Source organism: Pinus tabuliformis, chromosome 4_2 (genome assembly GCF_031772625.1).
Source record: "Pinus tabuliformis cultivar Carrire ecotype Pingquan chromosome 4_2, CPIR1, whole genome shotgun sequence".
NCBI classification, from domain to species: domain Eukaryota; kingdom Viridiplantae; phylum Streptophyta; class Pinopsida; order Pinales; family Pinaceae; genus Pinus; species Pinus tabuliformis.
In genome coordinates, this window is record NC_142304.1 from 303,612,749 (window position 1) to 303,756,927 (window position 144,179).

The 144,179-nt window shown below is 39.1% G+C and overlaps 1 protein-coding gene across 1 annotated transcript; it reads left to right on the forward strand.

Annotated features, from left to right (window-relative positions):
* Positions 1-29,144: 29,144 nt before the first annotated feature.
* LOC149169190 (uncharacterized) lies at positions 29,145-29,654 on the forward strand. The gene has a single exon (XM_089425107.1). It carries the CDS (start codon positions 29,145-29,147, stop codon positions 29,652-29,654), a length of 510 nt encoding a protein of 169 aa, XP_089281233.1.
* The last annotated feature ends 114,525 nt before the right edge of the window (positions 29,655-144,179 follow it).

Below are 144,179 nucleotides of genomic sequence, written 5' to 3' on the forward strand. Positions count from 1 at the left end.
GGCAACCTGTGTGCATTCCCACATCCCACCCATGGGTCCATTACAATACGAACTGCGTTACCTTCCTGTATTCTCCAGGTAATTCCTTGTCGTAACAGGGGGAGCGCATTCATCATTGCCTTCCATATGTTGGAGATATAAGGTCCCTTATTATAACTAACTTACTTTTAATTTATAATTAGTTTGTTTGACCTTGGTCCCTAAGTCAAATTTAGTCGTTGTCCTAGTTAGCCGTTGGAGGCTCTGCTCAAACTATTTAACAGGCAAAGATGGATCTGATTTTTCAACTTGTCTTGACGATGAACCACACTGGTTGGTTCGAAATGCATCGACAAATGATATATCTTGTGATTTAAGTTGAAAAATTTCTCTTAAACTTGATGTTTTTATTTTTTATTTTTTATTTTTTTAACTTTTTTTTTCTTCTTCTTATATATATATTATCTTTTTTATTTTATTTTATTTTATTTTATTTTTTATTTAAAGTTTTCATTTTTACAAGTTAATTCTGGTTTTTTTTATTTTTTTATTTTATTTTTTAATGAAATTTAATTTATTTTTTGTTATGAATCATCCCCTTGCCACCCCTATCCAGTTGGGCCTTGGGTGGCTAGGGAAATTTTTTTATTAATTTTTTTTTAATGTTGTATTTTATTTTTGTAATTTTTTTTATTTTTTTATTTTTGTTTTTTATTTTTTATTTTTTTATTTGGTTTTTATTTTCTTATTTCTTTTTTTCTTTTTTTTATTTTTCCTTTTTAAATTTTACATGGTATGGTTTATGTTTTTTACATTTTACAGTTTTTTTATGTCATTACTATATATTTTTTATATTTGATTTTTTTGTCATGTCTTTTTTATGTTTTATTTTTTCCCCTAGGAAAAAATCGTAATTTTATTCATGTTGATAAAATTACATTTTGTAGATGCTTAATAGCATATGCAAATGGCTGAACCTATAATTTCAGGCAGCGGAAAAAAAATAAAAGCTCAAAATGGCAAAAATTAGTTCCTGAGATGACAGGAAGACAAAACAAGTAGTAAATGTTAGCAGGCCTATTTCCTGCCTTTTTTCTTTTCTACTCTACGCCAGACTCCAGTGCTGATAGTAGGATCAAAAACAGCAAGTTGGTTTTCTTCTGAGTGCGCTGGTTGATCTTTATCTGAGTCTGATCCTTCTGGGCTATGGGCTCTTTTGATTCCGCTTATTTCCAGTTGTAAATTTTGCTGTTGTGCCGCGCTGTGTGTCTCCAGATTGGGTTTCTTTGTGTCCTCATTAGACTCTTCCCCCTGCATCATTTGTGCATCTGTTGGTTCTGTGTTCAGTGCTTCCTCCTCCACAGGTTCCGTATGCTGCCAACCTTTTGGTTTTTTCTGTTGTTTCTTGTTCCCTTTTGTCTCCCTACTAGTCAATGGACATGCGTATTGCAGGTGCCCTGTCTGCAGACATCTTCGGCATCTGAATGCCGTGTTCTCATAGTCAAGATTTTGCGTCCACGCTGAATTATTGAAATTCAGTGTGATGTGGTCTGGCAATCCTTGACTTAGGTCCACCTCTACACATATTCTAGCATATGTGAATAATCCCCGCATAGCTCTGTCTTCATCTGTTTTAAGATGTTTTCCTAAAGAGTTCCCAATGGCTGTTAATGCTTTGCGGTGCCAAAAATGCAGTGGGAGGTTATGCAGCCTTACCCAAACTGGTGTTGTCGAAACAATCATGTTGTTGGCATCAAAGTCCGGGAACCAGGGGGTGATGAAGAGGCCAGCACTTCCCCAAAACCAAGGCCCCTGGTTAATGATGTTGTCTCGTTCAAGTTCTGTGTTAAATCTGACTATGAAGAAACCCTTAGGGCATAGGTATATTTCACATTTGGTTGACCATGATGTAAATACCCACTGATGCAGTGCATCAGCTTTGGGCCAGTAACCATTGAATCTGCATATAACGGCATTTTGCATTAAATCTGAGTATAGATCTGATACCTCCGGCAGTGTTACAGTAAGTGAAGGTGATTCTTGCTTCTGTTCCACGATGTAGGGACCTGGTAGCTCGGGGGTGGGTGCTGTTCTGTGATTCAGTGGTTCCTTTCCTTTGACTGCGTCGCGGAAGGTTCCTGTGGTTTTAGAGCTGGTTCCCTTACAGCCTCCTCGTAGCCTCAGGTTGAGTATGATGGTTGAATCATTTGCAATTCCATAGTGCTGGAGTGATTGATGATCCTGCATGCAGAGTCCGGAGTATATGAGATTTTGGACTGTGACTGGAATTCCCATTTTGATCTGGATCTCCTTTTTTAACCCTAAGACATTCATCCCTTCCCTGATCTGTATACAGTGATGTCTGCCTTCCACAGATCTGATAAATATTTGAGTCAGAACTGACAGATCGGCCATGTTCGTGCCCCGATCTATATGACTAAGCTTCAGATCTGGCGGATCTATAGTGATTCGGGAGTTTTCATGCCTTTCCATTGAATAAGAGGGTTTGATGCCTCCTATCTGCGTTGTTCTGGCTATCTCTGCCCTTGCTTCTCCACTTCCGCCATCAATATCCGTCAAGGACTTATGTTTATGGAGACCTTGAAATCTGTCTAAAAAAACCCTCATCATAATGCGTACCTTGCGGATCGCGTCGGGCTCAATAAATTCATTGAAGACGGGATGTGTGATAGCATGAACCCGGATCTCTGCGTCTTTGGTCCTCGTGTAGGCCACGCCGCCGTCCAATATACTATGTCTCTGCCACAGCAATGTATTTCCCCCATCGATCTGCAACCAGCTCTTCAGATCTATCAATATCTGCCTGAGATCTTTGATCGGCCGTGCGAGTACAGGCTTCAGGCATCCTTCGGGATCTGCTGCGGCTCGGTCCAGGTCCCTCTTGCCCCGGACACGGAGGTTTCTGGTTAAGCCTGAGGCTGCCATTCGATACCCTAGCTTCGCGTATTGTTTCAGAGAGATCGCCGGGCGCAGAGCCAAAGAATCACCATTTTTTTTTTTTATGTTTTATTACTTCTTATTATTTTTTATTTTTATTTTTTTCAATATTTGATTTTTTGTTTTTTTGTTGGATTTTGTTTTTTGTCGTATTTTTGTTTTTTTTTTTCGAATTTTTGCATTTCTATATATTTTTTATATTTGATTTTGTTTTTCATGTTTTTTATGTTTTATTGTAGAGTTTGTGTCGATGCTTGTCTAGCAACCTGATCCCATTATGTGCAATTTGATAGTTGATTTTAAATTTTTCGTTATAATGAATTGAGTTTGCCCACAATGTGTTAATTTCATGGTTGGTCTTTAAGTTTTCATTACAATGGGTTGAGCTCACTTACACTGCGTGTCAATTTGATAGTTGGTTTTTAAAAAAATTTGCAATGTATCAAGTTGTCTTAGGCTAAGATTTCAAAATCTCTATACATTTAGCATTAAAAAAAAAATTACCCTTGGTATAATAACTCTTTCATTCAGATGTTCATTTTTAAAGCTTTTTTAGTCATAAAATTTTTCCATAATGTCATGTTTGAAATATTTTGAAAATTTAAGATTGTTTTGTAGTCATAATCTTTGGTTTTAATTCCATGGTTGAAAAATTGTCAAGATTTTAATGTTTTTCTAAGTCATTATATTTTATCTTTAATTTTAAGGTTGAAAAAAGTTATAAATATTTTTTTTTAGCACCATGCTTGAAAATTGTTGGAATTTTAAGTTTTTCAAAGAAGTGATATTTTAAATTTACTATCATGCTTAAAAATCGTTGGAATTTTAAGGCTTTTCAAAGACGTGATATTTTATCACTAATGTCATGCTTGAAAATCATTGGAATTTAAAGCTTTTCAAAGTCACGATATTTTATTTTTAACATCATTATTAAAAAATAATTGAAAATGTACCTTGAAAAAAAGACGTTATTCTAGCATCAACACTTTTTTATTTCATGACGTTTTTTGCACCAAACAAAATGGATTTTGTTGTTTTTTACTGTTATTTTTAAAAAATATTGAAAATTTACTCTGAAAAAAATGGTGATGTAGAATCAACACCTTTTATGTTTTGGCTGTTTTTAAATGTTTTTTTGGGATTTTTGGGCTCGAGTACCTGTTTTGAGGTAATAGTTCCGTTTGATTGGTAACTATGTTACTAGTGTAGCTCCTTCTAGCCTCAGTGAAGCCAACTGGATCTTTATGTCATCTTCTTGAAGGTTCTGAATTCTGTAGTATACCTCCAACTATCGAATCCAATTGTCCAACTTTTTTGTATTCACCTCTCGATTGTACATGGGAAATTCGAAGTTTATGACGATTTTAGTAATGGAGTTTTTCATTTTGGGGTTTTGGAATGAGTATGAGAAGTGGTGGTAGTGGAAGATGATGTTGTGTGAGATGGTGAAGATGATGAGGATGGTGGAGATGGAGGTGGCTTTCCACCATTCCCTTTGGAATCCTTCTTCTCATCATTTTTGTCCTCTGAGCTTCCTTCTCCATGTGGAGGTTTAGAACTCTCTCCAACCATTCTAGTGTTCCTCTCTTCATAGAGGACTTTAACCATCTCAGTCAAAGTATAGAAAGATTTCTTGAATTCTTCCTCTTCTAAAGATGGACCTCCAGGCTCTCTTTATCCAGACATAATGGTTATGGATTCAGGCTCAGAAATTTGTATTGATTGTACCTCTTAAATTTCAATTGAAGACAAAACTTGAGGAGCTTCAAGTGCAGCTGGAATTGCAACTTTGGGTGTAGGAGATTGTGGCCTTGTGGCTCTCCTCCTTCTGGGCATTACCTTAGGAGTTGCAACCAATAGCTTCCCTTCTCCTCTCTGCAACTTTAACCTTGTAAGCATCACAATTTTGCAACCATTAAAACCCTAATTGCACAAACTCAAGCAAGAAAGCAATTCAACCTTGTGCTTTGATACCAAATTGATCTGTATTTGTATGATTAGTTTTGTTGTGCTAATAAAAATTACAGATTAATAAACATGTGCTTTCTTCTTTCTTTTGGTATTGAGGTTTCCTTAGTTGTTGGTGCTTACAAACAGGTAAATTTCCTTAAGTTAAACAAGACATTCATTAGAAAAATAGCTTCAAAAATTAATATGAACAAAAAACATGTATAATGCATCAAACCATCAAAGAGACACATTAAAACAGTGTTTTGATGAAGGAGATCATCCCTCCTGGACTACATCTCCTTGGTCTAGCTTCCATGGCTTGGGCCTCCATATTAAATCAAAGTGGATTCAAAAATGTTATTTACAAATCTTTATGGCTCTTGATACCTACACCAATGTGTTCAGAAGGTCCAAATTATCTAAGAACATTTCTTTCTGATCTCAATTTGGTCGAAAATTGAGTAAGTTATGCCTCTTTCAATTTTTCCTAGAAAACCTCCACTAAATCTAGAGACTCCGGTTAAGTCCACCAAAACTGGTAGTTTTCGCCTAATTTGGCGCTCCCTCCAAAATCTCTACCAACTTAATATGTCATTAACGGAGAGTTAATTAGTAGTTAATCATAATTATGGGCGCTAAACACACTTAGCATTGACGCTGGCCCTTGGTCATGTGTTTGAAGGTCACATGTGGTGGGGGCTGGCTTGCAGGGCTGACTCCCACCACCTCGCCATCGGTCATAACTGCGGTAATAAATATATGTGCGTGGATACATATTTTAAATGTGTGCCCTTTGGTGCATTGGCAAGGTTTTTCAAGTGGGGCGGGGGAGGTTGTAGGTTCCATTCCCCCTCCCTTCGCTCCCATATAATTTTGCCATATTAAATATTACATGCACCTTGTATTTAATTCAACATAGTTCGGACTTTGTTTAAAATGCATGTGTATTTAAATTCGGACTTTGGTTTCATATTTAATATTTAAATTAATATATAATATATAATATATATATATATATTATTATATTATAATACATAATTTTAAAAATCATATAATATAACATAATAATTATATATATATAATATAAATAAAAATCAAATTCCACCTTAAAGGCCAATTAGGCAATCTCACCTTCCCTGAGACAAACTGGCAAATCCGAAGGTGACACTTGTCACAGCCCCATTGGGCAAAAACTGAAAAAGATTCCCCTTGCTAACTAGACTGCCATGTCATCATTCTGTCCCATTCTGCAATTTTTTTTAGTTGTTTAGGAAAACGAACAGCAAGCCTTTTCTCCTTCATCCAGACTTCATTTTCGACGAAATGAATTGTGTTACGATCGTCTTGACGAGACGAATGCAAACATATAGTTTTCAATCCAATCTAAGAGCTTTGATTTTTGAGCTAAATACTGAACACCTGATCACCCAACCCGGACAAAAAAATGACGGAGTGTCATGTTCAAGAGTGACATACTACCTTTGTAATATAAAAACAAGCGTTCCTTCCAAATTTTCCCCAACCATTACTGGAAAGTACCTCTTTATTTTTGGAAAGCTTGAGGAGGATAACATATGCTTGTCCTGTAAGCTCATCCTTCGAATGAGTGCTTCAGAGTATTTTTAAAGAGCCTTAGGAAGGAGTGGTTCGGTATCATCATGATTGACGAGTCTTGCACTATTTAAGTTTTACGAGTCCAGTGAAGGGGTAACTCAATGTCGATTTCATGTTTAAAGAGTTTGAAAAGACACAAAAAGAAAACTCATTCAATTCTTTCTATGTAAAATTTTTACGAGCCCGAAGAAAGTAAAGCTCGGTGTTTTTCATTTTTAGGAGTCAGGACAAAAACATAAGTAAACTCCACAGTATCCTTTTTCATAAATTTAGTCCCTCAAGCCCGAAAAAGGGTAAAATACTGCAAGAAATAACTCTATTAACCATGATTAGTCAACGTATACCTTTTTCATAAATAGTCTAGTTCAGTCCGTAAAAGGGGTAAACTTATACTGAATAGACGACTGTTCATTTACTTTTGCGATATCGAACAGTCAAGTACTTGGTGATCTTTGCATGTTTAGGGAGTCAGAAAGCGGCGTAAAGAGAACTCCTGTTTTTGCTTTTTCATAATTCTTTAACGAGTTCAAAAAGTGATAAAAATATACTCATCACCAAAATGATTCATTTTCGTAAATAACCTATGTTCTGCACATTTAAACTCAAAAAATATCGTCACCGCTCAATAATATAGTAAAAACATTAAAATTTTGGATTTCATAGGCCAATAGGCAAAAAAAATTATTTAATGGACCTAAAAAACTCATAAAGATACAAAAAAGTAAAAAAAAATTACCATTTGTGTTTTTTACTATTTGTTGGCTTAGTGGTTCCTGACCTAGGTTCAGAGTTAGTTGCACCAAACAAAACCCTACACTACTGGCCCTTTCGGCATCAATTCACTTAGCGCAGACTGAAGTCTCACCTGAAGTAATATGGGGGATATTGGAACCAAGTTTCCGCATCCAGAGATCAGTGTGATGTCTTTTTATGCCCTAGATATGTCTCCGCGCAGATCTATAAGCCCTTAGGGCTTGGGACTATAACTTCCTTCGAACGCTCCCTAGACCTCCGCGAAGGTCTACGATCAGATTTTGCGAACCCTAAATAGATGAATTATCTACTTATGTGCACCATAAGTTATCTTCATATCAGGATCTAGTCAGATTTACTTAAGTGCTTGATAAATGTAGCAGAAGGTATTATGATCTTTGTGTAATTACTTAATTGTGTTCAATTAATAACACTTATCCAGTAGATCCGTGCATCAATACATCATTATTTCATAAATACATTATTTCATCACAGCATATATCGCAAACATAAACAACATAGGTAAATAGTTAACACACATGAATTTCTTGAATAGTCTTCTTTATTGATCTCCAATATTAGGTTACAAACTCAAAACTTCCCCGTGCACTCAGCTGCAGGGGTCCACACACTCAGCTATGGACACTACTCTAGGCCTCTGCACACTCGGCTGCAGAGCCTTTCCCCCTCTAAGACTTACTTCTATGTGATATCTCTCTAAGACTCCATCTATTCATACCCATAGACATAGACATAGATTTGCCTTAGATTCTCTAAGACACGCCTATTTATAGCCTTTTACATACAATGCCATGGTCCACGGACCATGGATGGATCTCAAAACCGACTCAAAATTTATATAAAACAAGGGGCTAAACCCCTTTGACTCCTAATTACCTACACGCTCCGCATCCATAATTCGCTGAGACTTTACATCTTTTCATCAAAATTTACAACAAAAATTGGGTTTTTAACCCCAAAACCGACCTAGGGGACCCCATCCCAACAGGCCCCCAACACAAAGGTCGTGACTCACCCTCGAGTCACTTGGCTGGCGTGGTGATCTTGCTGCGAAGATCCCCCAGCTCTACCTACACAACTATGACCTCAGCAGCACTTTGTGTAGATGCCTGCTTGACTTTCTTGACTAGTTTCTCCGTGGCTGGTCCTTCCATGGCCAGCTTCATCGTTTGCTGAGTCGTCTGCAATCTCGTCAGCTTCTCCTAAATGTAGATGGTAACCTAGTAAGCCTCATCTAATTAAGGTCCCAACATTTCCTTCATCACGGTCTCCTTCCTCTGAGTTGCTTCAACCTGCATGCAGAGCTATTGCCCCTCCTGCAGCTTGGCGAGGAGATGCACTGGAGAAATTGAGTGCGTCGTCGCCCTGACCTCTTCATACTATCGTTGGAGCTCGCGAACCTATGTATTGAGAATCTGTAGGTTTGGGTCTTCCTGCAGAGTCATGAGCAATTCCATTTCCTGCTCTAATAAGGCCGAGCAGTCAGTGACTGCAGCATCCAACGTGGTCATTCCTTCTGCGATGACGGCTTCGCGTTGTTCCCTAACTTCGGGTGGAGTCGAAGGTTGTGATTTGAGTTGCAGCTCCATGATCTTCATGTTGAGCTTAAATTTAACTCTCACAACTTTAGCCTCTACCTCCCGGATGCCTGCAGCTAATTTTCGGATCATGGCCTCTGGTTTTGCGTCCTCGGGTATGTGAAACTTTGGCACTGTTCTACATGCCTCGGCAACTGCAACCACCAGCTTGGAGCTATGTGCCTAGATAGTATCTCTTTCCTTCAGGGTCTGTGTCTTTTTGGCGAACATTTGTTCATTGTTCACCTGGTACTCATTGATTAAACTGAGAGCGTGCTGCTCCCGTGCTCTCAATTTCGTTGTCACTCCTATCTACATTGCATGAAGGAATTCATTGGGGAGCGTTCCAATATTTAGGTCGATGTTCTTAAGGGTACTTATGATGATCTTGTTATCGGCCAATTCTACGCTCAGGGACCCCTCTAGTAAAGCAATGTTTCAAAGGTTCACTGTCCTTACCAGTTATGTAGCCTGACTTGTCCCTAGTTCCAAGCTCGTTTGTGCGGCACTCGTTTGACCTATGCCCACCTGTACCCTGCTAGTTTGGATCTGTAGTTTGCATAGATCCTTCTGGACATTCCCTAGCAACTACATGTATTGTTGCTCAAATTTCTACAACAATTTGGATGTAGCATCCTGCACTATATCATCGATCTCGTCAAGATCGCCCTCTATCAGGGTGATGGGATCTACCTGCATTTCAGTTGATTTTTTCTTTTTACGGGAACCCTCTTGCTGCTGCTCTCTGCCCTTCCTTAGTTAGAATGGCATGCTTTGCCTCTCATCTCCACCTCCACCTCCACCTTGTTCAGATTTCTCTTCCTCCTCAGTTTCTGGTGACAGAGATTTGTCGCTCTACTCAGAATCATGTTGTTCTTGTTCAACTTGTTCCTTTGCAATGAACTCTTTTCCCATTCGAGCTTTCTCTTCAGCTTCCTTCTTCCACTGCGTGGCCAAATTTTGTGCCGCCTATTTTTCTGCATCCTTCCATTTCTTCTCAGCTAAACTCCCCATGCCTTTGTTGGTACTTGCGTCTAAGTCAGATGGGGTGTGCCAATCTGCCAACCAATGCTTGATCACTCCCTGTGTGGCATCATCGGTGACCAAATACGGAAAATTGAACCACTTCTGTTGTGGGTCCTTCCGCACCTGAATATAGATGCGGTGGAAATCTACCTTAAACATAGCATACGCGGACACCTGCTCATACAAGGTTGGGGACAACCTTGGGTGCTGTTTGATGGCCATGCAAAAGCTCACTTCCATAAACACCCAAAAAATCTTTGTTTCTTTGACCCGTGCGGGGTCCTTTGTGGCCCAGAGGGAGGCGAATTACGCGGCCTCCAGCAATCCTTTCTTCAATGAAGGAAACTGACTATCCTCCGATAGGTCCCAGGAGACCAACATGATGGACAGCAGCAACCATGAGTAGTGGAAGGGCTTACTCTCATCCTGGACCTCACGACAATTCATAAGGAATTCACTGCATAAGTACTGCGACCAGTTAAACTACACACCCTCCGCGCATTGTGCAGCTAACGATATCACAGTCACCAAAACCTCATTTGTGCGGCACTTCCTCATAACCTTTCTGGCCATTATTTGGGTGGCAACCTTCACCGAGGGATCGTTGATGGACTTGGTGGAATAGCCACCCAGTTTTTTGACAAGCTCAAATTTCTTTTTCATCTCCTTGACCAAGTCTCTTTCGCTTGCCTTTCAGCTAAACTCCTTGGCTAGATTCAAACCCTCATGTGGCAGGTGCATGATCCTATGGATGAGCATATCCATGATGGGTATAGGTGCACCAAGCCATAAGCACCCATCGTGCACTGGAGTAAGTATTTGTCGCACACATGTGGTGTTAATATTAGTGCGATGGTAGGGGGGCACCCACAACAGGTTCAACAACCCAAAGTTCTCCACTTCACGGATCCATTCAACTGTCTCCAACTAAGTGACACCTAAGTCTAGGTAAAGCACGCGCCTCATATAATTTTTTTTCATGAGGTGAGCGAATCGCTCATGGTCAGCCAGGTCCCAATTCTCAATTTTTAATAGGGGAACCCACGCAAGGTGCGGACCTTCAAAAGTTATCTGCTCCGAAAATAGGGGTGTATGAATAAGGAACTTATCTGAGTCAGGCTCCTTGGGGACCTTCGCCTTCCCTTTTCGTGGAGGGATATACTCAGGAAACTTGGTGTGGGGCTCTACTCCCTTAGCATCTATATCCTCAGTGACATGTTTAGCTTCCAAATCCACCACCTTCTTGGGTTGCTTTTCCTTCTTCTGCGTCTGAGTGCCAACATGTTTCCTAGGCGACTTGTGTAGTGGCACCAGCCTCTTCTACTTGTGTTTCTTCATCTTCTGGGTTTCTCGCATAGGTGTATGCTTCGGCCTAGGTGACCTCGGTGATGTAGGAACAGGAGCTGGAGCTTTGATGCTCACCACCTATGGAGCAGCTCCTTCGGATGCAATATCTCCCCCAGTGCTCACACTCTCAGCAGGGCTCGGACCCAACATCATTTCCAGGATCAATTTCTGATTTAACTCAGGCAAATTGGCAAATGTAGGGCTCACGACCAAATCCTCAAAGAATGAGTGGCTCATAAGCAACAGACAACTCGGCTCAAAAAGTCTAAGTGTGCAAAGTGTTCTATGTTGGACCGACACGCGTAATTTATAGGGGTTTTTGAATTCAAATCCAATCGTTCCCCCCAAAATTCGATCATTAATGCTGGTTTGGCAGCAGATCTTCAAATATTTTAGCCTTAAATGCTGCCCGCCCGCTCCTCTTAACCATCTCCTGGCCGTCAAATCATGAACAATGACTCTAACGGCCACTTTCTGGCTGTGTTGCATGGTATCTTCTTACATAGCATAGCTCCCTTTGCACAGCTTTTGATACTGTAACGTCATCCTTTTGCACATAGTCTTCTTACTGTGTAGTCTTTCAATCCAGGTAATGTAGTTTATAGTCTCGCGCTCCCTTGCAGCTTCCTAGAACGTTAAGACTTTCCTGCCATCATATAGTCATTGAGCTGAATCTCTTGTATATGGCTTCAATCGGCTTCCATTTACCCTTCCCAGAAAAGGTTCTCCATTCAGCTTTGCGAGTTGAATCGTGCCTCCATCTGTGATCTCTTTGATGACATATGGCCCAAGCCAGTGCATCTGAAACTTTCCTATAAACTTAGCAAACTTACTATCATATAATAAAACCAAATCATTTACCTTGAACGTGTGCAGCTTGATGTGTCGATCGTGCCATGCTTTTTCACGCTCCTTCTACACTTACTGATGGAATCCAGCTAAGAATCTATCTTCTTCGAGCTCCATCAGCTGCACGAGCCGCTCTTCCAAGGCTCTACGGTCTACCATTCCTGTGAAAGCTGCTATGCATAGACTATGCATGATATATTCCATCGGCATCACAACGTCTACGCCATGGACCAATCTAAAAGGTTTCTGACATGTTAGCTTTTTGCAAGTAGTCCTGTATGTCCATAACACTGCAGGTATGCACACGTCCCAGTCATTTCATTGCACATTGGAAATCTTTGTCAGTGTGTTCTCCAAGATTTTATTGAAGGCCTCAACTATTCCACTAGCATAAGGATGATATGGTGTGCTCTTTTTATGATAAACCTAGAATTTCTCAGTCGGTGCGCTGATCATTTCATTGAGGAAGTGTGTACCCCAATCACTCATCAACACTTTTGGGCATCCAAACTTGGTTAACACATACTCAAACAAGAATTTAGCTATTGTGGCTCATGTACAATCCTTCACAGGCTGTGCCTCCACCCATCTGGTCAGATACTCCATCACGGTGATGATATAGCATGCACCTGTCTTCTTTCCTAGAGGCTGGATTGGCCCCACAAAGTCAATTGCCCATTTTTCAAATGGCTGCAATGATACCTGAGGATTTAGGGGCAACTCATCCCTCCGTGATGGTCTGCCCGTTCTCTAACATGCATCACATGCTTTACAATACGCTTTGGTATCCTTATGCAACGTAGGCCACCACAACCCTGCGCGCAATATATTTTGCGTCATTTCCTTTCCTGCATAATGTCCCCCTGCAGCCCCGCCATGAGCTTCAGCTAGGATGTTACTTCATTCAAAATCAGGCACATATCTTCACAATATCTCATTAGCACCCATCTTATACAAAGGGTCGGTGGTCCCCAAAAAATCGTCTGCGCACACCACTACTTCCATCCTTTGTTGATCGGTATATCCTTCTGGAGCCACTCGTGTAGTGAAGAAGTGGATAATATCCGCAAAATGATTATCCGCTACGCGCACTGTGAAGAGTTGCACGTTGGGCAATCCATCCTCCAAATTAGTAGGCTCCTACATTCAAGCTTTCTGGCTTCACAATTACTTCAAAGTCATATTCTTGAAATAGCAACAACCATCGGTAGATCTTCCCCCCCAACATAGGCTTATTGACCAGGTATTTCAAGGTGGAATGGTCAGTGTACATTTTTAAATGTCTGCCCAATAGATAATGCCTGAACTTTTGAAGTGTGTACACCATAGCCAATCCCTCACACTTTGTTGTTAAGAAATTCTTCTCGGTCTTGGATAATTTCCTGCTTGCAAATGTTATAGGGTGGTCCATCTCTCCTTCATCAGCTTGTGTTAGCACTGCTCCCAATGCAATACATGAGGCATCAATGTGCACGTGGAATTCCTTCTTCCAATCTAGGAAGACTAAAATTGGCGCGGTAACCATATTTTCTTTCAATACATCCAGACTGCACTGACATTCTTCATCCCAACAGAATGTAGCATCCTTCTTCAATAGCTTCTCCATAAGCACAGTAATCTAAGCATAAGCCTTGATGAACTTTTGATAATATCCAGTATGGCCCAGTGTTGTGCACAACTGTTTGACACTCCTCGGGGCCTCCAAATTTACTATCATCGTGATCTTGGCAAGGTCCACCATTAACCCTTGCTTGCATACCACATGGCCTAGTAAAATTCTGAAAGGGACACAAACAAACACTTCTTCAGGTTCAACACGATTTGGTATCTTCGGCACGTATCCAACATTAAGCATAGACTAGCTACATGGCACTTTACTAACCCAAACACTATCTAGTCGTCAAAATACACCTCCAAGAACTTGTGAATAAATTCCTTGAATGTCGTGATGACTACACGAGAGAATATTGCCAGTGCATTCTTGAGTCCAAATGGCATCACCGTATACTGGAAACAACCCCATTCTGTCGCGAAGGTTGTTTTTCTCCTGTCTTCTGGCGCGATCTTAATCTAATGGTACCCAGAGAATCCATCAGTGAATGGGTAGGCGCTCTACCCTCCAACATTGTCCAACACCTGATCTGTAAGTCGGAAAAGTACCATGGACGCAGGCATCATTAAGCTTTCTTAGATATACGGAAATCCTTATTTCTCCCTTCTGTTTCTTTTCCTAAACCACCATCAGGCTTACCCAATCAGACTCTTCAACTGGTTCGATGATGCCTGCTTCTAGCATCTTATCCAGCTCTAAACGAACCTTTTCCTTGTATTTTGGATTAAGGTGATACGATCTCTGCTTGATAGGCTTCGCGTCTGGCTTCAAAGTAATTTTCATCACCCCCAGGTCGCCTATGATGCCTTTTAGGTCTGAAAATTTCATAGGAAAAAGATCCCAGTACTCATGGAGTAACTTAGGAACTTTTTCCACTATGGCATCCTCCCAATAATCTTCGATATTTTCAAATTTTGTCTCTGCTTTAGTACCAATGTTCACTTGCTTGGTTTTCAATGGCACAATGATGTCTGGATTTTCTATCTGCAGACCCTTGACCTCGTGGTGGCCTTCGGCCTCTAGGATATTAATATTTTTTGGATCTTCATCCTCCTCCTTAAAAGTCACATTATAGAATTCTGGTGCATGGCACAGATGGGTTCTCCAATCTGGTTGAACCAACTCCAAAGGATCCTGCGGAATTCTGAAGATTGTCGCCTTAACCTCCTGCAGAGCTTCATCAATGCTTTTGAACCCATCTTCAAAATTGAAGGTCATTAAGAAACCTTCCCTTAATATATCCCATTCCAAGGTGCCATGGCGAAGTTCAGTTTCCAGGTACCAATTCTTCGGGATTATATCCAAAGTATGGCAGAATAAGTGCACTTACTCTGGCTGCGGCTCTGTTCTGTAGACTTTAGTCCATTTCGCAAAATGATCACGTAGATCATTTCTCCCATCATATTTTTTAGTTAGTCACACTTTATGACGACCAAATCACAACCTCATCATTCTCCTGTAATCACGCCATTCATCAAAGTTGTCCTTGTGTGTACCCCACCACCATGCGAGCATAGCGCGCAGTGCCAAATCTAGCGCTTGGAAGCGATGATCCTTAGGGAGTTCTCTTTCAAAGGCATCCAAAAATTTATCTACATCACTTAAATCATCATAATAGGGTAAATTTCTTACCTCCGACAACACACAGTGCAGCAATTTAGTCATCATGTTGTGGCACAGTGTAGATACTTCATGCAGCCTATTTTGCCAGTGCTCCAACTCCTCATTTGAATCCGAGGTACAGGAGCTTTCGCGGTCCCATGCAATCTATCCATCAGATGTTGGATTAATCCAGCCTTGGTCTTGCACTGTTATTTTGTAAATCTAATCCAAGTCATCAACACTTTCTTCATAGTCACAGACCGGTTCAGTATAGCACGACCCTTCTACAGGGTCCAATGGCACTACAATGCGGAGCGACTTTCTTTCAAACAACATTGTTCGCTTCTTCAAGTTGATGACTCCATTCATATCAATGGCCCAAACAATTCTCAGGATCATGGGATATGGATTACTATCATCAACGATCTCTATTACTTCAAAATTAGCCAGCGTGCTCGCACCTTCTATATTTATAGTGACTCCATGTAGTCGTCTCATAGGGATAATCTTTTGTTGGTTCACCATTTTCAGTTGAATCGGAGACCACTGCAATGCAGGTCTCCCCATTCTCTCCCATGTCTGTTTAGGCAAAATGTTTACGTCAAATCCTAGATCCAAAATAACCTGGTCCATCTCATAATCTCCTATCTGCGCAGTGAGCCTCATTTCGCGCCCATTTCTTGCCTTATGTTTTCCAATCTTTTTTACTACGCGGTGTCCACCAAGAGTATTTTCCTTACCAGCACACTTTTTTATCAACTCCAATAGCCCCTTCATAGCCTTACTATCGTGCAAGAGTTTCATGCAGGTTTCCAGGAACGTAGTGAGTACAGAGGGATCAATCTCTATGAGCGCGTTGGTTTCTGGTAGTTTGTCGTGACTTCCTGAGGTAGATGCTTCAGCAAAGCTTTTCTTCTCTTTCATAAATGTCTCCTTCACGCATTCTAGACCGAAGCCAACCTCCTTTTCTGGGGCCTTGTAGACCCAGCAACAGAACCATTTGTTGGCTTAGTGGGTCCTGAACCAGGTTCAGAGTTACTTGCGCCAAACAAAACCCTACACTACAGGTCCTTTCTACATCAATCCACTTAACGCGGACTAAAGTCTCACCTGAAGCAGTATGGGGGGATGTTGGAACCAAGTTTCTACACCCAGAGATCACTGTGATGTCTTTTTATTCCCTAGATCTACCTCCGCACAGATCTATAAGCCCTTAGGGCTTAGGACTATAACTTCCTTCGAACGCTCCCTAGACCTCCGCGAAGGTCTACGATCGGCTTTTGTGGACCCTGAACAGATGAACTATCTAATTATGTACACCATAAGTTATCTTCAGATCGGGATCTACTCAGATCTACTTAAGTGCTTGATAAATGTAGCAGAAGGTATTATGATCTTTGCGTAAATAGTTAACATGTATTGCATTCAATTAATAAGACTTATCCAATAGATTCGCACATCAATACATCATTATTTCATAAATACATTATTTCATCACAGCATATATCGCAAACATAAACAATAGAGGTAAACGGATAAAACACATGAATTTCTTGAACAGTCTTCTTTATTCATCTCCAGTATCAGGTTACATACTCAAAACTTCCCTGCGCACTCAGTTGTAGGGGTACACGCACTCAGTTGTAGACACTACTCTAGGCCTCTGCACACTCAGCTACAGAGCATTTTCCCCCTCTAAGACTTATTTATTTGTGTTATATCTCTAAGACTCCATCCGTTCGTATCCATAGACATAGATCTGCCTTAGATTCTCTAAGACACACCTATTGATAGCCTTTTACATACAATGCCATGGTCTGCAGACCATGAGTGGATCTCAAAACTGACTCAAACTTTACATAAAACAAGGGACTAAACCCCTTTGACACCTAATTACCTAAGTGCTCTGCATCCACAATTCATGGATACTTTACATCTTTTCATCAAAATTTACAACAAAACTTGGGTTTTTAACCCCAAAACAGACCCAAGGGACCCCATCCCAACACTATTTGAGAGTGATAGAGTGCATTTTTCACCAAGAACTTCAAAGAAATATTATGGGAAAACTGTAGAACCTAATCACGAGTCATCTTTTCCAAGTAAATGATCTCTCCAATATCTTCATTTTAAATTCTTTTATTTTGTATTTGAATTTGTATTTTAGTTTTTTGGGGGGGTTTATCAAATCAAAAATCACCCTCAGTGTGTGTAGTTCATCTTCATCGAGCCTGTGCACACCAAATTATTTACCAACAGAGAAAAACATGATTTGCATGGTTTCTAAGGCTAGAACTACACAAATCCACACTAGTTTCCAAAAGGGGTCGCGTGCAACGCCGAGGGTTTGGAAAAATTAATGAAAAATGCCCAATTTTTTGGCAAAACGTTAGTACAATGTATTCTAATGATCCTCCATGTTTATTTTCAGGGTTTTGAGCTACAAAATAAGAGTGGAGAGAGCATGAACATGAAGAACAAGATATAGCTGCTTTGAACCACCTAGAGACATTACAGGCTCTAAGAAATTGTGGCCTGTATAATTTTTTTACAATTCCGGGAATGAATGCCCAGTTAGATTGAATGGAATGGATGGTGAGAAAGTGGAATGTAAATGAAGAGTGCTTCGTGATAGGGGACCATAGACTCACTATTGATTCTGATGACATTTATTTCTTGTCTGGGCTCCCACATTGTGGAGTGGACATTTCTCTATATGGACATAGATGAGGTAGTGAAACAACTGCCACCTATCTAGTGCAACATTGATTTCAAGGAGTCGCTCTCAAAGACGGGAGAATTAATATCAAAACCATTGAGAGGATTCCTTTGAGAGCTATCAGTTTTACTGTTGCACGATTATACGAGAGTGCAACTCTTCACTTTCTTACCAAGGCTCAGATGCATATCTCTGTAGAGTGCATGCAACCTACAATATTCAACTGGGGTGAAGGGGTAATTACCAACTTGAAAGGGCAAAAAACTAGAGTGAAAATCGGTAAACTCAAGAATTTTGGGTATGGTGCCTTTTTTATCTCGTTCGCTCTAAAGAGGATCCCCCTTCTTGCCCCAAAAGTAGCCATAGATGGAGGAGGACCACGAGATCCTCACATGCTGAAGTGGGTCACATTGATGCCACGCCACAGAGGTGGTGAAGGCCCAACTGTGTGATATACTCCTGATTTATTTGGATGGTTGGAACGTCATATCATTATGCAAAGACTTTCTATATTCAGGCAGGGATTACACAAGTGATCCAAATATTCCAATACTAGCCAGAATGCAGTGGAACGATCTAGGTAAAAACTTCACATTTTGGTTGTTTTTGAATTTTTTATTTTTATTTTTTTGGCATCCAAAACTAATTGTCTAAAATGATCATGCAGATGTGGGCCCAGTGAGACCAGTAGGACTACGTAGATTTGACAGGCATGGAGAGTAGCCAGTAGCTCCCACAGTAAAGAACCCTGACGTAGTAGAGGCATTGACTAAGCTGGAACACAACCTAGGGAGGTTGGCCCTAGCGATCCCATATGTTGGGATTGATGATCTGCCTCTCCACTATTAGAGGCATACCGTGGGGGTTCCTAGACCAATTAGTCACTTGCTACAACGAGTAGCTTGCACTATTGTCTGCTACCATGATCATCAAGCACAGTTGCAAGTCTTAGGGATAGATTTTGTTTTTTGATGATGTATCGTCATGTTTGGATAATAAAGGCCACAGTGCCTCATGTATTTGGATGACATTTTTGTAAAAAACAAACTTTTTACAGACATTTTAACTAATGAAAACTACTACTTCTATCTCAGTCTATCTTGTACAATATATGGATGAATATTGCTTTTGCTTTCTTACAGATGCTTTACAAATGCAAATTTAACACATAATTAGTTAACACATTAGTTAATTTGTTTAAAAGTCTTTGAATGTATTGATATTCGATGTAATATAACTCTCTCTCCAAGAGATGAACCCGCAAAAACATTCTTAACAGTGTAGCACTTCTTACTGAATAGACATTGTTTAAATGTAATAAAATGAGTTGATAATCTAACCTAACGATCAATTAATGAATACCAAATGAAATGGCGTCAGATAATAACTCAATCATTGCGCTATACTCTGCGATGTTTTTCGTTGTTCGACCAAGGCATATCCCATGAATAGAAACTAACTCATCGGTGGGTACATAAATGATACAAACTGCGAAAGACAAATTCTGAGTACTACGAGTAGCGTCAATAGCAAAGCCAATGTAAGTTTGAGGTAGAGTCGACATCTGCAAATCAAGTGTAACACAAGATAAGCAGGAGAAGTAGAAAAAAAAATTGTAGAAAATTGCTAAAAAATTGCCACATAAAATATGATACAACAATATACAAATTCTTCATTTGAGTGATCTAAGCATAATATTTCTTCAGTTACAGACCATTCCTGGTCTTTCCTAAATAAAAGTTGTCATAGTCAACTAGCTCATAGGCCCCTTTTCCCAGTACACATTTTACAATATAAGGACCATGCCACATGGGTTCGAATTTACCAGCAACTAAATTATTGTGCTCTTGATCAAAGACCAAGACTAGATCACCTTTTGAATATGAGCGAGGTTTTACATTTTGATCAAACTATGCCTTAACTCATTTCTTATGAGTCTCACTAGCAACATCACGACGAGTCTCATCTAGTCGTGCTAAGTACAGAAAATGTTCCTCCTCTGCAAAAGTGGTTGGTAATAATTTAATTTCCAGTTTCAAAGACGGTATTTCACATTCAATAGGTAAAACTGCTTCCAGACCATAAACCAACTGGAAGGGAGTAAAACCAGTCGAAGTTTTTGTTGAGGTACGATATGCCCACAAGGCTAGAAAAAGCATTAGATGCCAATTTTGTTTATGAATTCTGATAATCTGTTTAATCATGGTGGTCAAAACCTTGTTAACGAATTCTACTTGGCCATTTTCCTGCGAGTAATATGGAGTAGAACTGTCATGACGCAAGCCTAGCTTCGCAGTAAGTTTGGTCATCATAAAGTTTCGAAAATGGCTACCATGGTCCATGATGATGGCTTGTGGAACCCTGAACCTAGCAATCACATGATTGAATATGAAAATAGTTGTTGTTTCACCATCATCCCTATATGTAGGCATCGCCTTAACCCATTTCATGAAATAATACACTGCTATGATAATGTACCCATGCCCCCCGACTGAGTGAGGGTTACATGTAAGGAACTCAATGCCCCATTTGGTGAAAGGACCTATAAAAATGATTGGGTGAAGAGGAGCTAGAGGTGCACACATTTTGCGATCATAGATCTCACAATTGTGGCATTTCTTGACCGCAGTTATGCAATCTTTGAACATCGAAGGCCATAAATACCCAACGCACAAGATATTTTGAGTTGTGGAAAACCATGACATATGACCGCCAAAAGCTATAGAATGGAAATTATTCAATTCCTTTTCATCTTCCTCATGATTCAAACATCATCTCGAAATGGAATCGGCACCACGACGATAAAGTGTATCGCCAATAATAGTGTATTTTTTTGATTGGTACCGAATACGATGGCGATAGGTTTGAATCAATTATGACCGAAAATTTTGGTTTTGAATATACACGATGATATTTCCATACTAGGGATTTAAATTACTCATAAAAAACATGGATCGTCTAGAAGAGAATCCTCTACCACGGTTTTTGTCTCAGTATAGGGAAATTCACATAACAATTTGGCAAACACCAATGATTTCTTAGACTTATATTTTATGGATTCTAAATCAAATTCTTGCAGTATAACTATCCATTTAGAATATTTTCGCCCTAGAAAATGTCTCGTAAGAATGTAAACCATAGGGTTACAATCGGAAATCGCTGTTGTTTTGTGTAAAATAATGTAGTGACGAAATTTTTGGACAACTTGAACGGTTGCCAAGGCCAATTTCTGCACATGTGTATATTTTACTTCAATTTTGGTAATATTCTGCTCAAATAATATATCACATGTTCATCATTCAACTCTTCTTCCTGAACTAAGACCATGCCTATGGTGACATCAAATGTAGCTAAATACAAAAAGTAGTCTCAATGATAATCAGGAGGATGCAACAGTGGTGTATGGGTCAACATGTGTTTGATTGCATCAAAAGCTTGTTGATAAAAATCATCCCATCTAAATGAGATGCCCTTTTCCAATAGTCGAGTAACACCTTTAGATAGCTCAGCATAGTTCTGGATGAATCGATGTAGGAAATTTTCTTTCCCTTGCAAACTTTGGAGTTGGCAAAGGTTGGAAGGAGGCAAATTCATAATAGTCTTTACCTTGAGCAAATTGACATGAATGCCTTACTTAAATACAACAAAGCCCATTAATCGATTGGATTGGACAAAATAAGCACATTTTTGAGGGTACAAGTGTATATTGTAGTTTCGGCATCTGATAAAGATAACTCTCAAATGTGTTGGATGATCTCCCCATTTCAATGAATGAGTCGATAAATCATCCAAATAGGCTTGTACAATATGCTTGATATCGTGAAATGCATTAAGGCATAGCCCGTTGGAAATTCGCACCAACATTCTTTAATCTGAATGGGATTTTTCGATAAGAAAAAGTCCCCCATGGACAGATGAACATGGTTTTATGCTGATCAGCTAAGAGTATGTTAATTTGGTTGTACCCGGAAAATCCATCCATGAATGAAAATATTTTTGTTCCTGGAACAATCGGCAATGGTTTGATCAATATAGGGAGTAGGATAATTGTTCTTAGGATAAGACTTATTAATATCCTTATAATTTGCACATATTATGATGGTTCCCTGCTTTTTGTTCACAGGAACAATATTTGGAAACCCAATCAATCAAGGGAACTGGGTAGATAAAAATTGCTTTGACCAATTTTTCAACCTCATCTTTAATAGTAGCATCCTTTCATGGATGCACTGGATGTAATCCTTGTCTAACAATTTTAGCATCCAAGTAAGTCTTAATCTCATGAACAACAATACTCGGGTCAATTCCTATAATTTCCTCATAGGACTAGGAAAAAATGTCACAGAATTCTTGAAATAGGGCTTTGTACGTTTGAATTTCTTCAAGTGAGAACGAAGCACCTATGTGAATGTTCTCAATAATCCTTATTTTTACTGGGATATCAATCACAATCGTTGTAGATATGTTTCCCAAATTGTTTTCATATTCAATTTGAAGAACTAACATGGACAATTCTAGACTATCTACAATCTCAGTCAAAAACATAGTTGAAAAATCATTCTTGATTTTATCAAGGTTTGGGAGAAAATATGAATGATGACAATAATCGTCCCATGAAATTTCATCCAAAGTCATGATCTCCATGATAATTTCATCATTTGGAAACATATTTTCAAAAGTATCATGAAGTGAAATTGGTTCTAACCAAGGTAAAGGAGAATAATTGTCATTGATCACATTCACTCGATCAATCTCAGAAGATGGTGGATCAGAAAACAATTGAACTGCCTCGTAAGCCAATTCAAGTGGACTTAAAGGCATATCATTTCATAGGAGGTCAATTCAGATTCTAAACACACTATCCATGAATCAGATGATTCCATAGTGCTTGATGTGATCATGTTAACATCGGAAACATTAGAAGGAAAATTTGGTCGAGGAAGTGAAAAATTTCCCACCAATGACGAATATTTGAGAAACCAACACCAATATCCTCATAAGGAGTAATCATTTTTCTGATGAAAGGTACATTACCTATAGATTTAGGGTCAGAAGTGTAGTAGGACAATTATTATACTTTGACTATTTTCCCTCGATGAGGAAATGGTATCATATGAAAAAGTGATGAGACCACTGCTGACATAGCATAGGTCTAACTTCGACTAAGTAAAAGGTTATAATCGAATTGAACGTCAAAAAATCAACTTCGATCGCAGTCGTCTTACCCTCTAAATCTATTGGTAAATAATTTAGGATTCCATAAGGATGAAAACCTCTTCCATCAAAGGCTTTCAGAGTGGTAGTTGATTGATTGATAGTTGGAGAACCTAAATCTTTCCAACAATAAATAGGCATGATACACATACAAGCTCCTTCGTTAATAATTGTTCCAAACACTCGTATGGTTTTGAAAAAAAATGGTATCTGGAATGTCAATTGATGTGGGAATCTAGGTATATGACTTTCAAGATCAAAGATAATAAGATTAGAATCTTGAAGATCAATCGCTCTAATAGTTAACAATAGTAACTTTCTTTGTGTTGAACATGTTTGTAGCACTTCAAGTGCTGACATTGTTATAGGAGACATAGCCAGGTCTTCAACAATGCTATAGTTATGAGTAGCTCTAGTATGTGGGTTGAAAGCTGATTTTTGAAGAACATCTTTGGGAGGCGATTGAATCATAATGTCAGGGTTAAGTTTCTAAATCTGTAATGGTTAAGAAGGAGGAGGAGGAATTGAAATGGAAGGTTGTCTAGATGAACAGCATCATTTCCATTTACTATTGGACCCTTAGATTCATAATCTTTTGATCTTGTTTCTACCATAACTTTCTTCAAATAAATCATCATGGTATCTCAGGTTATGGAAGAAGAATATGGGTTATGTGAAATCATTTTGTTGTCTTGAGAAGGAAAAGGATCCTTCAAAACAGCAGGAGTTGGAGAACCTTTTATGAATTTGGTAACCTCTACCCGATGTGGGCATTCCTTCATATAATTATCTTCATTACATATTAGGAAAGGATAACAAGGTTTCCTTTTCTCGTCAGTAGGTTCATTTTTAGCAGATTTCTCTTTCTAAGAAGCATTTTGTTTTTCTTTACCTTTCCCCTTCTTTTTACCCTTGGGTGATTGATTCTTGCCAATAGATGACTCTAGAACATTAATTTCATAAGTATTTTTGAGCAAAAGGCTTTCAGTGGGTAAATCTTGTATAGTCAAAGTCTGAGTGCTTTTAGAATTTTTCTTTTTACCCATTGACTATTGGCTAACATAACCAATCACACGATCAATGGTGTTAGATCATGTAGAAGGATAATCTGATTGATCATTTAGAATTGTTGGGCGAGGTAAATTTGGGATTTTCTTATACAAGGTGATAGATTGGGTATAGACTAAGTCTAAATATTGGGCATGAGCAATAAAAACTTTGAGTAATCGACATCTACATCTCCATTCATGTATATGATCTGAAATATAAGTATATTTCAATTTTTTTAAGGAATTCAACAGTTTGGTACCAGTGTCGTATCGAATCGGTAGTTGAAAATATGTCAAAAACATTGTTGCTAGAGAGTTGAAATTATGGAAAGAAGCGCGAGGTAAATCAATTTACCATTTAGTTGTCGAACTAGTTAAAGTTTGTTGGAAAAGGAGAGTCTGATAGAATTATCGATAAGTGAATTCGATTCACACCAAACATGATATTTCATAACATGGTTTTATGGGACCTCTCCTGATTTGCCTTCAAACTTTGGTATATCACTTGGTAACTTGGTGGTAATTGCTGGCCAAAAAGGATAATAATAAATAGGATCATTCATTAGCTAGGATAAATCTAGTAAATCTAGGGTTTTGATAAACAGTAATTGTTGGTTAAGGCCTTATTGTAGAGTTTGATAACCTTGTGGGTTAATTCCAACCCCTGGAGTAGTATACCCAAGATATCCTGGAATAGCCTATGCGTTTGGAATTCTCATTCCTCTAGGGTAACCAGGGTGAATCATACCAGGTTGCGGTTAAAAATGAACTTGATAAGTATGGTCAGGGTATGGTTTATTATGGAAAGATGGATTTTGACTGATTTGACCCGAGTAATATTTCCCCTATACAAGTTGAGCTTGCAAAGGTTGACCTTGAACAAATTGACTTTGAACAAGTTGACTCTGAAAAATTGACCTTAAAAAGGTTGGCTTTGGAAAGCTTGACCTTGGAAAGGTGGACTTTGAAAAGTTTGACCATGAAAAGGTGGAACCTAAAAAGATTGACCTTGAAAAGGTGTTTGCATTGTCCCTATACCAGGTTGTCTGATAGGAATCTGTGTTGTAGACTGGATAGTAGGACCAATTTGATGAGCAGATGCTTGAGGGATAGCCTGTGTAGGTTGTGAAAAAGGTATTTGAGGGGTAACTTGGATAGTCGTTTGTGATACTCCTGGGATAGGTGTCTGAGGTGAACTTGGAACCAGTCGTTGAACAAGTGTTTGAGGGCCACTATGAACGGGTTGTTGGACCAGTTTCTGAACAGGTGTTTGCGGAATTCCTTAGACAAACTGTTGGACAAGTGTTTACGAAATTCGCTGGATAGATTATTGGACAAGTACTGTAATACTTGACATAGGTATTTGAGGAATAGATTGTCCAGTGGGATGAACAGGTTGATAAACTGGCACTTGTGAAGAAATTGGAACAAACTGTTGAGAAAAAGTAGGGTTCCAAATAGTATTCATCTCACGGTAAGGAGTACTAATAAATGGTTGAGCCACAATAGGTTCACCCAGACCTGGCTGAGGTATTTGACCGTAAGTTCTAGTAAAAGGTTGTCCTCCAGGTGTAGTATATGATCCGACAATAGGTTATACTCCAGGTGGAGGATAAAGGGGTTGCCCCCCAAGAAGGTAATAAACACCATATGGGGTTACTTGAGGATTACCTAAGTCACTGGATATCATGTGAACATGTTGATCCAACACCAAATGTGCTTCAAGCATGGATTTCATGCTCTGAACAGTAGATGTAGATAGACCAGATGACTAAGTAGAAACTTGGGGGGAAGGAGTAGCTCCTGAAAAAGTTCCTATATGTGTCTGGTACCTAGGAGGAACTGAAGGACCACCATACAATAATGACTTTGGAGAGCTGGTAAACATAGAATTATTAGTAGGTTGACTCCCAAGAGGAATTTCTGACATGGTTTGTTTCGGTGAATAAAAAGGAATGTGGTGAGGTGGAAAACTTGGACCTAAAACTTTCAAAGGGGTAGAATAGCAGAGAACAAGTCGAAAAGGGTCAAAAGGAACTCTTGGAAAACTCTTGGTTCACCAATGGTAACTAGAGTACGAGGTGATTCTTCCTCCTCATTCCCAGTAATATCTTCAATACTAATTAAACTAGGAGGTAATCCAGTTGTAATTATAAGTTTCCTTCGAGGTGAAGGTTGAGAAAGAGCAAGAGCTATAACAGTTGAAGGTGATTCAAAGGTTCCAGATCCTATTGATTTTGACCTTTCTGTTTTAATATTTTCCAATTGACTACGTGTAAATTCAGGGGATAAAACCTACATTCTAAGTGAATTCCTTGGTGAATCAACCACGATGAAATTTTATCAAAAAACTGAATAATATTCACAATCCAAACCTAAGGTCTTTAAAAAGTAAAAGCAAACAATTAACATGCGCTAGTAAATCTAAGGAATCAAACCATGCAAACAAGTTTTTCACAGTGAAATCACTAGTTGGTGATGAAACCCAACGTCGCAGAGATCAATGTGAAAAGTGGCTAAATATCGATTGGGTGGAACCAGTTACGCTGAAAACCTACTTAATGTACATGATTTAGTGCAATTAAACTTCATTTATGCCATATCGAATGAAGAATATCCTCCAAAAAGGTCCAAGTGAATCTAGCCAACGGTTGTTCCAAGTATAGCAAATACTTCCCCTTCATCGTCACCTCGGGTAATATCCCTAAAATTATGGTCTTTAAGGTTACCATTGTTATGGAGTGTATAACATACCTTGTGTGCAGGGTATGCATTAGTCATTGGATGGATGTCTGGCTAGGTAAACAAACCTTGAGATTACCTAGAAAAAGGAAAATAAGTTGGTATATGTAACTATGGTTAATCACAACTAGCTATGATTTTACTTCCTCTGAAGAGCGACGACAGGATTGAAACCCTGCAGAACCCTGAGCTCGGCTCGGCAAGCTAGCCTGCAACACCAACCATTACAAGACAGATCTGCAACGACGCTCTCACCTGATTCGCTCCATGCACAACTCCGGGGGGGGTTCGACCCCCCCTTCTTTTACACCTTTCATTTTCGGCAGCATCCCTATGGAAACCCCCAACTTCCCTACCAGCTCCAGATCTGAGGGAATCAGCCACGAATCGGAGCCAAAAGGAACTACATCAGCGGGGCACAATCCCAATCGACACAACGAGCAAGAATCATCCCCATGCAAGCCCATCTCGAGGGAAATACCAAGACTAATCATTGAAGATCCATGGATAGACGAATATAGAGACCACATGAGCAAACACGCCCTGATCTGCAAATTCATGGGGGTTCGACTGAACGAAAAGGCTCTATGCTGGTGGATAAACCAGAAATGGAAACCCAAAGGGGATTTCGAGCTTCAGCTGGGATCGAGGAGCTTTTTCACCATCATCTTCGCCCACAGGGATGACCGAGATCGTATCTTCGAAGGAGGACCATATTTCTACAACTCTGTCGGACTATACATCACGTACTGGAGGCCAAACTTCGCTCCAGAACAGGAGGATTTCAAAAAAGTTCCAGTATGGATTCGCCTTCACTCTCTGCCTATGGATTACTGGAACAAGCGAATCTTGGAGGCCATAGGAAACCAGCTGGGAGTCTTCATCAAAGCCTCAGATCTAACATCACAAGGTAAGTACACTGCTTATGCTAGAATCTGTGTTTACCTGGATATTTCAGGACCCCTCCCAGGCCATATGGAGCTGATCCACAGAGGAGTGCACTGGAAGCAAACCATTGATTATGAAAATATCCCATTCAGATGCCGAACCTGCCGCCAGCATGGACATCTCAGCCACGGATGCCCTGTCAATCAACCACAGCCCAAAGCACAACAGGAACAAGTGGATACTCCAGCACCTGGCTTCACCCCCGCTTCAAGAAAGAATAAAGGGAAGAGAAGCAAAAAGGCTCCAAAACAACCCACCAACACTACCCCCACTAATAAGACCTCCACCCAGCAAAATAGCTTTGAAATTCTGGGCAATCTTGACTCATCGGAGCACCCATCAGCTCCTCAGGCCCCCACTAATCATGATCTAACAGATTCAAGCCAACCCACGCCTACCACCAAAGCCCTAAGCTCAACCTCTGACCCAACCCATGCCCAGGCACCGCAACACCAACAGGACTCCTCTTCCCTCTAGAATATCACCAGCCAAACCTCAATGCAAACCCAGCAACGCATAGAAATGCAATTAGATCAGCCCTCCACAACCCCCTCAAACAATCCTCTAGAGGAGATTCTTGGTGATCTAGATCTTCAAAAGGTCAACGAGCAATGGTCCAAATTAGGAGTCGATGCCATTCCTCAAGACCATTTGGAGAAGATAGAAATGGCCTACTTGTAGCTGGAATACATCAACCAGAATGCAGCCAAAAAGCAATGGGGAAATAGCATCCAAACAGGTATACAAGCCAACATGGATCTGGATCAATATAAACCACAGGGACCAGGCATAAAAAGAGGGCGCAAATCCACAAGACAGCAGATACAAGAGCTGGGCAGACACCTAATCAATGAGGGGAAAATCAGGGCATTGGTCCTTTCTGCTCCAAAGACTGCTCAATGAAAATCACAACCTGGAACATCAGGGGGCTCAATGGTACCTCCAAAAGAAGGATCTTGAAAAACCGCCTATTCTCGCAGCACCCAGACATCGTCCTACTGCAAGAATCCAAATGCTCTTCCAAGAGCACGGAAACTCTCAAAAAACTTGTTTCCAACAGTCATCAATGCATCAGCATAGATGCAATCGGGCAAGCAGGAGGGTTGATCACATTCTGGAACAAAAGCAAATTCACAGTACAAAATGCTCTGTCCACCAAGCACTCTCTATCGATGATTTTTAACATGCCAGATTCAGGGCAATCGATCTGCGTTACCAATGAATATAGACCCCAACGACTTCAGGAAAAGCTGGAGATGTTGCTAGACCTGGATGAAGTCAGACAACACCATGGGGCAGATCACTGGATTTTAGGAGGAGACTATAATATGATTACCAATCTAGCAGAGAAAAAGGGAGGCCTACGAAGACTGGATAAGGACTCGGAAGCATTCAACACTTTTATTGCTGCTTCCAAACTCATTGACATCCCCACCGTCAATGGTCTACATACCTGGAACAATAAGCAAGGAGGAAACCGACAGATAGCTTCAAGGCTTGACAGATTCCTCATGTCGGAATCCATTCTGTTGCAAAACATAGACATGGAGGCCAGCATTCTGCCCATAGGAGGATCGGATCACTGGCCAGTGCAGATCCACTTCACCAATTTGGATAAACCCCAAAACAGACCTTTCAGATTTGAGGCCTTTTGGACAGAGCACCCATCATTCATGCAGAATATACAAAACTAGTGGACTCAAGCCACCATAAGGAGCGACAACATCATGTACATAATCCAGCAGAAGCTCAAAACCATAAAGACCAACCTCAAACAATGGAACAAAGATACCTTTGGCGACATAATTCAAGCCAAAAGAGAACTTGAGGTAAAAATGGCGAACCTCCAGCAAACTTTGATCACAGAAGGGCCCAATGAGGAGCGAAACACTCAAGAATCGATTATGCAAAGGCAATGGGAAGAAAGACTAAAACAGGAAGAGCTACTATGGAGACAGAAATCGAGAGTGCAATGGTTAAAACAGGGTGAGCGCAACACCAGCTTCTTTCACAAGTCTACCATCCAGAATAGAGCTTTTAATCACATCCTATCCCTCAAGACTGCAGATGGCGATCAAGTATTCTCAAGGGATCACATCGGATCTGAGCTCAACTCCTATTTCACCTCTCTTCTCAGCGAACCCCTTCAAGATCGATCCCAAGCCATAAAGGAAATTTTGGGGGCCATACCCAGCTTAGTTACAGAGGATCAAAACGCCCTACTTCTAAGAGAGTTTACTGAGCAGGAGATTGAAGAAACCGTCTTCTCCATAGCCACGAAAAATGCCCCTGGACCTGACGGATTTACAATTGAATTCTTCAAGGTGTGCTGGCCCATTATTAAAGTTGACCTTCTTATTCTTGTAAGAAACTTTCACAGAACCAAGAAAGTCCTACCTGCCATCAATGCCACTTTCCTTACCTTAATTCCCAAATCGAACCAGGCTGACTCCCCTGACAAGTTCCACCCCATAGCCCTTTGCAATGTCCTCTATAAAATCCTTTCCAAATTGATGGCTGACAGACTTAAATCCATCCTCCCCTCAATCATTTCTCAAGAGAAAACTGGCTACGTCGAAGGAAGACAGATCACTGACAGCATAATCCTCACCCAGGAAGTATTGCACTCTCTCAAAACAAACAGATCTCCAGGCATGTTAATCCAGCTTGATTTGTCCAAAGCCTTTGATAGAATCAGCTGGCAATACATGAAAGCAATCCTCCAAGCTTTTGGATTCAGTCAGCTATGGACAAACTGGATAATGGAACTGGTTTCAGGTGCCTTCTTCTCTATTCTACTCAATGGAGGACCCATACAACCCTTTAGTCCATCCAGAGGTATAAGACAAGGAGACCCCCTGTCTCCTTTTCTCTTCATCATAATGGCAGAAGGGCTAGGAAGATCCTTAACCAAGGCAAAGCAACCGAACCAACTCAAAGGCATCAAACCGGTACACCAAGGACCCACTATAACACATCAGCAATTCGTTGACGATACCATGCTCATGGGCGCCCCCACAGTACAGGAAGCTCGCACCATCAGCAAGGTGTTAAAAACCTTCTCGGAAGCCTCAGGTATGGAAATCAATCTAACCAAATCCAAACTTTTTTTCTTCAACACATCCATTCCTGTGCAGAGAAATCTTAGCAGAATTCTGAATATTCTAAAGAACTCCCTTCCAACCAAATACCTTGGTATACCGCTCTCAGATCATGCCTACAGATCAAGCAACTGGGAATCCCTTCTCAACAAAATGAGAGCTAGGCTAAGCAGCTAGACCCACCGGGCACTAAACATGGCCAGCAGACTGATATTGATAAAGTCCATCCTTCAAACCATGCCAGCATACATGTTCTCAGCACTTGCAGCCCCTAAGGTGGCTTACAAAACCATCCGAAACATTCAGCACTCCTTTCTCTGGAATGGACCCTCTAAGAAATCCAAATGGGCCCTCCTCAAATGGATAGACATCTGCAAACCAAAAATGGAGGGAGGTTTGGGCCTCCGAGACTCTAAGATATTAAGCAAGGCCGTAGTAGCAAAGATATGGTGGATATGGGTTGAAAATCTTGACTCCCTCTAGGGCGCCCTGTGGAAAGTGAAGTATACAACCCAAATCAGGCACAAAGACCTCATCCGGCTTACAGGCACCACTCAAGGATCCCTAATCTTGAACGAAGCCTGGGAAAATAGACATATTGTTCAGCAGCATAGCTTCTGGGAAGTACACCAAGGCAACACAGCCCTATTCTGGGAAGATGCCTGGCAGCAGCTTCCAACCTTGGAACACCCAGACTGGAACACTCTTAAAAGAGCCATGCAGGAGGAAGGCAAGATTATGGTAGCAGACTACTAGCAACCGGCAAGCGAAGCAACCATATGGCAGAACTGGATTTCCAGAGAACAATGGCATACCCCAGCAGGCCCAAGGAATGTAGACCTTTTTCTACAAGACTTGGACAAAAGAAGAATCCTCAGATCCAACAAAGAGGACATCCTAAGATGGGGAAGTAACCCCAAAGGCACGTTCAATCTCAAAGAAGCTTATAAGCTCTTGGCGGCCTCCCCGGATCAGCAATCAAACCACAAATGGCAAACCCTGTGGAGCAGAGAAACTTGGCCAAAAATCACACTTTTCTCTTGGCTAGTCCTGCATAACAGGCTCTCACATGGGACAGCCTTCAGAAACGAGGTTTTGTAGGCCCTTCTCGCTATATGCTCTGCGAGAATGGTTCGGAAATGCTCAATCACCTGCTCAATACATGTCCCATGGCTTGCTCTCTGTGGGATGACATGGCCATGGTCTTCAGACAATCAGATAGAGACAGAAACTCCATCCAAATTTCACTAAGCCAGTGGAGATCTTCCATATCCTCCAATCCCCTGGTCAACAGTGCCTGGAATCTAGTTCTGGGCGCATTAGTTTGGATCCTATGGAAAGAGCGAGATGCAAGAATATTCAAAAACATAGCCACAGGAGTACACATGCTGATAAGGAAAGTTCAACTGCTCATCACAGAAACAGTCAACACCATGGGCATACAGAAGATAGAGGGCAACGCTTCTCCAAACGAGGCAAGAATAATACAGATCCTGCATCTTCAAACAAGGACCAACTCTGCTGGAAGGAACCAGACCTCAACAGGAACGACACAGGACAAATGGACCCTGCCCCCCTTTAACACATTCAAACTCAATTTCGACGGGGCTTCAAGACAAAACCCGGGCATGGCAGGCTATGGGGGAGCAGTACAGGATCACACAGGAGCAATTCACCTCATCTATCACGGCAATCTCGGAGTGAACACCAATAACGCTGCAGAACTAATCGCTCTCCTCCAAGGCCTCACTCTGGTTGGTTGATACAAACTCCTACCTCTGATAGTGGAGGGCGATTCAGAGATAATAATAAGGCTGATCAGGAAACTCCAGATGGGCGCACAGGTGCACAAAGTAACCCCAAGCTGGAGGCTGTCAGCAATACTAAAAGATCTCCAAGGCCAACTCTGCAACATGAAAGGGATCACCTTCCAAGCCGTTCGAAGGAAAGCAAACAAGCTAGCTGATGCATTGGCAAATGAAGGGATCGACTCCAATCTGGCAGAGTACCACAGCCTTTGGCAGGATCAGGAGGTGGGAGAACTCAAAGCCAACTGCCACAATATCCAACAATCGGATCTGCAAGCACAAGCCTAGGCCACAAGGGATCCTCGTTACAGGAAACCATGGCAAACTCAATCAATGCCCAATCGATTATGAGCAAGTCACGCCCAAGGGAGAACACAGCCAACAGGATCGGGAAAAATCAAGCAGCATCCCGTCACACCGGTCTCTGGAAACGAAAATCCGCTTTGCAGAATGCTCGATCACAATCTTCAGACAGCGCAGCTCTGTGCTGACCGGACTTTCTGGGCGCGCCAGAGCGTATTGAGCTACAAGGACAGTTCTACTGGCCAAGCGACCTCAATCTTCAGCGAATATATCCATTGGAAGCAATATCTCCGGGAGGTCACATTGACTCCCAGGAATCTATGTATTTTTATACAACAAAACTAATATAATCTGCTTAAATTTACAAACAAAAAAAAAAGTTACCATTGTTATGTGGAATTTTGCATCTACAAATAAACACAATTTGCCTAGATGGATAGCTACATCTAGAACAATAGATTTAAAGTGCTTAACCTTTTTCTATAGAAGATAAATAAGACAAGGGACCTATTTGTTATCTTTTTCTTTCCCTTTGTCTCCTTTGTATGGTTCCTGATGCTCCTTCTCGAACTTAATCCGCTCGACAAGTACCTACAATCATGAACAGAAGATAAAAACCAATCAAAGCAAGAGATCTATCTACTATAAGCAAATGGAATCGAAAGGATTTACACATATAATCATTATACATGAAGACAAGAATATGGGAAAAGGTGTAAACAGCTTTATTAAGTAGAAGGAAGAATTACAACCATGAAGTCCAATCCATTGTCACTCTTCCAACTTGGGTTCCAACCAGCATCACATTAATAGCACAACACTCCGGCAACATAACAATACTTTCTCTCAATCCTCACACCAACATTATCTCCTTACAAATTCTCAAAGTCCAGCCCCTAATCACTTAGATGAGTGTTCAATTTATAGGAAAATGGAGGAGGTTTGGTCATAAATGAGGGTATTAAATGGCCTTCCAAACTTAAAGTTAGTTTCCATGGAGGAAGGGATGAGAGGATAGGAGGTTACTTAGCTCATTCCCTGTCCAATTTTGAGCTCATAAGAGATGATAAGTGTGGGAATCTTCTAGATGGCTCCAGAAGATAAGAATATTCCCAGAACCCTATGATGATTTCACTCAATCTCGCCCAGCACAGGTTAAAGTGGGCCTAAGTGCTCTGGAAAGAACCCTGACATGGGCCTACCTGCACTAAAGCGCACTTAGCCCTAACCAAGGCTGCGCTGGTCCCTGAAGGAGACATTTCTAGAGGGCTTCAGGCCAAGAAACTCTCAGGAAAGGAGGCATTCAAAGTGATGACTTGTCTAGGGCATGTAGCAACTGAATTAGGGTTTCATGAGCCCTAATGGTACTGATCTGAATGATGGGAGTGATGTGCCCAAATGGATCTATAACATCTGCCCCCTAAAGCATGAAGTCAGAAATAATAATGTCGAGTGATATGCTTTACAATGTGATGAGGAGGTTCCGAAGTGGATGGTGACCTGCATTGATTACAATACATGATATTTTGATTTTTTCTCATGAATCGCTGAGGGAAGGCATACCCATGCTCAACATATAAACTTTCATTACAAGTACATAGACAGTTGTCTACAGATATAGACCCATGATCGGATTACCATCAATGTAAAGCCATTGTAGGGATGATTTGGTACTTTCCTGAAATCACAGCCCGGATGGATGAAACTAGATCCAGCGTCTTCTATCTCATTCAATCATTCGCTCAAGTACGAGTCTAACCATGTGAATATGTGATCTGAAGTCGAACATGGGAAGACACCGTCTGATTACCAACCAATGATGTAAGTCGTTAATAAACGCGAGAGAAATCACCAATAATGATAATGATACTCAAGGAATTGCAGTACATTCTGCATGGTGTGAATGGATGTTTTGATGTCGAACACCATACAAGGTCTTTTGGTCGAAGGTTGGTGATGTCAACCTATCGCCGGAAGCGATAAACCTACCATTTGATGTATGCAAGCCTCAAGGTACTGGAAGAGTGTTTCTAAGTCAACTTCTTGGATAATGTGTTGATGTCAACAAGAAGCGACTCGTCGCAGGAGTCCCTTGATGTATCCCACATCAATGACACGAAACGAGTGTAATGATTTTGGAGACGGAATTTGACTGATGACACAAGGTTCAGGAATGGCGGTCATGAAAATGAAGGTTTATGAGTATTGAAAAGGATGAATTTTAACTGAGTGACTTCCCTTGAACATGTCTGCGACACTAAATGAATTGGCAACATTGACCCAAAACCAAAGTAATGGATGGTATGATATACCAAGGTATGATGAAGATCAAGCAGATAACCCAACCCATGTAGTCACAATGATGAGTTGAAAGTGTCATGTTCAGAGCGACCTGTTGCCATAAAGTGGTTTACCCCTTTTCCCATTTTCCCCAGCCATTGCTTACCAGTACCTCTTTATTTTTATCAAGCTTGAGGGGGATAACATATGCTTGTTGTATAATTCCACCCTTCGGCTGAATCCATTGCTATGTGATGTATTAACAAGTCTAGCGAAGGTGAACCTCGGTCTTGTCATGATGGACAGGTTTGTCACTATTTGATGTTTTAACGAGTTTAACAACAATTATAACTCAGTCCTTTTCATGTTTAGAGAGTTTGAAAAGGGAAAAAAAGAAAACTCCATAAGTTCTTTTTCGTAGACTTGTCTCTCAAGTCTAAAAAAACGTAAAACAATACGAGAGAGAACCTATTGACCATGTTCGGTCAACATATTCCTTTTTCGTAAATAATCTATCTCAATCTGGAAAAGGGTTAAACTTATACTAAGTAGATGTCTTTTCCAATCCGTTAACAAGCTGAAAAGGACAAGAACTTGGCAATCTTTTCATATTTCGAGAGTCTGAAAAGAGCTTAAAGAGGACTCTAGGGGTGTTTCTTTCTCGATGTTTAACAGATCTCGAAAAAGCGATAAAAGTATGCTTTGTGGTCAAAGTACAATTCACGATCCTGCACATTGAATTCTGTAAGTCAGTTGTAAATATGTTCAAAGCAACACCAAATGGATTAAACATACCTGTTTCTTGGTAAAAATAGGTAAACGCTAAAGTTTACTCATTTAATGATTATGAAATAAACATAAAAACAAGAATTTACCATGTTATTTTCACCATTTGATATTTACCATTCAGTTTGTGCTCTAACCCTGTTTTTTACCTCAACCTTTAGCAGGTAATTGCGAGAGATTCTATGGATCATTTCTCGTGTTGTCTAGACCAGGTAGCAGATCTACCCCTCCTCTTTCTTTTCATGTCATTCTTTTATTGTTTCATGCAAGATTTTAGGGTTTTTAGGGCCCCTGTGTTTGAATTTTTTTCCCTGGGATCAGCGCAGGCTTCCATGTCGAAAACTACATTGTGGAGCACCCAGACAGAAGGCACTGTCTCCTTGCCTGAGCTGCGCTAGGCGAATTTCACAAACTTGTTTCACCAATTTGGCCCAAAATTTCTCCAATTTTTTTGCATGAAAGGGATCCTAACTAAGCTTATGGTTTGATTTCAGGCTTTCATCAGACCAGAATGTCTATTACTTGGTGAGAAAGAGAAAATTAAGAACAATACATGGTTTCCCTAAATGATCCGAGTACAGTTGAGGCCCTCAAAAATTGTGGGTTGCTCAAATACTTCTGGTTGTCCGGAATGAGGCAACAATTAGAACTATTGTAGTTCCTAATTCATGCATGGGATCCAATGGATCAGGATTTTCACATAAGGGACAAAGTGGTCCCTATTGTGATCGACGATGTTTACTTTCTTACAGGTTTGTCGAGACGTGGTGCCCCCATATCTCTTTCAGGTTCTTCCCATGGAGGGGAGTCAGTGAGGGACTATGTTCGACAATTCTATCGTCCAGGTACACAACCTAGCAAGGATGGAAATATAATCAACAAAGATATTTGTGAATTTTCCTTGAGAACAATCCTTTTCACCATCAAGTTGGCAGGCAGTGTGACACTTCATCTGGTGAACAGATCATACATGCAGTATGCACTTGAGTGTCTTGAGCCAACTTTATCCAACTGGTGTGAGGCAGTACTTTCTTCACTGAAAGAGCAGTTGACAAAGGTAAAGAGCGTTAAGACAAAGAACTTTAGCTATGGATCACTCGTAATTGCTTTTACCTTAGAAATAATTCCATTGATGCAACCCCAACATGTAACACTAAGTGTAGCTGGTCCTAGAGAACCACGGATGCAGAGGTGGGTCGAATTGATGGCTAGACATGCTGGTCAATCATCGATTACATTTTCCACTGCATTCTTTAGTTGGCTCGATCGACAACACATTGTCATTAAGGAGCATCCATATGCAGGGATGGATTTTCTTGGAGATCCAGAGTTGAGTTTACTAGTGGGCGCTCAATGGGTGCTATAGGTAAACTGTTTTTGACCAAAATGTTTTTTTTTTTTTTTAAGTTTCTACATGTTTTTGTGTTTTGATGTTCCAAGACTAAACTAAAATCTTTCTCATGCATGCAGATGTTGGTACTATTCGACCTATGAGACACCAACAGGAAGCAGGTGGGCCAGCAGTTCTCCAGGATTTGGATTTGGTTGAGACACTGACAGAGTTGCAGGATTATGTAGAGGGACTAACCCTCGGTATTCCAGATGTCCAGATTGAGGAGTTACCTATGAGGCTGCAGCGCCATACTATTGGTGTTCCAGGCCATTGGATGCGGTTCTTGCGCATGATAGCTCAGGCCGTGACTTGTTATCATGAGCATCACTAGGTCTACTTAGGATGTTTTTGCATGCATTTTGAGTTTTTAGGTCAGATGACCAAACATGCCTTGGACACAAATTTTGTAAAAACTTTTTAAAAAATATATCTATTTTTACTTTCAGAGTTCTTTTTTATATATATGGTTATGTGCAATCCTATTCAACTAATTATGTGAATTGAAAATTTACTATTACATGTGTCGCAAATGTATGTTTAACACATAGTTTTCTAATGAATTGGTTAATACGTTAAATTTTCTGGAAATATGTTGATATTGAATGTACTCAAAATGCCTTTCCAAAAGACGAACTCTAAGGAACATACAAAGAATCGTTGAGTTTCGGATGGTATAAATGTTTGTTAGTTGTAGTACAACGAGTTGTGAGTCCAGCCTAATGATGATTCGGTGGATGCCAAGTGAAATGGCATCAGAGAGAAGTTTGATCAACGCGCTATACTTAGTGATATTGTTCGTCAATCAACCGATACAAATCCCTTTAAAACTCACTAACTCGCCACTTGGAGTGAAAATGGCCCATGCTGCAGAAGATAGGTTATGCTTACTACGACTAGCACCATTGGCATAACCAACAAATGGTTCCAAAGGTTCCGAAATCTGCAACAAATGCAAATCGGATTACTTAACCACATAAAAAACTCTAAAAGATACACTGAGACACACACATGCAATTAAAGCATATATACAGTGATTTTTACTACACTCAATTAAGCATAGTAACATTTGAGATACAACCCGTTTCAGGGCTGTGACAATGGAATTCCATCATAATCCACCAACTCGTAGGCACCTTTTTCAAAAACATGCTTGACAATATAAGGACCCATCCATAGTGATTCAAATTTTCCTGCTCCTAGTTTATCAACTTCCTGTAGGTTTTAACCCTGTACAGAAATCACCTGCATACGAATTCTAAAACACATAAAATAAACAATGCGAGATCATAACACATAAAACACATATACACAGATATTTTCCTCTGGATCCCAAAACCATGACTACCAGCTTGATTTTTCATTATGTTCCTTTCAATGTTATAATTCATATTTATACATGCCGAAGCATCCAATACCATGGACCGAAAACCATCGCGTCCAAAAACATGTGTGAAAATCATGCACAAAACCATAGGTGGGTCTGCCCATCCTAACATAGGGTCCAAAACCAAAATTTTCCGGGGCGCTGACCCAGACCCCATAAAGTGGGGTTACGGGTACGCCTCAAACCCCCTATGACCGCCCCTGCTACACAATCGACGCAATGAAGGGGGGCTCCACCCCCCTGGTTAACTACGTGGGCTAGTCGTGGAAAGAACATAACATAACCCAACATTGTCCCACTTGTTGTTTTCTTTCCACAGGGGGGCACAAGAGTGCTTAGTCATTTTTCCAGCCCTAAAACGCCCATTGTCTCTCTACACCAAGAGAACTTCTCAGAGCTCAGAGATTTTGTCAATGCATCTGCAGTATTCTTCAAAGTGTCCACCTTTACCATCAACACCTTTTTGTCTTCTATCATATCCCTCACAAAGTGATACTGAACATCAATGTGCTTTGTATTTGAATGATATGCGAGGTTCTTTGCCAAGAAAATTGCACTTTGGCTATCATGGTCTATCCTTATAGCTCCCTGTACTAACCCCATACTTGAACACAATCTTTGCAACCAAACTGCTTCCTTGCTTGCATGAGTGGCTGCCATGTATTCTGCCTCTGTAATTGATAGTGCCACTATAGATGGTTTCTTACTCAACCAACTGACTGCACCTCCAAATAGGTTAAACACATACCCACTTGTAGATCTTCTCTGATCCACATCTCCAGCCCAGTCTACATCAACAAAGCCACGAATATCAACCATTCTGTCTAATCCTGATTTTCCTTGGTAGCACAAACCATAATCACTAGTGCCATGCAAATACCTGAAAACCTGCTTCACTGTTGTCCAGTTCTCCTTCCCTGGTTTTGACATAAACCTGCTCAATACTCCCACTGCATGTGCAATGTCTAGTCTAATACAAACCATTGCATACCTCAGGCTACCAACTGCACTTGCATATGGAACACGGGACATGTCCTCTTCCTCTTCTTGTGTCTTGGGACACTGTTCAGCAGATAACCTCACACCTACAGGAATAGGAACCTTCACCGGTTTACTATCTTGCATATTAAACCTCTGCAGTATTGTCTCGACATACTTCCTCTGGTTTAACTAGAGCTTCCTCTTTGCCCGATCTCTTTTAATTTCCATGCCCAAAATATAGTTTGCAGCACCGATATCTTTCATGTCGAATTTGGAGGATAATTGGGTCTTCAAATCCTAGATAATTTCTTTGTCATTTCCAACCAGCAACATATCATCCACATACAAGACCAGATAAATAACACAGTCACCAATAAATTTAAAATACACACATTGATCTGCTTTGCTTTTGGTGAAGCCAAGTCCCCGTATAAATGTATCAAATTTCTAATACCACATCCTTGGTGACTATTTTAACCCATACAGAGACTTCTTTAACTTGCATACCAGTTCTTTCTTACCCTTCACCACAAAGCCTTCAGGTTGCTTCATATATATTTCCTCTTCCAGATCCCCGTGAAGAAATGTTGTCTTCACATCCATCTGTTCTACCTCAAAATCAAAAGGAGCGGAAATAGATAAAATTAATCTAATAGAAGTTACCTTGGCAACAGGAGAAAAAATATCACCAAAATCAATTCCCCACACCTGGGAATAACCTTTTGCTACCAACCAAGCTTTGTATTTCTCCACCTTTCCTTCTGCATTTGTCTTCTTCTTGAACACCCATTTGTTGCCAATGGGTTTCCTTCCAGCTAGCAACTCCACGAGATCCCAAGCCTCATTTTTGTGCAAATATGCCATTTCATCAACCATGGCCTCTTTCCAGAGTTTTCCATCTCTAAATCTACTGCTTCCTTCACAGTTTTGGGATCATCATCAGTAATAGATAAAGCAAAATTTGAACAGAAAGAAGATGGACTATACCTTTCTGGCTGCCTTATTTCTCGAACTGATCTTCTCACAGCCAGAGTTTGTGGCTCTTCATCTTCTGATTCCTCCTCTGTTGTGGAGTCTGATTCTTCCTCCTTTAGCTCAAACTCTATCTTCTCAGGTTCCTTTGGTTGGACTTCATGTTTAATAACATCTTTCACCTCTCTGAACACCACATCTCGGCTGTACACAACTTTCCTTGTTACTAGGTTCCAAAGCTTATAACCCTTTAAACCATCCTTGTACCCAATAAAGATGCACTTTTCAGATTTACTATCCAACTTGGTTCATTTCTCCTTTGGAACATGTACATATGCATCACATCCAAATACCCTCAAATGTGAAAGAGAGGGTTTCTTACCAGTCCATACCTCTTGTGAAATCTTATCCTCCAACGCTGATGAAGGTGATCTGTTGACCAGGTAACATGTTGTCTCCACCACCTCTGTCTAGAATTCTTGTCCTAACCCGACACCACTGAGCATGCTTCTTTCCCTTTCCATCAATGTCTTGTTCATTCTTTCTGCAACTCCATTTTGCTGAGGTGTATATGGAGTAGTCTTCTACCGTGCTATACCACACTTCTTACAGAATTCTTCACATTCCTTACTGCAAAAATCTCCACCGTTATCTGTCCTCAACACCTTTATCTTCTTCTCTGTCTGGTTTTCCACCAGAGGCTTAAATTCTTTAAACCTATCAAAGACTTCATATTTCTTCTTAAGGAAATATATCCATGTATTCCTTGAGAAGTCATCTATAAATGATACATAGTACACAGACTTACCCAGTGATGGAACCTTTACAGGTCCAAACACATCACTGTGCACAAGCTCTAATATATGTTTCGCCCTCTTACTACTAGAGGGGAAACTCACCCGATTCTGCTTCCCATATACACAATTTTCACATAAATCAAAATCCAGAGAGCTATTACTCATACCTTCTACCATACCTTTACCATGAAGTATTTGAAGGCCCTTCTCTCCAATATGTCTAATGAGCCCCAGAAATGGGTAATTATATGGGCTCATTCAACCTCGTAATTCGAATTAATCCACCATTCTCATTAGTTTATTGCATGTTTTTTATTATATTTATGCTAATAGAGTGTATTGGGTTAGTCATTATGCCAACAAGTCTAATGTGTGCTTTATGCAGTCTTTTTGGTCAATTTGGAGACAAAATCAAAGGTTTAAATGAGCACTTGGCAGCCAAATTCATGGAGAGGATTTGTAGGAAGGTGTCCCCTTCATTTATGAGCCCTTACCTCGAATTCTCCACCAGCAGCTCAGAGTTCAAGGGCCACCACATCGATTATCACAAGGGCAGCCGAGCAAGGGCTAGTAAAGTTGTTGTTAACTGCAAGTTTTGGCAGCTGAGTCCCTAAAGTTTAGGAGGACTATTGGGGTCCTCAATTTGTATAAATAAGAGGGCTTAGGGCCTCATTTGGGTTGGTCAGAAGTTAGCCAGTTTTTAGTTCGATTTTAGGAGGAGTTAGTCAGATGTTAGTTAGATTTTAGTCAGTAGGTTAGCTCTGCATTTCAGCACATTTTCAAGCTTTTTCTTGTGGACAGTTTTTGGGATGTAACTATTCTTTTGATCAATAAAGATGAATCCAGCTTTGCACCAGCTCTAATCTTCCTTAGGAGGCTGTAGCTCTTGGGGTTGGGCCCAACCCAAGTGCCCAGTACCTCCTTTGTGTACTTTTATGTGTCTTTGCTACATTCTTAGAATAAAATCTGTTATTTAGAATAAGATCTTGCTTTGTTACTTAGGTTGTTTTTGATGATTAAAATAGATTTTCATGCTTCAGGTTGATTTGACAGTTTGGTAAAGGAAAATATCTTCAAAAAAGGCCATCAAGCAACCCTTGATCTCACCTCTCCCTCCTTGGGACCATGAGCTGAGACCAAGGTGCCCTTGCTGCCATAAAAACATTGTTCTTGCTTCTTCATGCAATTTCCATTGTTAGATTCTTAGTTGCAAAGTTAGTACCAGTTGTGATTACATTCTTAGATCCATTCTTGCTTGGTTTCCATAGTTTTTTTACATGATTTGCTGCCAATAAACTTATGTTCATCATGCTTATGGTTTCTAGGTCAAATTAGGTCAAAATAGCTAGATCTTTGGTTTTTTTAGTCTTTGTTGATTAGTTTTGGAAAATAACGTGTAGAACACCTGTGATGCCTTCCTGCCTACCTTCCCCCCATTAGACAACCTGCTCCAACCCCCTAACTCAGATTCCTCCCTTTCATTTGCCACCCCTTTTCCAATTTGACCTAATTCCCATATCTTTGTGCAACCTTGCTCCCTCCATCCTTGAACCAAATCCGATCGCCTTAACCACTCCTCATCCTCATTCACCAAGTCCTAGACCTCCTCACACCCTTATCTCACCTCCATACCCACTTCTTCACCTTTTTTCCACCATCAACCCTTCAAAATTCCCTTTCGGAACATCCTGTAGAAACATCCTGTAGAAGCTACAGTACATCCTATAGAACCCCTGCAGACTTCCTGTAGAAGCTCACGAAAGCGGTTTCTTGAGATCCGATCACTATGAAACTCTCTGGAAGGGTGCTAGGGACCCCTTAGGCCCTCTTCTCACCTTCCCAACCTCCTGCAAGAATTTCCTTTCGCCAATCAACCTCTGCAGCGAAAAAAAAAAAAAAAAAGTCAAAGCACATGCATAATAACTCTGCGAAATTACTCAAAAATGAAAAAAGATGTTTTCTTCATATTTCTCTTCATAAGTAGCTTAGTAACATGCATTTTACCTTTCTAGAAGTCAATGGCATCCATTTCTGTAGCTTTCATCCTTTTACTTGCACCAGTAGGGTTAGTCGGTAAAACTAGGGTTTGCTAGGGTTTTCATTTCCTTTCATCTTTCCAATTCTTTTTACAAGTAGATTAGCCTCCTTTGAGTTAGATTTCATCCATCATATTTAAAAGCTTCTTCTAAGAGCTCATAGAAGTTGGCTTAAGCTCCTAGCGGACTTGTGCCACCTGATCCAGTGACAGCCTACGGCAAGAGCTAGTACTTGTGCATATAGCACCGTCGCTTCCAAGTTTGTTACGAACAACCGGGTTGATAAAAGTAAAGGGAGCCCCAGGAGTTGCAGCATTATTGCTACAATACTGGAGCCCACCAATGTCCAAGCCTTTGATGCCACAGCATGGTCTTTTCTCCAGAGACCACTAGATTTTCTGCTCCACTTTCAAGAACCACAGAACTGTTGCACCCATCAATAACAGTGCTACCTTACAGCTTGTACAGAGTTCTAATCCGAACTCCCCGCATCAATACCAGTGCTCCCCGAACCATTTTGCAGGTATCCTTCTCGAACACTATTTTTACACTTGCATCATCCAGCTTGCTTACAGAAATCAAATTTCTGGCCAATGCAGGAATATGTAGAACACCTGGAAGTGTTCTAACCCTTCCACCTTGCAACTTCAACTTTACTTTTCCATGACCAATGATTCTATCCTTCCTGTCATCCCCCAAGAATACATCACCACCATCATATTTCTCATACTCGCAGAACCACTCTCTGTGGGGAGTGAAGTGAAAGGATGCACCTGAGTGAATCAACCATGCCTCATGATCTACATGTGTACTTGAAGAATCCAAGTACACATCCCCACCTTTATCTGAGGTGGTTTTCGCCTCTGTAGAAGGAGCACCATCAAATCCCTTTCCTTTATCAGGAGCTTTAAATTTACAGTCCCTTTTGTAGTGCCCTTCCTTTCCACATTTCCAGCACACCACCTTTACAAGTTTTCCTGGAGATTTAGATCTCCCTCTAGATTTAGATCTCCCACTCGATGACTTAGTTTTGTTTCTGTTCTGGGACCGTCCTCGTACAGACAAGGCATCACCATTATGGCTCTCCATATTTTTCCATCTCATCTCCTCGGACAGCAATGATGAGACTATTTCATCAAACTGAAAGGCAGTTGCATTACTACCTATTGCAATAACCAGACTATCCCATGAATCTGGTAGAGAACACAACAAACTGATGCACTTATCTTCATCTAAAATTTTAATATCAACAGATGCTAACTGACTTACCACAGTATTAAATGCGTTCAGATGCTCTGTCACCGAGTCTCCATCTTTCATCCTCAAGTTATACAGCTTTTTCTACAGGAACAATTTATTCACCAAAGACTTAGATTGGTACAAAGTCCCTAACTTGTCCCACAAAGCCTTTGCCGTAGCTTTCCCTGATACATTCAGCAATATTGAATCTGAGACACACAATCGTATTATGCTCTTTTCCTTTCAATCCAACTTCTTCAATTCTTCATCAGAATCTCCCATTGGTTTAGTACCCAGATCTACCGCAATCCACTGATCTTTATCCACCAACAGATCCTCCATCTTGAGTTTCCACAACTCAAAAATCTGACCATTAAATTTCTCGATCTCTATCTTTCCACTGCTCGCCATCTGCTTTCACCACCAGAATCGATCTCACAGATCTCCCACTGAACAAGGTCTACCACAAGCCCGAACGAAACCCCTCAGCGACAAAGGCATCCCCTTGAAGCCAAAATAGATCTGATACCAAATGTAGGTTTTAACCCCGTACAGAAATTACCTGCATACGAATTCTAAAACACATAAAATAAACAATGCGAGAGCATAACACATAAAACACTATACACAGAGATTTTCCCCTGGATCCCAAAACCGGGACTACCAGCTTGATTTTTCATTATGTTCCTTTCAATTTTATAGTACATATTTATACATGCCGAAGCATCCAATACCATGGACCGAAAACCATCGCGTCCAAAAACATGTGCGAAAATCATGCACAAAACCATAGGTGGGTCCGCCCATCCTAACATAGGGTCCAAAATCAAAAAAAATTGAGGCGCTGCTCCAAACCCCATAAAATGGGATTATGGGTATGCCTCAAACCCCCTGTGACCCCCCCCCACCCTGCTACACAATCGGCGCAACGAAGGGGGGCTCCGCCCCCCCTCTAACCCCCCAGTTAACTACGTGGGCTAGTCGTGGAAAGAATATAACACAACCCAACACTTCCTAATCATAAAGCAAGACCAGGTCTCCTTCTGAGAAAATGTGAGGCTTGACATTTCTGTAATATTGTGCCTTGATTCGTTTCTTATGTGATTCATTAGCCAATGCGGCTTCACGACAGGTTTCATCCAGATGGATAAGTTCTAAGAAATGCGATTCTTCTTCAAAAGTGTCAAGTAACAGGTCAATCACGAGTTTGAGAGATGAAATTTCACATTGTATCAGAAAGATTGCCTCCAAACCATACACCAATTAAAAGGGTGTGAATCCAGTTACATTTCTCACCGAGGTTCGATATGCTCACAAGGCAGAGTACAAGATTAAATGTTAGTTTCGTTTATGAACCCTATTCATTCTTTGAAGTATTCACTTCAGGACCTTGTTGATGGCCTCAACTTGTCCATTAGCTTGTGGATAATAAGGAATAGAACTATCATGTGAAAGTCCTAACTTGGTAATTAACTCAGCCATCATGTGATTGTGAAAATGCAACCCATGATCTGTAACTATAGCCTGTGGTACACCAAACCAGGCAACCACGTGGTTGAAAAAGAAAAGTGCAACCATCTCACCATTGTTGTTTAATGTTGGCATTGTCTCGGCCCATTTTGTAAAATAGTCAACAATGACTATAATATACCCATGCCCGCTGGCCGAGGTGGGGTTACATGTCATGAAGTCAATGCCCCATTTAGCGAATGGTCCAACAACGACGACAAGATGCAATGGTGCAGGTGGTAATCTAGCTTTACGGTCATAAATCTGGCATGTGTGATAGCTTTTGACGTCAATAATACAATCTTTGAATATGGTAGGCCAGAAGTAACCAGCACGGAGAATTCTCTTCGCAGTAACATAACTAGATAAGTGTCCACCACGAGCACCTGAATGGCATTCATTCAAAACTTTCTCGGATTCCTCATAAGTGAGGCACCTTCATAAAATCGTATCAATACCATGACGGTAAAGAGTGTCGCCAACAATAAGATAATCTTTGCCTTGGTATCGGATACGCCACTGTTGCGAGAAAGAGGTATCAAGATGGAAAGTTTAGGTCTGGAGATAAATCAATATATCTCCATACCACGCATCGGATGACGAAATCAAGAACAGAGACTCATCCAGAATAAATGGTTCTAATGTTGAATCAATGGTATTCGAGGGAAGGTCGCAAAGAAGCTTAGCGTAAAATAGAGATTTCTTTGATTTTGATTTGATTAATTCCAAATCAAATTCCTGCAAAGTGACAATCCATTTTGAGTATTTGCCCCCCAGCAACTGACGTGACAAAATATATGTCATAGGGTTGCAATCTGAAATGACAGTGGTCTTTCGAAGCAGGATGTAGTGGCGAAATCTCTGTACAACTTGAACAACAGCCAAAGCTAACTTTTTGACATAAGAGTACTTAACTTCTGTATCATTGAGATTGTGGCTCAAATAATATATCGAATGTTCAATCCCATCTTCTTCTTGGACTAAAACCATTCCAATGGTTGTATCTGTAGCGGCGAGATACAGGAAGTAGTCGTTTTGATCATTCGGGGAATACATTAATGAATCTCTAATCAAGGTATCTTTAAGAGCATCAAAGGAAGCTTGCGTGATCTGATCCCAATGGAAGGGTATCCCCTTTTCAAAAGATGAGTAAATACTTTAGCCATTTCAGCATAATTGGGAATAAACCTCCTCAAAAAATTAGCCTTCCCTTGGAGTCTCTGTAACTATAGTAGATTGGAAGGTGGAGGCAAGTCAAGAATTTCCTGAACCTTAAGTGGATCGAGTCGAATTCCCTCCTTAGACACTACGAATCCAAGCAAACAACTGGAACCAACACAAAACACACATTTGTGTGGATTGAGTCGTATTTTGTAGTGTCGGCACCGTAAAAATATAGCTCTCAAATGCTGCGGATGATCAGACCGCTTTCGTGAATGAGTAGGTAAATCATCAAGGTATGGTTGAACAATATGTTTGATGTCATGGAAGGCATATTTCATTGCCCTCTCAAAAGTTGTCCCTACATTCTTTAAACCAAAAGGGAGTTTCCTATAAGTGAATGTGCCGCATGGACAAATAAAAGCAGTTTTAGATTGGTATTTTGGGCAGACATTGATCTAATTATAGCCGGAAAATCCATCCATAAATGAGAATATTTCACATCTAGCACATTCATCAATAATCTGGTCGATAAAGGGAGTGGGATAACTGTCTTTTGGACAAGCCTGATTAACATCCCTATAATCGACGCACACTCGTATTGTCCTTTGTTTCTTCATTATACGAACAATATTGGAAACCCAATCAGTAAGAGGAACAAGGTAAATGAAACCAGCATGCAAAAGTTTTTCAACTTCTATTTTAATAGCAGTATCCTTCTTCGGATGAACAGGACGGAGGTGTTGTCGCACTGGTTTGACATCGAGATACATTTTGATTTCATGTTCAACTACACTAGAGTCAATTCATAGCATCTCCTCATATGACCATGCAAATATTTCTCGAAATTCAGGAAAGATAGCATGGTAAATATCAAGTTCTAATGGAGAACAAGATTTGTCAACATGAATTTTTTCTACAATGTTAGGTTTGGTCAAAATATTGATAGAAATAGTTTCTTCGATATTTGACAGATTTCGCTCGGAATCTACTGTGTCTATGAAAAAAGAATTTGAAAGGAAATTAACAATCAAAGGGTGATTAAGTTTGTTTGAATAATATTCTATGTAATCTGGAAGATGGGAATGATGATGATAATCTTCCCATGGTTCTCCTTCCGTCATCACTGATTGGATGATTCCTTCATCAGTAGAAAATATACGTGAAAAAGGATCGGAGTAAGTACCATATTCTAATGAACTATCTACCCATACAATTGACAAATATGAATTTGGGTTCATCGTGCAAGCCAAAAAGATTGATTGCTATGCAAGCTCAATAGGGCTTAGCGGCATGATTTCATTACTATTATCAACTTCAAAGCTATTGGTAATCTTCCTTAAGTCAGATGAAGTGGAAGATATCATGTTGCAAGTCTCAACTTTTGCCACTTCTACCAAATTTGATGGTGGTGGTAATGAAAAAGTACCCATTAGGGAAGAATCCTTAAAGATACATACACTAATGTTTTGAAGAGATAGCGGGGGTTCGTGTACCAATGAAATGCTTCCAGTAGCCTGTGAACTAGAGGCGAAGAAGGCAAGTTGGTCGATAACTGTGATTCCACCCTTATGAGGGAATTAAATCATACGAAAGTATGTTGAAACCACAACAACCATAGCATAAACCCATGGTCTTCCTAGCAAAATGTTGTAGTCAAGGGGTCTGTCAACAACCTCAACTTCAATAGTTACTATTTTGCCTCCTAGTTCGATTTGCAGATTACTCAATATTCCACAAGGCATATATGTGTGACCGTCAAAATATTTTAATGTTGTTGGTGAATGTGACAAAGGCGGTGAGCCAAGTGTTTTCCAGCAATTCATAGACATAATACAAGTAGATTCCCCCTCGTCAATAATGGTTCGATGAACAAGTTTATTCAAGGCATTTACTTGAATGAGGAATGCTAATTGTGCTGGTAACTGTGGCGTATAACCCACATGGTTGAAAACCACAAGATTGGAATCAATTGGATCAATTCCACCAATTGTTGACAACAAAGCCTGCTTTTGGGAGGGATGGTTCTGAAGCACCTCAAGCGTTGACATAGCACAAGGTGACTGAGCCAAATCTTCTACTATGTTATAGTTCTATGCAGCTCAAGCTCGAGGGTTAAATGTTGATTTATGTATAACTCCCTTATGCGATTTTATTGTTAACTCTGGTGCAATAGGTGGTGGAATAGGATCAGACGAAGTCGAATTCGAAGGGTTGGGTTGATCAGCTTAGCTATTCGACGACGATAGTTTATTTCCAAAATCTTTACTTTGTGTTAACACCAAAATATAATTTTTCGACTTAGAGGCGGATAACATAAGCACTTGGGAAGTGGAAGCATGGTCTGTAGCAACCATATGTGTCTCTGGGTTTGGAAAAGGATTAGTCAATACCGTGGATGTATTAGAAGTCTTTAGAAGTTTTGAGACTTCGGAGCAGTGAGGACAACCTCGTGTAAAATGCTCATCATTACAGATCAAACATGGGTAACAAGGTTTTCTAGCCGAAGGAGAGGAATCTGATGATTTCTCTTGAGGGGAGTTATTTTGTTTCTTCTTGTTTTTCCCCTTCTTCTTGCTTCCTAGTTGCTTTTCATTATTGCCTTTGTCAGATGACACAGCATTGATTTCGGAAGAAAGAATGTTATCAAATGCATTTGAAGTTTGACTGGAAATGGCAAGTGTTTGACCAGATGGTCTACCTACCGTTTGTGTGCTCAAAGAACCAATCACACCATCACCGGCATGAGAGTCCTTACTCAATGGTGGAGGAGGAATAGTGAAAGTTGGTCAGGGTGCATTTGAGATATTGCCATAGAGCATGCCAGACTATGTATAAATCAAGTCCAAATATTGGGCACAAGCAATTACTTGCTCTTCAGTGACAACTCCACCTTTTGCCACATCCTTAGTGATAGATGGTAGCAAGGATTTTATACACCACTCAGCCAGGAGCTGATCAGGAACATAAGTTTTAACCATTCGATGACAACGACGCCACTCATGAATATGATTAGAGATATGACTAGCAGTAGTCTGTTTAAATTTGGTTAATAGTTCTGTTCTAGTTTCATATCGTATGGGTAACTAGAAGTGGGTTAGAAACGTGGTAGCTAAGGTAGTGAAGTTATTAATAGAAGCTCTTGGTAACTCAATGTACCACTTCGCAGCTGGAGTAGTAAGCGTTCTCTGGAAAAGACGAAGTCTAACAGAATCATCATTCAAGGAGTTTGATGAACACCATAAATGAAAAGTCATGACATGGTTGGACGGGTCTTCTCCAGGGTCTCCATTGAATTTCAGAATATCAGAAGGTAACTTATGAGCAATCACTGGCCACCAAGGTGCATAAAGAATTGGGTCATTGGTGAGCCGATTTAGATTTGGTAACTCAAGTGTCGCAACGAAAGGTAATTGTCTATTGAGGTTAGGTTTAGCATATCCAAGGTAAGATGGGATTCCCTGGGCAATAGGCCTTTGCATACCAACGTAAGGCATCTAATACTGGTAACCTTGATATGGGTAAGTGTGTTGAGAAAATCAGGTGTAAGGTTGTTGTTGAGCACCAAAATACATTTGATGTTGTCCAAACCCAGCATAGGCTTGTTTACCAGGCCCTGGATAAACTTGTTGTTGACCAAATCTAGTAAAGGCTTGCTGACCAAGTCTAGGATGAGGTTGGTATTACTAGAATTGTTGATGTTGATATTGGGGATGCCAAGGTTGTTGAAGCAACTGTTGTTGTTGTTGATATAACGGTTGTTTCCCACCAATGTAAGCTTGACCAGGTTGTGAATGCACTAAACTAGTGTAAGTCTGAGTCATTCCTGTAAAAGGTAAACTAGCCTAAAATTGTTGGACTCCCAACACAAGTGGTTGTTGTAAAACTGCCTGAGAAGGTTGGATCTGTATACCTAAAATTTGGGGGTCTGAGGTGGAAGGATCAGCTTGCATAGGTTAAGATACAACAGCCTGAGCTTGTGCCTGCGGTAAAGTTGTAACAACAGGTATTGTAGGTATGGATGAGACAGATTTCATAGGTTGTGATGGATACACAAGCCTAGGAGGCTAGGTTGAACGGGAATTGTTGGCTGCCACTAACAGACAATCGTTCCAGGCTGACCTAAAGACGATGGCATACCGACATATGGTTGCCCCAAGAAAATGGAGGATAAGGAGAATGTGCATATTGTTCTTCATATGGGGGTAGTCCAGTGTAAAGCGGATACATAGGATGGTAACCAGATGAACCAACTTGATATGAACTTGATGGGTCCAGCTGTTCGGTATCCATTAATGAGGAACCAGATAAAATTCTTGTAGAGGACATTAGTGAAGACCAACGGCTAGAAGCAACACCTAAGTGGGATCCAGATAAATATTGGTAACCCGATGGGACAGATGGAACACCATACAAGTGTGACTCAGGTGTCGTAGTAAACATCGAAGAGGTTGCGATAGAGGATTCTGTCGTAGTTGTAACAGATGGTACAGTCTGGGATGTTGACTCTGCCATAGTCAAATGTCCAAATAAGTTTCCTTACGAATCAAAGGGTGTCTAAAGGTAATCAAGATCAAAAGGAGAAGTAAAATGAAGAGTATGAGGATACAGATAAAGTCTAGTTCCAAAATGGAATGGAGTTCTGGGTGATTCTACCTCAGGTTCCTCTTCTATCGAAATCAAACCAGGTGGAAGAATTTCACCGTCAGGTGCAATATATGGTTTGTTCCTAAAGATAAATTGTGCACAACGATAAATATTTAGAAAAAATAAAAACAAGTCAAATAAATCATAAAATCCATATTTTCAATATTTCCAAACGCTCATAGAGGGATATGACTAAAGGATCAAAGGTAAAAAAAATAGAATGATGGAGAGTGAGACAATCCCCAATGGAGTCGCCAATTTGTTAAGTGAACTAATCCCTCTTGTGGACAAGACGGATCTCCCAATACCTCAAAGAAATCTAGTAACAAACAAGAAAAGAATTTGTACCTTTCCTTAGCTTACGATTGATCGAAACAAAAAATATGAGAGAGATCACTTATCGTTTAATCTTTAAAAATTCATGTTGAAGTCTCTTTCAGTGCCTTCAAAAGTTAGCTTCCCCTTGATGCTTTAGAGACCGTTCCAACACTTTCCACAGCTTCTCCATGATGTTTGGAATGGTATCTGCATAGACAGAAACACACAAAGGATCAAAGCATCTAGTGTATAGAATGAAAGATAAATTAACTACTCAACTCAGAATATATCATAAATTGAATCAATAACCAATCATAACCTATGTGATTGATCAAGGAATCCCACAAATGATATCAGAAAAGACATAATGAGGAAAGAACAATTTCTTTTTATTAAATAAAAGGGAGAACAAACTTACAACCTCAAAGCCTTGATGTTACAAGCCTCTTCTCACAATCTTCAACCCTCTCCTTGGATGAACCCATCAAGTTCATATCAAGCTGGTTCATCTGGTTACCATCCTATGTATCTGCTTTACACTGGACTACCCCCATACGAAGAACATTATGTACATTCTCCTTATCCTCCATTTTCTGGGGCCAACCATATGTGATGAGCACCAGTATTGCAACAAGAATTCTGCAACTTCTGGGGCTACCAACTTTACTTCATCAACCTGGGGTTCGTGTTGGGAAGGGGTCCCCTAGGGTCAATTTTGGGGCAAAAGCCCAAGTTTTGTTGTATAAAGATGTAAAGTCTCCCCAAGTTGGGGTCATGGAGCGCATAGATAATTAAAGAGTCATAAAGGGAGTTACCCTTCTTTTATGTACATTGAGTTGGCTTGTGAAGATCTACCCATGGTCTGCGTACCATGGGATTGTATAAATAGGTGTTTCTTAGGATGTCTAAGGCAAGTAATGAATAAGTCTATGGGAGAAGTCTAAGATTTAGCGAGAAGAGTAGGAAGAAAGGCTCTGCATGTTATGAAACCAGCTCAAGAAAAGATAGAAAAGGTAGATCAACGCCTTAGAATTCAGCCTCTTCGAGGGGGCAACCTCCTTTACATTACATAAATGAACAAATCTTGGATGATACAAATGAAAAGACCTCCTTTCTATATATAGGAGTCTAAGGGGTCATAACATAATCAGAGCCGACATAACAATAATAATTTAAGGGCACATTAATAACAATAGTGGGCTTCTATGGGGCACAATAGTAACAATATGGGCACTACATGGGTACATCAATATAATAAGTGGGTTGTACTAATAACAATAAAGGGTTACACTAGTAGTATAGGGGCCTAACATGCCCCTCTCCTTCAAAAAGTGTTGTCCAACGCATGAGTACTTCTTGAAGCTTTTGTATAAAATTCTTGTCCTCCCATGTGGAATCTTCAGCGGGTAAGTTCTTCCACTTGATGAGATACTATGAAATTGATCGATTTTGTAGATGTCGAGTTCATGTTTCTGTGACTGCTCCAGGTTCCAATATGATTTTTCCTTCCTCTTCAATTTTTGGAAATATTGTTTGGATTGGGATCTTTTGCAACTTTTGAATAAGTGGCCATACTTCTTCGTCCTTCTTCCATTCATCCCTTGCTTCGTTTATCCAATCTGGTTGGATAATAGAAATAGCACAAAACAATGCTTCCACATCCTCATCCTTGAAGAATCTTCCCATTCGGTAAGGTCGCCATTTTTTAAGTGCATGTAGTATTTCCAACATTTCCTTCTCATAAATAGCTTGCTTTAGATGTAGCAGTAAAAATACCCAATCACCTACATCAAAACATTTTTCACTACGATGTTGATCTACCTGTTGTTTCGTTTGATTTTGCACCGAAGTGGCATTAGCCTTTAAAAGTTGGAGAACTTGTTGTTGATGCTCGATGTGATCTTTCACTGCTTGAACCTTTTTCTTCTTGATATGTCCTTATATCTCTAGAGTTTGAGGAGTGGTAATTTCTTCCAATCCTTTACAAGATATGGTCAGATTCATTTCTTGATGCTCGATGTGATCTTTCACTTCTTGAACATTTTTCTTCTTTATATGTCCTTCTATCTTGATAGTTTGAGGAGTGGTAATTTCGAACAATGAATTACAAGATATGGTTGGATTCATTTCTTCTTTCTCGATGTGATCTTTCACTTCTTGCACATTTTTCTTCTTGATATGTCCTTCTATCTTGAGAGTTTGAGGAGTGGTAATTCTTGCCAATGATTTACAAGATATGGTCTAATTCATTTCTTCTTTCTCTGGGGTGGGGTCCTGGCATATATCTTCTTCTTTTGATGTTTCTTGATCCTTTTCTTCCTCCTCTTCATATTCTATGTAAAATAATTTCTTCTCAACACACTTATGACCTTTAGTGCTTTTGCTATCACAATTGTAACAAAGCCCTTTTTGTCTTTTTTCTTCCAATTGTTGTGGTGTAACCCTTGTAGGTTGTGGAAGGTTAGGAGAAACAACACTTCCATATTTATAGTTGTGAGGGGTATGCTTCGTGGTTTCCATAATTTTGCTTTCCACTATGTCACAAAGCCCTTTTACTCTTTCCAAATGTTGTGGTGTTGCTCTAAAGAAGATGTTGCTCTTTGTATCCTCATAATGTGCTATCATTTCCTCCGTGAAAATTGACCACGTAACAGGTTGTTTACGAGAACAAAGCCCTTCATACCATAAAAATTGATCCGGTTCTAAACATGAAGAGGCAATACATACCTTTTGTAAAAATGGTACACCATGTAGATCAAAATATTGCTCCATCTGAAGTATCCAATTTACCAGATCCTTGCCATCAAACTTCCTCATCTTGCTTTTTCTTTATTTTAGGAGCTCAATCTTGAAACGACTGTAACTCTGTACTTTTTGATCTTTAAGTTCTGAAATTGTGAGCTGTAGTAGCCTTCTATGTCCTCTTTCCAATGCTGCCAGTCTTATCCAAATTGGATTCTCCAAGAAATAGTTATGCACAATCTCCCAAGATGACTTGATTATAGACATTTCCAGAAGAGCGAACTTGTATGAAGTGCCACGTGTCACTGTTTCAACCTTTGGCTCTGAAAAATATCTACAAGAAACTTCAGTCTGTCCTCTTTCTGTACCTTCTTACGAAATTTCAATCCGATGCTCAGAGAGAAAGTTATGATGATTTTCCCCAGGTCACCTGTTTGGAATGTAATTCAGGAGTCTGCAAAAAGGCCAACTTCCTCCGATCATATCTCCACAAATATAGCGTGAAAAGCTCTGAAATTCAGACCCGAGGTTCAGCGTGATTTCTTCTCAAATGGTTTTTTGCAACTTCTGAAACGTCGAAGAAACAAAAGTTATAGCGAAAATTCCACGATGACCTGTTTGGAGCAGCGAAACCCTAGAATCCAAAGCTCTGATACCAAATGTTATGAAACCAGCTCAAGAAAAGATAGAAAAGATAGATCAACGCCTTAGAATTCAGCCTCTTCGAGGGGGCAACCTCCTTTACATTACATAAATGAACAATTCTTGGATGATACAAATGAAAAGACCTCCTTTCTATATATAGGAGTCTAAGGGGTCATAACATAATCAGAGCCGACATAACAATAATAATGTAAGGGCACAATAATAACAATAGTGGGCTTCTATGGGGCACAATAGTAACAATATGGGCACTACATGGGTACATCAATATAATAAGTGGGTTATACTAATAACAATAAAGGGTTACACTAGTAGTATAGGGGCCTAACGGGGCCTAACACTGCAGCTGTGTGCGTAAAGGCCTAGAGTAGAGTCCGCAGCTGAGTGCGTGAGCCCCTGCAGCTGAGTGCGTAGGGAAGTCTTGAGCCTATAAACAGAACTGAGTATTAATAAAGAATATTGTTTCAGAAATACTTGTGTTTATCTCTTTACTTCCTTTTATGTGAATGTGATTTATGTTATAATGGATTTATGAAATAATGATGTATTGATGCGCGAATTTACACGATTTATACTGTTATATGAACACAATTACTGTTAACTATTTATGCGAAGATTATCTTGTTGTATGTTGAAGGCATCGAACGCTTAACCTAATAAGAGTAATTACTGGGTTATGCGTAATCTTTGATGTGCGTAAATAGTGGATTCACCTATTCAGGGTCCGCGAAAGACAGTCGTAAACCTTCGTGAAGGTATAGAAGCTGATTAAGTAAATTTATATCTATAAGACCTAAAGGCTTATCGATCTGCGTGAAGGCAGATTTAGGGCATAAATCAACATCACACTCATCTCTGGGTGCGGAAACTTGGTTCCAACATCCCCCCATACTACTTCGAGTGAGAGTTCAGTCCACACTCGGCGGATTGATGTCGAAAGGGCCAGTAGTGTAGGGATTTTTTTGGCGAAACTAGCTCTGAACCTAGGTCAGGACCCACTAAGCCAACAAATGGTTTAGTTGCCATGACCGGGATCTACATAAGAGATGTGCAATGTCGCATCACTGGAATCTGATCAAGAAAGTAATTGAGTAGTGTTTGGATAGAAAGATCCACAAATTCGCAGCGCAAGAAAACATAAATCCGCATATGATGAAAGAACAGTGGTTAGACAGATATCTGTACACATAAATACACAAGATCTTCTTATGCACCTTCCCGATCGAACTATATCATTGGATCACTAAATTAGCAGACGGCCAAGGAAGGTGGAGGCTTGACGGTGCAATAGTGTGGACCCCGGAGCTAGTGCAGATATTGGAAGCTTCTGAAGATAAGATCGCACGCGTTGTCAATCACTGGCTTGATCAAGCAATAGGAGGAGTTGTGTCAGAATTCGTGGTTGATACCTTATTAGCTACAACGAAGCAAAGTGATGCTTCTTTAGGGGACCGTGAGGTAAGTATTTGAGATCTTTGAATACTTGGATTAAGATGCTCTTGTGTGAAAAGCAGGTTATGCCATTACCTTGATGTTTGGAGCTATGCAAAGTGGAAAGTTCTTCAGGGATAGAGGGAGAATAGGCCCTGAATATAGCCCATTGATCGAGCCTCCTATGAGTGACGAAAAGGGAGCAACACAGGCTTCACCACAGAGCGTTGTCCAGTTAATAAGGCAAGGGTTTCCACGAATACCTCATCTGCCCATGCCACCTCCACCTTCACCTCCACAACGTACACCTTGGCCCACACCACCACCACCTCCGCCATCGTTCAATATGTCGAATAAGATGAAGTTGCCCGCTTTCAAGGGCTTGGGAGATGAGGACTCACACCAATTTTAGTTCGTTGCGAAGGCCGTGTGGATAACACAGAATATTACAGATGATCATATGAAGAAAGCGCAATTGATTACTGCTCTACAAGATTGTGCGTTGACATGGTACATTAAGTACTACACTGATAATCCGTTGGCATCATTAGTGGACACTTAGACTACTTTGAATAAGGAATTCGGTAGGCCTAAGTCCGAAATGCAATCAGTTATGGGATTTAAGGAAATCACAATGAGAATCGGTGAAACACCCTGGGAGCTAGATCAGAGACAGAAGTGCGGAATCCACGAAGCCAGTATGAATCTCGTAGACAGTCAACACCATGACTGGTTCGTAGTCGCACTCCTGCCTCAGTTAAGGATTTCTCTTTCACAACAAAAGATAGGAACACAGGTGGAAGTGTTGGAGATCACAATGAGACTACATGAGACACCTATCTAGGATGTGATGTTGGGAGTTCAACAAATTCATGTGGAGTTGCAGAACCTCTGCTTGGAGTTTCAAAGCTCGAAGAAGGAAAAAGTGGCTCAGCCGAAAGTGCGTGAAGAAGTTTGGTGCATGTTACAGATCCATTTGGGCACATCAAATCCCAACATCCAAATCAGTGTTTTAGGGCTCATTAAACCGTAACTTCAGAAGCTTCATGCCCTAAACAATTCACCCCTTTGAATGCCTCCTTCCCAGATAGTTTCATGACTTGAAGACATCTAGAAATAGCCTCTAGAGGGACCAGCACAGGTGAGCCCTTGTAAAGGTGTATGCAGAGCAGTTGAGTCCATTGCCAGGGTGCTCTGTAGAGCACTTAGGCTTCCTTTCACCTGCGCTAGGTGAGAATGAGCAAAATTCACATAGGGTTTGGGGAATATTCTTATCTTTTGGAGTCATCTAGAAGGTTCCCTCACTTATCAACTCCTATGAGCTCAAAATGGATGAGGAATGAGTTAAGGTGCATCCTATCCTCTCATCCCTTCCTCCAAGGAACTAATTCTAAGTATGGAAGGCCATTCAATGCCACCATTTATGACAAAACCTCCTTCATCTTCCTATAAATTGACCACTCATATAACTGATCAGGGGCTGGATTATGTTGAATTGTAAGGAGATAATGCCGCTATGAGATTTGGATTTGAAGCAAGTATTGTAATGCTACAAGTTTTTCATGCTTTTGATGTGATGTGGATGGGATCCAAGCTGGAGAAATGGCTTTGAATCTAGCACCAATGGTTGTAATTCCTTCTTTTATCTAGTAAATGTTTGAACCTTTTTTCCCATATGTTTGTATTGTTTCATAATGCTTATATGTGTGAATTGTATCTGATTCCTTTCACTTATATTGAATAGATCATGTGCTTTGATCAGTTCTTTGTTTTTTGTTGTGTTTACAGGGTACTTCTCAAGTGTATTAAGTACAGGAAGGAGCGACAGGATCAATACAAGGGAGACGAGAGGAAAGCGGAACTCCAAGTAGGTCTTCTTATCTTCTCATCTTATCTATTGCTTATAGGAAAATTCTAAAACACTTTAAATTGTTGTTCAATATACAGCTACTTATCTAGGGAATTAGTATTTATCCATAGATACCAAATTCTCCAAAACAAAGGGTATGAGGATAGTTCCTTGTCTTGTGTCAAGCTCGTTAAAAAATGAAACAAGGAATATGAGGATAGTTCCTTGTCTTGTGTCAACCTCGTTAAAAAATGAAACCAAGGATATGAGGATAGTTCTTTTACTATGTCAACCTCATTAAAAATGAAATAGCTCCCATGAGGATAGTTCCTTGTCTTGTGTCAACCTCATTAAAAAATGAAACAAGGAGTATAAGCATAGTTCCTTGTCTTGTGTCAAACTTGTAAAAAAATGAAACAAGGAATTTGAGCATAGTTTCTTGTCTTGTGTGAACCTCGTTAAAAAATGAAACCAAGGATATGAGGATAGTTCCTGGTCTTGTGTTAACCTCGTTAAAAAATGAAACAAGAAGTATGAGCATAGTTCCTTGTCTTGTGTCAAGCTCGTTAAAAAATGAAACAAGGAATTTGAGCATAGTTCCTTGTCTTGTGTCAAGCTCGTTGAAAAATGAAACTAAGGTTATGAGCATAGTTCCTTGTCTTGTGTCAAGCTCGTTAAAAAATGAAACAAGGAATCTTAGCAGAGTTCCTTGTAATGTTTCAAGCTCATTAAAAAATGAAGCAAGGTCCCCTGGAGAAAAGTTCCAAGTCAAGTCTTTGAGTATATCTCGTAAAATCCTAGTCGAGTCTTTCACTTGATCTCGTAGAAGAACCTTTATTCCGTCCACCTGATAGCCATGAGTAGTCTACTTAGGTGAATGTAATGAAGCTTGGGGGGCATGCACCTAGTGGTAAAGTTAAGTTTCCCTATAGGTTATGTGAAGGGAATCACCCCATTCACCTTTGTCCCTATCTGGATGAAGCCAAAAAGGTGTTGGATAATTGTCCTTCTTCACCATAGCGACTTCCATCTGGTTACAATAGACTCTCCCTTTCATCATGCTGGGGGCATGTAAACCAATCTCAAGCATAGTTCTTCATTTCAAGCTTGTGTAAAAATGAAACTAAATTTTAAGCATAGTTTTTCGTTTCAAGCTTGTGCAAAAATGAAACTAAATCCAAGCCTAGTTTTTCGTTTCAAGCTTGTGTAAACATGAAACTGAACCCAAGCATAGTTCCCTATGGTTCAATCTTGTCCAAAAATGAACCCATTTCCATTTTAACCCTCATGATTTCCATTCTATCAGCCTCTTCCGCCAGATGAGCCTTGATTTTTCTCCTTCCATCGTCACTATCTGCTTGGCCGATCATATGCTTTCACTTGGTTGTTTTACCCTTTTTTGAGGAACAGTTACAATGAGTGGTCTTATTAGCCAACCTATTCACATAAATAAACATGTTTTGAGAAGTTCCAACATCACCGGAACCAATTTCTATCCTAGACACCACTCGTTCCTCAAAGTGGAGTCCTCTTTAAGCTCTTTTCAGACTATCTAAACATGAAAAGATTGTCGAGCGCTTGTCCTTTCCATCTTGTTAATGGATTGGAAACGATATCTCTCTTGTATTAGTTTACACTTTTTCGGGCTTGAGAGATTAATTTACGAAAAAGAACTTGTGGAGTTTTCTTTTTGTACCTTTTCAAACTCTCTAAACATGAAAAGGACCAAGTTATCTTTGTCGTTAAACTCGTTAAAACATCAAATAGCGACAAACTTGTTGATCATGACAAGACCGAGTTTCACCTTCGCTAGACTCGGGTGGAATTATACAACAAGCATATGTTATCGTCCTCAAGCTTGATAAAAAATAAAGAGGTATTGGTTAGCAATGATTGGGGAAAAAGGGGAAAACCACTTTATGGTAGCAGGTCGCTCTTGAACATGACACTTTCACTTCATCTCTATGACTATTTGGGTTGGGTTATTTGCTTGACAGTTATCATACCTATGGTCTATAACACCATCCATCACTTTTGGTTTTGGGTCAATGCTGCCAATTTATTCATACTATTTGGGTTGGGTTATCTGCTTGATGGTTATCATACATATGGTCTATCACACCATCCATTACTTTGGTTTTGGGTCAATGCTGCTAATTCATTCATTGTCGCCGATATGTTCAAGAGAAGTCAATCAGTAAAATTCATCCTTTGCAATATCGTAAACCTTCATTTTCATGACCGCCATTCTTGAACCTTGTGTCATCAGTCAAATTCCATCTCTAAAATCACAACATTCATTTCGTGTCGTTGATGTGGGATACATCAAGGCCCTCATGTGAGTCGCTTCTTGTCGACATCAGCACATTATCCAAGAAGTTGACTTAGAAACACCCTTCCAGTACCTTGAGGCTTGCATGCATCAATGGCAGGTTTCTCGCTTCGGGCGATAAGTTACATCATTATCATTATCATTATCAGTGATTTCTCTCGCATATGTTAACAGCTTACATCATTGGCTGGTAATCAAATGGTGTCTTCCCATGTTCGACTTGAAATCACATATTAACATGGTTAGACTCGTACTTGAGCAAACGATTGAATGATATAGAAGACCCCGGATCTAGTTTCATCCATCCGGGCTACGATTTCAGGAGTACTAAATCATATGTACAATGGCTTTACATTGATGGTCATTCTGATCATGGGTCTATATCTGTAGACGACTGTTTATGTACATGTAATGAAATTTTATGAGTTGAGCATGGGAATGCCTTCCCTCAACAATTCATGTAAAATCAAATATCATGATATATGTATTGTAATTGATGCAGGTCACCTTCCACTTTGATACCTCCTCATCACATCGTAAATCATTTCATTTGACATTGGCATTTTTCCGACTTCATGCTTTAGGGGGAAGTTGTTACACATCCATTTGGGCACATCAAATCCCAACATCTAGATCAATGTTTTAAGGCTCATCAAACCCTAATTTCAGTTGCTTCATGCCCTAAACAAGTCACCCCTTTGAATGCCTCTTTCCTAGACAATTTCATGACTTGAAGACATCCAGAAATAGCCTCTAGAGGGACTGGCGCAGGTAAGCCCTTGTAAAGGTGTGTTGTAGAGTAATTGAGTCCACTGCGAGGGTGCTCTATAGAGCACTTAGGCTTCCTTTCACTTGCACTAGGCGAGAATGAGCGAAATTCACATAGGGTTTGGGGAATATTCTTATCTTTTGGATTCATCTAGAAGGTTCCCTCACTTATCAACTCCTATGAGGTTGAAAATGGATGAGGAATGAGTTAAGGTGCATCCTATCCTCTCATCTCTTCCTCCATGGAACTAATTCTAAGTATGGAAGGCCATTCAATGCCACCATTTATGACAAAACCTCCTTCATCTTCCTATAAATTAACCACTCATCTAAGTGATCAAGGGCTGGATTATGTTGAATTGTAAGGAGATAATGCTGCTATGAGATTTGGATTTCAAGCAAGTATTGTAATGCTACAAGTTTGTCATCCTTTTGATGTGATGTGGATGGGATCCAAGCTGGAGGAATGGCTTTGAATCAAACACCAATGGTTGTATTTCCTTCTTCTATCTAATAAAGTGTTTGAACTTTTTTTCCCATATGTTTGTATTGTTTCATAATGCTTATATGTGCGAATTGTATCTTCTTCCTTTCACTTATATTCAATAGATCGTGTGTTTTGATCAGTTCTTTGTTTTCTGTTGTATTTACAGGGTACTTCTCAAGTGTATTAAGTATGGGAAGGAGCGATAGGATCGATACAAGGGAGACGAGAGGAAAGTGGAACTCCAAGTAGGTCTTCTTATCTTCTCATCTTATCTATTGCTTATAGGAAAAGTCTAAAACACTTTAAATTGTTGTTCTAGATACAACTAGTTATCTAGGGAATTAGTATTTATCCGTAGATACCAAATTCTCCAAAACAGTGCCTCAAGTGTAAAAGCCAGGGGCATGATAAGGATTACTGCCCTATTTTCGCAGATTATATGGCAGGAGGAGGCCCAATGCCCCTGAGGCAGGAATCTCAAGTTGGACCAAGTACAGGGTCCACATTATGGTGCACTATCATTCAAGTAGCAGGAAGACATGCAATAGACAATTTCCACTTACTGCAACAATTTGTACAGACGTCGCAATAGTTATTCTATAACTTCTCTAAATCGGTAGGCCATGATGAGCGTAACTATCATAGCTATGAACTAATGATGGAAATAATGCCTGTGTATTGGATGCAAATAGAAACTCGGCCTCTCGATCAAGGCGCTGGGGGAGAGCATGAAGGATATCAGGGACACAAACGAGGCCAAGGAGGAGGAGGACCTGGTAGAGGTCGAGGGAAATTTATTTGCTATAATTGCAAAGTGCCAGGACACTATGCGCAGGAGTGTACGAGCCAAACATGCCTGTCATTCCGATATTGTACTTAGTTTGATCATGCGATAAAAATAAATTTAAAAAAAAAAAAAAAAAACCCTATATTGATGGCTAAAATGCAGGAGAAGAAGGCGTAGCCTCAGAAGCCTACCCAGAACCTGCAGATGATGAGGGAAGAGCCTCATGAAGAGGATCCCAATGTTAATATCGTGCTTCGAAGTGGTATAACGATTGGTGACGATAAGGGAAACCAACCTAAAGAAGGTGGATGGATTCTCAAGGCTCCAGAAAAAGAAGTTGGGTTTGATCTGGAGAGTGCAAAGGAAACATTCATGGAAGCAAAGAAAAGCCTTATTAAAGCCTCTACCTTAGGAAGTCATGATAGGTTATCGGAAGAAGTTGACCCCTCCATGATTACTACTTTCTTGGAGACTTGCATGAAACTGTTGTGTGATATCAGGGCTGTGAAAGGATTACAGGATTTGATAAATGAATGTGCTAGTAGGGATAATGTGTTTGATGGGAACCGCACGTTCAGAAAGATCAGTAGACATAAGACAAGAACAAGACGCGAGATGAGGCTTACCGCGCAAATAGGAGAATACGAGATGGATCATGTTATTTTGGATCTGGGGTCGGATGCGAATGCTTTTCCTAAATAGACTTGGGAAAATATGGGGAGGCTTGCGCTGCAATGGTCTTTGATTCAACTAAGAATGGAAAATCAACAGAGGATTATCCTATGGGGAGATTGAATGGAGTAACTATAGGTATAGAAAGTGCAAGCGCGTTGGCTGAATTTGAAGTAATAGAGATTGTTGATGACAGCAATACATGTCTCGCGCTCCTTGGAATTAATTGCGCTATCGACATGAATGGGGTCATCAATTTGAAGAAACAAACAATGTCATTTGAAAGGAAAATGCTCAACGTGGTAGTACCATTGGACCCTGCAGAAGGACTGCGCTATACTGAACGGGTCCGTGACTATAAGGAAAGCGATGATGATTTGGACCAGATCTATAAGATAACAGTGTGAGACAAAGATTGGGTTAATCTGACAGTCGATGGACAAATTGCATGGGACCGCGAAAGCTCTTGTACATCAAATTCGAATGAAGAGTTGGAGCACTGACAGAATAGGTTGCACGAAGTATCTACGTTACCCTGTAATATGATGACTAAATTGTTGCACTGTGTATCCTCTAAGGTAAGAATTTTGCCTTATTATGATGGTCTAACTGATGTAGATAAATTTTTGGATGCATTTGAAAGGAAGTTCCTGAGAAGCATCGGTTCCAAGCGCTGGATTTCGCATTGCGTGCTACGCCTGCATGGTGGTGGGGTACGCATAAAGACAATTTTTAAGAATGGCGCGACTATACGAAGATGATGAGGATGCGATTTGGTCACCCCAAAGTATGATTGACTGAGAAGTATGATGGGAGAAATGATCCATGCGATCATTTGGCAAAGTGGACTAAGGCTTATGGAATGGAGCCGAAGCTAAAGTGGGTGCATATTTTTTGTCACGCTTTGGAAACCATCCCTATCAACTGGTATTTGGAAATAGAGCTCTGCCATGGCACCACGGAATGGGATATCTTAAGAGAGGGGTTTGTGTGAACATTCACTTTAAAGACGGATTCAAAAGTATTGATGAAGCGTTGTAGGAGGTTATGGTAGCAATCTTCATAATTCTGTAAGATCCCTTATAATTGACTCAACCATATTGGAGCACCCAGTTGCGCCATGCGCTAGAATGCTACAATATGACTACTGAAGAAGAGGATGAGGATCCAGGAATATTAACATCCCCAAAGCAGAAGGCCACCGGAAATCAAAGGAACCACAAATAGAAAGCCTTGACATCATCGCACCACTGAAAACTAAGCAAGTAAACATTGGTACAGAAGCGGAACCAAAGTTTGCGAATATTGGGGATTACTAGGATGATCCTACAGTCGATAAAGTCACTGAGTTGCTCCACAAATATCAGGATTTATTTCCCACCAAATTTTCAGACTTGAAAGGCATCATAGGCGATTTGGGCGTAATGAAAATAACTTTGAAACCAAATGTGAAGCCTGTTAAGTAGAGGCCATATCGCCTTAATCCCAAATACAAGGAAAAGGTTCACTTGGAGTTGAACAAAATGCTTGCAACAGGTATTATTGAACCAGTGGATGAATCTAATTGGTTGAGTCCAATGGTCATCCAGGAAAAGAAGCAGAAGGATGAAATAAGGATTTGCGTAGATCTCAGGAAGCTCAATGATGCTTGCGTTCATGATCTTTTTCCAACTTCGTTCACAAATGAAGTATTGGATAATGTTGGTGAGAAGGAGGCTTATTCATTCACTGATGGGTTCTCTAGATACCATCAGATAAAGATCGCGCCAGAAGACAGGAGTAAGACCACCTTCATGAAAAAATGGGGATGTTTCTAGTATACAGTGTGTTGGCATTATGATACAAGTGTTGTCCTTGATGGCAATTCACTCATAGGTCAGTTCAATTTTGATGAAAGGAAACTCACAGTGTAACAGGTCTATTCATATGTAACAGGGCATTGGTACACAAGAACAGGTAGATGGAAATAAGGTCTACTGATCAGAATAAAGAAGTTGAAGGAAAAGGATGGTGTAAAGTAGTCTAAGATGTGTACGCTGGTCCACTTAGTCAAAGCAACGTATACACGCTGGTTCACAGAACAAAAGGAGTGTATATGTATACATTCACTTTCGCAAGAAGAAAAGCGCATATATGTTGGAAAATCAAGGAAATTCAAGAGAAAAGAATACCAGGGGTCAATACCATGGTATTAGCCCACAATATTGAGCGGAGTAATGACTATTTGATCTCGTCCAAGAATACAATGGGTCCTAAGTGGTTTTGGTCCGCGGTATGAGAAAGGCCTAAAACTATATAAGGAGGAGAAGATCATAAGGCCAAAGTGTGCAAGTAAAAGGGTTTTCTCAGGAATACTTCTATCTGAAGTATATTTTATGTTGCAGGGGTTGTGTTTGTGATTTGATCTGAAATAGTATGTTCACATTGAATTCAATGTGGGATCAGGATCATGAGACCTGAAATGACTTATCATTGAATGATCTAATATTGGTTGTGCTAGATCTGATTGTGTACAACTGTTTTATTCTTTAAATGTCATGATCTAGGTTTGTCTAAAGTCTGGAATAGCAGCGAAGTTATGAGTTAATATTTTCAGATCTATACGTTGGTTCGTCTCAGTAAAAGTGTGTATACATGCAAGTTCTACTCTTCCAAGTAGCGTATACAAAAGAAAAGCCTATTCTTCAGATCTAACTAATCTATCTGATCAGTTCTGTTGTTTTATTGTTGTCTGTCAATGAAGTCTTCTTAGATCTGAATGTAAAACTAAATGCATAAGGAGTTTGGTGTCTGATTGATTGATTGTCTAAGTAAGAAGGGTTATCTCTACTACTGCCTGTCTAAAGCTCTGAATTGACAATAGATGTTCAATATATTGTTGGTTGGTACAGACTTGATTCAGAAGTTTTATGTTTCAGTAGTTTTAAGGTTATATGCAGGTTTGGTTAAAGGAAGTAGCGTATACACACGGGTTGGGTTCAGTAAAGTAGCATATACATTATGATGCATGACTTTTGAGGTTATGGCTGGTTCTGAATAATGATGCAGGTTTCTGGGTTCAACTCAATGTTTTGGTGATAGAGATCTGATTATTCAGATTAACTGATTGTTGATTGATGCAATTTGAGTTTCAAAGTTTCTGATGGGTCCAGTGTGAAAATTTGATGAAATGAGGCCTTCATTTGTATTGTTGTGTACCAAGAGCATCCAGTCTGAAAAATTATGAAATGTGGTCCCTGGAGGAAGAGAGAAGGTCGTAGCCTTTTGTAGGCTGGCGCCTATGTACTAGTAAACACATTGGCTAGTACAAGAGCTAGGGTGTTGTAGCTCCCTTCCAGTAGAAGCTGGAAAACGAGAGAACGTTGTAGCCTTCTGCGGGTGGGTGCCTGCATACTGGTATGAGTCTACACCAGTACAAGATTGTAAACATATTTTCTTATTATTAAACGAAGACAAAGATGACATCAACAAGTGTTTTTTCTCCCGGACTAGGTTTCCACCTTAAATCTTGGTGTTCATGTGTGTTGCTTATGTGTGATTTTTTATTATGTTTTTACTGCATTGCTTAACAAGTTACTGATGAACTAATTAAAGATCAATTGATTAAATCATAAGTTCTCTGGGTATACACTGGTTTCTCTAATAACAGTAGTGTGTACACGCTAGTTCACTTCACTGAAGTAGCATATATAAATATGTTTGGGAAATGAAAAATTATTGAACTGAGAATATTGATTCACCCCCCCCCCCCCCCACCCACCCCCCCTCTCAATATTATTTTCAACAATTGGTATCAGAGCAGGTCCTTTAGAAGAACCTTGATCACTTGAAGGAATATATTTCAAGATGAATAATCATGAAGGCATGGGATCTATCAGACCACCAATCTTCAATGGGAGCAACTTGGTATATTGGAAAATAAGAACCAGAACCTATCTACAATCGCTTAGAGCCGATGTTTGGGAAATTTTGGAAGGAGGATATCAATTTCTAGCAGCAATTTCTTCAAACTCTGCAGGTAAGAAGTTATACGAAACCAATGCCAAAGCTATCAATACGTTATTGGGAAGTCTGTCAGAATCAGAATTTTTCAAAGTCATGCAGTTCAAGACAGCCAAAGAGATATGGGGAAAAATCAATTAGAGCTACGAAGGAGACTCCCAGGTAAAAGTGCTAAGCTTCAAATTCTCAGAATTCAATATGAAACTCTTAAGATGAATAGTGATGAGAGTATTGCTAGTTACTTTTTACATATAGATGAGATTGTTAATTGTATGAAGAATCTGGGTGAAGAGATAAAGGAAGCTACTTTAGTTGAGAAAGTTTGAGATATTTGTCTTCTAAATTTGAGTCAAAAGTGTCTGCCATAGAAGAAAAACAGGATCTTCAAACTATTACTGTGAATCAGCTCCATGGGATCCTAACTACCTTTGAAATGAGGAAAGGAGGTCCATCAGATATGAGAGAAGCAGCTTTTAAAGCTTCAGCAAAGGGAAAACAAAAGGAAGAGCACAATGAACCAGGATACATTTCAGAAGAAGAAGATGAGGTAAATTTTGTCAAGAAGCTTCAACAAGGTTCCGAAAGATTCAAAGGTAAGCTACCATTTAAATGCTTTTCTTCTAGTAGAGTCGGCCATTATGCTTCCAAATGTCCTCATAAAGATAAATATGAAAATGGAAAGGAATATGTAAAAGGCAATATCAATAGGAGTTATTATACGCATGAAGATAGTGATGGTTTATCTATTACTGATGAAGATAAAACTGAACAAGATTATAGACTACTCATGTCTTATGACAATGATGATTCCTTGGATGCCTTAGAAGAGGAAGACTTCCTTGAAGAAATTGCTAAACTCAAGATCTATTTAGAAGAAAAGAATATGATCATAGATACGTTGACACACCAACTCATTAAAAGAGAAAAACACAATGAAAATCTAGAATGTGAAATTGTGGGTCTAAGAAAAGAACTTGAGAATACAAAATCTCTTAATCTCAGATTTGCTAAAGGATCAAAAACTTTAAATGAAATCATCAAAGTTCAACGGTCTCCTCTGATAAAGACAAGTCTTGGATATACTGAAGAATCATCTCAATCACAGAAGTTATCAGCCTCCACCAGAAGCTATCTTGATGTAGCAAAGACCAGTGAGCAGTATGTCAATCGTCAGCAAAGGCCTAAAAATACTCATCAGGTAAATCATACTGAACTTACTCCAAGGATGAATATCAATAGAAACTTAAACCAACAAGTAAACAATGCCAAAAGATTCTATAATCGTAGCAACTTATTTAATGGGCAATGTTCTTCATGTCATGACTTTGGGCATAAGGTTGCTCAATGTGTTTCTTACAAAACCATCATGACTAGAGAAGCATGAAATCAAAGGAGTGTAACTAGAATCAAGAAAAGTTCCTATAATAACTTTTCTCCTCTTGAAGATGAAATTGAATGTTCAATTTGCAACAAATTTGGTCATGAAGAATCTAAATGCAGTAGCAAATTTCGGTAAACACTTCAAAAAGAGAAATCATCATTAAATTCCAAGATATGGAGAAAGAAGGAATCTCAATCAGAAAGAAGTGGCAGAGCTCCATATGCAGAAGGACAAGAGAATCAGTGGTACATAGATAACGGATGCTCCAAACACATGACAGGTGATAAAGAGAAACTTCATTCTTATAATGCTTTAGAAAAGGAAAAGAATGTCCTATTTGGAACTGACACACCAGCTGTCATTAAAGGTAAAGGTTCTATTTTCTTGAAAGAAAAGGTTAAAGGCGGAAATTTCATGTATGTAGATGGTTTAAAACATAACCTGTTAAGTGTCAATCAAATATGTGATCAAGGAAATGAAGTTGTTTTTTGATCAAACGGATGTGTGCTTCGTGAGCTTGATACAGGAAAGACTGTGATAAAAGGTACAAGAACTCCAAATAGCTTATACGTACTCAAACAAGGACAACAACAAAATTATCTAAGAAAAACAGATGAAAACTGGCTATGGCATAGAAGATTGGGACATCTAAGCTTTTCTCAAATAAGAAAAGCATGCAGGCTCAAGGCAGTTCATGATCTTCTAGATATCAGCATCCCGGAAAATACCATATGCAAACCATGTCAAGTTTGTAAACAAACCAGAGTTCACTTTAGTGAAAAAAGAAGGATCAGCAAGTAAGCCTCTTGAACTCATCCATATTGATTTATGTGGACCAACAAGGAAAAAGTCAGCTCATGGAGAAGAATACTTTATTTTATATATTGATGATTTTTCCAAGATGTGTTCGATAGGTCTACTAAAGCATAAAGGTGAAGCATTTGAAAAATTTTAAGCCTTCAAAGCTTTAGTTGAAAATGAATCAAATTGAAAAATAAAATGTCTCAGATCTGATCGAGGGGGAGAATTCATATCAAATGAATTCTTTGAATTTTGTAAACAACATGGAATAAAAAGGAAATTCTTTGTTGCAAGAAATCCTCAGCAAAATGGCATGGTGGAAAGAATGAATAGAATAGTTCGACAAATGGCTCGAGCGATGCTTGATGAATCTGGAACTCCTACAACCTTCGGGGGTGAATCTGCATTTGGTGCCATGACTATTCTCAAAAAAGTGAATGTTCGAGTAAATAGCAATCAAACTCCATATGAAATTTGGTATGGTAAGCCTCCTACTGTAAAGCACTTTAGAGTTTTTGGAAGCAAATGTTTCATCAAAAGAACTGACGAAAAACTTGGTAAGTTTGCACCCAAAGCAGACGAAGGAATTCTTCTTGGTTATTCATCCAGAAGTAAAGGATACAAATGTTATAATAAAAGACTTCAGAAAATTGTTGAAAGCATTGATGTTGTAATTGATGAAGCATGCAGAAATCCGGAACAAATGAAATCAACATAGGAATATGACAAAGAGGAAGATGGGGAATGCTTTCCCGAATGAAATTAAAATGATATAGAAGAATAAACCAATGAAGCACCAAAATAAGATACAACAGACAAGGAAAAGACTCCATCCAGGTATGTTCATAAAAATCATCCAGAATCTCAAATTCTAGGAGAAAAAGAGTCTGGAGTACAGACAAGAAGAACTCTTACAGGGACCTCGAGTTATCTAACATTACTATCCTCCACAAAACCTTAGATGTAAATGAAGGCTGCAAAGATGGATGTTGGGTCAAGGCCATGGATGAAGAACTTGAGCAGATTGAAAAGAATGATACTTGGGAATTAGTTCCTAGACCTCATGATAAAAATGTTATAGGAACAAAATGGATATTTAAGAATAAGCTGAATGAAAATGGAGAAGTTATTAGAAATAAGGAAAGACTTGTTTGTAAAGGGTATTCTCAACAAGAAGGTATAGATTTTGAAGAAACTTTTGCACCTGTTGCCAGACTTCAAGCCATAAGGATGTTTCTTGCTCTTTCTAGTTTTCGAAAATTCAAAATATATCAAATGGATGTAAAATCAGCTTTTCTTAATGGAGATCTAGAAGAAGAAGTTTATATTGAATAACCAAAAGGATTCATTCTCGGAAATGCTGTGAAACTCGTATGCAAGCTCAAAAAGGCTCTCTCTGGTCTGAAACAGGCTCCAAGGGCTTGGTATTACCGCCTTAACAAATATCTACAACAACAAGGTTTCACAAAAGGCTCTGCAGATAGCAATTTATACACAAAGATTGAAAATGATAAACAAATAATTATTGTTGTTTATGTTGATGATATCATCTTTGGTAGCAATGAAGAATCCATGAGTCTGAATTTTGCTTCAGTAATGCAATAAGAATTTGAAATGTCCTTACTTGGTGAGCTTACTTATTTTCTTGGTCTACAAGTATAATAAACAAAAGATGGTATTTTCCTTTCACAAACTAAATATCTCAAGCAGATCTTGAAGAATTATATAATGGGAGATTCTAAACCAGTATTTACTCCAATGGTAACAGGATACAGTCTCAGTTCCAACGATGAATCACCAGTAGTAAACAACCGACATATAGATCTATGATCGGAAGTCAGCTCTATCTAACAGGTACCAAACCTGATAGCATGCATGCAGTAGGAATGTTGGAAGGTTCCAAGCAAATCCAAAGGAATCACATCTTCATGCAGTTAAAAGAATTTTCAAATATCTTCAAGGAACTCAGGACTTTGGGCTATGGTATCCTAAATATATAGATCTTACTCTTCATGCATATACAGATGTAAATTGGGCAAGAAATGTTGATGATCGAAAGAGCACTATTGGAGGTGAATTCTATATGGGTTCACAACTAGTGTCTTGGTTCAGCAAGAAACAAAGTTTGATTGCCTTATCTACCACTGAAGCGAAATATGTGCCTGATGCATCTTGTTGCACACAACTACTTTGGATTATGCAAACATTGCAAGACATTCAAATCACATGTACTTCGCCCATTTCCATTCTATGTGATAAAACAAGTGCTATCAATATTTCGAAAAATCCTGTCATGCACTCCAAGACCAAGCACATACCCATTAAGTACCATTTTCTACGAGAACAAGTGCTTGAACAAAAGGTTAAGTTGGAGTATGTTCCCTCCAAAGAATAGGTTGTTGGTATATTCACCAAATCGCTTCCGAGAGAAACTTTTGAATATCTCATACAAAAGTTGGGAGTAGTTGTTGCATCATCCTACCGTTAAATTCATTCTTCAAAGGAAGGTTATTATACACGGTTTTCATGAAGTATAATCATGTATACATGCGGGTTTTTGTGGCTGAAGTAGCGTATATGTTTTTCTAACAAGAAAAACAGTTGGTCAGACTCTGATATGGGTGCTCTGTCTGATATTGATGATTACAGTCTGACGATATGCCTTGTTCATTGATTTTTATCTGATTAACAAAGATGCCTTGATGAATGACTTGTTGACTATGCACAGGTATCACAGGTTCAGGGGGAGCATTAGCCTTCACTCCCATTCTGCATTGTTGGAATTATGGTTGCTGAGTTCAGTTATGGTTTCAGATATTTATATCATTTGTTGCATAAGTCATGTAAAGATATAGGGGGTGATATGACTCCTTCTATCATAGTCTATATTTGAATGAGTCCTATTGGACATATGATGTAATTTGTTTCCCCACTATGTATGGGATGGATGATGTAATAATTGTTGTATTTATGTCATGTATAAACAATTGGTATATCCCCACTTGGTTGGGTGGATGAGTCAAATACGGTGTATCCCCACTTGGATGAGTCAAATATGGTGTATCCCCACTTGGTTAGGTGATTGATGTATGTATGAGTCATTGGTCTCAAGGAGGTCATACTCACTTAGTTGAGTTCTAGAGTCATGTTATTTTTTTGAAACATATCTCTACAGACTTTGCATGTACTGAAGGGGAGCATGGACAAAATAATGTATATCAAAGAAGGATAGTAGGTTAGTATGCCCTTTGCCCTTGATTTCAAAGGGGGGGAGTATTTTGGTGTTGGTGTTACATGTTATCTCTAACAGTTTCTACAGCTTGCAGTAATCAACACCATCATGGTTGCCATCAAGTTCAAAGGGGGAGATTGTTGGCATTATGATATAAGTGTTTTCCTTTATGGCAACTCACTCACAGGTCAGTTCAATTTTGATGAAATGAAACTCACAATATAACAGGTCTATTTAGATGTAACAGGGCACTGGTACAGAAGAATAGATAGATGGAACTAAGGTCTATTGATCAGAATAAAGAAGTTGAAGGAAAAGGATAGTGTAAAGCAGTTTAAGATGTGTACGCTGGTTCACTTAGTCAAAACAGCATATACACGCTTGTTCACAAAACAAAAAGAGTGTATACGTATACACGCACTTTCACAAGAAGAAAAGCGCGTATATGTTGGAAAATCAAGGAAATTCAAGAGTAAACAATACTAGGGGTCAATACCATGGTATTAGCCCACAATATTGAGCGGAGTAACGACTATTTGATCATGTCCAAGAATACCATGGGTCCTAAGTGGTTTTGGTCCTTGGTATTGAGAAAGGCCTAAAACTATATAAGGAGGAGAAGATCATAAGGCCAGGGTGTGCAAGTAAAAGAATGTTTTCTTAGGAATACTGCTATCTAAAGTATATTTTATGTTGTAGGGGTTGTGTTTGTGATTTGATCTGAAATATTATGTGCACCTTGAATTTAATGTTGGATCAGAAGCATGAGACCTGAAATGACTTATCATTGAATGATCTGATATTGGTTGGGCTAGATATAATTGTGTACACATGTTTTATTCTTTAAATGTCATGATCTAGGTTTGTCTGAAGTCTGGAATAGCAGCAAATTTATGAGTTAATATTTTCAGATCTATACATTGGTTCATCTCGATAAAAGCGTGTATACATCTGGTTCTACTCTTCCAAGTAGCATATACAAAAGAAAAGAATATTCTTCAGATCTAACTGATCTATCTGATCAGTTCTGTTGTTTTAATGTTGTCTGCCAATGAAGTCTTCTTAGATCTAAATGTAAAACTGAATGCATAAGGAGTTTGGTGTCTAATTGACTAATTGTCTAAGTAAGAAGGGTTATCTCTTCTACTGCCTGTCTAAAGCTTTGAATTGATAGTCGAAGTTCAGTATATTTCTGGTTGGTACAAACTTGATTCAGAAGTTTTATGTTTCAGTAGTTTTGAGGGTATGCGCAGGTTTGGTTAAAGGAAGTAGTGTATACATGCAGGTTCGGTTTAGTAAAGTAGTGTGTACATTCTGATGCATGATTTTTTAGGTTACAACTAGTTCTAAATGATGATGCAGGTTTTTGGGTTCAGCACAGTGTTCTGGTGGTAGTGATCTGATTGTTCAGATTAACTGATTATTGGTTGATGCAGTTTGAGTTTCAATGTTTTTGATGGGTCCAGTGTGAAAATTTGATGAAACGCGGCCTTCATTTGTGTTTTTGTGTCCCAGGAGCATCAAGTCTGAAAATTTATGAAACGTGGTCCCTGGAAAAAGAAAGAAGGTTATAGCCTTCTGTAGGCAGGCACCTACGTACTAGTAAACACATTGGATAGTACAATATCTAGGGGGTTGTAGCTCCCTTCCGGTAGAAGTTGGAAAATGAGAGAAGGTTGTAGCCTTATGTAGGTGGGTGCCTGCATACTGGTATGAGTCTGCACCAGTACAAGTTTGTAAACATATTTTCTTATTATTAAAATTAGACAGAGACGACAACAGTAGGTGCTTTTTCTCCTGCATTGGGTTTCCACCTTAAATCTTGGTGTTCATGTGTGTTCCTTATGTGTGATTGTTTATTATGTTTTTATTGCACTACTTAATAAGTTACTGATGCACTGATTAAAGATCAATTGATTAAATCATAAGTTCTTTGGGGATACGTTGGTTTCTCTAATAACAGTAGCATGTACATGCTAGTTCACTTCACTGAAGTAGCGTATATAAATCTGTTTGGGAAATGAAAAAATATTGAACTGATAATATTGATTCACCCCCCCCCCCCCTCTCGGTATTATTTCCAACATTCTCCACTTACTTCCAAGGCCTACCAACCCCTAATCCGAATTTATGTTTTATAGCCACCGTGGGCAGCCACCTTGAGCAAATCCAACCATCTTGAAGTGTTGGGCCGAGCCTTGGGAACTTTGCACCTTCCCTACACCTTATTCCACCATCAAACATCTTACCATCACTTTATTTCCGCTTCCCTACCTTCTTATAGCCTTCATCTAGTTTCCTGTAGAAAACCAGGACATCCTGTAGTAAACCAGGACATCCTGTAGTAACTACAAGAAACCCTGTAGCAACCTGTTTTAGCATGTTTTGAGCAGAAATATTGATCTAAGCATAGGGTAGGCCCTCCACTTGAATTCCATGCCCCTCAATGCCATTTTGGACCAACTTTTCCATGCCTTTCTCCCCTACAAAATATCAGATTGCTTAGCTTAGCATTTACATTTCTAAATTGAAAATCAAAAGACTATTTTTCTACAATTTTAACAAAAGATAGCTAGTGCATGCATACATCAGTCATAGCAGTGTTAGGATAATTTCCATGCCTACTTAGTCCAGATAGCTAAATGATAGAATGCAAGGTTAGATTAGTTCTCTTCTACAAGTAATGTGTGTTAATTCTTAGCTAGATAATTCCATGTCATTTCATAGCACTTTCCATTCAGAACTTTCATTTTCCTAAAATAGGTAAGCATCTACTTTCTGCATTAAAGATAGCTTTATGCTCACTGTAAGTAGTCAAACTCCTTCTAGTCAATAGAATATTGGTTTGAAAAACCCTAGTGGTCTATCGCCCTAGTTGAAAAGTCACAAGAGTAAACTGTTGCATCTACTGTGCATATAGCACTTTCACCTCCAATTTTGTACGAATCTCTAGTTCATAAAGTAAAGTTGGTAACCCTAGCAGTTGCAGCATCCTTGCTGCAATACTAGGGCTCGTCACTTTTTGGCGTCATTTCTAGGGAGGTGTCTAAGTAGTTGCAAATTTTTCTTTCCTTTATGTTTTACATTCATTAAGTAGTTGTAATTTCTGCTTTCCTTTCTATTTGACATTCAGCAAACAGTTGTAATTGTTTATTTCTTTCTGTTTTGCATTCAGTAGATAGTTACAATTTCTAGTTTCTTTTTATTTTGCAAGTAATCCTAGAAAAAGACCTAAAAAAAACCATTTCTTTCATGCCTCGTAGGAGTAGAGACAATTTAGGAAAATTCTTGCCAAATAACCCACACCATCAGACAACCAACCTTCCCTCTTCTACGGTGGTTGTCAGCTTCCCTCTCTAACTACAGGGGAGCTAGAGGACCCATTAGGTAAACAACTAGAGATCTTTGAAGAGCATATTGGGTAATAATAATAAGAAACCCTTCCACACACTTATAACATGGCTAAAAAAATAAATGAAGGTTTTTTTCCCATTAGAGAGACTAATGGAGATGTTGGGATGAAAAACATAAGCCCATCTACCCTTACTCACTTACATGGCTTAAAATCAGAAGACCCTGATACCTTCTTGTTTGAGTTTGTTGTCATCTCCATAACTTATTATTATACCTCTGATGACCAGAAGTTGAAATTTTTCCCATCCATCCTTAAGGATGTAGTCTTGCTAATTCATGGGTTTACCTGGGGACATCATCACTATTTGGGCTCAAATGCAGCAATCCTTCAATAACAAGTATAGGGACTACTTTAGGTCTAATGATACCAAAGAATAAATCTTCAGAATGACCTTGGGGAATGATGAATCCTTGGAAGATTATAAAGAAAGGTTCCAAATCAGCTACAAAAGGGCCAGATGCACCCTCGATCCCAAATCACTCAAGTTAGTCCTTCTTAGAGGGACCATGAAATATATCCTAGAAACCCTAAACATGTTGTTTTGAGGGGAAATTTACCAACTATTGTATGATGATATCAAAACAATTTTCAAAAATCATTCTAGGGTAGCCAGAAAGAAGGGTAGGACTAGTTAAGCTTTGGCCAATTCATCCTCCTCCAACACATCCATCAAAAGTGAAATTGGGAACATGTTGGAAGAATTTAAGAGTGAGATGTTGCATACCCTTGCTCTCCAAATGGACACCATTCAAGTCAAGAGGAAGCAGGAGGAAGTAGAAAGAGCCTTAGTTGTCTTTTTCCCTAGATGCACCAGGAGGCACCCTAGAAATGAATGTCCATTGAATATTATAGAGGTTTGCTTAGCCTATGAGGAAAAGCACTCCACAGACAAGTGCCCTTCTCTGCCTAGATTAAAATTTGTGTATCAAGGAACTGAAGGTGTGACTAAACAACTTTTGTATATCAACCAAAGGAGGCCTCAAGGACCTCGACCATACCAGAAAGGCATGCAAGGGGTGTCCTATTGATATTACAACCCCAATCAGAATGCATCCATTCCCCCTTTGTGTCCTCCTATTCATCCTTCATGGTCCACACCTTCTCCCTAGTCTTATGCACCTCAATACGATTCCCAACGAACCAATCAATCATTTCATCCATATGCTCCCCCACAACCTTAAGGAATACACCATCACAGGGGTGGAGGCCTCCATTCAACCAAGCTCTAGCCTTACTGCCTCCACCACCATTTCAACCACATTTCCTTCACCCTACTCCACCTAAGCAACCTGAGATGCCTTATCAGCTAGATACAAACCTGAATAGTAAGCAGGCACAACATGTCTATAATGGAGAGACATCCTACCCTGCCTATGTTGTGGAAATTCAAGAAATCAACCTCAGGTCTAGAAGAGTGCTTCTAGATAACCAACCTCCATCTCCACCTGAGGAGCTTGAAGAGGAAAAGGAAGAGAGTGTTCCTCAAGCCAATCCACCTCCTTTTCCCAAGAGACTGGTCCATCTTAGCCAGCACACCGCAGAAGAGACTGAACTTCTGGGTGAATTGAAAAACTTGTGTGTTAAAATCCCACTCCTCCAAGATATCAAGGATGTCCCCATCTACAACAAGTTAATCAAGGAGAAATGCTTCAAACGTCCTAGGAGGATAAAGAAAGACACCCTTACCATTGATGTCATTGGACAACTGTCTGACTTAATGTTGGGAAAAGTGATTTTCCTGAAGTATCTCGACCCTAGAAATCTTGTGGTAGATGTGCACATTGATGGCATCATTGTCCCCCATACCTTGATTTTCCTTGGGGATGCCATCAATGTGATAACTAAGGAGACCATGCTTAAACTGAATCTTGAAGAATCATTAAGGAAGACCACAACAATCTTACTGCTTGCAGAAAGATCCACAGTAGCTCCTAAGGGAGTTGTTGAGGATGTGATGGTCTCCATTGATTCCTGGGAATACCTTGCTGACTTCTTAGTTCTCCAACCTAAGACCAAATTCAATGGTTATCCTGACATCCTTGGAAGGTCATGGCTAGCCACTATTGATGCTTACATAAGTTGCAGGGCTAGGAATATGACCATTAAAAATGGGCATTTTTCTAAGCAATTGGTCTTGTACCCTCCTACTCAACCATCTTTAGAGCATGACTTACCCTTATGGTTGGAAGAGGAAGAGGAAGATGAAGTATACAATGCCACATCTTACCCAATCTATACCCTAGATGTTATTATAGGAGGGGGGAAACCTGATGAAGACGACCTGATTGATCAAATCCTCCAGAATCAGCCCCCCAACACCATGTTTCTTGATGAGTTAGTAAAGAAATTTGAAGATAGCCCTTGGACTGATTTGTGTCTAGCTAACTCAAGTCCTACTCATGTTAAGATGATTGAATTTGGGCCAACTAAAACATTGAAAATCAACCCCTTTGCCTGGAGTTATAAGGAAATGAAGGGATTGCACCCTCCAGTGTGTACTCACAACATTTATATCAAGGAAGGTTGCAAGTCAGTGCACCAACCTCAAAGGAGAATGAACCCATATCTCAAAGACATAGTTAAAGAAGAATTGTAGGAGTTGTTGGAGGCAGGGTTCATTTACCCCATCTCAGATAGTGAGTGGGTGTTTCCTCTAGTTCTAGTCCCAAAGAAGAATGGAAAATGGAGGATCTGTGTGGAATACAGAGATTTAAACAAAGCCACTAAAAAATACCATTTCCCTCTACCTTTCATTGATCAATTCTTGGATGGTCTTGCAGGGAAGAAGTTTTTCTCTTTCCTAGATGGATTCAGTGGTTACAATCAGATCTAGATCAGCCCAAAGGACCAAGATAAAACCACCTTCACTTGTCCTTGGGGTACCTTTTCTTATAGGGTCCAATTGAAGGCTTGAAATTCTCTGCTTACAACACTATAAGGGAGACCACCCAGTCCAGACCTTAAATCAACTACTTTTCCATTTGAAATGGTGGTTCCAACTATTTTAACTAGGTCCAATTACATTTTCCCTATTACTATGGGTTTAATATGTTTCTTTAGTTACTAATAGGGAGGGTCATCAGATCGACTCTTCTTGTTGATCAGGCAAGAGAATGACCCTTAACCTGCTTTAAGGGCACAACTAAACCACTCTAAAGTTTTGCCTCTTCTCTTTTCAAGAATACAAAAGGTATGATAACACATGCAAGATCTAATCTAAGATGCAATCAATCTAACCTATCTCGATTGAAGGAAAGAGAAATCCTTCTCTCAATCGAGAACCAATTAACATAACAGGGAAAAGAAGCTTTAAAGAATTGGAATTAAGATGAAGGAATTAGATCAAGGAGATAGCTCTCAATATGTGATTCCTTGTTAACAGAAATACTAACGATCAAACACTTAGTAAATAGTTACATAAGTGCATATTGAAAATATATCCAAATCCTTATTTATCATATACATAAGAAAGAAAAGATTCATGATGAATTACTGAAATTGTTTGAATAAGACATCATGTACTCTTTGAGCTTATTGGAGATGATCTTCTTCAGACTATAGAGGAGTGTAGAAGAATAGGCAGAATGTTTGATCCTTTCAATGTGACTTTCCTGGCTCTCATCCCAAAATCAGACAACCCTTCCTATTTCGATGACTACCGACCCATCTCCCTCTGTAATAGTATCTACAAAACCATCTCTAAAACAATTTCTCTTCGTATCAAACCTATCCTTTCCTGGATAATCTCCAAGGAATAGTTTTCTTTCCTCAGCCAGCACCAAATACATGAAGCTATTAGGACAGCCCAGGAAGCCCTCCATTCAATCAAAAAGCTACATAAAAAATCCATTATTCTTAAAATTGATCTGTCCAAAGCCTTTGATCATGCCTGTTGGTCTTATCTCCGTTTTACTCTCACTCATATCGGCTTTCCCCATGCCTTCATCTCTTGGATTATGTGATGTCTCTCTTAGGTCACTTATAGTATCCTCATTAATGATGTTGCATCTGGATTTTTTCATGCGGAATGCGGACTTAGACAAGGCTGCCCTCTTTCTCCGCTGCTCTTCCTTCTCGTTATGGAAGGGTTTAGCAAGCTGATTAAAAAGAAAGGGAGGAAGGTAATCTGGGGGGTATCCGGATCTCTGATATGTTAATTCTAACCCATCTTTTATTTGTAGAGGATGTTCTTATTTTTTTAAATGGATCCTTTCGTGACTCATATGCTTTCAAGGCCATTATATCTCTCTTTTGCAAACCTACAGGTATGGAGCTTAATTTTGAAAAATATACAATTATCATTGTAACCTGTTAGTTGCATGAATCAAGATTTGCTAGCCAACAATTTGCCTATGTGAGGTAAGGCTTGGATGTTGGACTAAAATATTTGGGCTTCAGATTGAAACCAAATGGTTATCGTATAGCTGACTAGGCCTGGCTCATCGCAAAGATTGAAATCAGAATCAACATCTGGCAACAACGTTGGCTTTCTAGAGTAGGTAGGCTCACTCTGCTCAAATCGGTTTTGGAAGAAATCCCAGTTTATTGGATGTCGTTGGCATGGATCCCCAAAGGAATTCTCAAAAAGATCCAACAAATCTCTTGTTGTTTTCTCTGGAGAGGCCAGAATACAGGGTGAACATTTGCTTGGGTTCGCAGGGACCGCATTGGAAAACCTAAAAATTTGGGGAGTTGGGGTATAAAAAACCTTCAGTTATTTGCAGAGGCACTTGCTACAAAAATGGGTTAGAACCTCATAAACTCTAGACACCTATGGTAGGAGGTAATTTACTACAAATACATCCACCCACTTATTGTCTTGGAATGGATCTGCATCCCCTCCAATTTTTCATCTTGTGCCTCTATCATTTGGAAAGCAATTACTCATTCCCTCCCCCTCATTAAGAGAGGATTGGCATGAAAAATTGGTAAATGGGATCAAGTGAGAATTGGCTTGGATGCTTGGAGTGGCTATGGAAATGCTCATATTCTTCCACGTCAACTCTGTAATCATCTCCAGGACATAGGTATCGCCCATTTAGCGCAAATTCCAAATGCAGATCAGGACTGATGGAAGCCACATGGTTGGTTGGACCACAGGGTGCTTAACATCCCGGCTCGCTGGAGCGAGGACTGGAAGCACTTTATTGGGGCTCTTGAGGAGGCTAAGGTGAGGATCAGTGATCAACAATATGTCCTTATTTGGGCCCCTGACCCCCATGGTAGATACTCCCCAAAAGCAGGTTATGCGACTTCCATGGTTGAAAGAGAAAATGGCGATATCTGCTGGTGGTGGCGCCACCTATGGAAATTAAAAGCCCCGCCTAAATCCAAACTATTCATGTGGTGCATTCTCATGGAGAAATTCCTTAGTGAACTTAATCTAACACGCAGGGCGTCCCACGGTCCCTCCAGATGTAGCCTTTGCAAACAACAAGAGGAAGATACAAACCATTTATTTCTCACCTTCCCTGTGACGACTTTATTCTGGTCAAGGATCACTCTGTTAGGTCCCTATAATACTAGTGATTCCCCCATTACTATTGTCATTGTATCCCTTATTGTTATTATTGTGCCCCATAGAATCCCAATATTGTTATTTTTGTGCCTTTATATTATTATTGTTAGGTCGGCTTGGTTATATTGTGACCCCTTAGGCTCCTATATATAGAAAGGAGGTTTTGTCATTTGTATCATCCAAGAATTGTTCATTTGATTAATGTGAAGGAGGTTGCCCCCTCGAAGAGGCTGAATTCTAAGGCGTTGATCTATCTTTTATATATTTTTGTGAGTTGGTTTCATAACATTTGGTATCAGAGCTTTGGATTCTAGGGTTTTGCTGCTCCAAACAGGCCATCGTGGAATTTTCTCTATAACTTTTCTTCTCGCACATTTTAGAAGTGAAAAAAAAAAACCCATTTGAGACGAAATTTGTTGAACCTCAGGTCTGAATTTCACATCTTGTCTCGCTATATTTTCGGAGATATGATCCGAGGAAGTTAAGGTTTTTGCAAGCTCTAGAATTTCATCTAAAACAGGTCATCGTGTAATGTTCGCTATAACGCTTTCTCTACGAAGTTTCAGAAGCTAAAAAAAAACCTATTTGAGAAGAAATCGTTCTGAACCTCGGCTCTAAATTTCAGATCCTGTCCCACTATATTTGTGGATATATAATCTGAGGAAGTTAGAGTTTTTATGGACCCACGAATTACATTCCAAATAGGTCACCTTGGAAAAATTGTCATAACTTTCTCCCTAAGCATTAGATTGAATTTTCATAAGAAGTTACAGAAAGAGGACGGACTATATTTTTTGGGTACCATTTTTGGAACCTAAGGTTGAAATAGTGACCTGCGGCACGTCGTACAATTTCTCTCTACTGAACAAGTCTATACTCAGGTCATCATGGGAGAATTGGCATAATTCTTCATTGGAGAATCCAATCTTGATTAGACTTGCAGAGTTAGAAATATTACTCAGAGGGTTATCGCACAAAGAAATTTCAGACCTTGGAGTTCGAAAATTACATAAATATGTCAGATTAAATATCAAGCTCCTACAAAGTGAGAAAAAAGGTGTGTAGTTTTTTTTTTTTTTTGCATAAGCTTGGTTTGAAGGAATTCAAAGGGAATAATGAAGAATTATTATCGGTAATTGATGCCCCAAAGAGAGAAAATGGAAACACCTTGTAAGCAACCTGAAAGATCTAGCATGACTCATGAAGAAGAGGAAGAAATACAACATGATATATCAAAATTATGAGACCAAGTGTAATAAATGTCACTCGCACAAAAAGTAACAGAATCTAAGATGGATGGTTTAAAGAAAGACGTAGAAGCTAAGATGTATGGCATGGAAGCTAAGATGGATGGATTAAAGAAAGGCATGGAAGCTAAGATGGATGGTTTAAAGAAAAGCGTAGAAGCTAAGATGGACGGTGTGGAAGCTAAGATGGACGATTTGAAGACAGATTTGAAGACAAGCATGGAAGATTTGAAGACAGATTTGACAAAGTTTCTACAAGAAATGCTTACTAATGGCGAAAGGGTAGTAAAGGAAACTTATGATGAGAAAAAAATAAATGTTAATCATGATTTCATAGACTCTAACATTGGATCAAAGAACCACCATGTTCCAAATATCGATATGAGGAAGTTTGATGGCAAGGATCCCGGAACATGGATACTACAGATGGAGCAATTTTTTGATCTCCATAATGTGCAAAACACACAAAAGGTATGCATTGAAACTTTATATTTGGAACCAAATCAGTTTGTATGGTATCGATGGCTTTGCTCTCGTAAACAAATTGTCACTTGGGCTATTTTTATGGATGAAATGATAGCACATTATGAGGATACAAAAAGCAACACTTTTTTTAGCCAATTGATAAATCTCAAACAAAAGGGTTCAATGATGGAGCACATTGAGGACTTCCAAAAATTGAATATAAGGGTAAAGGATATTCCAGAGGAGCATAGGATTGATGTGTTCATATGGACTTTAAAAGATAACATCCAACATGAGGTTCGCCTTTGGGAACCAGATTCATTGGAGAAGGCACTCAGGTTGGCAAGAAAAATGGAAAGAAAAATTATGGCAACAAGGAAGCCTACCACTTATAATCATAAAGATGGAAGTGTTGCTGCCCTTAGCCATCCACAACCTACAAGGTTGACACCACAGCAATTGGAAGAAAAAAGAGAAAAAAGGCTTCGTTATAGTTGTGATAGAAAATACACTAAAGGTCATATGTGTGCCGAGAATAAATTATTTTACATAGATTGTGAAGAGGAGGAAGAAAAGGAACAAGAAACGTCAAAAGAAAAGGATATACACCAGGGACCAAACCCTAGAAAAAAAAAAGAAAATGAATCCGACCATATCTTGTAATGCATTGGCTGGAATTACCACTCCTCAAACTATCAAGATAGAAGGGCATATCAAGAAGAAAAAGGTAATAGTGTTGATTGATTCAGGAAGTACCCATAATTTTATTCATTGTAAGATAGCCAGGAATTGAATTACTTCCTATATCCAACACCAGAGTGCCAAGTGATGGTTTCAAGTGGAGGAACCATAAATTGCTCAGGAAAGTGCCATAATATCAAGCTATCCATGGGAGAATATGTATTGAATAGCCCAATGCTTTCCATTCCAATGGATGGTGTTGATGTTGTACTAGGAGTCCAATGGCTACAACCCTTGGGTACAATAGCTTTTAATTTTTAATAACTTTTCATGAAATTCTCTGCAGAAGGAAAGCAAGTTTAATTAAGGGGTATCATAGGGAAACCGGGAAAGATAATCAGCTCTAACAAAATGACAAAGCTTCTAAAGAAAGAACAACAACGCAAATTGCACAATTATGTTCACTAGAGTTTCCCACATTGAAACCATCCATTTCTCCATATCTCCAAAAAGTATTTGACAATCATTCCAAGGCATTTGAGACTCCCAAAGGCCTCCCACCTATTTTTGATCATGATCATGCTATCAATTTGATTCCAGGCAATGTTCCTCCAAACATAAGGCCTTACAGATATCCCTATGTCCAAAAGAGTGAAATTGAACGTATGGTTGCAGAAATGCTAGAGGCTGGTATAATTCAACCTAGTCAAAGTTCTTTATCTGCTCCAGTAGTATTGGTTCACAAGAAGGATGGATCATGGAGCATGTGTCCAGATTATAGGGAGCTCAACAAGCTCACTATTAAAGATAAATTTCCCATTCCTATCATTGATGAATTATTGGATGAATTGCATGGATCAATTTACTTCACCAAGTTGGATCTTTGTTCAGGATATCATCAAATTAGAATGAAGACTAAAGACATTCCAAAAATAGCATTTATAACTCCTGAGGGTCATTATGAATTTTTGGTCATTCCTTTTGGCCTTACTAATGTACCTTCTACATTTCAAGGTTTGATGAATTCCATTTTCAAACCCTTCCTTAGAAAATTTGTGTTAGTATTTTTTGATGATATACTAATCTACAACAAGTCTTGGAAGGATCATGTCCAACATGTTGACATGGTGCTCAAACTATTGGAGGAAAAACAATTATATGCAAAAATCTCCAAATGTTTCTTTGGAGTACAAGAGGTGGAATATGTGGGTCATATTGTATCTCATGAAGGTGTTAAGGTAGACCCTAGCAAAATTAAAACCATTAAGGAATAGAGAATCCCCACATCCATAAAGCATCTACGAGGATTTCTCGAGTTGACAGGGTATTATTGCAAGTTTTTTAAGAATTATGGGAGAATAGTAGCACCTCTAACAACATTATTGAATAAAGATGCATTCTCGTGGACTCCAGAAGCAACAAAGGCCTTTGATCATCTTAAAGAGGCAATGTGCCAAGCACCAGTCTTAGCTACACCGGACTTTACAAAAATCTTTATTGTGGAATATGATGCCTCAGGAAATGGAATTGGTGTTGTTTTAATGCAAGAAGAAAGACCCATTGCTTTCGAAAGTCATCCAATCAAAGGAAAGTATTTACACAAAGCTATTTACGAGAAGGAAATGCTGGCAATACTACATGCACTTAAGAAATGGCGACCATACCTAATGGGAAGACATTTCAAGGTAAAAACAGATGTTGATAGTCTTAAATACTTTTTAGAACAAAGATTATCATCAGAAGAGCAGAAAAATGGGTCACAAAGATGTTGGGTTATGACTTTTAAAGCATCTACAAAAAAGGGAAGCAAAATGTTGTGGCAATGCACTCTCAAGAAAGGATGAGGATGTGGATGCATTTCTTTGTGTCATTTCTATTATCCAACCAGATTGGATAAATGAAGCAAGGGATGAATGGAATAATGAAAAGGAAGTGTGGGCACTCATTCAAAAGATACAACAAGATCCCAGTACATCTGATACATTTAGCTGGAAAAATGATTCGTTATGGTACAAGGATCGGTTATACCTATGTAAGAATTCCCAACTCAAACAAAAGATTCTTAAGGAATTGCACACCTCTCCCTTAGGAGGGCACTCAGGATTTCTATAAACCTACCACAGGGTTAAGAAGGATTTTTTTTGTGATGGCCTTAAATCGGATATTCAAAAGTTTGTGGCAGAATGTTTGGTTTGCCAACAAAATAAAGTTGAAATAATTAAGACCCATGACTATTACAACCTTTATCGATTCCAAACCAACGTTGGGAGGAGGTTTCAATGGATTTTGTCACAAGTTTACCCAAGTCTAAAGGAAAGAGTGTTATCATGGTGGTAGTTGACATACTTACCAAGTATGCACACTTTTGTGCATTATCTCATCCATTTAAAGCGAGTACAATTTCTACTGCGTTTATGGAAACAAATCAAAAGCTACATGGAAACCCAATGATTATTGTAAGCAACAGAGATCCCATTTTCACTGGAAATTTTTTGACAGAATTATTTTCTTGTCTTTGTACTCAGTTAGCTCATAGCTCATCTTATCATCCTCAATCTGATGGGCAAACTGAGATAGTAAACAAATGTTTGGAAGGATATCTTCGTTGCTTTGTATCTGATAAACGGACACAATGGATCAAATGGTTGCCTCTGGCTGAATGGTGGTATAACACTTCCTTCCATACTGCAACAAAAATGACCCCATTTATGGCACTTTATAGATATCATCCACCATCCATCACATCATATTTAAGAGAAAATTATAAGGTTCAAGCAGTGGAAGATCACATCGAGCATTAGCAATAAGTTCTCCAACTCTTAAAGGATAACCTCACCTTGGCATAAAATAGAATGAAACAACAGGAAAATCAACATCACAGCGAAAGAAGTTTTGATGTAGGTGATTGGGTATTCTTATGGCTACAGCCATATAAACAAATGTCCCTCAAGCAAGCTAAGAAGGATAATAAATTATCGCCAAAGTATTATGGTGTGTACAAGGTGTTGCAAAAGATAGGTACTATGGCATACAAATTGGAGCTTCCTTCAGCTTCCTGAGTGCACCCAGTTCTCCATGTTTCATGCTTAAAGAAGGTTATAGGTGACAAGATTCCAGTTCAAACAATATTGCCAGAACTTGATGAGGAAGGAAAAATCATATTGGAACCTAAAGCAGTGAAAGAAACAAGAACTTGACAGCTATGAAATCGATCAATTTCAAAGTATCTCATCAAGTGGAAAAACTTATCCTTTGAAGATTCCACATGGGAGGATGAGAATTTTATACAGATACATCCAAAACTGCTCAAGCGTTGAGGACAACACTTTTTTGAAGGAGAGGGGCATGTTAGGTCCCTATAATACTAGTGATTCCCCCATTACTATTGTCATTGTATCCCTTATTATTATTATTATTGTGCTCCATAGAATCCCACTATTTTTATTTTTGTGCCTTTATATTATTATTGTTAGGTTGGCTTAGTTATATTGTGACCCCTTAGACTCCTATATATAGAAAGGAGGTTTTGTCATTTGTATCATCAAAGAATTGTTCATTTGTGTAATGTAAAGGAGGTTGCCCCCTCGAAGAGGCAGAATTCTAAGGCGTTGATCTATCTTTTCTATCTTTTTGTGAGCTGGTTTCATAACACACTACTTCCCTGAATTTGCAGACTGTATGGTTTGGGCATAATGTAGGTGAGGCTTAGCTGAGATGGTAGACAGAAGCGCAATCTCATAAAGACACGAATCTTTCGCTGTTTATTTGTTGTGGTATATGGATTAATAGGAACAAATATATTTTTATGGATGCCATGATAAATTGGGAAACCTCTTGTACAATGTTGATGGCTATTTTTAACTTGATCCTGGATGACCCTATCAGCAAGCCCCTTGGGTCATTGTCCCAGAACTTATCGATTCTAGTTTTCCCTGGGTTACTTTGATGGCTCGGTTCAAGCCGATGGCTGTGGCGGGGGGGTGGTTCTGCATATCGACAACCTAGTGTTCTACAGAATTCAGATTTGGGCAGGGTAGGGGTATCAACAACTATGCTGAACTCAACAATCTTAAATATCTCCTTCTATTTGCAAGAGAACTAAATTGCCAAAAGATACAGATTTTTGGGGACTCACAACTCACTATAAACTGGATAAACGATGTATATCATTGTCACTTGCACACACTCAAAGACACTCTGGATGATATCATTACTCTAAAGTCTCAATTTGATTCTTTTGCATGCTCACATATATACAGGGAAAGGAATGAGATCGTTGATCGTCTTTCCAAAGCGGTCGCGCAGCTAAACAGAGGACAATGGTAGATTCAGGAATTTAAGGAGGGTACTTTCTACCATTTTTACCACCGACCATTCATGGTGATGAATGGGCTCAACACATAATGATCCCTTGATCATTACATTTTTGGTTTTTTGGTTCTATGTATATAATCTTACTGTTATAACCTATTGTTTTTACTTATCGGACTAAACTCAATTTTATCTTGTTTTTGATGTATTATCTAGACTTCTTTGAAGTTTATTATCAGCTACATCATGGATGTTTTTTGTAAAGTTTAACTATACTACTTGAACTGCTCCTCAGTGATTGTATCTCATACATGCAGCATTATACAACATGTAATTTTCTTATCTTATTAATGAAAATTATGCCTTTTTCCATGGAAGAAAAAAAAAAAGACAGCATGTATGCAAGCAAGAAATTATTATCCTAAATCGTAAGATAGCTTGTCAATCTAAGATTATAACTATTTGTTTCTATGTATATTTCAGTTTTCAAATTACATTTAAGATCAAGTTTGTAGAATAGTCTACTCAGACTTTTAAATGAATTAAGAATTAAAACTCAGTAATAGTGCATGAAACCAATAACTAATTCATACACATGTAAATGTAAATTAAAAAATTGAGAAAGAAATTGCATCCATGAATTCAACACACAGTAGTGCTATATGAAAATCAGTGAAATACATCTTTATTAATAAAAGAAAATTGAATTACAAAACTGCGCAGTATGGAAGTAGTGCACAATCCTATAGGCCTGCAATTGATCTTTGCTTGCAGAAATGACCTCCTCCTTACAGCAGTAGTAAATAATAAAAAAGAGTTTATCCAAAAACAGATGAAAACACAACAATATAGAGTCTTCTTCTCCCAGGATTCCTCTCACCTACAACTCTAAATCCTCATTACAATAGTGCTTTTGGAAATTCCAGAATCGCATATCAGAGAAGCCCTTAATACATTCTACAACCTATTATTTATAATTTTTACAAAAAGAACTCTTCAATAAGAAAGTTGTTGAAGAGTAGATTTGTTCCATCAATTTTCATTGGGCCAAAATCCCCTTCTTGTGCTGGAGCATTCTCATTGATTGAGACTTTATTCTTCTCATCTCTTCAACTATTTCCCTGCAAAAAACAAATCCAAATTAAATTAAAATACAAAATTAAATCAAAATACCAAATCTGGAATAACTTATCTTCAATCAAATATAGTTAAATAATTAAATAAAAAGGAAATGTGAGCTTTATATTGATGTCTGTGAGGATCTAATTGGTCAAGGATAACATAGATGAATAGATATGCACTCATGAGAGGTTGTGGGCAAATTAAAATGCATAAAATAAAACTCAGAAAATTATTTTTGTTTAAAATTGGGAGCTTGATCGTCTGCTAAATTTTTGACCCATTAAATTATCAAATTTAGTTTTGCAACCACTCCAGAAATAATCTCCATGATTTTATCTATCCAACAAGCTATCCTAGACCTCATTTGGCCAACTAAAACGCAACTTATGGGTTTCCAAAGTTGGTGAATTAAAACTGCCATAATTCTAGAAATTTTGTTGCGCAAGCTAAAAATGAAAATTTTTAAATTAAATTCTAATCTAAATTAAATTGCAATTACTTATTAATTAATATTAATTGATTGTAATTACTCACTAAAATTAATTAATTAGAAATTTAATTAAAAACAAAATTTAATAATTAATTAAAATATTATTATGGTATATTAATATTATAATTTAAATTATATTAAAATTATAATATAATATTTTAATTATAATAAAAATATAATACATATAGAGACGCTCTGCGATCAGCTCTAAGCGATGCTGCCTTAGCTCTGCCCTTCAGCCCTTCCAGACCCCAGCGCATGAGCAAATCGAGCCACGGATCTATTGGATTAGATCAGATCGCTGCTCCTCGACCCAGTCTTCTGACCCCTGCGTGCTCCTTCTGCGGGTGAGTTCGTTTAACCGAGGATCTGCCCAAGCGAGGCCCCTGGTCATGGAGACTTGATCTTCACCTGTCAAGTCAGATCTAGGGCCCATGGAGGTGCTGGGCATCCCCCAGGCCCCTTCCTCCTCTCCTCCGTCGGCAAGCTCCCCAGCTGAGGCGTTCAGTCGTCTTCTGGAAGGGCTACCCAAGAAGAAAAATGCAGAAGCAGCGGAATTCATCAAGAAGCTCAACGATATCCCCGAGATTTCTTTACCCCCGGAAACCCCGATCCAGGTTGCTCTGTCCCTGTCTGAGCGGGCTCTCATAGGCCAGTTTACCGGTCTATGGCCATCTCCCAAGACGACAGAGAGTTGGGTTAAAAGAAATTGGTCGCCGCTGATCAACGAAAGTGTGACCTCATATTTCCTGGGCCGAGGATTCTTCCTCTTTGAATTCACCTCCAAAGACGACAAAGAGCTGATCTTTCGAAATGGCCCTTATTTTATGGGCCCCCAGGGTTTGTATCTGAATAAATGGACCCCTGACTTTGACCCAGCAGTAGACGTACCCAAAGCTGTTCTGTATGGGTTAGGCTTCCCAACCTCCCGGTTCATTGCTGGAACTGGGATTCTCTGATGCATATTGGAAATTCCCTGGGGAAATTCATAGATCGAGTGAACAGCAAGGATCAATACGACTGCGCAAGGATATGCGTTGAGGTGGATCTAGAGGAGGGGCTTCCGGAGGCCATCAAACTCAAAGTAGGAAACTGGACGCATGTGTAGAAGCTAGATTATGAACAGTTGCCTTTCAAATGTCGGAAATGCCAGGTCTATGGGCACTTCGCCAGAAACTGCCCAACGGCCAATGAAGCAACTCAAGGGAAGGAGGCAGGCTGGAATCAAGTAAAACGATCCAAAATGGCATCCAAGACCCAGAAGCCGGGAGGAACTACCGGCAAAGGCCTCCAGCAGGACCCAGCTCAGCAGATCCAGCAGCCCCAGCCCAAGTTCAATCTAGAGAACAGGTTCGGCCCTCTCAGCTCCCAACCAGAGGACTCTCATGAAGTGGCAGTTCAAAAGCCAGCGTCCCCAGACAAAGGTTCCCAATCGCCCAGTGTTAAAGACACGGGAGCTGCTGAAAGTTCAAAAGGAACCCCTGAAGTAGTCGAGGAGGAGGATCAAGAGTCAAAAGAATCGGAGGAGGAAGGGGAAATAGGAGAATCCCAATCCTCGGTAAGGAGATCTACAAGAGGATGCAAAACGGATCGGGAGAAAAGAGAGCATGAAACGTATAAAGATAAACTCCAGGGTAGCCAACCAACATTGGAGAAGTTGTTAGCAAAAAAGCTGAAGATGGTAAGAAACCAGCATCAAGGCTCCAAGGGAGCCCAGCCAAACAAAGGTAAATAATGAAGATTATCTCCTGGAACTGTAGGGGTATGGGCAGTAAAATAAAAGAAGAAGCTATACGAAATCTAATAAGAATAGAGGCCCCTGACATACTCCTTCTCCAGGAGACTAAGATGGAGGAATCAGATTTTCTCCAGGTAAGCAAAAAACTTTGGAAAAAAAGTAATGCAACAGTTGTCTCAGCCCGAGGAGCCTCTGGAGGGTTGGGTACTCTTTGGAACGAAAGCAGATTTTCGCTGGTGGCAGAGGCATCAAATACCCACTGGGCGATGTTAAAGATGCAACATTTAATTACAAAAGAAATCCTTTGCCTTTTCAATGTTTATGTTCCGGTAAATGCTGGAGAAAAAAAGAGTTGTTGGGACTCCTTAAGACAGCAAGCAGATCTGGTTAATTTAGAAAATGTCATCATAGCAGGCAACCTGAACATCACTTTGCATTCTTCTAAAAAGAGAGGAGGCTCCATTGTACGAGACCCGGCAAGGGAATGGGTTGAGGATCTCCTCCAAGACTGGGATCTTCTAGATATCAAGCCCGTCTCAGGTATGTTCACTTGGTCCAATAAAAGAATAGGTCCTGGCCATATTGCAGCAAAGCTTGATAGATTCTTGGTGCATAGCTCTTTTCTTCTGCTTGGCCTAGACGCTAGCATGCATATCCTTCCTTGTAGCACCTCTGATCATAAGCCAATCAAGCTCACCCTCCGAGCTCACGTTGACCTAGGTCCCTTTCCCGTCAAGTTTAGCCCATTGTGGATCAAGGAACCAAATTTCTTGCAGATTGTGAAAGAAAGCTGGACTCAGCCAGTCACTGGATCTCCATTTTATATTTGGTAAGAAAAACTCAGGAGATTGAAATCAGCCCTAAAGAGCTGGGCCAAATCTATTGCAAATCGAGTAGCTCAAAGGAAAAATATCCAAATCCAGCTTGAAGCATTTCAATTGAACGTAGAAGAGGCTCACATATCCAGAGAGACTTTAGACAAGGAGGCTCACCTCCAACAATGCTATCATAAAGCTTGCCTGACCGAAGAGGAAACGTGGAGGATCAAATCGCGATGTCTCTGGCTAAAGGCAGGTGACAGAAATACATCATTCTTTCACAAGCATGCTGAAGCCAGAAAAGGTTTCAACTCCATCAATGAAATTAAGGAAGCGGATATCACGCATAAAGACTTTGCAAGTATTAAACAGGCAGCTCATCACCATTTTAAAGGGTTGTACAGTGAAGATAAGAATATGAATCAGAACTTTAGTTTGTTGGACGGGATTCCCTCCTCAATATCTGCTGATATGAACCAGCATCTAAAAAGTAAAGTCACAATGGAAGAAGTCAAAAGGGCCCTCTATGCCATGAACCCTGACAAATCCCCTGGCCCTGATGGCTTTTCTGCCTCTTTTCTCCAAACCTGTTGGCACATAGTGGGGAAAGACCTATATAAAATGGTTCAAAAATCGCAGGCTTGCCAGAAATTAGGTGGAAGTACTAACTCCTCTTTCCTAGCTCTCATTCCCAAGGAAAAGGGAGCCAATTCCTTCAATAGGTTTCGCCCTATATCCCTGTGCAACATTGGCTACAAATTGATCACAAAAGTTATTGCTAACAGGTTGAGGCATATTCTTCCTAAACTCATCCCAGAGAACCAAGGAGGCTTCATTCACGGAAGGCATTTAGTGGACAATTTCATACTTGTCCAAGAGGCAATTCTATCAAGCCATCAATGCAAGGAACAAGGTATGGCTATCAAACTGGACCTAGAAAATGCTTTTTATCAAGTTAATCATAGTTTTCTTTTGAATGTGTTGGAAAAATTTGGTTTTGGGGTGAGATTCATCAATTGGATCCGGGCCTGCATCTCAGAACCATGGATCGCCCCTTTAGTCAATGGTAGATCTGCAGGTTTCTTCAAAGCTACAAGAGGGTTAAGACAGGGTTGCCCCATGTCTCCCCTGCTGTTTGTAATTCAAGCTTCAGTTCTCAGTTTTCAACTAAACAATCAAATGCAAGAGCAGGAGATTTCAGGGATATCCAAAGCGAGGGGGGTCCAAAATATAAATCATGCATTATTTGTAGATGACACTCTGCTTCTTGGGACAACTTCGATCCACTCGGCCAGAAGATTTAAAGAGACGCTCGATGAGTACCGCATGGAGTCTGGTAGCAGCCTCAACAAGGGTAAGTGCCATACTTACTGCTGGAATACCTCGCCCTCTTTGATCAATTCCATCTCCAGATGCCTAAGATTCGCAGCTTCCTCAGAATGGACATCGTTCAAGTATCTGGGGCTGCCCATCTTCCTCAAACGCGCCCACAGTAGGGACTGGATACCGCGGGTAGAAAAATTTAAAAGTAAACTCCAGGCATGGGGAGTTAATTGGTTAAATATGGCAGGCAAGACAGTCCTCATTAAAGCTGTCCTTAGCAGCCTCCCGTTATACCAGTTTTCTGTGCTTCTAGCGCCCAATATATCAGAAACTTCTTTTGGAAAGGGGGTAAACACAATGAGAGAAGATTCCAGCTTGTCAAATGGGAGACTGTTCTCAAGCCTAAGATGGAGGGAGGGCTCAATTTCAAAAAACTCCTTCAACAGAACATAGCAATGGGAGCTAAACTGCTATTGAGGCTAATTGCACCTAAACCAGGCTGGGCACAGACAGCTCTCTGGTGAAAATACCTCAAAGGCACAAGACTGAGATGTTTAGATGGACCGTTGCCTCAAGGAACCACGTCGTTCGTCAACCTCTGCTCCAAAGCCGCCCCCTTGATTCAATCCAAAGCCTATTGGATTCCCGGAAATGGGAAAAAAATAAATTTATGGAAGGACCGTATTATGGATCACGAACCTATCGGAGAAATCCCAAAGCTGAAATCGCTGAAGGATTGGTTGGTGGCTGCAGGGAAGACCAAGCTGTGGGACATCTCCACTTGGAATGGCACGCAGTGGGCGGGCTGGAGTCTATCGGATCCGCCCTCAGACCTTCATCAAGAGGTCACCCACCTCCGCGAACTATTGAATGGAATCATAAGAAGGATAGGTGAGGCTGGGGCGATCAATCGACTGGTTATACAGTCGCCCAGGGATACGTGTGCCTAGATGCAATACCAAATGCGCCCATAGATCCGGCCCCGTGGAATACAGTATGGGGCATCTCCACGCTGCCAAAAATAGATTTCTTTTGCTGGATTTTATGTCACAGGAAAATATTAACCGAAGATAAACTCCAGAGGCGCGGTTTCTACGAACCGTCCAGGTGCTCGTTGTGCCATGACTCTGAGGAAAGCGCCACGCACCTGATTCTTAATTGCAAGTTCTCCATTCAGGTCTGGAGAGAACTGATGGAGTATTGGAACCCCAGATTCGAGCTTCCAGCGACCATAATAGATTTGTTTGCCACCTGGAAAACCTGCTATCCCGGACCCCCTCCCAAAAATAAAGGGATCAAAGCGGCCTGGGCATCACTGCTTAAAATTTTCTGCTGCCAGCTATGGCTAGAGCGCAACAGCAGAATCTTTAGGAATCTCCACCACAATGCCAAGACGGTGGCAGCCAAGGTAAAGATCCAATTAAAAGAATGTTTGGGAGGTCATAAAGATGACTCCAACCTCACCCAGTTAGACAGAGATTGGGGGTCCTCCTTGAACCTGTATTTTCAACAAAATATCAGAAGCATGGCTCCTCCAGAGGAATGGCAAATAAGGGGAAAAGGCAGAGAGGACTTCCAAAACTGGATTCTCAAACAGAAGATGCACTCCCTCTTCTTCGACGGTGCAGCAAAAGGTAACCCGGGCAACGCTGGAGCAGGGGGAGTAATTAAAAGCATAGATGGTGCAGAGATCCTCCATTTTGCCTGGGGATTAGGAATCAACTCCAGCATCCAAGCTGAAGCATTTTCCCTCTTCCAAGGACTCAAACAGCTTCTGAACTTGGAAATCAAGGAGGCCAATATCCTAGGGGATTCCGAAGTGATCATCAAACTTATGGTGACTAGCTCTACTCCACGGGATTTAAGATTAGCAAGGCTGATCCAAAGAATCAGAGGAATGGCAAAGATGTTTCAAAATCTGAAATTCTTTCACGTGCTGAGAGACAACAACAAAGAGGCAAATCTCGAAGCCAATAAAGCTGCACATCTATCAGCCGGGACATTGAAAAGAGAGGGGGAAGAAGCATGGGTTCCAATTCCTTAAAGCAGTTCAGAAGATGTTTTTTTGCTTAATACTAAAGCTGTTTGTATGTATATTTAAACTGGGGCAAATAGTAAATAAAAGCACAATTGCTGATTCCAAATGGAAGCGGACAGCAAGGCTAAAAGAGTCTCAAAAGGAAGAATCCAATTGGATAGTGCCCACTCCTATTGTACTCAGAAGACTGGTATTTAGACCAACTCATTAATACAATCCATAATCGTTCTTGTTAAAAATATATATATATATATATATATATATATATAATATTTTATAACCGTATTATCCCAATTTATAATAAATCAAAATCACGTGAGCAGTGTTGTTAAATGGAGGTGAGGATTGTTAATGGAGTACGAGTGGGATAGTGAGTTGGAGGGATAAGGAGGGTGAAGTAAGCGTCAGGTATGGAAGAGGAATAAGGAGGTGAGTGAGGTCACGGAGTCAGGAGGCATAAGGAGATAAAAAAACTAAATCTTATGTTAAATAAAAATACTCAATCGCATAAATTTTAAATCGGCGATCACAAGTTTTAAAATGAGGTGCTTAAATATTTTGTAATATGCGATGTGTGATATCGCAATATTGCATTGCAGGTTTTTAGATCACATTTTTTTATTTTGGATTTTTGTTTTTAATTGGGATTTTGGAAGGAAGGAGGTGATGTGGAGTGGGCGCCACGTGGAATTAAAAATCCTACAAAATGAACTACAGCCACTTTGTAATTTTGAGATTTCGAGTTTGGAAATTTGTTTTAAAATAAGAAATTGGAGTAAATTATCGAGATCTCGAAAACACGTTTTTTAATTGTTATACAATTTTTGGGTCATTTTGTAGGACCGTTAGTGAAAAATGAAAAAATAGTAAAAATTCGCTAAGAGTTAATAATGAATGACTATTTTAATTGCAAAAGTTAAAATATTATACATTTGTACGTAAATTCGACCCAGACAACAAAATGATCAAATTTCAAAGGAATGTCATTTGCAAACCGGGTAACCAAATAAGGTGAAACAAGTATTAATAGAAGGCTAGTGAAAAGTCAAATTCAATGAAACAATCAAAATATAAATTTGACGAAAATGAAAAATAGCAAAATTGTAAGACAATTGACTCAAATGAAAATCATAAAATGGTTTTAGCCAAAATTTAATGTAAAGGGTCCCCATTATTTGAAGTATGGGGGGTGTTGGGTTTTCCCTACAACAATGGTGACACACTGGGAAGAACCAGTTATCTCTAATTAAAGATAATGAACTTTAATTTACCCAAACGTTTAAAATAATGGAGATTGCAAAAAATTTCTAATGGTAAAACATTTCCATGGGTTCCACATAAATATATTAAGCAATATGAGTTTGTAAAGATAAGTACTCAAAGAAGACTCGAGTAAAATTTATGAATCCAAATTTGGAAAAAATTATTTTTAAAACTACCTCATATGAAAAATAAAAGAAGGTACAGATAAGAGTTTTTGATAAAGCATATATCCATTTTATGATTGGTCTCTGACATCGCTTCGCTGCCAGCGAGCCTGAACAGTACCCCAGTGAAGTTGTTTTTTATGCCATATAAGCCTAGTCCCACTGCCAGGGAGTGTCCATAGCCCTGACGGGTTTACTTGTATTTCTCATGCTTTCTCTTTTAATCACTCTTTTAATAATAACATTTGTAAGCTTTTAGTTTATGATGTATTTGAGTGAAAGTGGTGGGATGATAATAGATATTTATGTTTAATGGACATAATACTTTCATAATGTTGGCTCCAAATTCTTTCCCTGCGACTATCAATCAGAGGCTTTATAAAGTGGAGGTTGTAGAAATTCTTCAAATTCTCTACACATCTAGCTCTAATACCATGTAGAAAATCTGTCATTAGGTTAACCCGATAATGCAATATAAATCAAAGCAGAATACGATAACCTACTTCTACTATCAAAGTTTGCGGAAGCTTAAAATTGAGCAAGATCGCGCCGAACACATATAACCAAAAGAAGAAGAATCAATCGCACAATACACATGAAAATACTTTGGGGAAGCCTCAGCTAAAAATCCCACTATATTTATTATCATACAAGGTGGAAATACATAGGAATTATACAAATCCTTAGCTCTCACAGCTAGCCAACTCTCAGTACAATCCTCACAGATGCTCACAGGCAATATAGGCTTCTCTCCAGCCTTCCTCTTTGCCCTCCAAGCTCCTATTTCCTTGCGTTGTTCCTCTGGGATGATTCTCCTTCAACCAAGTGGAAAACTCATTCACCCAGTGGATGATCACCTGATCTCACACACTGTCAAAATTGTGCAATCCTTAAGGAATTATTCCTTCTGCATGCATGAGTTTTCTTTATAGGAAAATACATGCAGCTGATAGTACACTGTCCATGACTTTAATCTCAACTGGGTCTTTCTCAGAATAGACATGCATGAGTTTCTGATGAGGGAATCTTCAGTTAACTGGAGTACACTAGTTGAGTGCATGCATGCATCAACTGACTGTTAACTCACCATTAGTTCCTCAAATAGTTTGGAACTGATTTAACTGGACTTAACTTAGTAAACTGAGTTAACTAATTACAACTCAAATATAACTCAATCTTATCTCCTTAATTTAAGGGATAACTCTTGCATGACTTCAGAAAGACTTCTAACTTGAATTTATCCAACTAATTAAGTCAAAATAACTTAATTAATTATTTCCAAGTAGTTGTTAAGACTAAATTTGATTTTAATTCACAATTTAATTCAAGAACAAATTAAATTGGAATTTCTGGATTCTACTTTTATCATTTCTTGTTGCTATTTTCAACACTCCCTCTCAATAAGAAAGGAATTCAACTTGATCCCGATCGTGAACCTTTGGAATGTTATGCATGCAACACTTCTCTCTAGTGTTGTTGCTCCAACAACTCCAGAAACCAAAAAACATCCAACCTGAATCAGTATAGTGCATCTGTCATCAAAGTCTCTGACTATTATTGTCTCTATCAACTGAAAACTTGGCGCTTCTGCTGACTCTACCTTTCTGCATTGTTGTCAATCCTTCTCTGCACTCTTTAGTATCTGACTGCTCTAGCCTCTGTCACTTTGATCTTTGACTGCATCAATCCCACTAATTCCTCCCACTACTATGTACTTTAGGCTCCCATAGCAAGGTACGATCCATGAGATACAACCTCTCAATGGACCCTACCCAATTTCAGCCTTCATGGGACTATCACTTCACATCACCCCACCTCACACCTAGAGGTATGGTTGCATGTGATCTCTCTGCCCACTTGGATCGAAATTCCCCCCCTAATGGAGGTATCTGCATGAGTGGATCTCTTCACTTAGTCTCCTCTCTGCTTCTCCAATTGTGGCTCCTCCACAATTGTCTGAGACTTCTTCTGGGGCTACATGTTGAGAGGTAATTTACTCTCCCTCTCAACCACCAAGTCTCTAACATTTTCCTTTCTCCTCAAGGCTTTGCATGCATCTTGAACCTCAACAACATACAGGTTCTTAACTCATGAACCAATCTGTTTCACCTGTCTCATGGTGATGTGTCTAAGGAAAACCTTTCCCTTATTGAAGACAACATCATAGCCTTTGTCCAGGCACATACTTTAAATCTGTCAAGGTGATAGGAGCTCCATGCTTCCTCTGAAAAGAAACCATGCCCACTCCTGAAACACTATACCTTCCATCGTCACCCATATTTATATGCATCTTGAGGTCTTTCTCCTCCAAGGCACTGAATAAACTTTTATCATTGGTCATGTGGAATGAGGCTCCACTATTAAGATACCAAACACAACGCATCATCGATGACACCATGCATGCGATGAGAGTAAAGTCCATTTCAAACTGAGAGGCTAATGCCTCACCTTCTGATCCTTCCGAGGATCCCTTCTTGGACTTCTTCGATGGGCATTTAGTCGCATAATGTCTCATCTCGTGAAAATTAAAGCATCTAACTTTAGACTTGTCACCCTTCTTCCCTCCATGAGAAGAATTCGATTTGGAATGGGAATCCTTCCCCTTCTCTTTCCTTGCCTTAGTTTCTAAGGCCGGATTTTCTTCGTCATAATGCTTAGATGAAGAACCATCTCGTGTGCTTCTTGTGATCTCCTCCTGCATCAGATCCGACCATAGTCGTTCCCAATCCGGTAGTTTCTCCCTTCCATTGACAGAGTCCTGGTAGCTATTCCAACTCTTTGGAAGGCCAAGGAGAGTGAGCCCCACCATATCATCATTGGTAGTAGTTATTCCCACACTACTAAGCTAATCTCTGCAGGTGGTGAGCTTGTTCAGATATGTGTAAATAGTATTGCCCTTCTCCATCTTGATTCTTCGAAGCATATCCATAAGCGTTAATTTCCTCTAGTCGTTAATGTTCTGGTAGAGGTCCTTAAATGTCTTCCACATTGAATATGAAGTATCTTTCCCATGGAGACTCGAGACAATGTGGTCTCGAACTCCCTTAAGGATGATTCGTCTCGCCTTCACCACACACTTCTTCCACTTAGCCAACTCTTGTGCATTAGTTGAAGCTGGCTTTTGGATTTCTTGATCAATGAATTCCTTCGAGCCATTGTCTTCTAATACAGCCTCCATTCTATCTTTCCATGCTATTTAATTTGAGCTACCTTCCAAGGCATACTCAAGTCTCAAGCCATAGAATGCCATTGGCCAACCTTGAAGTATGATAAGAATTTGATTTGCACCTGCAACCCCAAACTTCAAACTTCGAATTCTCTCCTCAGTATATTGTTCACAGCTTCGATAAACTTGGCTCTGATACCATGTAGAAATTCTGCAAATTCTCTACAAATCTAGCTCTAAGACCATGTAGAAAATCTTCCTGTAGGTTAAGCCGATAATGCAATATAAATCAAAGCAAAATACTATAACCTACTTCTACTATCAAAGTTTGCGGAAGCTTGAAATTGAGCAAGATCAAGATGAACACATATAACCAAAAGAAGAAGAATCAATCGCACAATACACATGAAAATACTTTGAGGAAAGCCTCAACTAAAAACCCCACTATATGTATTATCATACAAGGTGGAAATACATAGGAATTATACAAAGCCTTAGCTCTCACAACTAGCCAGCTCTTAGTACAATCCTCACAGATGCTCACAGGCAATCTAGGCTTCTCTCCAGCCTTCCTCTCTGCCCTCCAAGCTCCTATTTCCTTGCACTATTCCTCTGGGATGATTCTCCTTCAACCAAGTATAAAACTCATTCACCTAGTGGATGATCACCTAATCTCACACACTATCAAAACTGTGCAATCCTCAAGGAATTATTCCTTTTGCATGAATGATTTTTCTTTATAGGAAAACACATGCAACTGATAGTACACTGTCTTTGACTTTAATCTCAACTGGGTCTTTCTCAAAATAGACATGCATGAGTTTCTGATGAGGGAATCTTCAGTTAACTAGAGTACACTAGTTGAGTGTGTGCATGCATCAACTGACTGTTAACTCACCATTAGTTCCTCAAACAGTTTGGAACTAATTTCACTGAACTTAACTCGGTAAACTGAGTTAACTAATTACAACTCAAAAATAACTCAATCTTATCTCCTTAATTTAAGGGATAACTCTTGCATGACTTCAAAAAGACTTCTAACTTGAATTTCTCCAACTAATTAATTCAAAATAACTTAATTAATTATTTCCAAGTAGTTGTTAAGACTAAATTCGATTTTAATTCACAATTTAATTCAATGACAAATTAAATTGGAATTTCTGGATTCTATTTTTATCATTTCTTGTTGCTATTTTCAACGAAGGTGTGGGAGGGATTCATTGTATTAAACCCAAATCGGTTCTTTCCTTGAAAAAGTGACTCATACACTTAGAAAGGATGTGTGTTCCTCCATGAAAAAGATTTAAAGCAAGATGGTCTTATGGTTCCACAAGGATATTCCTTTAACGATAAATGAAATTCACTAAAATAGATAGAATTAAAAGATTTCCCATGTATGCCAACCACTGTTGGGTGAGGAAAAGGTCTTTCACATTAATTATGGTAGAGTCACCAAATTCTAAACTAAAGTAAGAAAAGAAATCAGCAAACTCTAAAAAATGTAAAAAATGAAGAAAGCGTAAGCTGAAAGAAAAGTTCAAATTTAAATAACCAACCCCAACAAGATTAATTGTACAAATGTCTCAACAAAAGAAGTAAAAGAAATAAGCATATGTATGTTCCTTCCTATGTTGAGATTTAAAAATTTTATCTTGCAGAGTTATAAGAAATGAGGCTCTTAATATGTAGAGGGTGAATAACAGTGATGGTAGATAATATATTAAATGATAAGTCTCTCTTTGTTGCAAACTTTATTGTTTCAAAGTTAAATCTACATAAAATCATCTTAGCCCTTTTCTGATAAAAGTAACGCTCAAAAAACAGACTAAAGGTTCAGAAACTCCCCAATTTAACTAATTTAATGAGGATCATTATTGATTCTTTCAAGAATCTCAAAGCAAACTGAACAAAAGAGAATGAACTTCAAAACTAATCTGGTAGAGGTGTGAAAGGTTCAAGAAGACCTGTAAAAATAGAGTTCAAGATCAGCAAAAGCTAAAAACAAAATTGTAACCAAAAGTAAAGTAATGAAAATAAATGAAAGAGGGCATATGAAACTTATCATTGGAGAATTGCATTAAATATTACTTGATAGGTATCATTTTCTCCAACAAAAGATAACTTCTTCCTTTAATTAGAATTAAAAGTGTTGGCTTGAGGGGGTCTGGACCCAAGTTTAGAGTTAGTTGTGCCAACCAAAAAAACCCTTCACTGTTGTCCCTTTCGAAAACAACCTGCGTAGCGCAGGCTGCAGTCTCACCTGAAGCAGTATTGGGGGGTAACAGAACCAGGTTTTTTCATCCGGAAGTCTGTGTGATGGGTTTATGTTACTTCTAGGGCTTTATCCTAACCTTCGCGAACCCTAACCCTTGAAATGTGGAAATTAAGATAACTTATAGATAACAACTTCTAACTCTGCGTCAATTTCTTTAAACATTCATATCATTAAGTAAACTATCAAATCTATTAAGTAAACTATCATTAAGTGTTTCTTAAGATAATTACAGAAAACAGAGCGAATACACAGAAAATGCATAAGTAAACAGAAAGTCACATATACACAAATATGGCTCCAAAATAGTCTTTATTATGATCAATCCTTCTGTTACAAACTCTTTCTTCCCTGCGCACACAGTTGCAGGGGTCTGCGCACTCAGCTGTGGACTTAACAAGGTCTCCGCGCACACAGCCACAGGTTCCATCCCCTTCGCCTAAGTATAGAAAACAAATTTTTTTGCCTTAGGTCACCTTCCCATGCATAGATCTTCAATGACTTGTTACCTCCTATGACTCGCTATGACTCCTTTATATAGCTTCTTTCATTACAATACCATGGTTCACGAACCATGGGCGGGTCACAAAACATCTTAACTTCTAAAAAACTAAGGGGATTTGACCTTCCTAAAGCCCCTTTGACTCCTACGACCTTCGTGCTCTGCTTCCTCAAAATGCGAATACTTTACATAGATAACAAAAATTATTACAAAATTGACCCCAAGGGACCGTGTCCCAATAGGCCCCCAACACAAAGTCGTGAATCGTCCTCAAGTCACTCAACTGGTGGCGCCTCGATCTTCGCTTGCATCTCACTAAATTCAATCTTTAAAACTTGCAATTTTGTTGTCCCATGTGCAACAGCTTGACGTACTTCCTCCACCAGTTTTTAAGTGGTTGGGCCTTGAACTGCAAGGCCCATGGTCCTTTGTGTCTGTTGCATCCCCTTTAGTTTTCTCTACATTGACAGGGTCAACTAACTGGCCTCATTCACCCAGGCCAGCTCCTTAAAGATATGATCGCTTCCTTCAGACGCAGCTCATCAATTTCACTCTGGATGAGCTTGCCTTCCTATAATTGAGCGAACCTTTGCACTGGTACTAAGGTCTGCATTATCGACCTGATTTCATCAAACTGTCTCTGATTCTCTCTGATTTCTGCTCCAATCTTCTGCAGAGTTGGATCCTCCTGTAGCGAGGTCCATAATTCCATGGCCTATTCAAATAACTCAGTGCAGCCCTTGATTGCAGCATCCAAAGTGGCCATCTCTTCTTTAATGGCACCTTTGTGCTACTCTCTAACTTCTAGAAGGGTAGTGAGTTTCAACTTTAATTGGAGCTCTGAAATTTGTAGTTGCAACTCTAACCTGACTTTGCCAATTTCTTCCTTAAACTCTTTGGTTGTGGCAGCCAGCTTCTAATTTTTCTCAGTAGAGGTCGCTTTGGCTGAAATCTAAAGCTCTGGAAGCTCACTGCAGGCCTATGCAATAGCTACTTCAAGTTTTTGGCTTCGCATTGTAACCTCCTCCTTTTCTTTGAGGACTTGCGCCTTTTCCTCAAAGATCTGTTGGTTATTGGTTTTTACCTCATTGATGACCAACAGCGCGCATTTCTCCCGAATCATAAGTTCGTTTGACACCCCTTGGTGCAGCTCTTGCAGAATCTGAATGGGAAGCTCGACCAGATTCAAACTCGGGTTCTTCAAATGTAGTAGGTGTGCCCTTTCTTCGGCTGAGTCAACGCGCAGGGACCCTTCTGGCAACTCCATTGTGCGAATATCCAAGGTTATTTTGCTTCCTGGGCTGAATCGCTCGCTTGATTCGGGCTCACTTGTTTCCCGCTCGCCTATCCTACGCTCGCTTGAATGAGACATGCTTGTACCTAAAATTCCCGCAGGCCCTATTGTACTTTACCGAGTGTTTGTTGGTACTACGCTTCAAAGTGGCTCATAAGATTCTTCATTGCATCACAGACCACATCTCCAATTTCATCTAGGTCCCCCTCTGTGAGGACCAAATGCATCACGCTCGTTGCTTTCTCTGATTTTTTCTTCTTCCGTGGCCCTGTCGAGATTCTTTTCTGCCTCTTCTTGACGACGAAGGGGGACTTCAAACCTATGCCCCCTTCTTCTTTGCCCTCTAGCTCTTCCTCTACGTCTGTGCACTTGGTGTTTGATTCACCGAGGTCAATGGTGGCATGTCACATAGTATTTTCCTTCGCTGCTTCTTTTTCCTTTGTTGTAGCTGCTTCTATCTCCTTTGTGTCTACTTCTTTCTATTGTGGTACCTTTTCTCTTACCACAACTTTTTCTTTAGCGGAAGCCTTCTATGATTCCTTCTTCTTTTCTGTTGTTGTTGTTGTTGTTGTCTGCATTTCTTCACCTTCAGCAGCCTTACTCGTTCCTGCGTCAGCGTCAGAGGGGGTCATCCAGTCGCTTGGCCACTTGTTGACCATCGCTATAATATTGTCTTCAGTGACTAAATATGGAAACTTGTACCACATTCCCTTAGCATCTTTCTTCACGTGAATGTGGAGATTATGGAAATTTTCCTTGAAGTTTGCGACATTGGAGTACTTCTCATGTAAACTTGGTGATAAATTGGGTCGCTGGTTAATCACCATCCAGAGCTTTGACTCAAACAGGACCCAGAATATCTTTGTCTCCATCACTCGTGTGGGGTCTTTGGTAGCCCATAGCGAAGCGAACTTCACGGCTTCAGGGAGGTCTAAGTCTTGCTGGGGGAATTAGCTTTCTTCAGGCTTCCTCCAGGCCACCAATGCAATCACATAGTGGAATGGCTTGCCATCATCCTATGCCTCTCTAGAGTCCTCCAAAAACTCATGGCATAAATATTGGGCCTAGTTATACTGGACTCCTTTGGCGCATTGCACAACCAAAGAAACGACTGGCGCCGGTGATCTTGCTAGCCAAGATCTGTGCAGCAAATTGCACCGCACCATCTGATATGGATTGTATGGAATATCTACGCGACTTCTTGACCAGACCAAATTCAATGTTAATTTGGTCTGCCAACTTATTTTCCTATGACTTTCCTACGAAAGCCTCTTCATGGTCCACTCCTTGGGATGGAAGCAACGTTATGCAGTGGATCAACATGTCTATGATCGGGATGGGCCCTCCCAACCAAAGGCACCCATCATGTACCCGTGTCAGCATTTGGCACACACAAACTATGTTAATAGTGTTGCAACTAAAGTGTGACACCCACAACATATTTAGGAGCCCCGCGCCCCCAACTCCAGCCACCCAGTTCATCAGTTCAAGTTGCGTAACTTTCACCTCCTCATAGCAGACCTTCTTGAGCTACTTACTCAATGCCATCTGTGGAAACCTCTCATGGTCCCCCAGGTCCCAATCCTCCATTTTTAAGGTTGGTATCTAAGCTAGCAATGAGCCCTCAAACAACACATTCTCCGGCAGCAAAGGCATAAAGACCATAAACTTTTTGGAATCCGGGTCTTTGGGCACTTTCGTCGTGGATTTTTGCGTCTTTAGGCACTTTCATCGTGGATTTTCTAGGTGGTATATATGGCGGCAGCCGAGTTATTGGCTCAGCCCCTTCTGCATCAATCTCCTCAACTCTTCCATGCAGTTCTTCCTCATCCAAGTCTAAGGGCTCCATCCGCTGTTTGGACCTATCCATATTGCCCTTCTAGCGGATTTCAATCGGGTTTTTCCATAGTGGTTGTCACACCGGTGCTTGTTAGTGCTTCTTCTGCTTCTTGTCTCCTGCCATGGAAGCCAATGGCTTAGGCCTAGGCGACCTAGGAACAGTAGTAGGCAACCTTGTAGGTACAAGTTGGGCTGCCTCTGTCTCAGGTGGTGTTGCAATCATTCTCTCAAGGATTATCTTGCGATGCCAATCAGGTAAGTTTGCCAACTCTATTTGTGAAAGAATTCTCTCCCAACCCTTCTCAGACATACAACATTGTTCTAGACACAAAAGCAACCACTTAAGGAAATTTCTCAGGAAGAAAAGTGTTTGAATGCGGAGCAAGATGCCATATTTATAGCTCAATTTGAATTCAAATTTGTCATTTCCCTCCAATTCCTTGTTATTAATGCGTGTTTGGTGGATGTTTTCCAAAGATATGCATCTTAAATGCTCCCCCCTCCCCATCTCCTTTCAACAGAAAAAATCTCCATCCAATCAGCTACAGTGCTTCCAACGATCACTTTTTGGCCCAGCTATCTAGGACCCACCATGCTAACATAACTCCTTCGTCACAGCTCTCCTTTGCGCCTTGCCTTGATATGTCACGCAACCCCATCACTTCACCCAAGATTCCTTTTGTCAGTGTAGTTTATAGTCCCACTTTCCCTTGCAACTACCTGGAACACTAAGACTACCCAGAATCCATATAGTCATTATGCAGGGGCGGGATCACCCTTGTACAGCTTCAATCGATTCCCATTGACCTTTCCCATAAATAATTCCCCATTCAGCTTCGCGAGTTGAACTGCGTCTCCATCGGTAATCTCCTTAATGATATATGGTCCTAGCCAATGTGTTTGGAACTTTCTTGGAAACTTTGTAAACTTACTATCATATAGATGTACGAAATCATCATTCTTAAAGGTGTGTTGTTTGATATGGCGATCATGCCATGCCTTTTCGCGATCCTTCTACACCTGCTGATGAAAACCCACCAAGAAACGATCTTCCTCCAACTCAATGAGCTGCGCGAGGCATTCTTCCATGGTATCGTGATCGGCCATGTCAATAACTGCAGCAATCCGTAAACTGGGCACTATGTGTTCCATTGGAATCAAAGCTTCGTGTCCATAAACCAGTGTGAACGACGTTTTCCCAGTCAACTTCTAGGTAGTTCTGTACGCCCATAGAACAGCGGGTATGCGCACATCCCAGTCATTTCGCTTAGCATTGCAAATCTTTGTTAAGGCATTCTCCAAAATCTTGTTAAATGCTTCTACAGTGTCATTCACTTGAGGATGATATGGCATACTCTTTTGGTGATACACCTGGAATTCATCGAGTAAAGCAGAAATTGTTTCATTTAAGAAGTGTGTGCCCCTATCACTCATCAAAATATTAGGGCAGCCAAACCGAGACAAAATATACTCGAAAATGAACTTCACATCTGTAACTACACTACAATCCTTCACAGGTTGCGCCTTGGCCCACCTTGTTAAATTTTTAGTTGTTGTAATGATGTATCTGGCTCCAATCTTCTTTCCTAGTGGCTAAATTGGTCCTACGAAGTCTATTTCCCACTTATCAAACACTTGCAATGACACTTGAGGATTCAGAGGTAATTCATCTCTTCGCGACGGTCTCCCCATCCTTTGACAAGCGTCACATGCCCTGCAATAAACCTTGGAATCCTTATGCACAGCCGCCCACCATAGTCCTGCTCTAAGAATCTTCCTTGTTGTTTCTCTTCCCGCATTATTTCCTCCTACAGCTCCTCCATGCACTTTAGCGAGGATGCTTTTTCATTCATACACTGGGACATACTTTTACAATATTTCATCGAATCCCATTTTATATAAAAGTACAACAATAATAGAGAAATTTGTAGCCATGACCACCAACTATTTATTTTGTTGCATGGAATACCCTTCAGGGATTGTACCCATGGATAAGAACTAGATTATATCAGAAAAATGGTCATCAGTAACGGGCGCAACAAACATTTGCACATCAGGCAATCCCTCCTCCAAATTTGTAGGTTCATCACCATTCTCAATCCGCGAGAGGTGACCTGGTCCAGCATTCAGTCTCCCTGGCTTCAAAATTACTTCAAAGTCGTATTCTTGTAAGAGAAACAACCATCGACATATCCCCCCCCCCCAACACAAGCTTGTTGACCAGTTATTTCAAAGCAGAATGGTCTATGTACATTTTGAAGTGAGCTCCCAACAAGTAGTGCCTTAATTTCTGCAGCGCATACACCATAATTAGTCCTTCACGCCCTGTGGTAGAATAATATTTTTTTCCACTTTTGACAACTTTTGACTTGCAAACGCTATTAGATGATCAATATCACCTTCACCTTGTTGGGTTAGCACAACTCCTATTGTTATGTAGGATGCATCTACATGTACATGGAACTCCTTCTTCCAGTTGGGGAATACTAAAATGGGCACAGTGACCATTTTCTCCTTCAAAGCATCCAATCTCTTCTAGCAGTCGTCATCCCAGCAAAATGTCACATCCTTTTTCAACAATCTTTCCGTGGGAGCAGTGATCTGCACATACGCCTTGATAAATTTCCTGTAATACCCTGTGTGGCCCAATGTCGCATGCAATTGGTTAAGATTCTTCAACGGCTCTAGATTAATAATTACTACAATTTTGGCAATGCCTACCATCAACCCTTGCTTACAGACTACATGTCCCAACAGTATCCCATATGGTACGCAAAATATACATTTATTCAAATTAAGGGGAATCCAATACCTTTGACATGTATCCAACATAAGGTGAAGGCTGGCAACATGTCTATTAACTAACCCAAACACAATCCAATCATTGAAGTAGACCTCCAAAAACTTGTGAATGAACTCCTTGAAGGTTGCGACTACCACCCTGGAGAATATTGCAGGGGAGTTCCTAAGTTCGAAAGGTGTAAATGTATATTGGAAACACCCCCATTCAGTAGCGAATTTAGTCTTACTTCTGTCCTTTGGCGCAATCACGATCTGATGGTACCTTGAGAACCCATCAGTAAACAAGTAAGCCTCCTGACCTCCAACACTTTCTAGTACTTCATCTGTGAATGGCACAGGAAATGGATCATGGACACAAGAATCATTCAACTTCCTTAAGTCTACACATATCTGAATTTCACCCTGTGTTTTCTTTTCCTGAAATACCATAGGACTAACCCAATCTGATTCTTCGATAGGTTCAATAATCCCGGCGGCAAGCATCTTATTGAATTCTTCACGCACCTTTTCTTTATATTTAAGATTCAACTGGTAGGGATGCTGCTCCACTGGCTTCGCATCTGGATTTAAATTGATCTTCATGATGCCTAGATCCCCTACTATCCCCTTCAGATCAGAAAACTTGGTGGGAAATAAGTCATGATATTCTCATAGTAGCTCCACGACCTCGTCCACTATATCTTCATCCCAATAGTCACCTATATTTGCAATTTTTGGCTGCGCTTCTAATCCAATATTCACTGCTTGGTTTTCAAAGGTTGTGAAATATAAAGAACCTTTGTGTTAGGCCCTTCGACTTCGCGTTTTCCTTCTGACTCAGGAATATTCATGTTCCTAGGATCTTCTTTGCCTTCCTCAATGGTCACATTATAACATTCGAGTGCATGGCATAGTTGTGTACTCCAATCTAGTTGTACCCATGCAATAGGTTCTTCAGGAATTCTGAATATTGCCGCTTTGATCTCTTGTAATGCCTCATCAATGCATTCAAATCCATATTCAAAGCTAAAATTTAACAGAAAACTTCCTTTCAGAACATCCCATTCTACGGTTCCATGTCGCAGCTTTGTTTTAAATACCATTTCATCGGGATCATATCCAAAGTATGGAAGAACATATGAACCCATGCTGAATGTGGTTCTTCTCCCCAAGATTTTGTCCATTGATCCAGATGCTTGTGTGAATCATCCTTCCATATGTATTTCTCTGTAATGTGGGTATTGGCATACCCAAATCGTAGCTTCATCATCCACTGGTATTCCTTCCAATCTGCAAAGTTGTTCTTATGCATACCCCACCATCGGGCAAGCGTAGCACTCAACGTGAGGTCTAGAGCTTGGAATCGATGTTCCTCCAATACACCCCTTTTAAATTTATCCATAAATAAATTGACATCTTATAAACCATCATAATGTGGTAAGTTGCGTACCTCAGTGGATATACATCATAGTGACTTTGTAAGCCTGTTTCATCGCAGCAACGATACCTCATGCAATACGTTTTGCCAGTGTTCAAGCTCCTCATCCGAATATGAATTACAGGAGTTGTCATTCTCCCACCTAATTTGCCCATTCGTCGTAGGGTTGATCAAATCTTCATCCCGTACAGTCAGCTTATAGATCTGCTCAATGTCATTTTCCTCCTCATAATCGCAGAATGGTTCATTATATCGTGCACCTTCGACTGGATCCAATGGGACAATCACCCTTAGTTCTTTCTTTTCAAATTTCATATTGCGCTTCTTCAGGTTGATGATCGTGTTCATATCAAATGCCCAATCAATTCCAAGTAGCGTTGGATACGAGTTACTGTCATCCACTCTTTCGATTACCTCAAAATTGGCTTTGGCGCACACCCCTTTAATATCCACAGTCACTCCATGTAGGCACCCCATATGAATAATATTTTTATGGTTCACCATCCTCGGCTAGATCGAGGACCACTGTAGCATTGGTCTTCCCATTCTCTCCCAAGTTTGCTTTGGCAGAACATTTGCATCAGACCACAAATCAAGAATTACTTGGTCCATTTCGTATTCTCCAATCTGGGCAGTTAATCTCATTTCGCAACCATTCCTCTTCTTACTTTTTCCCACCTTATGTATTGTGCACTGTTCTGGTAGAGGATTATTCTTACCAGTGCAATTATCTATCAATTCTTGTAGTCCTTCTACTGCCTTCTTTTCCCTTAAGAGCTTCATGCAGGTTTTTAAAAATGATGCTAATAAGGAGGGGTCTGCCTCCTACGCAGTACTGGTATCTTCAAACTTTCCCATACTTTGAGTCCTTGACGTAGAAGCTCCCTCATCCGCAAAGCTCCTTTTTGCTTCCATAAACTTCTCCTTCACCTTATTTACATCGAATCTCGTCTCCTTATCAGCAGACTTGCGAACCCATACATTTTCCTCGGGTTGCTTCCCTTTATCTTCCTTGGTAGCTATGCCACTTCGCATGACAATATTAACACTATGACCCTCTTCGCGTAGTTCAAATCTCATCATATGGATGTTCTAGGTAGGCTGCTAAGTCTAAGTCTTCTTTTCTTGCATCTTCGCGATGAGCACAAGGCAGTCTTCTATGACATGATCAAACTGGTGACAATATTGACATGAGGGGTGTGTTGGATTCTGACAATCACGCGCAAAGTGACCTGGTTCTCCACAATTGTAACAGATGATCTGGCCACAACCTCTTCCAGCCCCTCCTCCTTGTCCTCTTCCTCATCCCTGAAATCCTTCGTGCGTTGCAGTTGCACCTTGATCCTGAGGACGAGCCTCCATATTTACTCTATATGTTGGTGTTTTTTCCATCATTAATTCGTAACTTCGGCAATTGCACTCATCATGACCCACAAACTTACAGAAATTACAAAACAGTTGCTATGGAGTCTGCACAAACTTTTGCAGTAAATGACAATTATCCATCGTATGTTTTCCTGTAATCTAACAAATCAAGTGCTATGGTACAACACTTGTACTTGTTTCATCGGTATTCTCAGGCTTCAAGGGAACAGGACCTCCCCCTACCAGGTAATTCTGATACACTGGGCAATGATCCTTATCGTGACCATGGCCTTTACATTTTAAACACCAAACTTCTGCACAGACCTCATTCTAGACTTCTTTTCCCTTCTTGAGGCTCTGCAACTCCATATGCAAGCTAGCCAATTGTGACTGAATCTGCTGCACTCCCAGATTTGTATCTTGAATGGGTGAGGCTTCTAGTTTCATAGCAATCTCTAATGCCTCCACCTGCATCCCAATCTTTTGTTGTGACAATGGCAATCTCAAATGGGGCAATAGTGAAGCAATGTACCAGTCCTTGTGTTGATCATCTGTGATCTGCATATTAGCCTATTGGAGCAGACATTTCAACCTTTGATCAAAGTCCCACGTGGACTCATTCACCTTCTGCTTGATATCTTTCACCTCTGTCATTGACTGGGCTTGCAACTTAGGCTTCTTGAATTCATTATTGATTGTCTTCTTCATCTTGTCCAGTGTTACGTTTGAATGAGTTGAATAATACTTAATATACCAGCTTAGTGCTCTATCTTGTAGTGTTGTAACCAGCTGTGCTTTCTTCAAATCATCATCTGTAATCTATTGTGACTTCCATACAGCATCTACTACAAACCAAAATTATTCATGGTCTTCTGTCCCCAAACCCCTAAATATGGGCATCTTCATAGTGTTAGCCATATTGAGTAGTGGGGGTGGAGGTGGAGGTGGAGGTGTAGGTGTGTGAGGCAAAGGTGACGATGGAGGTGGAGCGGATGGATTTGGTATCCCCACGATACCCTACTCACTATCTGCAGTGCACCTAGAGGTGTCCTTAGAACACTACTTTCTTTGTCACTATCAGACGCTCCCAATAGAGGATTGTACTCAATGCCTGAATCTAGATCTCTTCTAAACATTTTTCCACTTCGCGTAGCTCCCGTCAGATCTCTTCTAAACATTAATTTAATGGCATAACCCTTTTCTCGCACAATAACATTTTAATCCAAGTTTTCAGGGACTTCAGATACTTACCTCTTGGTCCTTTAAAAGACCGTCATTATGATTCGCTATAACTTACACAAGTATCTATCGCGACTCAATGATGAATCCGCCCAAAATGTTATTGATCCAGTAATCAACAACCCTCATGATCTTGTTTTCTGAAGCTTCCAGATGCCTTACCAATTCTGGAGTCCACACAATAGGGTTATCCAACTTCCACATACCTTGGTTGTCCACCAATTTAGACAACCATTGGTGTAATTCTCATGGAAAAGAGCAAAAGAAAATTTTGTGCTTGTTTGTATACATATATCTATTCAACCACTCTTCCTTTGACATGCACAGATCCTGTTTTCTTGGGCTGCAAATTCGTGTAGGTTACGATCTATCCACTTCTCAATTTCCTTCTTAGTTGGGAACCATTTATTCGACATCACACATTCCTCAAACAAATTTTTGGTCTCGGCAACAGAACCATTTGTTGGCTTGAGGGGGTCTAGACCCAGGTTCAGAGTTAGTTGCACCAACCAAAAAAACCCTTCACTATTGGGCCTTTTGGCAACAACCCATGTAGCGTAGGCTGCAGTCTCACCCGAAGCAATATTGGGGGGTGATAGAACCAAGTTTTTGCATCCAAAGTTCTTTGTGATGGGTTTTTGTTACTTCTATGGCTTTATCCCAACCTTCACGAACCCTAACCCTTGAAATGTGGAAATTAAGATAACTTACAGATAAAAACTTCTAACTCTACGTCGATGGCTTTAAACATTCATATCGTTAAGTAAACTAGCAGATCTATTACTTTCACCCACCAATTAAATGTTTCTTCAGATAATTATATAAAACAAAGAGAATTCACAAAAAATTCATAAGTAAACAGAAAGTCACAGATACACAAATATGGTCCCAAAATAGTCTTTATTATGATCAATCCTTCTGTTACAGACTCTTTCTTCCCTGAGCACACAGTTGCAGGGGCTCGCGCACTCAGCTGTTGACTTACCAAGGTCTTTGCGCACATAGTTGCAGCAACCTTCCCCTTCGCCTAAGTACATAAAATAGACTTTTCTGCCTTACGTCACTTTCCCATACATAGATCTTCAATGACTTGTTACCTCCTATGACTCACTATGACTCCTTTATATAACTTCTTTCATTACAATACCATGGTTCGCGAACCATGGGTGGGTCACAAAACATCTTAACTTCTAACAAACTAAGGTACTTTGACCTTCCTAAAGCCCCTTTGGCTCCTCTGACATTTGCACTCCACTTCGTCAAAATGTTGAGACTTTAAATAGATAACAAAAATGATTACAAAATTGACACTGGGGAACCTTGTCCCAACAAAAAGCATGAAGAAGTTTTATTGACCCAAAATCATTATTTATTAAATTTAATCTAAAGCAAGCAGTAAACTAGAATAATGCAATGTTTTATGTCCAAGGAATCTGAAAATAAACAAATCCACAGAAATGAGAATGAAAGGATGCTTCTTTATGATTTGCAGTGAGGATTGTTCTCATAATATTACAAGTTTTATATTGACTCCGTGATTTTCATAAACAGTTCAGAATCAAGACCAAATCCAAGACAATGTAATACATATGTGTAGATGGAGAGGTCTTGAATTTCGTATATTAAATATAGAGTGATATATCAAAACTCAAATATAAGAGAAATCAAAAATGATTTAGCCATGTTCTAAATTTCTTATAAATTGCTTCATTACCATAGTGGTTGCCCAAGAGTACCTTAAAGTCTTTTATACAAGATAGTGACTCATTGGATGTTTTACATCACAAGTTTCTTTGCCATGCATAACTTTCAAGTTAAAAGACAATGGCAGAGAGGCATATGTCGAAGCTTATCGCATCGGATGAACTTAAGGCAAGGCTTCATTTGAGTTTTGTGATGCAATATGAGTGTTGTGATAATAAAGTTGCTATATGAGCATATGCAATGGGAAACTGTTGTAGAAATTTCTCTATAGATCAGCTAGTTCTAATACCATGTAGAAATTCTGAAAATTCTCTACAAATCTACCTCTGAGATCTCTGTAGAAAATCTAACTGTAGATTAACTCTAATGAAATATACAAAAGCAAAATACTATAATCTACTTCTACTATCAAACTTGCAAAAGCTTAAAGATAGAGTTGAATCAAAGCTGAACACATATAACCATAAGAAGAAGAATCAATACACATGAAACATAGAAAATACTCAGGGGAAAGCCTCAGCTAAAAACCCCACTATCTGTATTATCAGACAAGGTGGAAATATCTCAGAATTACACAAAGCCTTAGCTCTCACAGCTAGCCAACTCTCAGTACAATCCTCCTGGATGCTCACAGGAAAACAAAGCTTCTCACAAGCCTTCTCGTCAGCCCTCCAAGCCTCCTATTTCCTTGTGTAGTTTCTCTGGGTGATCCTCCTGTTACCAAGTGTAACACTGATCTCACACCTTGTAAAACCACACAATTCTCAAGGAACCTTATTCCTTCTACATGGATGAGTTTCCTTTATAGGAATCATGCAACTGATAGTAACTTTTCCTTGACATTTAGCTCAACTGGGTCTTTCTCTGAATATACATGCATGAGTTTCTGATGAGAGAATCTTCAATTATTTGGAGTACACCAGTTGGATGCATGCATGCATTAACTGACTGAACTCACAATTAGTTCCTCAAATAGTTTAGAACTAATTTAACTAGACTTAACTTAGTAAATTGAACTAACTAATTACAACTCAAATATAACTCAATCTTATCTCCTTAATTTAAGGGATAATTGTTGCATGAGTTCAAAAAGACTTCTAACTTGAATTTCTCCAACTAATTAATCCATATTGAATTAATTAATTATTTCCAAGCAGCTGGTGAGACTAAATTTGAATTTAATTCACAATTTTAATTCAAGGACAAAATAAAATTGGAATTTCTAGATTCTATTTTTATCATTTCTTGTTGCTATTTTCAACAACTGCGATGGAGCAATTGTGATATCGGAGAATAGTCATATCGGAGATCTGAGATGTTAATAAAAGGAAACGCGAATATTATTCTTGCGATATGCGATAGATGACGTGGCTCATTGGTGGGACCAGATTTGGATTTTATAAGAGATCGGCGATCGAAAGTTTTGAGTATGGAATGTAACAATGTTGATACACCGATATGCAATGAAGAACGGACCCGATAGTTTTATTATGTGGATTTAGTTTCATATCGGATCCAGGACATCAGAACCTTTAAACATATGCCCCAAACAAAATTGTGATTTATGAATGGACACGATACCTTTTAAAACTGGATTTAAATGTCATATCGATTCTAGGGGTTTTATGGATATCACAATATTGGCAAAGTCATTTTCGGAGAATGAGCAGGAAGGTAATATCGCAGTGTATAGATATCCCAGTATTGGTGAAATGAATTTCATATTGAAATGTTCTGATATTCGAAATGGAAATTGTGTGGGGTCGGGTTATTTCATTATCATATTCATAAATAAGCGATTAGCTCAAATTCTCCTTTTAATAAAAAGCCCCTTTTATCAATTATTGAAAATTTTAGATCAGGGAATAATTTTATTGGAGCTTTTGAATGATGAGAATTATGATTTTAGAATGCTCTGATATGAATCTTCTCATACTATTTTAAAGGCCTATTGGGGTTTTAATGAATGAAAGCAAAATTAAAGAATACTCAAATTCTGATTAACAACAAATAATACTTCCCTGAACATGTTGCATATTTGAAAAAGGTTGGATGTTTGCTTATCTCAGGTCTCCACAATTAAGTCAATGAAGACCTGTAAAAGAAACGAAATGGAAATAAGAAATAACCTTTAAAAAAAAAGTAAAACTAACAATAGATGACCATGAACTTGTAAACAAATACCTAGAAGAATTTTGACTATAGGTTTACCTCATGAGTGTTCAAGTTCTCCCATGTATTTCTCAAAATTTGCTTATGTTCAAGATCATCTATTTATTTAATCTAAAACACTAGGCAATGAATTTTCAAATTGCATCCACCTCAAATTTACATTGGAGGATAAGAGTGGTGAATATGAGCTTCTTTTTAGAAATACTTGTGAATAAAAAATTGTCAAGCTGTAGAAAATTTGATGCAGGAGCATGAGGCTTGAAGACAAAAGGCTTCGTTTTTATTCAAAAAATCCAAAAAAAGTTTACAAGCAAAGGAGTGTAATCCTTTAGCTGTAATTTTACAAAGTTTTCTAGATAGTATTTGAGCTAGAATATAGGTATTTGAATGATTTTGTTATTACTCCAAGTAGTTCAGACTTAGTTGAGATTCTCGAGGAGAATATCATGCAGTTTAGGTATTTATCTAGGATTAGATAGATTTGATCCATTGATTGAGGATCGGATTGTTGGATGTAAAGTATTTATGTAAGTTTTAAACTATTGTAATAGGATTTGGCTATGGAGAACTAGACTGTAAAAATTGAAATATCTTTGTGTCTCTGTGTATTCTGCATATAAATGGTCAATCCCGGAGGGTTGAATTCCTTCGAAAATTCTCTGAGTTCTGTTGATTTTCAATTCAGCCTTTAAATTTAGAGGTTGGTATAATCATGTGTTATCGCGCTTAAATCTTTATTTCTGTGTATTAATATAGCCGGAATATGTTTTAAAAGAAATATAGTTTAGACATAGTCTAAACTTGGTGGAAGGAAAATACTTGGCGGAGCGGAGGAAAACCCGATAAAAGCCGTGAGAGCCTAAGAAAAGATCTGAGCCATCTAATCGACAGGCACAGATCTAACAGTGGTCACACACTCATAAGTGCGAACGTTAACCCAGAAAACAGACACGAAAAATCATTCAATTGAGTTAATAGCTCAATTGATCGGGATTGCCCGATTGAAGGAGGGCGATCTGACAATAGTCGCGTGGTTAACACGCACGGGGTTTAATTTGGAAATCGAACGCGAAATCATATGAATTGTGGTTTATTCCACTTGAAGTCTGGTCAATCACAGCCGTTCATTGTGAAAGGCGTGATCTGATGGTGATCGCGTGGTAAAGGTACACATGGGCTAATTCGGATTTCGGACTCGAGAAATTATAAACTGTAGCTTTGTTTTCCTTTGGTTTCGTGGGAAAGGTAGAGAATTGTGGAAAAGACGGATGCCAGAATTTTATGAACAACGGTGTTATTTCCTTTCTACCATATTCCGAGTAATAATAACAATTCTGTTATTTTTAGTAGAATAGCTAAGTTTGGAGGTGGATGACTGAAACTCCAAGGAAAAGTGAAGAAGAACTTCCACCTGCGCTTGAGGAGATCTTTTCTGGATTTAAACAATTATCCCTTACACCTACAACTGGACCACCATTTGTGGTATCATAGCAGCCCACTAACACTGAACAGGATCTCAAGGATCAGAAAAGGAAATCTAACATGGCTTTCAGAGTTGGAGGAAGAGGTGGTGGTCGAAGAAGAGGAAGACTAGTTGCAAACGCTGAAGTATTAGAAGCTATGCAACATATGCAAGCTAGATTAGAAGCAGTGGAAATGGCAAGAGATGCAGATGTTGGAGATGTCAGTGAACCTGAAGTTAGAGTTGCAGAAGCAGAGGAACATGCAGATGTAACTCCTGAAATGAGATTCTTTAAGTCAGTATTGAGATCCACATCTATACCCAGACTCGAAGTTTCAATTTATACAAGAAGTTTAAGCCCTGAGGAACTAATAGACTGGATTAATGGCATGGATAAATTCTTTGATTATGAAGAAACAGAAGAAGAAAGTGAAGTTTGTTGTCGCAAAATTGAAAGGACATGCACCACTTTGGTGGGATGGAGTGCAGGCAGAAATAAGAAGACTTGGTAAACAACCAATTAAAAATTGGAACAGGATGGTAGCAAAGTTGAAAGGTAAGTTTTTTCCAAGTGATTATCAACAGAAATTATTTAGACAGATGCAGAATCTTATACATAGGTCTATGACAGTGAAGGAATACAAAAAGGAATTCTACAAAGTGAGCATAAGAGCTGGACAAATTCAAGATACAGATGAGAAGGTTGCAAGATATGTAAATGGTCTCAGAATGGAGATTCAAGATGAGATAAGTGTACTGTCTCCTAAAACAGTAGAAGAGGCTTATCAGATGGTATTGAAGGCTGAAGAAAAACTCATGAAGAAGCAATTTGCCAGAAATAGAGGTACTTTCTGAGGAAGGGGAAGTCAAGGTGGTAGAGGAAGGTCTACAGCACCTAGAGATGGAGCTAGTAGCAACTCAAGTCAGCATGCACCCATAGGAGGTGATGCAAGTGGCAAAGGGAGTTTTTCCATAGGAAGAAGAGGTAGAGGCAAAGGAAGAGAAGTCAGATGTTACAGATGTAACAAGATGGGACATAGAGCCTATGAGTGCCCAGAAAATATAGGAATAAATCAGAGAAATGCAATTATTGCTAAGACTGAAGAGGAAGCAGCAAAGGTAATAGAAGAAGAAAATGTACCAGAGAAAGGGGGATCTTTGCTAGTTAACAAAGTTTTGTTAAAGCCAACAAAGGAAATTTTTGAACCAGTGCAGAGAAAGGCCTTGTTCAGGATTGTGTGCAAGGTTCAAGGGAAATGTTGTCAGATGACAATTGATAGTGGTAGTACATATAATTTGGTCTCTACAGAAGTGGTGGAGAAGTTGAAATTGAAAACAAAGAAACATCCAACACCTTACAAAATGTCATGGCTTCAAAAGGGATATCAACTGTTAGTGAATGAGCAGTGTGAAGTGGAGTTGCAGTTGGGCAAATATAGAGACAAAATTTTGTGGGATGTGATGCCTATGGATGTGTGTCACATATTTCTAGGAAGACCTTGGCAGTATGACAAAGGAGCTATGCATGATGGAAAGAAGAATACATACAAATTTAGTAAAGATGGTGTCAATACATTGTTGCCTATGGAAGAAGAGGATGCATCGAGAAAGTCTGATCCAAAGACTCTATTGCTGAGAGGAAAGGAGTACTTGCAGCAGATTGAAGAGGATGAGGTAAATTTTGCATTGATTTGCAAATCCAAGGTAATAATTACTTCCACTAAATTTTTTTATTTACCAATTGAAATTCAAGAGATGCTGGACAGATATTGTGATAGCATTGTAGATAATTTGCCTGATGAGTTACCACCCATTAGAAAAATGAATTGATTCCAAGAGAAAATCTACCAAATAAAGCAACTTACAGGATGACTCCCACAGAGAATGAAGAAATAAGGAAACAAGTTCAGGAACTGTTAGATAAGGGATTGATTAGAGAGAGTTTGAGTCCTTGTGCAGTGCCAACAGTGTTTAGTCCAAAGAAAGATGGAGGCTGGAGAATGTGCATTGATTCAAGAGCAATCAACAAGATAACAATAAAGTACAAATTTCCTTTACTTAGAATTGAAGACTTGATGGATTGTTTGAATGGAGCAAGATATTTTACAAAGTTGGATTTAAAAAGTGGTTATCATCAAATAAGAATTAGAGAGGGAGATGAGTGGAAAACTGCTTTTAAAACAAATGAAGGATTGTATGAATGGGTGATAATGCCTTTTGGGTTATCAAATGCTCCTAGTACATTTATGAGGCTCATGAATGAAGTTTTGAAAGAATTTATTGGTAAATTTGTAACAATATATATGGATGATATATTAGTTTACATCAGATCAAAAGAGGAACATGTAAGACATCTGAATTATGTCTTACAGAGGCTACAACAAGAGAAGTTACTGTTAAATTTAAAGAAATGTTCATTTGTGAAGGAAGAGTTGGTATATTTGGGTTTTGTTGTTTTTGTTGTTTTTGCTGATGGGTTAAAGACGGATCTAGAGAAGATCAAGGCAATCATGGAGTGGCCTTCACCAAAAAGTGTCTTTGAGGTAAGAAGTTTTCATGGCCTTTCTAGCTTTTATAGGAAATTCATAATGAATTTTAGTAAGATCAATGCTTCTATTATTGACACTATAAAGAAGGATAGACAACCATTTAAATGGACTGCTGAAGCAGAAAAGAACTTCCAGTTGTTGAAGAGAAAGATTACTGAGAAACCAATTTTGATTTTGCCTGATTTTAATAAACCTTTTCAAGTGAAGTGTGATGCCAGTGGAGAAGCCATTGGAGCTCTTTTAAGTCAGGAGGACAGACCTGTAGCTTATCTCAGTGAAAAAATGAATGAGTCAAAGAAAAAATATTCTTCTTATGACAAGGAGTTTTATGCAATGGTGCAGTCTTTGAAGAAGTGGAGACATTACTTGATGTCTAAGGAGTTTATACTTTATTCAGACAACCATGCATTGCAGTACATTATGCAACAGCCAAAGCTTAATCAGAAACATGCAAAATGGATAGAATATCTTCAATTTTTTAATTTTGTATTAAAACATATAATTGGTCAATCAAACAAAGTAGTAGATGCCTTAAGTAGAAAAAGCATTTTAGTTCAAGAAATTCAAATTCAAGTGTTGGATTTTTATTTTATTAAGGAATTATATGAGAAAGATTTAGATTTTAAAGAGGCATTTGAAGCTTGTAAGAACCATGTTTTGTTAGACAGAAGTAAGTGGCCGGATTATTTCTTGCAAGAAGAACTATTGTTTAAAAGAAATCAGTTGTGCATACCAAATTGTTCTATGAGAGAAAATTTGATCAAGGAGAAACATAGTGGTGGACTTGGAGGACATTTTGGTGCAAACAAGACTTATGAGCAGTTGAACTGGTTTTATTTATGGCCGAAGATGAGATTTGAAGTAGAAAAGTATGTGAAGAATTGTAAAGTCTGTTAGTATGCAAAGGGAAGGAACCAAAACACAGGTTTGTATGTTCCATTACCTATTCCAGATAGACCTTGGGATATGGTAAGTATGGACTTTGTTTCGGGTTTACCAAAAACTCATAGAGGAAATTATTCAATTTATGTAGTAATTGACAAATTTTCAAAAATGGCACATTTTATTCCATGTTATAAGACTAGTAATGCCCCTCATAATGCTAATTTGTTCTTTAAGGAAATTGTAAGGTTGCATGGGTTACCTAAGAGAATTGTTTCAGAAAAAGACACCAGATTTGTTGGTCATTTCTGGAGGACCTTGTGGAAGAAACTTGGTACTAAACTGAGTTTTAGTTATGCTTATCATCCTCAAACTGATGGGCAGACTAAAGTTGTAAACAGAAGCTTGCGTAATCTTCTGAGAAGTCTTGCAGGTAAACATCTGAAACAGTGGGATCAAGTTTTGGCACAGGCTGAATATGCTTATAATTATTCTCCTAACAGGACTATAGGGTAGAGTCCATTCCATATAGTTTATGGAATGCACCCAAGAGGAGTGTCTGAATTAATAGATTTAGGTAAAGCTTAAATGAGGAGTGCTCAAGGAGAAGATTTTGCTTAAAAGATTCAAGCAATACATGAACATGTAAAACAACAGTTACAGGACAACAACACAAAGGACAAGAACAAAGTAGATTTGAAGAAGAGAGAAGTTAATTTTGAAGTTGGAAATTTGGTTTTGGCACACCTAAGGAAGGAAAGATTTCCAAAAATGGAGTATAACAAGTTAAAATTTAAGAAAATTGGACCATGTAGAGCCTTAAGGAGATTTTCTGCAAATTCATATGAAATTGAATTACCCCCTGGTATTGGAATATCTCCAATTTTCAATTTTGCTGATTTGTACATGTATGAAAGGGACAGGCAGATGACACAGCAGATGACAAGAGGTGGATTGGGTAAAACAGTTACCTATATCAAAGGCATTGCAACTAAAGAAGATATTGGATAAGAGATTGTTTAAAAGGACAAGGGACAGGAGTACTTTCAGCACTTGATCAAGTGGAAAGATCAACCAATTGTTGATGCTACCTGGGTGACAGATACCATGCTACAGAAGTTGGGCAGTTCTGTAAAAAATCTCATGGACAGGAGCCCATGAAGAATTTTGTCCTGAGGAGTCTGATGCCGAAGCATGAGGCTTGAAGACAAAAGGCTTCATTTTTATTCCAAAAATCCAAAAAAAGTTTACAAGAAAAGGAGTGGGATCCTTTAGTTGTCATTTTACAAAGTTTTCTAGATAGGATTTGAGCTAGAATATAGGTATTTGAATGATTCTATAATTATTCCAAGTAGTTCATACTTAGTTGAGATTCTCAAGGAGAATATCATGCAGTTTAGGTATTTATCTAGGATTAGATAGATTCGATCCATTGATTGAGGATCGGATTGTTGGATGTAAAGTATTTATGTAAGTTTTGAACTATTGCAATAGGATTTGGCTGGATTTGGCTATAGAGAACTAGACTGTAAAAAAATTGAAATATATTTGTGTCTCTGTGTATTCTGCGTATGAATGGTCAATCCCGGAGGTTTGAATTCCTTCAAAAATTCTTTAAGTTCTGTTGATTTTCAATTCAGCCTTTAAATTTAAAGGTTGGTATAATCATGTGTTATCGCACTTAAATCTTTATTTCTATGTATTAATATAGTTGGAAATATGTTTTAAAAGAAATATAGTTTAGACGCAGTCTAAACTTGGCAGAACTCAAATACTTGGCGGAGCGGAGGAAAATCTGATAAAAGTTGTGAGAGCCTAGGAAAAGACCTGAGCCATCTGATCGATAGGCACAGATCTAACGGTGGTCACGCGCTCATAAGTGTGAACGTTAACCCAGAAAATGGACGCAAAAAAGCATTCAATTGAGTTAATAGCTCAATTTATTGGGACTGTCCTATTGAAGGAGGCCGATTCGATGGTAATCGCGTGGTTAACACGCACGAGGTTTAATTTGGAAATCAGACGCGATATCATATGAATTGTGCTTTATTCCAATTAAATTCTAGTCAATCACAGTCGTTCATTGTGAAAGGTGTGATTTGACGATGATCGTGTGGTAAAGGTACACACGAGCTAATTCAAATTTCAGACCCGAGAAATTATAAACTGTAGCTTTGTTTTCCTTTCGATTTCGTGGGAAAGTTAGAGAACTGTGGAAAAGACGAGTGCGAGAATTTTATGAATAACGGTGTTATTTCCTTTCAATTTCGTACAAAGTGAGGTTCTGCCATATTCCAAGTAATAATAACAATTCAACTGTTTTTAGTAGAATAGCTAAATTTGGAGGCGGATGACTAAAAATCCAAGGAAAATTGAAGAAGAACTTCCACCTTCGCTTGAGGAGATCATTTCTAGATTTGAATGATTATCCCTTACACCTGCAACTGAACCACCAAAATTCTTGAAATTTCTTGATGTATGATCAATGTGATGATTTTTTGCAAAACGAGACAATTAAGGGCTTCACAAATATGTATGGTCTAATTATTCAAGATCTTCTAAAATGTTCTAAGATGATTTTCCAAAAATGAAAGGGGATTCCTAGAAGAAGCCAGATTCAATACTTGCTTATTAAAAATCTGCAATAATGCAAATATAAAACAAATTTAACATAAATTAATCTATTCCTATTTCTAACTTAATGAAGGAAACATGACTAGGTATAATGATACTTCCAATGTAACCATGCAAGCATTTTGTTTCCTGCATCTATGTACATGTCAAACATTAGTAACAAAAATACAAATATAATTAAACTAAGAAAATTGAATCTGAAAGCAGAGTGTACATTTGTTGCTAACATATTTACAGAAAACAACTTATTTACAATTACCTTCTCTTGAAATTTCCTTTCCAATTGAATTTCAATTGGATCATAAAAATCTAGATGAGTTTCCATTAATGATTGAGAGAGGTTCAAAAGGGAAGATAACATGCTAGATTGTGGAAATGAGTTTTTATATACAATGGTCTGCATAAATTTATTAGTGTTATGTGCAAGTGTTAAATTATTAACAATCTTTCGTGTAGGAAAATTCTCCAAATATTTTTCAAATGGGTCAATGAAAAATGGATGGAAATCTGTTAGATACAATGGAAGATTATTAATTGAATTAGATTGATGTTCATATTGTGAAAATGCACTCTCTTTTTGGCACTTTGAGAAGAAAGGAGCAATTGGTAAGAGATAAACATCAATTGAAATTGGAAGAAAAATAGCTTTTGATGTTCATGATTGTAATTTGAAACCTCATATTCCCATTCAGGCAATGCATCAATTGAGTGTTCAATACTGAGCTGCTCAATATGCCAGCACAAAGTATCTAAAAATCGAAAATTGAAGACAAAAAACAAATATGAAAAGAAACAAAATAAATGAAGGAACCACAATAAAATCAAATCATAGTTTACACTAGTGTTACAATTATTGTTACAACACAATTGGGACTGACTTAAAGCAATTTCCTCTTCACAAGAATTGGCCAAAATAATGATATTAGAATGATTTCCAATACCAATTTGTGAATTAGAGAGAGAGTTATGACTATGGATAGGAATGAGAGCTTGATCGTGATATAAATCATAAATTGGAATGGTTTCTTGAATGCTGAAATCATGAGTATGATTAATTGTTTGAAAATGAGAACTATTTGAAACAATTTCTGAGTTAGAGTGTTCTTCATTTTCACATGTGATTCGACTTTGATCATGAGGATTCAATTGAGAAGAAGACAAATTAGTATCTTTAATGTCAAAGTAACTATCATAAATGACCTCGCGACATTCATTAGAATTCCCTTCGATCTCATCCAATGTATCAAAACAAGAAGGAATATTAATGCCAAAAGAATGATCAATGTTTGATTTTCTATCTTGATAAAAACTAATTGGCAATTCATTTATATCAACCTCTCTGTTTTCTGGAATAACATTATTGCAAAGAGGGAATAAATTGCTATCAGCAAAAATATAAAGATAGAGGCAAAAATGAGAATCAGAAGCAATGAATTTAAAAGTGTCTCTGTTTGAGAACTCTTGTGCATTTTCTTCATTGCAAATTTTATATTTAAAATCATTCACTTGGCTAATTGTGCTTTCTTGAACAACATTGCTTTGTTGTCCTGAATTTGGCATTTGCTCATAATGAAAGAATTCATAAATTTCTACAGAAGATTGCACATTATTGGAAACTTTAATTACTACTTCTACTTGCTGATTTATAATCTAATTTTCTGAATTATAATGATTTTCTAATTTCAAGACAACAGTTTCTCCAAGATTATCGCTGGTATCTTCTTGCGGTTGATTAGCGATTTTTTCCAAGCTTTGTGATATTGGTTCACTAAAATGATTATAATTAATATCGTAAGAGGTGTGTACTAATTTTAAGAATTTATCATACATGGTTGAGGCCACTTCATCATGATTGGTATGCACCTCTATGTTGGAATCTTCAATTATGTTAATAAAATTTGAAGAGGGTTGATAAAAGCTTGTAATAATTCCACATGGATTATAAATGGGAGGAGGAGAGTAAATATATTCAAACCAATATAATAATTCCTCTTCGAAGGTTTATCTTTAATTTTAAATCTCAAGCAATTTAAATGAAATCAAATGGAAAAATCAATAAAAGATTCATTTTTGAAGGTCCTTAATAAATCTTCAAAATTGTCACATACATGTTCGTAAACATAGGCATCAAATTTGCAAAGAAAAATTGTAATAAATTGATCCTAGTTGTGAATTGAGGCAACTGGAAGTGATTGACACCAACTTTTGGCTTTTGCCAAGAATGTAAGAGTAAAAATCCTGCATAAAATGCCTTCATCAATATCATGAAAAGTAGGATTTGAAATTTTTTGAATGAATTGTAAAGCATGATTAAATGCATAAGTATTCCTCTTACTGTTAAAATTTACCTGAGACAAGAGTCTTACCACTTCTGGTGGAGTATTGATAGATGCATGTCCATAAATACAACTCCAAATTGGAAGTTTAAGAGGAGCCATTGTAATAAAAATAAAATGTTAGAATACAAAGACTCCAATAGACAACAAGTTTCAAGCCCTCCTTCTAGTGCCAAAAATGTTGAAGGCTTGAAATTCTCTGCCTACAACACTATAAGGGAGACCACCCAATCCGGACCCTAAAGCAACTCCTTTTCTCTTTGGAATGGTGGTTCCAACTGGTTTAACTAGGTGCAGTTACCTTTTGATCCAAGTGGCTCCAGAGACACACACAGGACAAAGAGGGCTTATGGAAGCTCAAAAATCAAAATGATCGGAATGTTTTTGAACCAATACCAAAGCCTAGATCTTGTCGTCCTAATCACAACGGTCCGAATGGTTCGTCAATTCGAGCTTGTATGAGGCAGAACTAGCCAATCAAGGTTTTGGTTGACTTTTGCTGACTGGGCAGGCTTAATGGAGACAAAATTTGAAAGTTTTCCGGCAGACGAAATCTGGCCAACTCTGGCCAGATTCCAGGCGAAATTGTCGCCTTGTTAAATTGTCTCCTTCGGTCCAAAATCCGATTTTTTTTAAAATGGCCTTATTATTAATAAAAATTAAAAATATATATATAAATGAGGTGGCGGGCCACCACCCCTGCCACCCCAAACTATATTAAAAAAAAAATTATTAAAGGGCTGACGGGCCATGATCCCCGCCGGCCCAACCACACCGAACAACTCACAACGTTAATGGGTTGTGGGTGGGCCACCTCCAGTGGACCCGGCCCACACCCAACCACCATACAAAAATGCCATCGTAATTAAGGAGAGGTTGGTGGGAGCTGAACCCATGGTCGGCGAGAGGGCCAGCCCCGCCCGCGCGGCGGCCCCATGAAAAAACGAACCACTTAATATGGTGCCCAAAAAACGTTAACACAACAAACAACGCGCCTCCAACTGCACCTTTCCCAAAACTGAAATGGGACCCGTCCAGATGTGTTGCGGGAGTTAAGGAGCGGGCCACCCAATGCAAAATCGAGCCCCAAAAAGAAATGCATGCAGTTGTCTTCAAAAACGAAATGTTTTTAATATTGAGGGGTTGGGGTTTGACCACCCGACCTCCTCCTTATAATTTGGGAATTTTAACCACAATGCCAAACGACTTTTTTTAATAATTCCACCCATCAAAATTTCTATAAACCCTCATTTCATCAGTGCGCCCAGGCAGGGATGAGCCAGGAGCGTGCATGGAAATCGAGGCATTTTTTTATTAATTTTTAATGCATGGTGGAACCATGAACCTGAGAAAAACACAGGCGGAACCATGATTGGGCGAAATTCTCAGGAGGGTGAAATTTTTGCAGTGTCCAAATTGGACAAATTTTATGTCGATCTTACACCTCTCAGTGACACGAACCCGATGGCATAGTCAGTTTCCTGATCTGAGCAGCTGATTTGCAGAGGACCCAGAGGAGGGAATCTTTGAGGAATCTAGGGGAATCTAAAAGATTCCTTAAGCCCCAGATTTTCACTTTCTTAGAATTCATAAATTTGACAGTTGATTTTGCACTATTCGACGCCACAAATCTGATAGTGTGTTTAGATTTTCCATTTGCTCATTTCATTTTTCGGCCACTTTCCAAAGTGGAGTGCAGGTGTTAGCATTCAACATGCAAGAAGTCATTCCATGATATTTGGCGCAGCGAAAGTGATGGTACAACCAACTTCAGTATTTTGACATCCTTTTCTTCCGATGGCCCCAAGATGTGAGGTATATGCAGTGTGTTCATGTACTTCTTTTTGCTATGCATTGTGCTGCACGGATCCCTGTTTGATGTTTGATGTGGAATCTTACTTCTCACTTGTTTTTCATGATTCCTGCTTGATGTGTGTTATGAAACCAGCTCAAGAAAAGATAGAAAAGATAGATCAACGCCTTAGAATTCAACCTCTTCGAGGGGGCAACCTCCTTTACATTACATAAATGAACAATTCTTTGATGATTCAAATGACAAAACCTCCTTTCTATATATAAGAGTCTAAGGAGTCACAATATAATCCAGCCGACGTAACAATAATAATATAAAGCCACAAAAATAACAATAGAGGGATTCTATGGGGCACAGAAATAACAATATGGGGGTAATAGGGGCACAACAATATAAATAAGGGGTATAACTATAATAGTAATGGGGTAATCACTATTATTATAGGGACCCAACATGCCCCTCTCCTTCAAAAAAGTGTTGTCCTCAACACTTGAGTAATTCTGGATACTTCTGCATAAAATTCTCATCCTCCCATGTGGAATCTTCAGCGGATAAGTTCTTCCACTTGATAAGATACTCTGAAATTGATCGATTTTGTAGCTGTCGAGTTCTTGTTTCTGTGACTGCTTCCGGTTCCAATATAATTTTTCCTTCCTCGTCAAGTTTTGGCAATATTGTTTGAATTGGGAGCTTGTCGCCTATAACCTTCTTTAACCATGAAACATGGAAAACTGGGTGCAATCGAGAAGCTACAGGAAGCTCCAATTTGTATGCCATAGTACCAATCTTTTGCAACACCTTGTACGGACCATAATACTTTGGTGATAGTTTATTATCCTTCTTAGCTTGCTTTAGGGACATTTGATTATATGGTTGTAGCCATAGGAATACCCAATCACCTACATCAAAACTTCTTTCACTGCGATGTTGATCTGCCTGTTGTTTCATTCTATTTTGTGCCAACACGAGGTTATCCTTTAAGAGTTGGAGGACTTGTTGTTGATGTTCGATGTGATGTTCCACTGCCTGAACCTTAGAATTTTCTCTTAAATATGATGTGATGGATGGTGGTTGATACCCATAAAGTGCCATAAATGGGGTCATTTTTGCTGCTGTATGGAAGGAAGTGTTATACCACCATTCAGCCAGAGGCAACCATTTGACCCATTGTGTCTGTTTATCAGATACAAAGCAACAAAGATATCCTTCCAAACATTTGTTTACTATCTCAGTTTGCCCATCAGATTGAGGATGATAAGATGAGCTATGAGCTAACTGAGTACCAAGACAAGAAAATAATTCTGTCCAAAAATTTCCAGTGAAAATGGGATCTCTGTCACTTACAATAATCTTTGGGTTTCCATGTAGCTTTTGAACCGTTTCCATAAATGCAGTAGAAACTGTACTGGCTTTAAATGGGTGTGATAATGCACAAAAGTGTGCATACTTGGTAAGTTTGTCAACTACCACCATGATGACACTCTTTCCCTCAGACTTGGGTAAACCTGTGATAAAATCCATTGAAACCTCCTCCCAACGTTGGCTTGGAATGGATAAAGGTTGTAATAGACCCGGTGTCTTAATTGTTTCAACTTTATTTTGGTGGCAAACCAAACATTCCGCCACAAACTTTTGAATATCTGATTTAAGGCCATCCCAAAAAAATCCTTCTTAACCCTGTGGTAAGTTTTTAAAAATCCTGAGTGCCCTCCTAAGGGAGAAGTGTGCAATTCCATAAGAATCTTTTGTTTTAGATGGGAATTCTTACAGAGGTATAAGCGATCTTTGTACCATAACGAATCATTTTTCCATCTAAATGTATTAGAAGTACTGGAATCTTGTTGTAGCTTTCGAATAAGTGCCCACACTTCTTCGTCATTCTTCCATTCCTCCCTTGCTTCGTTTATCCAATCTGGTTGGATAATAGAAATGGCACACAACAATGCTTCCACATCCTCATCCTTTCTTGAGAGTGCATCTGCCACCACATTTTGCTTCCCTTTTTTGTAGATGATTTCAAAGTCATAACCCAACATCTTTGTGACCCACTTTTGTTGCTCTTCAGAGGATAATCTTTGTTCTAAAAAGTATTTAAGGCTATCATGATCCGTTTTTACCTTGAAGTGTCTTCCCATTAGGTAGGGTCGCCATTTCTTAAGTGCATGGAGTATTGCCAACATTTCCTTCTCATAAATAGCTTTGCTTAAAAACTTTCCCTTGATTGGATGACTTTCAAAAGAAATGGGTCTTTCATCTTGCATTAGAACAGCACCAATTCCATTTCCTGAAGCATCACATTCCACAATAAAGGTTTTTGTGAAGTCTGGTGTAGCTAAGACTGGTGCTTGGCACATTGCCTCTTTAAGATGTTCAAAGGCCTTTGTTGCTTCCAGAGTCCATGAAAATGAATCTTTCTTCAATAATGTTGTTAGAGGTGCTACTATTCTCCCATAATTCTTAACAAACTTGTGATAATACCCTGTCAACCCAAGAAATCCTCGCAGATGCTTTATGGATGTGGGGATTTTCCATTCCTTAATGGCTTTAATTTTGCTAGGGTCTACCTTAACTCCTTCATGAGATACAATATGACCCAAATATTCCACCTCCTGGACTCCAAAGAAACATTTGGATCTTTTTGCATATAATTGTTTCTCCTCCAATAGTTGTAGCACCATGTCAACATGTTCAACATGATCCTTCCAAGACTTGTTGTAGATTAGTATATCATCAAAAAATACTAACACAAATTTTCTAAGGAATGGTTTGAAAATTGAATTCATCAAACCTTGAAATGTTGAAGGTGCATTGGTAAGGCCAAAAGGCATGACCAAAAATTCATAATGACCCTCATGAGTTCTAAATTCCGTTTTCGGAATGTCTTCAATCTTCATTCTGATTTGATGATATCCCGAACGAAGATCCAACTTGGTGAAGTAAATTGATCCATGCAATTCATCCAGTAATTCATCAATGACAGGAATGGGGAACTTATCTTTAATAGTGAGCTTGTTGAGCTCCCTATAATCCGGACACATGCGCCATGATCCATCCTTCTTGTGCACCAATACTACTGGAGCTGAGAAAGAACTTTGACTCGGTTGAATTATACCAGCCTCTAGCATTTCTGCAACCATACGTTCAATTTCACTTTTTTGGACATAGGGATATCTGTACGGCCTGATGTTTGGAGGAACACTTCCTGGAATCAGATGAATAGCATGATCATGATCACGCATAGGTGGGAGACCTTTGGGAGTCTCAAATACCTTGGAATGATTGTCCAGGACTTTTTGGAGATCTGGAGAAATAGATGATTCCAATGTGGAAACATCTAGCGAACATAATTGTGCAATTACACCTCTTTGCTCCTTTTTTAGAAGCTTAGTCATGCCATTAGAGCTGATTATCTTTCCTGGTTTCCCTGCAATACCCCTTAATTCAACTTCCTTTCCTTCCGTAGAAAATTTGATGAAAAGTTCTTGAAAATTAAAAGCTATTGTACCCAAGGATTGTAGCCATTGGACTCCTAGTACAACATCGACACCTCCCATTGGAATGGAAAGCATTGGGCTAGTCAATACATATTCTCCCATGGATAGCTTGATATTATGGCACTTTCCAGAGCAATTTATTGTTCCTCCATTTGCAATCATCACTTGACACTCTGGTGCTGGATATAGGAAGCAATTCAATTCTTTTGCTACCCTACAATGAATAAAATTGTGGGTGCTTCCTGAATCAATCAACACTATTACCTTTTTCTTCTTGATTTGTCCTTCTATCTTGATGGTTTGAGGAGTGGTAATTCCCGCCAATGCATTACAAGATATGGTCGGATTTATTTGTTCTTCATCTAGGCTTTGTTCCTAGAATATATCCTCTTCTTTTGACCTTTCTTGCTCCTTTTCTTCTTCCTCTTCACAATCTATGTAGAATAATTTCTTCTCAGCACACTTATGACCTTTTGTGTATTTGCTATCACAATTGTAACAAAGCCCTTTTGCTCTTTTTTCTTCCAATTGTTGTGGTGTCAACCTTGTAGGTTGTGGAAGACTAGGGGCAACAACACTTCCTTCTTTATAGTTGTGAGTGGTATGCTTCCTAGTTGCCATAATTTTGCTTTCCATTTTTCTTGCTAACCTGAATGCCTTCTCTAATGAATCAGGTTCCCAAAGGCGAACATCATGTTGGATATTATCCTTTAAAGACCCTATGAACACATCAATCCTATGCTCCTCTGGAATATCTTTTACCCTTATGTTCAATTTTTGGAACTCCTCAATGTGCTCCATTATTGAACCCTTTTGTTTGAGACTTATCAATTGGCTAAAAAAGTGTTGCTTTTTGTATCCTCATAATGTGCTATCAATTCTTCCGTAAAAATTGCCCAAGTGATAAATTGTTTACGAGAACAAAGCCATTGATACCATACAAACTGATTTGGTTCCAAATATACATTTGCCATACGTACCTTTTGTGTGTTTTGCACATTATTGAGATCGAAGAATTGCTCCATCTGTAATATCCATGTGGCGGGATCCTTGCCATCAAACTTCCTCATATCGATTTTTGGAATATGGTGATTCTTCGATCCAACATTAGCGTCTATGGAATCATGATTAACATTTCTTTTGTTCTCATCATGAGTTTCCTTTACTACCTTTTCACCATTAGTAAGTATTTCTTGTAGAAAATTTGTCAAATCTGTCTTCAAATCTGCCCTGTGTTCAAATTTGTGTTCAAATCTATCTTCAAATTGTCCATCTTAGCTTCCATGCCATTCATCTTAGCTTCCACGCCATTTATCTTAGCTTCCACGCCATTTATCTTAGCATCTGTTAACTTTTGTGAGCGTGACATTTGTTGCACTTGTTCTTGTAATTTTGATATATCATGTAGCATTTCTTCCTCTTCTTCATGAGTCATGCTAGAGCTTTCAGGTTCCTTACTAGGTGTTTGCATTTTCTTTCCTCGGGGCATCAGTTACCGATAATAATGCTCTACTATGCCCTTTGAATTCCTTCAAAATAAATTTTCAAACCAAGCTTAAGCAAAAATTTAAAAAAATCTACACACCTTTTTTCACTTTGTAGGAGCTCGATATTGCCTCTGATGTATCTTTGTACTTTCCAATCATCTAGTTCTGAATTTGTGACCTATAGTAGCTCTCTGTGTCCTCTTTCCAATGCCACCAGTCTAATCCAAATTGGATTCTCCAAGAAAGAGTTATGCACAATCTCCCAAGATGACCTGATTATAGACCTTTCCAGAAGAGCGAAGTTGTATGAAGTGCCACGTGTACAATTTTTGATATTTGGTTCTGAAAAAGAAACTACAGTCCGTCCTCTTTCTGTACCTTTTTACAAAATTTCAATCTGATTCCCACAGAGAAAGTTATGACAATTTTCCCTAGGTCACATGTTTTGAATGTAATTCAGGAGTCTGCAAAAAGACCAACTTCCTCAGATCATATCTCCGAAAATATCACGTTAAAAGCTCTGAAATTCGGACCCAAGGTTCAGCGCGATTTCTTCTCAAATGGGTTTTTTTTTGCGACTTCTGAAACGTCACAGAAAAAAAGTTATAGCGAAAATGCCACGATGACCTGTTTGGAGCAGCGAAACCCTAGAATCCAAAGCTCTGATACCAAATGTTATGAAACCAGCTCAAGAAAAGATCGAAAAGATAGATCAACGCATTAGAATTCAGTCTCTTCGAGGGGGCAACCTCCTTTACATTACATAAATGAACAATTCTTTGATGATTCAAATGACAAAACCTCCTTTCTATATATAGGAGACAATATAATCCAGCCGACCTAACAATAATAATATAAAGCCACAAAAATAACAATAGAGGGATTCTATGGGGCACAGAAATAACAATATGGGGGTAATAGGGGCACAACAATATAAATAAGGGGTATAACTATAATAGTAATGGGGTAATCACTAGTATTATAGGGACCCAACAATGTGATGCGGAATCATTTGTGGATGTACTTGTTGTCATGATTCGTCATGTTTTGTTTGAGATCCCTTTGTTGTTATGTTGATGGGATACTCATGTGTTCGCTATGTATGATTGCATTGAGATCCCTTTTATGCCATGTTGGTGGGATGTTCAATATCATCATGCATGAGTTTGTGTCATATTGATAGGAGTCCTTTTTTACTAAGAGTTCCTGTAGTGGAACATCTCTTGGAGCCACTCTTGCGTGAGGGCATTTTCCTGGTATGATAGCGACATCAAAACCTATGTACATCATCACTATTGACAGCACTTAATGCAGCGGCCTACACCATCTTGATACCGGGGCGTGGAGACGTAGTCCCTCCTGGACGAACTCCGTTATCAACGGCTTATGGTTTCATGTGTTGATGGATTTCATGTTCCTCTTCTTTACAACATGCAGATGTATTCATTTATGTTCTTTTAAAAATGCAATTTAACACATCACGGAAGTAAAAGGTCTTGGAAGGGTCCTTTGTCACACCCGGACCCAGATCACCTTTTCCCTATTGTTATGGGTTTAAGATGTTTCTTTAGTTACCAATAGGCAGGGGCATCAGATCAATTCTTCTTGCTAATTAGGTAACAGAATTACCCTTAAGATGCTTTATGGGCACAACTAAACCAATCTAAAGTTTTGCCTCTTAAAAATAGGACTTATAGAATGCAAAATGTATGATAACACATGAAATATATAATCTAAGATGCAATTAATAAAATCTATCTCGATTGAAGGAAAGAGAAATCGCTCTCTCAATCAAGAGCCAATTAACTTAACAAGGAAAAGAATCTTTAAAGAATTGGAATTAAGATGGAGGAATTAGATCAAGGAGATAGCTCACAAGATCTGATTCCTTGTTAATAGAAATACTAACAATCAAACACTTAGTAAATAGTTACATAAGTGCCTATTGAAAATATATCCAATTCCTTATTTATCATATGCATAAGAACTAAAATATTCATGATGAATTACTGAATTAGTTCGAATAAGACATCATGTATGCAAGCAAACAATTATTATCCTAAATTGTAAGATACTTGCCAATCTAAGATTATAACTATTTGTTCCTATGTCTTCAAATTACATTTAAGATCAAGTTTGTAGAATACTCTACTCAAACTTTCAAATGAATTAAGAATTAAAACTCAGCTATAGTGCATGAAGCCAACAATTAGTTCATACATCTGTAAATGTAATTTAAAAATTTGAGAAAGAATTTGCTTCCATGATTTAACAAAAAGTAGTGTAATATGAAAATTAGCGAAACAAATCTTTATTAATAAAAGAAAACTTGAACTACAAAATCTCACAGTATGACAATAGTTCACAATCTTATAGGCCTACAATCGATCTTTGCTTGCAGAAATGACCTCCTCCTTATAGCAGTAGTACTTAATAAAAAAGAGTTTCTCCACAAACAAATGAAAACACAATAATATAGAACCTTCTTCCTCTAGGATTCCTTTCACCTACAAATCTAAATCCTCATTACAATAGTGCTTTTGGGAATTCCAGAATTGCATATCAGAGAAGCCCTTAATACATTCTACAATCTGTTATTTATAACTTTTACAAAAAAAAAATCTTCAATAAGAAAGTTGTTGAAGAGTAGATTTGTTCCATCAATTTTCTTTGGGCCAAAATCCCCTTCTCTTGCTAGAGAATTCTCATTGATTGAGACTTTCTTTTCTCATCTCTTCAACTATTTCCCTGCAAAAAGCAAATCCAAATTAAATTAAAATACAAAATCAAATCAAAATACCAAATCTGGAATAAAATATCTTCAATCAAATATAATTAAATAATTAAATGAAAAGGAAATATGAGATTTCTATTGATGCTTGTGAGGATCTAGTTGGGCAAGGAGAACATAGATGAATGGATCTGCACTTAGTAGAGGTTGTGGGCAAATGAAAATGTAGAAAATAAAACTCATGAAAATTAATTTTGTTTAAAAATTCGAAGCTTTATCTTCTGCTGAATTTTAGACCCATTAAATGATCAAATTTGGTTTTTCAACCACTCTAGAAATAATTTTCATGATTTTATCTATCCAATGAGCTATCTTGGGTCTCATTTGGCAAAGTAAAACGCAACTTATGGGCTTCCAAAGTTGGTGAATTAAAATTGCCAAAATTTTGGAAATTTTGTTGCATAAGCAAAAAATGAAATTTTAAAATTAAATTCTAATCATAAATTAGATTGCAATTATTTATTAATTAATACTAATTGATTGTAATTACTCGCTGAAATTAATTAATTAGAAATTTACTTAAAAACAAATTTTAAAATTAATCGGTCATCGCTAGTTTTAAAATGAGGTGCTTAAAGATTTTGTGATATGCAATGTGCGATATCACAAGATCGCATCGCAAGTTTTTAGATCGCATTTTTTATTTCACTTTTTTTGAATTGGGATTTTGGAAGGAAGGAGGTGATGTGGAGTGGGGCCCATGTGGAATTAAAAATCTTACAAAATGAACTACAAACACTTTACAATTTTGAGATTTCAGGTTTGGTAATTTGTTTTAAAATAAGAAATTGGAGTAAATTATCGAGATCCCGAAAACACATTTTTTAACAATTCTATAATTTCCGGGTCATTTTGTAGGGCCATTGGTGAAAAATGAAAAATTAGTAACAATTAGCTACGAGTTAATATTTACAATGAATGACTGTTTTAATTTGCAAAAGTTAAAATATTATACATTTTGAATTTAAATTCGACCTAGACGACAAAATGATCAAATTTCAAATGAGTGCCATTTGCAAACATGGATAACCAAATGAGGTGAAACAACTATCAATGGAAGGCTAGTAAAAATTCGAATTCAATGAAACAATCATAATATAAATTCGGTGAAAATGAAAAATGACAAAATTGTAAGACAGTTAACTCAAATGAAAATCATAAAAGGGTTTTTAGCAAAAAATTAATGTAAAGGGTCCCCATTATTTGAACTAATGGGGGGTGTTGTGTTTTCCTTACTCCACGTCCTTCCTTTTGGATTATGTAATACCCCTGCCACTTTTCAGAGGGCAGTTCTGAGCATCTTTGCAGAGCTAGTCCATGACTTTGTAGAAATCTATATGGATGATTTCACTCCCTATGGGTGTGATTTCTTAGATGCTCTCTCTAACTTGGGCAAAGTATTAAATAAGTGCATTGAAATGAACCTATCCCTTAGTCCTGAGAAGTGTGAGTTCTTGATGAATTCATGGATTGTCCTAGGTCACTCAATATCTCAGGAAGGACTACAAGTAGGCCCAAATAAAATTGATATCATAAATAGGGTCCCTACTCCTCAGAAGTTTCTTGGGCTTGGTTGGATACTATAGGAGACTAATAAAGGATTTTAGCAAAGTAACCTCGCCATTGTTTGGACTACTGGCCAAGGACTCTGACTTTTGATGGTCAAAATGTTGCCAAGTGGCCCTAGAAACCTTAAAGGACAAGTTGACTACTACACCCATACTCTGAGGCCCAAATTGGGTTGTTCCTTTTCACATCCATGTTGATGCCTCTGACAAAGCTATAGGAGCAACCCTAGGCCAGATAGATTACAAGTTTCCTTATGCCATTTACTTCATTAGCAAAAATTTGTCACAGGCTGAATTGCACTATATTGTGACTGAAAAAGAGCTCCTAGCTATTGTTCATTTCTTAAATAAATTTAGACACTACATCACTGTTTACCAGACCTTTGTACATACTGACCATGTTGCTATCAAATATTTGATGAACAAGCCTGATGTGAATGCCAAAATTATTAGATGGTTGTTTTTATTACAATAGTTTGATCTAACTATCATTGATAAGCTTGGTAGAGAAAATGTAGTTGCAGATTTTTTGTCTAGACTTGCTTTGCCTACAAGTGAGGAAGGAATGGTTGATGATCAACTGCCAGATGAGCATTTATTTGTTATTTTAGTTCTCTCTCCATGGTTTGCTGACATAGCCAACTACCTAGTGGCTGCATAGTTTCCTCTAAATCTGTGCTCCAAGGAAGAAAGAAGAATTGTAAGAAAGAGCGCCCCATTCACTTGAATTGGGGGCAATCTCTTCAAGCTAGGCCCATATCAAATTTTGAGGAGATGTGTCAGGGAGGAGGAATTCTTTGACATCCTTCTAGCCTGTCATGATGGGCCTTGTGGAGGTCACTTTTCAGCCAAGAGGACAACCTTCAAGGTACTGCAAGTTGGCTACTACTGGCCCACTCTCCACCAAGATGCAAGAAGATACACCAGTCGATGTGATCAGTGCCAAAGGATGGGAAATCTACTGCCAAGGATGAAATTTCTTTGAAAACTCAAGTGACTCTTGACCCATTTGACAGGCGGGGCATGGATTTCATTAGGCCCATTGATCCACCATCGAGGCAGAAAAAGTACATAATAGTATTCATTGATTATTTAACAGAGTGGGTTGAGACCAAGGCTGTCAAGGTAGCAACACAAGAGAAAGTGGTTGAGTACTTAAGGGAGAATAAATCCTACAAGTTTGGGTACCCTAGAGAACTAGTCAAAGATCAAGGAGCTCAATTGACATCACACCTGATTGAGAATTTGTTGAGGCAACATAATATCAAACACAGGAAGTCAATTGCTTATCATCTTCAAGACAATGGACAAGTAGAGGTTACTAACATAGCATTGGAAGGCATTCTCACCAAGGTTGTGAGCAGTAGCAGAAAATATTGGGCTGACAGACTAGTGGAGGCCACTTGGGCCTATAATACAACCTAGAAGACAACCACTGGCTTCACCCCTTATGACTTGGTCTATGGAAAGAAGGCTCTGCTCTCCATTGAGTTTGAGTACAAAACTTTGAGAATGGAATCACAGTTGGATTTGGATGTTACAAAGGCACAGTAGGAGAGGTTGCTCCAGCTAAATGGTTTGGATGAATTCAGGATGCAGGCACTACTACACACTGAAGTTGTTCAAGTACAGAGAAAGGTTTGGCATGGCAAAAACATTAAGGACAAGGTTTTTCAAGAAGGATATTTGGCTTTGCTATATGACTCCAGGTTCAAGAACTTCAAAGGCAAATTGATTACCAAGTGGATGGGCCCACATCTTATAGAAAAGTGCCATGACAATGGGGCTATGAAAATCAGGACCATTGATGAAGAACTTATTCCCTTGCTTATCAATGGATATGGATTGAAATCCTATAAAAGACCTTTTTCATGGGAGGAGTTCATCACTACCATCAGTAAGGAAGTGAATGTTCTTAGAAGTGTCTCAGCTTCTAGCTCACCAAATTCTTGAAGACCGTTTTTTATTTTTGAAAAAAAAACAATAAGGGACCTAGGTGAAAACCTCCTTGAGGCAGCCCAGGAGCGAAAAAAGGAAAATAAAAATATCCTTGGGTGAAAACCTCCCTTGAGGAGCCTAGGGCAGGAAAACAGGCTGAAAACCTCCTTTGAGGTGACCTGTGTGTCTCTCAAATAAATAAATAAATAAAGAGATAGAGAAAGAGAAAAAAAAAAACAAAGTGCCATGGCAGGGACCTCAAACCTGCCCACTAATAAGATTTTGTGATTTTTTCAGGTTTTAAAAGACAATAACGGACTTAGAGTTCAAGGGACAACAAGCCAAGCATCAAACCAATTCTTCCTCCATTCACTTCTCATCTTCCATGCCTACCATGTCTCCATCATCCATCCTCACTTCTAGCACACAAAACCATTTTTTATGCATTTTTCTAACTTCTATAGGGTTCCCTGTAGTACTGCAGGATGTCCTAAAACACTATAGGAAAGAATTCATGATTGGAAAACGATGACGCAATCCTATTCTAGATTGAAAAAGAGGACCCTACACCTTACCATCTCTCACCCAACACCAACTCATAACCATACTCACCTCTATGTCCATAAAAAATAAAAATAAAAACTTAGAAAAATAAAAAATAAAAAAATATAGAAAAGAGAGTCCAAGGGACATGACATCATTTCCCTCACTCACCTATCAATCCATCTACTTCATTACCATCTCTCCACTCCTACATCACCACCCATCCCCCCTCCAAGTGAATATATATATGTATATATATATATATATCTATATATATATATATATAAAGAGAGATCTCTCTCTCTCTCTCTTATATATATATATATATATATATAAATGAAGAAAAGGCAGCTACAAGGTTTCCTATAGTAACTACAGGATTGATCCGGATTTAAACAGGAACGCAACAAATTACAGAGATAACCATATACACAAAGATGCAGCGGAAATAATACTTCATTTCATTAATGGAAAATACTGAAATATGCTTACAACCAGAATGGAAATAAACCAGCTAGGGCGATGGTAGCTTATCTCTGAGAAGAGATGTGATGGCTACATGCCTCTGAACTGTGTTACAATGAGGCTCGAAGGCCTATTTATTGTTGAGAAACAATGGAAAACCCTTAACATTCCAAAACCTAACCCTAGAGATGAAACGCCAAACTGTGGGCCCCGTTTGGGGTAAATTGGTACATCAACTTCCCGGGGTCGTAACTTTGGCATATGATCTCCGTTTGACGCGTACAATAGCTCATTAGAAAGATCTATCCGAGCACTATCATTGTTGGAACGGGCAACATCAGTCCATTCCATGGACCCATGTTGCCCCCGGATTCCCCAAAAAACGTCGTTTAGGGCCTCAAAACGGCTCCGGAAGTTCAGGACCCGAAAAACTGCTAAAAATAGTAAGTTGTGCTACAATTAAGGAAACTGAAAATGCTGAGAAAGACAATGGTGGGGGTCCAGGTGGACTTGGCAGGTGGCCACCAATATCCACCTGGATCAAGGATCCCTATAGTAGCCTATGTTATAACAACAACAGATTATCTCTGCATTCTCCTTCACCACCCATGTAGATAGAGAGCTCCAAAATCCCTGCAGGCATTGTGACTCCTATGCAGAGCTCAGCAGCAACAACAAAGACCAAGCACCTGCACACCACAGCAAAGAAGACAACTACATCAGCAAGGAGAAATCAACAGAAAAAATGACCAACGGAGAGCACTTACCTGAACAACAAAAAGCACAGAAATTCACCCTCTAGCGTGCGTCGACCAAGCGAAGGAAGGCACAGGTTTGGCACCTCATCCAAACACTCTTCCCCAAGAATGATAATTAAAAAGTGTAGGAATGTGAAAAAGTTCGCTTTTATAAGTTGGAGGTAGCCAGTTAACTTGGCCACCCTCATCTCGAAGACAAAAAGTAAACTCCGAGTCAACGTGCCCAGTTGTAATGTCACATCAAGGAGCATTAGTCGAAAAGGTGGTAAATTTAGGTTTTGTGGGAGTGGGTGATGATTACAAGGGAGGTTGCATGAAAACCAACAGTGGGCCAATGATCCCAATGAGGAAATCTCGTATACTATCATCCAACACAACGCTCCAAAGGAATAGACCATAAATAGAAAAATTCCAAACTTTCATGCACCCATCGTTCATTTCGAGATCAGGGAGACTGAGACCACCTTGGAGAGATATTGAGGAAGCAAACTTGTTTTAGAAACCCTACAATAAATAGAACTACAAGAACAACTACAGGAAACATAGAGAGCTGCATGAAGCATTGGAAATTCGCAAAGAGCACTGCAAGTGGGTGCCTAGGGTCCAATTGTTCAGCAATTCTCCTATCGAGAGCATCACAGTGAAAGGTAGGTGGCCATATCTCCTGTGTTTTAACTTGAGCAAAAGAGAAACAAATCTTAATTTTCTAGTAATTACAGTGGGCCTAGGGTTTAGATAGAATTTTATGAAGATAAAGTAAATTGTGTGGGATAGAAATAAAATTTGCAGTCATCCTCCAAAAATTCTAAACTATCAGTCACCCTAAAAAACACTAAAGATATCCCACCAAACTCCCTACAATCAACTTACCAGAGAAGAGAAATGACAGGAGGATTCAACAGGAGGGAACCCACAGACATGTCCAGGATACACCTCCATCCCCCTATGGTAGACTCATTGTACCCTACTTCTTGTGCAATCAATAATATACATGAGCCTAAAGGTACAAGAGGCGAAACATCGACAATTGGCACATCATGGACTCATTAAGCTAATACTAGAGGATGCCTTGAGCCAGTTAAGAATACCTATTCTATGGCCACATTTAGAGACTTGAACAGTGAGGCTGTAATTGAAATCCAAGCCCTTGAATATGATAGGGACCCAACCTCTAGTGAGAAGAGGAGGCGAAAGAAGAAGAGGAGGCAGAAACAGATAAAAACAGAGGAGAGAGAAGGAAAAGAAGGAGAAGAAGAGGAAAGTGAAGAGAAA

Excerpts from the sequence above, each read along its gene's own strand:
- LOC149169190 (XM_089425107.1), top strand. The coding sequence starts at position 29,145 with ATGCCAGATTCAGGGCAATCGATCTGCGTTACCAATGAATATAGACCC.